Raw genomic sequence first — 119,075 nt, 5'->3', positions numbered from 1 at the left:
AGAAAGATCAGTTAGCTCTCAGAAGTTGCCAGGCATGTCTTTTATGCATACAATCACCAATCATCCAATGAAAGTTTGTTCTGATAATACTTGTATTTCTGCTCTGCATTCTGCTGTTTGAATGTTATCATCCTGTTTCCTGAAAAGGAAAGTGATGAGGGAGGAGACCTGGAATAAAGCCAAATGCCAAAGCTTTCAGATTGCCTGCAGGGTTTTTTTTCTCCCTAATTTGCCTTAGACTAAATTCTAAAATTCATTTCCTCCTGACACACCATTATTGGCTCACAGAAAAAAATCCTTCCAGCTGACATACTTAAAAAATAAAAATTGTTGAAGCCCTTATGTGTGGTATATGAAGAACAGATGAGGAGGGGCTTACAAACCTTAGCCTGTGCATACAAAAAGTTCACAGATGTGAACCATGATGTTCAATGGATGGGAATCCTAGTCCACTCCATTCCCTTCAGTGCCTCCCATGTTTCTCTTAAACTGCTGCTTTTCTATCTGAAATAACACACTGGGATTTATAGAACCTCACCCTTAGCATGGGGATGCTAAAGATTATGAAATTTCTCTCAATTCTTTGCAGTGGAACTAAATGCTGGGAGTGGCTGCTCCTACTCCAGCCAAGTGAGTGGGCTGCTACCACCACCCACAACTGAGTGCTATCATTTAGTAGTCGTATGAGTCTATTATTAAATTATTAGTCTGTTGGAGTATGTATTTTGCTTTTATGTTTGCCTATGATGCATTATCTTCACCAAGAGCTTGATAGAAAATGACGATGAATGCTCATAAATCATGATTTGTTGATATTAATAGTGAATGTAAAGCAAAGAGAATCTGTTAACTTTTTGTGTAAAAGGGTACACACAAACTTTAATATGTTCTTCCATCTAGAGATGCCCTTTTTTTTTTTTTAAAGTGGGCATTACACAGGAAAAGTGTCCCGTGAATTAACCATTTACGCATTGGCACTTGCTATCTTGAATAATATAGCTTTCGGAGTATTACTGGAGAAACGATTAGGTAGGTAGGCATCCTTCCGTCTGCACAGACTATGGATCGCGCCCTTTAAAGTTTCAATTGAGGACTTCATTTACAGCATCTATTGTGACTATGAAGACCCACACGAGAGTGACAGTCCTTGCTGCATCTCTTGCAGATGTAGTAGGTGTCTGGCAAGTCCTTATTGTGCTTTCTGTGCGCTCGCTTCTCCTCTGCTAGCTGTCTGATCTTCATCTCGCCCTTCTGAAGGCCCTTGTGTAACCCCTGCCTCCATCTGCTGCGGTCATCTGCTAGTTCTTCCCAGTTGTCCAGCTCGATGTCTACCTCTCTGAGGTCTCTCTTGCAGACATCTTTGTAGCGCAACTGGGGGCATACGGGAGGTCTTTTGCCAGAGGCTAGCTCACCATACAGGGTGTCTTTTGGACTCCTTCCATCATTCATCCTGTGGACGTGGCCAAGCCAGCGGAGTCGACGCTGCCTGAGGAGGGTGTGCATGGTTGGGATTCCAGCTTGCTCGAGGACGGCGGTGTTGGTCACTCTGTCCTTCCAGGAAAAGAGGCTGAACATCTACTGGAGAAATGATTACCAAAAATAAAACCTCAGTGCTTCCTTTTTTAAAATTATATCACTTGTCTTAATACTTGTGCTTCTGTGTGGAATAAAATAACTTGAGAGAGAGAATTAGTTTTACTTTTGTCACATCCTAATGATTAGAGCCCTGCAAATTTGCAGATATCCATGGGTATCCTTGTCCACGTGTATGGATGCCTATATCCATGACTCGTTTTTGCAGAATCAGATGTGGATGCAGATACAAGTTTTGCATCCATGTAGGGCTCTGTTAATGATGCTCTGAGTTAAACTATGGTATTGGAGACACTGTCTAAGACAACCATCTGTTCCCTCACTGTGTACTATGATGAGTGGGAACAGAGAAAGGCAGTCAAGTTTCAGGGGGAACCTAAAGGGGTGTGATACCAGTGATCTTAAGAATGCAGCAAGGCCGAGCTGCTACCAAACACAGAACTTTCAGCATGTAATACTAGTCTCTATGTATAGGAGTTCTTCCCTGGAACTCTACATATGTTCTGCATCACTTCTTACTAATATCACATATTGCACTAGCTAAAGCTAAATAATTTCTTTTTGTTCTTTACGGAATAGTAAAGCTATCTGTTCTGTTTGGTATTTATCTCCCATTATCGTAGTGTCTGAGCACCTGATAACATCTAAGGGTGGGGAAGAAGTATAGGTTGAACCTCTCCTGTCTGACACCCTGGGGACCTGACTGTTGCTGGGTGAGAGAATTTGCCAGATGACAGGAGGTATATACTTTCTAGCACATTAGTAACACTTCCATGGCTTACTGGGCTCTTAAAAAACAATAAGAAATCCTGTGGCACCTTGTAGACTAACAGATATTTCAGAGCATAAACTTTCGTGGGCAAAGACACGCTTCATCTGCATGGGGGGGGTTTAGAGGGGTATTTAAAAAGTGGGGTCCTAGTAAAAGGGAGGGCCAGAGCTGAAAAGGTCTATTCAGTCAAGGTGGAAATGACCCATTATCAGTAGTATGTATCGAAAGAAGAAAAAACAAGTGAGATCAGACGGCGGGGGATGTGGCCCATTGTCAGAGTCTAATGTAGAGATGTTACCACCCAGAGCAGAGAAGCTGCTTTTGTAAGGGGCCATCCGCTCCCAGTCTCTGTTTAATCCTTGGTTGATGGAGTCAAATTTGCAAATAAATTGCAGCTCTGAGATTTCTCTGTCCATTTGAGTTTTGAAATTTCTTTGTTTTAGGACTGCTAGTTTTAAATCTGTTATTGCGTGTCCAGGGAGATTGAAGTGCTCTCCCACAGATTTTTGTACATTACCGTTCCTGATGTCTGATTTATGTCCATTTATTATTTTACGTAGAGACTGTCCAGTTTGGCCAATTTAAATTACAGTGGGGGCATTACTAGCACATGATGGCATATATTATATTAGTAGATGTGCAAGTAAAGGAGCCCCTGATGGTATGGTTGATGTTACCTACCAGCATCCCTTTGGGATGAAACTTCTAAGTCTCTGTAGTGGTGCTCTCTATCAGAGAACCAAAGAATGGAAACAACTGTATTGCCAGTTATCTAAAGGAGTGTGTTATCATCACTACAATTAAATGTGATCTGGTTAGAGTGGACAGCAAGCTCAGCAGATAGAGTCCCTCATTTCATAATGGCTTGTTACAGTAGTAGTGTGAACTAGGACACTTCCCTACAACGATACTGGCAAAAATCACGTTTATAAAAGGCTCTGGCCAGCAAAATGATAAACCATTATTCCCTTAACTAATGTGGACACTATGGCTGTGTCTACACTTACCGAAAACTTCAAAATGGCCATAATAATGGCCAAATTGAAGAATACTAATGAGGCGCTGAAATGCATATTCAGCGCCTCATTAACATGCTGCCGGCCACGGCACTTTGAAAGTGCTGCAGTTCACTCGCTCCTGGTTCGTCTACACGGGGGTCCTTTTCGAAAGGACCCCGCCAACACTGAAATCCCCTTATTCCTATCAGTTGGTTCTGCTGAGCTTGCTGTCCTATCAGCTGATAGGAATAAGGGGATTTCAATGTTGGCAGGGTCCTTTCGAAAAGGACCCGTGTAGACAAGCCATGGGCGAGCGAACTGCGGCACTTCTGAAGTGCTGTGGCTGGCGGCATGCTAATAAGGCACTGAATATGCATTTCAGTGCCTCATTAGTATTCCTTGATTCAGCCATTAGCATGGCCATTTGGAAGTTTTTGATAAGTGTAGACGCGGCCCCTGTGTTGAACAGTTTTATGTTTTTATAAAATCAAAGCCAGGCTCTCATGCTTTATTACATGGAGCATCCCAAAATACTCGACTCCAGCAACTATATTAGAACCATAATAGCAGGTGGTTGTGCTAGAGTACCAAAGGTTTGTTAGGGCCATGACCTAAACTATAATGTGATGCCCTACTACCATTCTATAAATATGTTGTTCTCACCATGCTACAAAACAAAAAAAAAAAAACCCTGCCCACCTCTGCAACTATGCCAGACAACCATGTACTGGCACAATTAGACTTGCAGTGTAAATTGGCCTTTTGTTGCAGCAGCTGTGTCCGACCTCACTGCTACCAAAGAGCAGCTGCAAAAGAAGGAGCACAAATGCTGAAGTGGTGTTTAAAATAGTGAACCAAATGGTAAAATTATTTTGCACCTTGGTGATTTAAAACTGTAGCCTGGTAATTTACTGTTTAACTAGAGCTACCTGTACTTTACCTAAATGGCCTGACCTGAATGTTGCACTATTCCTTATTTGCTTTCTTACAGGGTTAGTCACTGAGGGAACACTGCCAAGGTATGGCAGATGGATCACTCAGAAAGATGACTAGGAAGCTGGAAAATTAACAGCAGAGAAAAGCCAAGGCTGTTACTGCTAAATAACACCTCTATACTTAAAATAGGGCTGAAAATGACATGTGAAGGAGTCTTTATATTTATGCTTGCAGATGTATTCCAGAGTGAGTGATTCCACATAGAAGAGGGATCTTTTCTCCTTCCATGGTTCATTTTGGCTGCGTCTACACTAGCCAAAAACTTCGAAATGGCCATTCAAATGGCCATTTCGAAGTTTACTAATGAAGCGCTGAAATACATATACAGCACCTCATTAGCATGCGGGCGGCTGCGGCACTTCGAAATTGATGTGGCTTGCCGCCACGTGGCTCGTCCAGACGGGGCTCCTTTTCGAAAGGACCCTGCCTACTTCGAAGTCCCCTTATTCCTATCTGCTCACAGGAATAAGGGGACTTCGAAGTAGGCGGGGTCCTTTCAAAAAGGAGCACCATCTGGACGAGCCGCACGGCGGCGAGCCGCATCAATTTCGAAGTGCTGCGGCCGCCCGCATGCTAATGAGGCGCTGAATATGTATTTCAGCGCTTCATTAGTAAACTTCGAAATGGCCATTTGAATGGCCATTTTGAAGTTTTTGGCTAGTGCAGACACGGCCTTTAGCTTTATTGCTGCTCTGGGATGACACACAGGTCAGTATAGCACATTTGAACTGACACTGGTAGGAAGAATGAGTGGATTGGCTGTACCATGAGCCCTATGCTGAATACGTGCAGTGCCTTGAAACTACAACATTACAGCAGTCAGGGTACGGTAGTCTGTTATATTACAGGGTTGAACCTCTCTAACCTGGATTTCTCTCTGCCAACAAACTCCATAATCCATCATGATTTTCATTAGCTGGACAACCACTTATCATTGGTGTGGCCAAGTTCCCTGTGGTTCCGGAAAGTTTATTTACAGCCACCAGTCTTGGCCCTCAGTGTATTGTGCTGTTATTTGGCTATAATTTACCCCTAAATGTCTTCTAAGAGCCCAGTAAGCAATGGAAGTGTGTTGGTAATGCTGCAAGACAATATGACCATCTGTGGTCCAGCAAATGCTCTTATCCAGCACAGATCAGGTCCCGAGGGTGCTGGATTAGAGAGGTTCCATCTGTATTACAAACTACAGCTGTGGACATTCCCAAGAGGTGCTGCAATGTCTCTGTTGAAATATACACGACAGTAATATAATGCATCCTTCTTTTAAAATGCACTGCTATTTTAATAATGTATGGACTTGGTTTTTTCTGCTCATCAGTCCAAATTTGGGCTTTCTATACTGTGAATTTCAGAGACGTATAAGCATTGTTATCATTGTGCTCTATGACAGAAACTCTTTCCATAGAGCGTATTAAACATTCATTCTATGGTAGAGCTTAGAGGGCAACTGGGTTGGAGCTCCATTGTGTTAGGTGCTGTGCAAATTTGCTTGAGTTAAGCCATCATTTTATCACGTTATAGGTATAATGTTAAAATGATTTTAATACAAATCTAAATTACTAACATATTAGAGTCTAATGTAATAGCGTCAACAGGAGTAATAAGTGATGGAATGAGGTGAGGTACTAGCACAGTCTCTGAGAGATGGTGACCCAGTCACTTCAGCTCGCTACCTCTTTCCCCATTTGTAGAAGGGGGACAATCATACTAATTTTGTCTATCTCACAGGGAACTGTGAAAATCAGTTATTCTCCAAAAAGCTTTAAGATGGAAGGCCCTGTGAAAATGCTATGTACAAGTTGCACCTCCCTGGTTCAGCACTCTCAGAACCTAGGGTTACTGAACAAGGGATTTTGCCAGACCAGGGGAGGTTAATGCTCCCCCTGGGTCCCTGGCCACCCCGGCAGGCCCTTTGGCTGCAGATCTCTAGCCAGAGGCAGCTCGCCACTGGAGCTGGTTCCCTGTCCCCCGTGTGGCTGCCTGAGAACACCGGCATTCCAGCCCCACCCTGGCCCCACATGCCTGATGTGGGGGAAGCTCGCAGAAGTATCCATGTTTAGTCTGTATCTTCACAGAGCAAAAAAGCAGTCCTGTAGCACTTTAAAAGACTAACAAAATGATTTATTAGATGATGACCTTTCTGGAAATTCCAGGTCTGAAGAAGTGGGTCTGCCCCACAAAAGCCCATCACCTAATAAATTATTCTGTTAGTCTTTAAAGTGCTACAGGACTGCTTTTTCATTTTGAGGAGGATGCTGACACTCTAGCCTCAGTCCCGCTTCCCCCTCCTCACCATGGGGTTGCTGGGAGGCCAGCTCAGCTTACCCTCCTGCCCTGGATCAAGGGTTCAGGAGCATTCCTGGTCCTGCTGGATGAGGGATGTTGCTGGACCAAAGAGTGCCAGTTTTAGGAGGTGCAACCTGTATTATTATGGGTCTCAACCAGGAAAACTGTTGTCTTTTAAAAAAATATCTGCTTATCCAACACTAAGGCTACATCTACACTAGCCACAAACTTTGAAATGGCCACGCAAATGGCCATTTTGAAGTTTACTAATGAAGCGCTGAAATGCATATTCAGAGCTTCATTAGCATGCGGGCGGCTGCAGCACTTAGAAATTGATGCGCCTTGCCGCCACACGGCTTGTCCCAACAGGGCTCCTTTTCCAAAGGACCCTGCCTACTTTGAAGTCCCCTTACTCCCATGAGCTGATGGGAATAAGGAGACTTTGAAGAAGGCGGTGTCCTTTCGAAAAGGAGCCCTGTTGGGACGAGCCGCGCGGTGGCAAGGCACGTCAATTTTGAAGTGCCGCAGCCGCCCGCATGCTAATGAAGCGCTGAATATGCATTTCAGCGCTTCATTAGTAAACTTCAAAATGGCCATTTGCGTGGCCATTTCAAAGTTTGGGGCTAGTGTAGACACAGCCCAAGACTGTGACTTTCCTGAGTGGTCATTGATTCCGTGACTGTTCCTATTGAAATCAGTGACAGCTAATATCAGTGGGGGCAGAGTCAGACCAATTGTCAGTGCATTCCGCAAATCCCACTAGAGACTTACTCATATTACAGTTTCCATTTTAGGGACTCCTCGACTTCAGTAAACCAGCCCTCTGCTTCTTTTTGGGGGTGTTTTTTACTTCTCTGAGGGCTTGAAAGTAATTCCCAAGTTTCACTGTGAGGGGGGAAAAAAGGAGGAGGAAATCATCTCCGTACAGCTGAAAATGACCAGGAAGGAAAGGCTAAAAATTCTTTGAAGAGCTCAAGTTTTAATGGTGCCATTCCCTTTGAGAAGTCTAAGAAGCAGTCTCATTCAGAATGTTTTCTTACTGCAGTTCTCTGTCCTCAAAACAGTTGGTGGGTCATTTGTGTGTGCACTTAGATGTTGATAATCTAGGACAAGTCATTGCCAAGACATACATTTTATTTCTTGTTGGAACACAAATGAAATGTAATTGATTCTTAGTAGTTTAGAGATGAGTTACACAAATCATGCTGAAAATAGCCCAAGAGGGAGAGAAATCTATGCATTTAATTTCAAGACCTAGAAGCTTTCACTATAGCTGATTTCTTTTTAGACTTCAACAAAAATACCAAGTAACAGCATATACTGACAACCAGTCCACATGAGTCTCAGAGGGTTAGCTGTTAGTCTGTAGCACCTTAAAGACTAACACATTTATGATGTCATGAGCTTTCATGGGTAAGACCCACTTCTTCACATGATTGGACTCTTACCCATGAAAGCTCATGACCTAATAAATGTCTTAGTCTTTGAGGTGTTACAGGACTGCTTGTTATTTGTCAGTCCATATTATAATAAATAGTTCAATGTCCTAATTCTATTGTGACACATCCTCCTTAAAATACACCATTTTCTTGACATATCCTAGGTCACAAAAACTGAATGGTAGTTAACTTTTTTATTTGCTGCCCAATTTTAAATGCCCCAAAAAATCACAAGCAATCTCTCTTTCTTCTTCGAGTGTCCCCGTGGGTGCTCCACATTAGGTGTCGGGCTCGCCCGGCGCCGCAGATCGGATCTTCCAAGCAGTTTCTGCTGGACCGCGCATGCGCCGGTGCGCGCCGCTCCCTTGCGCGCTCCTGGCCACGTGCGTGATCCGGTCCCCGCCAGTTCCTCTTAACCGCCGTCGGCTGCAGACGGAATCCGACTAGGCTACGGCCAAGTTAGCGTATTCAATGGTTTTAACTGTTTTTCTTTAAAGTTTTCAAGTTCTTAGGCTACTGTTAAGTTAGCCAGTTGTTATTTTCAAAAAAAAAAAAAAAAAGAAACAAGCGGGACAGCATTCAGTCCAGTCCTAGTAACAAGCGGAGCACCGGAGGCCAGGAGCCTAGGGCCATTAGCCCTCCTGCCGCGGCAGGCTATCGGAGAGGGGGAAAACAGCACAGAGAAGGTGCTAAGTACCCCATTAACAACTGAAAGACTCACCAACAATGTCCTATTCAGGATTCAAGGAATGTGAGTCTTGCCGAGAGGCAATGCCAGCGTCTGATGGGCACAGTCACTGCATAAGGTGCCTGGGGGAGTCCCGTGTCATGCAGAAATGCTCCTTCTGTGCAAAATTAACAGCCAGAGCAAGGAAGGAAAGGGAGATGCGGCTTGAAATGCTGCTCTTCGACAAGGCCCTCCAGCCAGACGTGCCGGAGCGGCCACAGCAGGAGGGACCCTCTGGGGCCCATAAAAGGAAAGCCGCCTCCCTCACCCCATCAGCGCAAAAACGGAGGAAAGTCTCCCCAGCCCGATCCCTGCCAGCAGCAACAGCGAGCGGGACGGGATGAGCGCACAGCCCCCAGCCGCAGCAACAGCTGATCTGCGGCGGCACGGAGAGCCACGTGGAGGCGGCTCAGCCTCTGATAATCAAACAGCTGCCCCGCACCGCAGGCAGGGCGGCGGCTAAACAAGCGCCGGTACCGGCAGCACCGCAAGCAGTGGCACCGACCCCGGGGAACCGGCGGTGCAGAGCGCGCAGGCATGCACCCTGCAGGCACCGGAGGACACCGCCCGTGCGGCACCGCCCATGAGCGTGCCGAGCACGGTGCGGATGGGGCCGAGATCCCCTACACGTCAGGGGGCGGAGCTACCCCCTCAAGGGAAGGGGAAGGCTGCACACAAAACAAGGCACCGCAGCCCCTCTTCAGACAGGGCTGCAGAGTTGCTTTCCCTCAGCCCTCCGCTCATGCTGCAGACTCCAACTAGGAGGCAGGGGTCCCCCCTAGCCTACCCGGAGCCCCCGTCTCCATTTTTACAACCAGCCTCGCCCTGACTGGGACCACCTTCACCCTTCCTGGGGTTTGAGCCGCTGGAGTACTATCACAAATCGCTCTCTCCAGTATCCCAGGTCTCTCGATGATCTCGCTCCCCCAGACGCAGAGGGTATGCACCAAGGGAGTGGTCTAGGTCACCTTCCCAAGAGCAGTGCCCATGCTGCCATGGTCACCCCTATCATGCGGGGCATAGACACCACCGGCAGTCTAACAGGGAAAGATCCCCACAGACGGTCCCGTATCCCCGAGGGCAATCGCGAACGGGGACAGAGACTCAAGTATCTCAGGGGGAACTGGTTATGGAACCCCGAGATTTTTCCCTTGCAAGCTTCCAGCGAGCGGATGTACCATCACCAACAGGAACCGGAAGGGTCCAGAGAGGCGTATCCTAGTGGTTCCTCGCTCTCCTCCCCAGACGAGGCTACGGCCCCGGGGGATGTCCATCTTCCGGACGATCTCAAACAGTTCCAAGAGCTGTTTTACGAGGGTGGCCTTCACACAAGGCATCCAGACAGCAAAGGTGCAAGAGAAACACCATAAGCTCCTCAAAAATCTGAGACCTCCGGCCTCCTCCAAAATAGCAATACCGCTTGATGACGCAATCTTGGAGTCCGCCACTATGATCTGGCAGACCCCTGCGACTATTCCGCCTGTCCACAAGAGAGCGGATCAAAAAAAAAAATAAATAAATAAAATACTTCGTGCCGGCGAAGGGCATGGAGTTCCTGTTCAGCCACCCACAACCAAATTCCTTGGTGGTGGAGTCGTCGCAACACGGGGGAACAGACAAAGATGCCAAGAAGCTAGAGCTGTTCGGCAGAAAGGTCTACTCCTCCTGCACTCTACTGTTGCCAATGGCAAATTACACAGCGCATCTAGCGAACCATAATTTCGACAACCACACTAGGTTAACCTCCCTCATGGACTCGCTTCCAGAGGGCAAGAAACCAGTGCTCAAGGCCATCATGCAAGAAGGCTACGCGGCCTCGAGGACGGGAGTTCAGATCGCCCTGGATGTTGCGGACACAGCAGCACGCTCCACAGCTACGGCAGTGGTGATGCGAAGGGAGTCCTGGCTCCAGACTTCGGGTATACCGAGGGACCTGCAGACAAAGATAGTCGATCTTCCCTTCGACTCGCAGAAGCTGTTTGCTGAATCAACTGACTCGGTCCTTCATTCCAGTAAAGATTCAAGAGCCACACTTAGGACCCTGGGGATTTACACCCCTCCATACAGAAAGAAAAAGTACTACCCTCAACAAAGACGGTACCAGTACCAGCAACAGCGTCCCCAGTACCACAGGGGTTACGAGCAAGGGTGACATCAACAGCACCAGCAGTACAGAACTCCCAGGCGACGTTCCCAACAGAGCCGTGCGTCCTCGGGGCAGGGCCAAAGGCCACAAGTTTGACACACAGATCCAGGGCTGCGCCATCACTACCATCGCACAAGGTCATCCGAAGCGGTTATTCCACCATCGCCTCCGACCATTCTATAACCAGTGGCAAAGGATCACCACAGACAAATGGGTGCTGGAGATCATAGCCACGGGGTACGCCATCCCCTTCCAGTCGCTCCCACCGCCATGACCTCCACCCAGGCCCCACCTCCAGGAGGCCTCCCACGTAGCGAGGCTCAAGCAGGAGGTAGACCATCTCATGCTCATAGGGGCAGTGGAAAGAGTGCCGGAGCAACTGCAAGGGAGAGGGTTCTACTTGAGGTACTTCCTCACGGAGAAAAAGACAGGTGGCTGGAGGTCCATCTTAGATTTTCGAGGCCTCAACCGGTACCTGCGCAAGCAACGCTTTCGGATGATCACAATCGCCTCCATCCTTACAGCACTAGATGATGGAGATTGGTTCGCAGCCCTCGACTTACAAGACGCGTATTTTCACATAACTATCCATCCGGCTCACCGACGATTCCTCCAGTTTCATGGTAGGCAAAGAACATTTTCAATACAAGGTCCTACCGTTTGGCCTCTCCTCGGGCCCCAGAGTCTTCACCAAGACCTTGGCAGTGGTGTCAGCCTACCTGCACAGACGGGGGGTATTTATATTCCAGTATCTGGATGACTGCCTACTCAAAGGGGCCTCGAAGGAGGAGGTACTACGCATGATATGCGTCACAGCAGGCACGTTCTCTTCGCTCGGCCTGGTTATCAATCTGACAAAATCAAAGATAGACCCCACACAGGACATAGAGTTCATAGGGTCACGCATAAATTCTATTACAGCGAGAGTGTATCTACCAGAGACTTGCTTTCGGGCCATCGGCTCCCTTGTGCAAGTCATCACCTTCAGCCCTACGGTGCCGGTTCTGACGTGCTTACAGCTGCTGGGCCACATGGCAGCAGCGACGTTCATAGAACAGAATGCCAGTTTACACATGCGCAGCATGCAGCACTGGCTGGCGAGCGTATACAAACCGGCAGCACACACCGTTCACAGGGTGGCGTCGCCCACAACAGAGATGCGCAAATCCCTGCAATGGTGGGTAAACCCCGAGAACCTGCTAACAGGGGTACCCTTCCACCAACCACACATATCGGTTTTTCTTACTACAGATGCCTCCCTCATAGGGTGGGGAGCACACATGGGCAAAGAGGTGACGCAAAGGCTGTGGTCCTCCACGGAGCAGTCACTGCACATAAATATACTGGAGCTCAGAGCAGTGTTCAACGCCTGCAGACACTTTCGAGACCATATACAAGGCAAAGTAGTCGGGATCAGTACAGACAATACCTCCACCACGTTTTATATAAATCGGCAAGGAGGAGCTCGGTCCCGTGCCTTATGTGCGGAAGCAGTCCGGTTGTGGAACTGCTGCATCGTCAACAATATAACCTTGAAAGCCTCGTACTTACCAGGCGCTCACAATGTGAAGGCAGACCAGCTGAGCAGGCGTTTCACACTCACGCACGAGTGGCAGATCCGTCCCGATCTGCTGCGACCGATTTTTCACGCATGGGGTTTTTCCCCAGATAGACCTGTTTGCTACTCAGCACAACAAGAAGTGCCCACGATTCTGCTCCAGGGCAGGACTGGGACGGGGGTCCCTGAGGGACGCTTTCGCTATCTCATGGAGGGTCCCCCTGCTTTACGTCTTCCCTCCCACAGTGCTCATCCACAAAGTGTTGCAGAAAGCCAGGAGGGAAGGAGCCTGAATGATCCTGATAGTCCCAACGTGGGATCGACAGCAATGGTTCCCCCTACTCCTGCGCATGTCGGACAGGCCACCGATGCCCCTTCCGGTGGCGCCGGATCTGCTCACGCAAGCCCAGCGGTCCATAGTGCATCCGCACCCCCAAGGCCTGCGACTACAAACATGGTTAATCCATGGCTCAGCTCCCTAGAGAGCACATGTACGGAGGAAGTGCAGCAAGTCCTAGAAAGTAGCAGGAGGACTTCCACCAGGAAGACCTACAAGCAGAAATGGACTCGCTTCACGGCATGGTGTTCTACCAAACAGCTAGCCCCCCTTTTGGTGCCTATGCCTGTGATATTAGAGTATTTACTGGACCTCAAGAGAGGAGGACTCTCACTATCCTCGTTAAAGGTCCACCTTGCCGCCATTTTGGCGTTCAGACACGAAGAGGAAGGGCACACAGTGTTCGCCCATCCCATGGTTACCAGGTTCCTCAAAGGGCTGGTAAACCTATACCCCCCTCGGAAACCGCTTCCACCTTCGTGGAACTTGGACCTGGTGCTTAATGCGAAAACGGGACCACCGTTCGAGCCTTTGGCCACGGTTTCCCTCCGCCTCCTTATGATAAAGACGACCTTTCTTCTCGCAATCACGTCAGCTCGCAGGGTGGGCGAGCTTGCGGCAGTTATGGCAACGCCACCCTGCGCTGTTTTTTCCAAGGAGGCGGTAACCATACGGCTGCATCCAGCCTTTGTTCCTAAAGTTTCTTCTGAGTTTCATACTAACGAACCTATCGTTTTACCCTCGTTTTATCCAAAGCCTCATAACTCTAACAAAGAGGCGCGCCTACACCTCCTGGACGTGACGAGGCGCTAGCTTTCTATATAGATAGGACCAAGTCCTTCCGGAAAATGGATAGACTCCTAGTCTCTATCGCTCCCAAATCGAAAGGAGAAGGTCTCTCTTCGCAGAGAATCTCGAAGCACATCGTATCTTGCATAAAAATGTGCTACGAACTCAAAAAGACTCCTTTACTGGCCATGCCCAGGGCTCATTCCACTAGGGCGGTGGCGGCATCAACAGCCTTTTTTTCAAGGGCGTTGCACTAAAAGACATTTGCAGAGCGGCGACCTGGTCATCCTGTGACACCTTCGCCAAACATTACGCCCTTCACAGGGTATTCCAAGAGGATACCCGTCTCTCGACAGCGGTCCTCTCGGGGACAAGCTGCACATAATCCGATTACCCACCTCCTATCTTGGGTTACTGCTGGGTAGTCACCTAATGTGGAGCACCCACGGGGACACTCGAAGAAGAAAGAAAGGTTACTCACCGTAGTAACGGTGGTTCTTCGAGATGTGTCCCCGTGGGTGCTCCACTACCCGCCCATCCTCCCTGCTCCGGATCTCTGTTTAGTGTTTTGCAGGAGCATCCGAGGCGGTTGGTCAAGGAACTGGCGGGGACCGGATTGCGCACGTGGCCAGGAGCACGCAAGGGAGCGGCGCGCACCGGCGCATGCGCCGTCCGGCAGAAACTGCTTGGAAGATCCGATCTGCAGCGCCGGGCGAGCCCGACACCTAATGTGGAGCACCCACGGGGACACATCTCGAAGAACTACCGTTACTACGGTGAGTAACCTTTCTTTCTTTACACAGTGACAAGACAGGTTGTCACAGTTTTTACTGTCTTACTTATGAGAGTGAGGTAAATTTTTCAAAGGTGCCTAAATGACCTAGGAAATGGATTCTATTTTCAAAACAAATTTAAGGTATGTCCACACCATGGCGAAACACCTGCAACTGGCCTAAGTCAGCTGACTTGGGCTTATGGGGCTTGGACTACAGGGCTGTAAAATCATGGTGCAGATATTAGGGCTTGGGCTAGATCCCAAGCTTTGGGACAATTACTCTCCCCAACTCCCTGGCCTTAGTAGGGTCATAGAGCTTGGACTCCACCACAGACTGCACTATTCACATACCTCTAGACACTAATTTATAATGCCACAACTTCTAAATCACTTAGCTGTTTTTGGAAATGTTACTTCATATTTTTAATTAAGATTTTAATGGGATTTTAATTAAATTACACTGTTATATGAGTAATTAAAAAACAAAGGGATGCAGATGCCCAGAAAGGAAAGAACTGAAAGTGGAAAAGAAAAAAAGAAAAAAAAAGTTAAAAAGAGGAAGGGAGATTCAAGGCATGTTCAGTATGGAGCAGCAGGTTATGGGGAAGTGTGACACAGAAGTTCATATTGCGTGGCTTATTTATATGAAGCAGCTCTTACTGTTGTTTAAGGATGTGACTGCAGAGGTAAAAACAGTTATCCTGCAGGCAGGAAGATGGGACTCTGTAGAGCAGAACAGGCAGCATCTCTAACCGTTTATCTGCTGTTAGTGTTATGTAGAATATGAACAAAAGAATTTAACTGTTCAATACAAGCTCCCTTTGGGTTACTGAGAGAAACATCATGTTACCAATCATTCATATCAGAATACACAGCATGGCCTCAGTCCTCAGCTGTGTGCAGGAGCAAGGTGCACGTGGGTCATGGAATCCTGACTGAGTTTGTCCATTGAAGTGATTTAGAAGAGCCCCAGGGCTAGAGCTGAGCCCACTGGTACACCTCAGAAGTCTGGTGAAGAACAGGATTAAAAAATTCCCCAAACATTTTGGAACTCTGCTGGCTGCCTAGCTAAAAGGTGCTTACGTTGCATCACAGGGTAGCTTACTCCATTCTGCTATACAAAGACCCTATTCCAGCTCCGTCAAAAGTTAGTCTGACTCTTTCCATTGCATTACTTCAAATCCTATGTCACCCTTGTGCCTCTTTTCTTTAAAAAAAGAAAAGGCAGCATCTGAGTCATGCTTTCTTGGAAATGTTTGAAAGCTGGTGTTTGAATTTGAACCATCTGAAGTTCTGTCATGGGAAGATGGCCTCCAGCATTATTAGGAAACAGCATTTACTTTCTAATTATGCTGCAGTTAGCTATAAAGTTTGAACACACTGAAGACTGCCTACTAAAGGTAAACATATCATACTGTTTCTCCTTGTGCCATAAGTTGCTTTACTTTGCATTAAAAATTACTTTAATAAAAAGTGGATACTAAGCTTTATATGCTCTAAAATGTACCAACCGTAGCAGAAAGTTAGCTCCTGGCTGCTTTTTAAGAATATATAGTTTTAGGACTTTGATCAGATGTGAGTCAAGTTCCTAGTTATGTTTCAAAATATAATACAAAACAATGGCAGTTAGCATGAGATCTGATATAGGACATTCATCACTTTAGTAATTACCTGTATTACTTAGAACTAAGATCAAAGACTGAAAGTATTTTACAGTAAAGTAAAATAGCTATATATCTGAGCTCCCTATATGGGGTTCTTTTATGTCTTTTTTTTTTTGTAGTCTAGAAACTGTAGTCTTACGAATAATTTAACACAGTTAGTGATAACTTTCCTGTCCTAAACAAAACCTACATACAGTATAAAGCATTCAGTTAAAACATTATCAGACCAATTTTGCCCTGCTGTTTCTACCACTGGCAAACAATTACATGTTCCAATTTGCACCTGAACAGTCTCACTCACTTCCTAGGAAACTAACTTCAAACAGTCCAGGCACATAACTGTTGGCTAGATGGATGTGTTCATGCAGATTTCTAGTCGGAGTTATGTTAGGAGGATGTTTTAGTCTGTGAGCAGAACTTAAACAGGAACTGGTGTTTCAAGTCTCACTAACCAAGGTGAAATTATTTGCAGTACAAATCTGCATGTAGTCTTCAGCGGTGAAGGTACAGCAACCCATCAGCTCAGAGTCTGTAGCCCAGGTAAGTAATGCTGATTAAGTTATTTAAGGGTGGGTCACACAGGGTAGCTGCTTACATGGGAAAGCTCTAGGGAGACTGAAAGTGTTACAATAGGTGGTGTTGCTCACTCAATTGTCAGCACCCTTTCTAATGAACCAGGACAGAAGCACTGCCTGACCCTGGTGTTCTAAATACCATGTTGCTGGAGATCTTTTTCATAAACTGTAAACTGCTAAAAGCAGCTTATATTCTCTTGGGACTCGGTGCAAGACAAGCCCCGTTAGCACAAAGGTTAAATTCTGATAACTAAGTCCCCCAAGTAGTTTCCTTTCCATAACATGGGATTCCCTTGACTGAGGGCTTATGCAGACCCAAGTGCTCCATCTACATTAGAAGCCTCAGTCTACAGAAGTTACTGTCAGAAGAGAGATTCCACCAAAACTTCTGTCTACACATAAAAGTGGATCAAACTTTTGATCTGTGCTGCCAGTAAAAGTACCCCCATCATCTACACAGGTTTTTTAGGGGCAGTTTCTGTCTACAAAGTGCATTTTGGGTGTAGACAAAACTCTCTAGTGCAGACACAGCCAGTTAGGGCTCAAATCATACACCGACTTGAAAACATTTAAGAGCCTTTTAAATGTGCTTTCTGGTACATGAACCTGTGGGGTGGAATCACATCAGGTCTCAAGTTTCCTCCCTTGACTGTGCTTTTTGTTTCCTTCCCCAAAAGACCAGGCTCCCCGCTTTCACTCCCTGCTGACAGAGAAGCTGTGATGGACACTGCGACCTGGAAACATTCCTGCTGTCCCCCGAGCAAAGCACCACCCCGCGGGGTGCTGTGGGCTCCGAAGCCCGCAGACACTTACGTCAATGTCTGGCAGACGCCCAGCACCTTTGAAGCCAATGGGGCTGTTCTCGTGAGTGACAGTGCTGCAGAGGCGCTCAGTGTTCGTGGGGTGAAGCCCCGCCGGGCCCAGATCTGCTCGGTAGCGTTACCCACTGAGTGTCGGAGAGGCGGAAGCTGTGGGCGCCCTTGCACCCCTGGCGGGCAGGGGGGTCTCCCTCTCCGGCTTCACAGTCTGGTTCAGGACCCCTCCGCCCCGTCTCCGTGCCCCTGCAGCCCCTTGAGTGCCCGAGGCCCCACGGGGCCGTGTCACCCTGACGTGCTCCAGTCCCCGCGCGCGCCGTTCGGGGCCCTCCTGCCCCTGGGAGGGAGGCGGCGGCGGCGGGAGGAGGAGCCGCGCAAGGCGGCGGCCGGGCCCGGCCCGGCGAGAGCAGAAAATGGTGGTTTGGGGCTGGTGGCGAGGCTGCTAGGAGGCGCCGCGCCAGCGCCCAGCGCGAGGGGGCGGGGAGATCCCCGGGCCGCAGCGCCCCAGCCGCCGGCCGGCCGGCTGCAGTGCCTCGTGCATGACCCGCCGCCACCGCAGGAGGGGGCGCCGCGCGGGGCCCGGCAGCATGCGGCAGCGCTGAGGAGGCGCAGCCCGGCTTTGTCTGTCGCCGCTTCCTCCGGGCCCGAGGGGCCCCCGCGGGAAAATGGAGCGTTTCCCCCACGGTGAGTGGCGCCGCGGGCACCGGCCGCGCCCCGCGCTGCCAGCGGCCCCCTCGCTGGAGCCTGCGGGCGGGCGGCAGCGGCGGTGCGGGAGGGAGCCCTTCGCTCGGGGCAGGCCCCAGAGGCCGCGCCCAAGGGCAGGGGCTCCCGGCGGGAGAGACGCAGGCGCAGCCAAGGAGGGAGCCAGCCTGGGGCTGCAGCCCTGAAGAAAGTTGGCCAAGGGCGGGGGTGGGGGAGTACTAGCTTTCATGGCTCCGAAGGAAGAGCTTCCCTGGCCCACCTGCCTGGCCCGCCAAGGCTGCAGGGAGGAAAGTTTGTGCCTGGCAGCGATTCGCCTTGAGAGCCGGTGGAAGGCAGCCTGGGCGCTGGTTTCGCCGTCTCGTGTCCTGAGACACAAGCTCAGGGACCCACAGTGAGCCTGGCTCCTTAAAAATGCTGCTCTCGGGTCCTGACCATTTGAAACCCTCCTATTTAGGAGCAGTTCTGCTGCAAATGTGGTTTTTTTCGCCTTAGGAGAGAGCACGAGAAGCAGAGTCTTTGCGGAGTTCTTGTGCTCTTGTTTATTTCCCAGGCAGCGTCATAATGGTCTTGGGAGCTAACCTAATCGGATCTGAATCTCCCTGACCTACACGGAAATAATGCTCTCGCTGAGATAGTCTAATGATGAGGACCATGTTAGTACTTGTATAGACGGAAGAGAATAGGTTACTGGGCAACTAAAGAACAAGAGCCTATGTTTATGTAAATATCTTTAGTGATTGAGTCAATGTCAACATGCCATCAGAAAAAAAAAAGGGGGGGGAGTGAGAAGCGGGAAAACAAGGGCCGTCAGTCATTCTGTTCACTTCCCCTATCAGTATGGGTTTTAAAACTGTTTTGATGCAACTTCATCAGCACTCAAAATAAAACTGCATTTCCTTTGTGCCTTTCAGATGTGACTCTGAAAGCATATTTAGTAACATTAGTTGAATCTCACCTCTGTAAGGTAGAAATATACAAGAGTCTGTGAAGTGAAATTGCTTAATCCATTTGAAACTGCAGGGATGTGAAGGTAAGGGCCTAAAATAGAATTTGGACAAGACAGCGGGTGTAATGTATTCCATATTAAAACACCATATAATTTTGCAGGGCACATGGTCAGGCTCTTGGTCTGCTATGTTACACAAGGAAAGAAATTAACAGTGAAGGCTGAACTGCACTGTGTTGTACTTCTCAGGTCGCTGGGAAACTTAAACCATAATGCCGTATCTGTTAAAACATCAGAGAAATGTCTTTGTAGTGAAATCTGGAGCTTTCTAGTCAACTTAATGAGGTCTTTTGTTATCCCAGTATTGCCCTAAGTTTTCTCCAAAGAGCCTCCTATTTGCATGTGCAGATAGGTGAGTGGTGACCATGGTACTCTGTAAATGTTTTGTGCTCTTGACTCTTGAGATGGTCCTTTAAAGTTGTTACGAAGCACTGTTGTATTTTATCAGTTCATAATTTCAAGCTTGTACAGTAGAGGAGTTTGTCCAGGATTCAGCAAGAATATAAACACAAAATAGGCAATAAGTTAATAGATACCAAGAACTTATTACAATCAAGAGTTTGTATTTTGTGCTCTTTATTCATCAGGGAAAGAGATTGCAGCTCTGTGAGTACTAACATAGTTTATGGGAAATATTTTTAATAGAGCAGTGGCTTATGATGTAGGAATACAGGCTCTCATGTTGAAAAATATGTGCTGCCATGTGAATAACCTTACCCCAAAAGCCTTTTGGATCTGGATTACTAGTACAAATCACTCTGTCATGCAGGAGAGTGGTGGCTTGAATTCAGCTCCTTGCTCACCAAAGCTACGTCTACACGTGAAGCCTACATCGAAGTAGCTTATTTCGATGTAGTGACATCGAAATAGGCTATTTCGATGAATAACGTCTACACGTCCTCCAGGGCTGGCAACGTCGACTTTCAACATCGACATTGCGCGGCACCAGATCGAAATAGGCGCTGCGAGGGAACGTCTACACGCCAAAGTAGCACACATCGAAATAAGGGTGCCAGGCACAGCTGCAGACAGGGTCACAGGGCGGACCCAACAGCAAGCCACTCCCTTAAAGGGCCCCTCCCAGACACAGTTGCACTAAACAACACAAGATCCACAGAGCCGACAACTGGTTGCAGACCCTGTGCATGCAGCATGGATCCCCAGCTGCAACAACAGCAGCCAGAAGCCCTGGGCTAAGGGCTGCTGCCCACGGTGACCATAGAGCTCCGCAGGGGCTGGAGAGAGAGCGTCTCTCAACCCCTCAGCTGATGGCCACCATGGCGGACCCCGCTATTTCGATGTTGCGGGACGTGGATCGTCTACACGTGCCCTACTTCGACGTTCAACTTCAAAGTAGGGCGCTATTCCCATCCCCTCATGGGGTTAGCGGCTTCGACGTCTCGCCGCCTAACGTCGATGTTAACATCGAAATAGCGCCCAACACGTGTAGCTGTGACGGGTGCTATTTCGAAGTTAGTGCCGCTACTTCGAAGTAGCGTGCACGTGTAGACACGGCTCAAGGCTTCAGCAGAAGGAGTGCTAGGCCAGAGAATGTTGCTTATAAGGGGTCTTTGCTGCTAATGGAGAAGTTGCATTGGAGAGGCTTGGAACAGAATCTACTCTTCCTTCTGGAAGCTAGAACACATACCTGGTGATGGGTGGTGACAAGAGTGTTCTGAGCTATCCTACAGATTAAAGAAAAGTTGTAATTTCTGCTCACGAAAGGAAGCTGCAGGGGATTTATTTCCATGATATTCAGAGTAGGCGACATTGAGCAACAACAAACACCACAATGCAAAGATCACACTCAATAGCTGTTTTTAAAACCTGAATAACTGGGAACATTCACACAGCTTACTTTAACAGAGTTTTTAGGTCTGGTAGTCTTTCCCTTGCATGATCAATGAAACACTTCAGTAAAAAGCCCTTTGGATCAATTTGCTTTTGTGCTTCACTTAGATGGAAGAAGAGAACTGACCAAGCTCTGAGGGCCATGGGCCCTAGTCTATACACTCACTTCATGCACAACTCTCACTGAAGTTTAGGGTAGTATGTAGCAGCTTAGTGTCAAGGATCATTTCCTTTTTCTTGATGGAAATTGGATGATGTAAGCCTGGTTTGCACTGGGCGCTTACATCAGTGTATTTACATCTCTCAGGGATGAAAAATCAGCACTCCTCAGAGACTCTGACGCTGACCTCACCCCAGTATAGGAAGTGCTAAGTTGAAGGCAGAATTTTCTTCCATTGACCCAGCTACTGCCTCTTGGGGAGGGTGATTACCAATGTTCTCTCTAATTTTTTCCATCTATGTGCAGAAGAAATTTTATGTGTACTGAGGCATATGAAGCTGTGCACACCCAGTAGATACACACGCCAGCTGTGGACACTGTTAATCAGCTGGGTGCCATTTGAATTTCTCCTAGGAACCCACTCAAGTATACAGCTTTCAGAGAGCTCTGGTGATTCCATACCCCAGCAGGAGGGGGCTCCCCTCTCTGTATCTGACTGAAATGCTGTCCCACAGCACAGCTGCAGTGCTGAGGCTGTGCCTCTAGCATTTTGAGTACAGATAAGCCCAAAGGTATGGTTCTTCTAGTCAATAGTTATTATGATCTCTAACAGCTATTAAAATAAGAGGAAGACACAGGTTCTTGCTTCTTATTATTCAAGTGCTTTTGTCTGTGTTTAGCTCTACTTGGCCAAGTAATCGCTTAAGTATGACAATTTCTATGTGTAGTCTTAAGCATGTGCACAATACATGCAGGGTTACAGCCTAAGTCTTCTCCTTGTTTACGGAAGGGTGGGGAAAATATAGACCCTGGTCCTCTCTGAAGCAGTGAAGACAGAGGAGGATTAGAGCCTAAAACAGCTGAGTTTATAAATCTCTCAGTAATGGTTCCTGATTGGTGTGTTGCATGCTTTTAATAGAAAGTAAATTAAACACACCAATCACTAGTAGACTTTTCTGTCCACCTGACTAATCACATGCTCAAATGCCCATACTGCAGCTGGTTTTGTCTTTTGTCATTTGGAGTATAATTGAAGAGATAATCCTAGAGTAGGGGCGGGGAAATTTTTTTGGGTTGGGTTTCTGACCTGCAGAAGTCTGTCATGAGAGCACGTACAAGTGAGAAGCAAACAAACAAAAACCCTCATGGATGTGGCCTCCCAACTGAGAAGCAGAAACATTCACCTCCCTACCCTGAAGCCCCATGCCAGAGGGACTGAGCCCAGTAGATTTTGGGGGGCCCCTGGGCTCTTGAATGGGGCCAAAAATGAGGGGTTTGGTGCATGGGAGTTGGGCGCAGGTGCGGGGTCTGGGCAGCAGGAGGTAGGATGCAGGAGCAGGATGGGGTGCAGGTGGGCATATAGGCACTGCAAGCTACTTGTCAGCGTTAAGGATGGCAGAAGATGGCGACATGGAATGTGTTCTAGGCTTCTTCATAACACAAAATGTCTTCCAAGATTTGTTTTTTTTACTTTGTTTGCTGTGTCTGAGATCATCATTTCAACACTTCCTGTGAAATGTAGAGAGTGTAAGGGTTTCCTTTATGAAAGGAGGAAAAACTAGCAGTGGGGGTATTTGCAAAATTTGCTTTTAAGCTTTGCTTCAAACAAATAAGATGTAGAAATAAGCATCTAGAGAAGGAATAGCTTGCTGGGATCTGGCAAAAATGTGAGCCCTTTTGATTTGCGGTGGGTTTTTTAATTAAATACTCAGAATTCAGATAAAATCTAATTGAACAATGTGAAATGGGTTGCAGAAAGTAGAAATCAGCCAGTTTAGCTACCAAAATTTGTGCAGGGGAATTTTTTTATTTGGCACTGGACTTGTTTCAGCCGTCTTATGACCTCTAAAAATTTCCTTCTGGGAACTGGTATTGTTAGGTGTACAGAGTGTATTTTGGGCTTCAGGTGCATGCTCTTGTACAAATCCAAACACGCTGCTGCAAGATGCTTACCCTTCTCTCTCAGCATTACGTGTTGACTCCTATGGATCAGAAGGTACCCTGCTTGTCAACACTGTATCACTGAATCCTATAAACCAGGTACAGTGAGATCTGTTAGATCAATTAGCCCATCATCCTGGCAGTGCAAGATTATTCTAAGTAGTAGGGGTCCCCCCCCCAATTGCTTTGTTCCACAGTGAGTAGTTAGAAGGTTTATCTAAAATTTTCCTTTTTTATTTTCATCCCATTGTTAGGTGTGCCATGGGTACTATATGTAGTGAAATGTTTTTCACCAAAACACTTAAAGGGACATAATAATTCACAAATATTTCTTAGCTTTGCATAATTTGTCTACTTCATTCTTTCTTCCAAAGTCAATATCCAGCACCTTGATTACTTTCTGGCATACTGAGCTCACTCTGCTTTTAAATGTCTCTTTAGCAGTAAGGGTGCCCAAACCGGAATTACAATTATTCATTTATGGTCTCACCAGAGCCTGATTATGGAGAAAGTATCCCCTCACTGCTCCATTGGTAAATACAGGTGTAAATTTTGCTACTTCTTCTGGGCCTTTACATTGCACAGTCATATGTAACAGGCTTTTATTAGTACTGTCTATAAACCAGGTGGTATAACTCCTGGTCTACGTCTATACTACATTCCCCTTCCCTTTCAAAGAGGGAGTGCAAATGATCGAGATCAGAAATGCAAGTGAGATTCGGCTTTACAGAATCAGAAGAAGGGTTGTTTTAAAAAGGGGGCTTGTTTTTGAAAGAACCCTACCTATGCAGCTGTTTTTGCTTCTGGAAAGGCTCTTCTGGAAGAAAGGTTACGTGAGAATATGCAAATGAGGCATGAGATGTAAATCTGAACCTCATCTGCATTTTCAATCTCACTCATTTGTATTCCCCTTTTGAAAGGGGAATGTAGTGTAGTCAGCCCTACTGTAAAACTGAAAGCAATTCTGATTATGGTGAAAGTAGCAAGGAATTAAGAGACATGAGGGGAAAGTGAGAAGAAAATATATTGCCTGTGACTGCCAAAGGGAGCCCTGGCAGGTGGAGAAAGTGTCAACAGCTGTGCTAACTTTCTTCTCCCTGATACTGTCTCCCATTGGTGGGCTGGTATGCCAGTACATGCACTTAACTCCAACCCTAGATGTCTGGGAATGTAATCCAGGTCTAAGAGATTAATAGCTTATTTTGATTTTAAAGCAGCGATTGTCATTGAGCTGCATGAGTGGTTTTCATCTCGGTGAACCCCAAGGTTGTCATAACCAAAGTGGTCTCGTAGGAAAAGGGTACCTTTGCTAACTGCAGTTGCATGTATATTCAGTACCTCATTAGCGTAATGGCAGCTGCAAGAACAAATGTCGAATTTCAGATTGACAGTGAAGAGGGGGGCAGCTTCGAAATAAGCACCCCTCTTCGACATTCCCTGTCTCCCGCAGAACTGGATCGGAGTAAGGGAATGTCAAAGTGGGGCACTTGTTTCAGAGCTGCCCCGATCTTCACTGTAGATCTGAAAATTGACATTTGGTTGTGTGGCTGCCATTATGCTAATGAGGCTCTGAATATGCATATCAGCACCTCATTAGCTTACTTCGAATTGCCTCATTACCATGGCCCCTCCTACAGGACCATGTTATTGTAGCAGCAGCCTAAGACTTTTCAGAGGCATACTCTTGTCCATCCCCGTCCTCCCTCCCCCTCCAGCAAAATAGCACCATTTTCCAGATTTTAGTAACCTCCTAATTGTGCATTTCCCAAGATTAGAGGGTGATGTAAAAGGCGTAACATGTCAGTGCAGTAATTTACTTCAAAGGCTTACTCCTTGGTTTTATCTTACACACCTCCCAAAGCATGTTTCTGGGTTCTTGATCTTTGGAATGAGCATACTAGTTTTAAGAGTTCAAACCTTTTAAAGTTCTTGTGAAGAGGTGATTTGGGCACTTACAAAATGCTTGTAAGTAACTTCCACCTGGTTGGAATTATTGCTTCATTCTTTCCATACACCTTTTTTTTCCCAGTTCCTTATGTATTTTTGATGCTGCATATGGAAGCTTGTCTTTCATATGTACTGCCAGCCACTGGACTTTCTGCAAACAGGAGTGGAAAAAAAAGTAGTAATTACTTTAAATTTTTTTTTTTTCCCCTTTTTGTGTTTCTGGTAACTGAAATGCTATGAGGTAGGTAGCTGTGTTGGCTGGAGTTATAATTAGGCAACTAAGTTGCAAGCAAGTACACTACTCTGTTCCTGTCAGTGTAAGTATTTGGGTGTGTATGAGGAAGGAGAACAGTTGCTGGGTTCTTTGAAGCAGTCTGTATCTTCTAGGTACCATTCCCTCTGGGAGAAAGCTCAAATCTTTCTGCAACCTGTGGAATGGAAGGTTGTGGAATAAAGACCAAGTAAATAAAAGATCATGAGAGAGACATATTTCAGCATAAACTACCTGTTGTGGTTGCAAGCTAGAGTGATTCAGAAAGTTTAGTTTGTTACTATATCTTTTTCTTGTAATGCCTCATGCCCTGACTTGCATCCTTTGATATTTTAATAATTGTCTGACAAGCTCTCAACCTGATTTGACAGTTTGTACTATTGCAACTCCAGTTTAAAATTTGTTAGTTACAAAATTGCATTTGTGGTGTTTAGATGCGACTGTCGGTAGGGTATCTTTAAATTTTATGGAACTGGTAGACCTATAAAATAAAATGTTGGAAACAAATGCTCTGATTCAGCAGTCAGTTAACTAATATGCAGTTTTGCTCACATTAAGCATGAGTGATCCCATTAAAGGTGATATGATTATTAAAGTTAAGAATATGCTTTCAACATATGCTTTTTTCTCTGATGGAGTAACTGCTTGTCAGCGTTCTGTATGTCTGCTAGATAGCAGGTGCTCTCACACTACTTTTAACATCTAGGTGTTGCTCCAGCATTGTTTGCATTGCATTGGCAGGGAGGCTCTTACTCTTTTACAGTGCTTGCTGGTAAGAAGTTGGGCCACCATGCGTAGCTGTAGGAAGCACCTTCTGCTGTTGGCTGGCAATGAAGAGATGTCCCTGACAAGAGTTAGAGGAATTCTTTCTAATCATTGTAAGGACTAGGATGGTGGATGTAATGCAAGTGTGAAGCATAAATTATTTTTATGTGAGGGCTTAACACCTGCAACTGTGGAATTAAAAATACATTTGAAACAATATACTGCTTTGAAAGATAGGGTTAATTTTGAAGGATGCTCTTAGAGGAAGCTACTTGGTGGGGGAAAAAGGAGCTTGTAGGAAGGAGAAATGGTGTGGGTATAGTAGATTGTTGATCTTCAGTTCAGTGATTGTGCCTTGTGGGCGTATGGTCACCATCAAACACAGAAGCTGATGAATGACTCAGTTTTGAAATAGGTCAGTTAATCAAGGAAAAAAAATGTTTGAGTTTGATAAAACAATTGTAATCAGAAGAATAACATGCAGACGTCCAATCTAATTCTCTTGTCTCACACTGTCTTGGGTCTGAATATTCTGGTCAGTGTAATATTTTAATTTTTTCAATGGCTGAATATGTTGCTGTGATGGAGTGGGGGGAGTGCATGTGTGAGTCAGGCTGGATGTCTGAGGCAAGCAGCAGCTCCCAGTGGCTAAGGATGACCCTGGGGCTACAACTGGCAGGTGACACCTCTGCCTGAACAAAGAGCAGGGAGGAGCTGAGCTGGGTTTTTGAATCGGGGGCGGCAGTTAGAGGCTAGGAAAAGGGAGAGCTGGAAGGCAGCCAGCCTGAGGAGGGGGAAGCTACACCCCAGAGGGGCACCCCTCGGGGTCTTCTCCCCAGGACAGGTTGGAAGGACTGTCTCTGGCTGCTATGCTGTTGCTTCTGTGAGAAACTGGACATCTGTTGCCTAATAAACCTGCTGTTGTACCTGCTGAGTGAGAGTCTCTCCTGCCAGCGGACGGGGTGCAGTGCAGGGGGACCCCTGAACCCCATCACACTGGTGTCAGGAGTGGGATGCACTGCACCCACGGATGAGCTCCCAGCAGTGGCTGACTGAGCACCAGAGAAGGAAGGAGTCTCACAAGAGCCAGAGGGGGAACAGAGCCATTCCTGCAGCTGCTGCTGGTGAGTGGATACCCCGGGAGATAGTGGGGAGATGGATTATACCCGACTCCTGAAGGCAGAGCTAGCGGGGCTGTGCAGAGAGAGGGGCCTGACCGTGGGGAAGGCGACCAAGGCCCAGCTGATTGCACAGCTGGAAGAGAATGACCGATCCGGGGGGGCAGAGCCTGTCCCGGCAGAAAGTGGCTGGTCAGCCTCGGGAAGCGTTTTGGATTCTCCGACAGGAGCAGGGGCTCGACGCCGTCAGACAGACGCGGTGCCCGCCAGGTCGCGTTCAGCTAGCGGTGGTCCATCGCGGGCAGAGTCCCCCGCCGCAGAGCTGCGATGGCTGGAACTCGAGGTGAAATTAAAGGAACTGGAGTGCCAGGAACGGGAAAGAGAGCGTGAGCATGAGCGCCAGGAACGGGAAAGAGAGCGTGAGCATGAGCGCCAGGAACGAGAAAGAGAGCGTGAGCATGAGTGCCAGCTACAAGAGAGACAGTGGGAGGAAAGAGAGCAAGAGCGTGAGGAGAGAGAGCGAGAGCGGGAGCATGAGTGAACCATGGCAGAGGCGAGACGCCAAGAGGCCCCAGCTGCGGTAAGCGGGGAGAGGGCCAGACGGCTCGGGATGGCCAGTCACTTGGAGACGCGTGTGCTGGCCCAGTGTCAGGACCCAGGGGACATGGACGAGTTCCTTACCGCCTTTGAGCGAGCCTGTGAGTTGCATGAGGTTCCCGCAGATGAGTGGCTCCGGCACCTCACCCCTTTGCTGGGCCAGAAGGCCGCAGCGGTGCTCAGCCAGCTGGTGGGGCTGCAGCCTGGGGACTATGAACGGTTCAAACAGGCCCTGCTGCATAAGTTCGGGCTGACTCCGGAGATGTACAAGAAGAAGTTCCAGGAGGCGCAGAAGAGGCCAGAGGAAACCCATGTAGATACAACCGCCCGCCTGAAGCAATACTACCAGAAGTGGGCGTTCGGAATGGGAGTCCAGTCCGTAGAGGACCTGATCGAGCTGGCGGTCGTGGAGCGATTCTACGAGATGTGCGCACCTGATCTGAGGGTGTGGCTCGTGGACCGGAAGCCAGGGGACTCACATGATGCAGGGAAACTGGCAGATGACTTCACAAACAGCCGGGCCAGGTTTGAAAGTGAGCCCCACAAAGAGAGGGAGTCTCGGAGAGAGAGGGAGTCCCGGAGGGAGAGGGAGTCCTGGAGAAACCAAGAATCTCAGAGAGACCGGTCCCTAACTGTACGACAGAGGGGACCACCTCTTGGGCAAGCCCAGGAAAGAGGGGCCAGCCACCCACCCCCCAGAGAGCCAAACAGAGCCCGGACAGAGCAGCCGGCCCGAGGGACACAACAAGACCCAGGCTGTAATCGCTGTGGGCGAAAGGGGCATAGAGCAGCCCAGTGCCCCAGGCTCCCAGACAGGTTGAGCAGGCCGGGGGGTCATGGAGTCAACTGGGTGGGGTCCCAGAAGCCAGAGGGGCTGGCGGCCAAGGCGGGTGGTGCTGACAATGGGCACTCAGATTGGGCTGAGTCCGCCCCACAGACCAGCTCCTCAGGGGGACCAAATGCTCAGAGGCCAGTTTACAGAGTGGGGGCGGCAATGCCTCTGTGGAGCAAGTGTCTCAAACACCTCGAGGTAGACGGGAAAAAGGTCACGGGGTTCTGGGACACAGGCGCTGACGTGACGCTGGCCCGACCCGGGGTGGTGGCACCAGGCTGCATGATACCCGATTCCCACCTGACGATAACAGGAATTGATGGGACCCCTTTCAAGGTGCCCATGGCGAGGGTGCACCTGAAATGGGGGAAGAAGGAAGGCCCCAAGGAAGTGGGCGTGCACAGCCATTTGCCGGCGGATGTACTGATGGGGGCTGACCTGGAGAACTGGCAAGGTGAACGCCCTCGTGCCCTGGTCCTGACCCGTAGCCAAAGAAAACGAGGGGTGCGCTCCCCAGATTCAGGGGTACAGGCCCAGCCAAAGTCACAGGAGCCACAGGGGCCAACCCTGAGAGAAAGGGGGCCCCCAAAAACCAGATCTCACAGGCCAGGGGTTCTGGAGCCAGGCAGGGATGGGGAAGTAGCATCCGCTCCTGCCCGAGCGGAAGAATTCCAGGCAGAGCAGCAGAGAGACCCCTCCTTGCAGAAGCTGAGGGAACTGGCCAGTCTCAGCCCAGCTCCACAGCTGGGGGAGGGCTGCAGGCAGAGATTCCTGTGGGGAAAAAGGATTCCTGTACCGGGAGTGGGCTCCCAGATGCAAAGCAGAGCCATGGAAGGTCCAGAGGCAACTGGTGGTCCCCCAAAAGTACCGGCGCAGGTTGCTGTACCTAGCCCATGATGTCCCGCTCGCAGGACACCAGGGGATCCACTGCACCAGGAGAAGGTTGTTACAGAACTTTTTCTGGCCAGGGATCTTTGCAGCTGTCCATCTGTATTGCCTGTCCTGCGATCCCTGCCAGAGGGTGGGGAAGAGCCGGGACAAGGGGAAAGCTGCCTTGAGGCCACTGCCCATCATAGAGGAGCCTTTCCAGAAAGTGGCTATAGACATAGTGGGCCCCTTCAGCAAGGCAACGCGTTCGGGGAAGAAATATATTTTGGTAGTGGTAGATTTTGCCACGTGATACCCAGAAGCAGTGGCCTTGACCTCTATCGACGCTGACACCGTGGCAGATGCACTGCTGTCCATTTTCAGCAGAGTGGGGTTCCCCAAGGAGGTCCTCACAGATCAGGGGTCCAACTTCATGTCGGCCCTACTGCAAAGCTTGTGGGACAAGTGTGGGGTCCGGCACACCTGGGCCACAGCCTACCACCCGCAGACCAATGGGCTGGTGGAGAGGTTCAGTGGGACTCTGAAGCAGATGCTGAGAACCTTCATGAATCAATACCCCCATGACTGGGACAAGTACTTACCCCACCTGCTGTTTGCATACAGGGAGGTGCCCCAGGAATCCACGGGGTTCTCCCCGTTTGAGCTGCTGTACGGAAGGAGGGTACGGGGACCCTTGGACTTGCTCAGAGAAGAGTGGGAGGGGCAGGGGGATGATCCCTTGGTGGATTTACTCACAAGGACTGGAGCCGGCTCCTTGCTGGAGTCTATTCCCCTCTCAGACCAGCTGACCCCTGCCCAGCAGATGGAGATCAAGGAGGTGCTGCATTCGCATCAACAGCTGTTCTCGGACAGACCCGGACGCACTGACCTGGCTGTCCACCGAATAGAGACAGGCACCCACGCCCCTATCAAGTGTGTGCCATTCAGAGTCACAGGGAGGACGGCTCAGGACATAGAGCGGGAGGTTGAAGACATGCTGGCTCTGGGGGTGATCCAACCCTCGTCCAGCCCCTGGGCCTCTCCCGTGGTGTTAGTCCCTAAAAAAGATGGGTCTGTTCGGTTTTGTGTGGACTATCGCAAGCTTAACGCCATCACTGTCTCGGACGCCTACCCCATGCCCAGGCCTGATGACCTTTTAGACAAGCTGGGGGGAGCCCGTTACCTCACCACCATAGACCTCACCAAGGGGTACTGGCAAGTGCCATTAGACCAAGATGCCCGGCTGAAGTCGGCTTTCATCACCCCTGTGGGGCTCTACGAGTTCCTGGTCCTGCCCTTTGGCCTCAAGGGGGCACCCGCTACCTTCCAGCGTCTGGTGGACCAGCTACTGAAAGGGATGGAGAGCTTTGCCCTGGCTTACATGGACGACATTTGCATCTTCAGCCAGACGTGGGAGGACCATGTGTCCCAACTCAAGCAGGTGCTGGACCGACTCCAGAAGGCCGGGCTGACTATCAAGGCAGGGAAGTGCAAGGTGGGAATGGCTGAGGTGACCTACCTGGGCCACAAGGTGGGCAGCGGCTGCTTAAAGCCAGAGCCAGCTAAAGTGGAGGCTGTCAGAGATTGGCCAACACCCCAGACTAAGAAACAGGTCCAGGCCTTCATTGGGATGGCAGGGTACTACCGGAGGTTTGTGCCCCACTTTAGCTCCATCGCAGCCCCCCTCACGGAGCTGTGTAAAAAGGGAAAGCCTGACAAGGTGGTCTGGACCGAGCAGTGCCAAGAGGCCCTCTGCGCGCTGAAGGAGGCTCTGGTCAGGGCCCCAGTGCTGGCAAATCCAGACTTCAACAAGCCCTTCCTGGTGTTCACCGATGCCTCAGACGTGGGGCTGGGGGCGGTGCTAATTCAGGTGAATGACAAAGGGGAGAAACACCCCATCGTGTACCTGAGTAAGAAGCTGCTGCCCCGGGAGCAGAACTACGCGGCCATAGAGAAGGAATGTCTGGCCATGGTGTGGGCGCTGGGGAAGCTGCAGCCGTACCTGTTTGGATGGCGTTCCACCGTGTACACCGATCACTCACCCCTGACCTGGCTGCATCACATGAAAGGGGCCAACGCCAAGCTCCTGCGGTGGAGTCTGCTCCTGCAAGACTACGACATGGAGGTGGTCCACGTCAAGGGGAGCAACAACACCATAGCCGATGCCCTGTCACGCAGGGAGGGCCCCGAACTTCCCCAGGTCACTGGCTAAGTGACCCCGCTCAGTTCGGTCTGGAAGGGGGGAGAGATGTGATGGAGTGGGGGGAGTGCATGTGTGAGTCAGGCTGGATGTCTGAGGCAAGCAGCAGCTCCCAGTGGCTAAGGATGACCCTGGGGCTACAACTGGCAGGTGACACCTCTGCCTGAACAAAGAGCAGGGAGGAGCTGAGCTGGGTTTTTGAATCGGGGGCGGCAGTTAGAGGCTAGGAAAAGGGAGAGCTGGAAGGCAGCCAGCCTGAGGAGGGGGAAGCTACACCCCAGAGGGGCACCCCTCGGGGTCTTCTCCGCAGGACAGGTTGGAAGGACTGTCTCTGGCTGCTATGCTGTTGCTTCTGTGAGAAACTGGACATCTGTTGCCTAATAAACCTGCTGTTGTACCTGCTGAGTGAGAGTCTCTCCTGCCAACGGACGGGGTGCAGTGCAGGGGGACCCCTGAACCCCATCACAGTTGCATATGCTGAAACTTCTGGGTAAATATGAGGGTAATAGGGTCATTGTTACCATGTGTTTTCCCCATCTGCCTGCTGTATATATGGAGATTGTAAGACCTTGGCAGTGGCCCCAAGTTTGCTGATTTGAGACATCTAGGGGCTACTACAATACAAATGATAAATAATAATCTGCAGAGGGAAGAACATTTACTGTCTTAAGCCCATTTTGAATTGGAGGGAGGCTTTCACTTTCTCAGTCCAAATCCCAGTTATGGAAAGAAGCTTCTAATCATATAACGTCTGTTTGTGAGACTTCTGTGGGTCCCACAGTGTATCACTGATCAAAGTAAAACTGTACTTAAAGGATTGGTTGGGAAGCTGGAGAAATGCAATTATTTAAAAAAAAAAATTGAAGTGACAGCCATTTGTGTATGATCTCACAAGCCAAATGACCAACAGGGTTTACTTCAGAAAGTTGTATAGCGAGGTCTGCATTTACCATGTAACAGAAACTTGGTTACTTCCAATTATGAAGAAATTATGGGCCTGACCTTCAGAGGTGCTGAGTATCCACACTCTAGCTGAAGTCAGTAGAAGCTGTGGATGCCCAGCAACTGTGAAAATTGGGTTCTCTAGTCCCAATTACTTGAACTTTACCAGTCAGCTCTATTCTCTAAAATGGAAAGTCCTCACCACAGGCTAGTGTTCTTTGAAAAACTTTCAAAATGTATAACACTATTACTTATGAATGGAAGTTCAAATCTTAAAAAACCTAAAACTACTTGTCCTCTTTTTCTGCCACGGGATGGAAAAGGAGGCTGAAATCCTGGAACCACTGAAGTGAAATGGGAGTTTTGCCGTCAACTTCATTAGTTAAGGTTTCGCTCCAGAAGTGAATGGTGCTAGAGTGAAGCTCAAGGTGATCCTTGCTACTTCCAGAGTGAGGGTGAGAAGATACCCATGAGTGGTCTGACTCAGATGTGGGTAATTTAAAGTTTTGTGAGGCAGCAGGAGGTTATGGAAATATTTGTGCCACAGCTATCTTTATGTTGAATATTCTATTAATACTCTGATTCTCAATGGGTATATTCATGTGATAAGGGGGACACTTCTGGTCCTTAAGTGTTCAAAGCATAGAATAAATGCTCACTTGCACTCTCATCACGTGCCCTAAAATTGCTGATTTCAGATTAGAAGTAGCATATTAATGGTAATGTGGTTACATACTTGAAAGATACTTCAGTAAATTTTTGTAATTGAGCCTTCAGTCTGAAGTCCTGCCAAAATAAAATGCATTTGTACTTTTGTTAGCAATCCAGAAGAGGTTGTGTGAGTTTTTTTTGTTTTTTTTTTTTGAGAAACATTTCTGTTGAAGTCACTATTTTTTTTTCTAGTGTCTCTAAAGAGACTGCATTTTTATCTCCTGTTTTTCAGAGCAGCTTAAGATAAAATAAGTCTGAAAATGTCATTGTGGTTTGTTCTTTAATTTTCCAACCTTTGCTGAATTGGTGCCCTATGTTAAACAGGGCAGCTTGCTACTCAGTTGTTCTGTCCATCTTATGTAGGTACCACACATTGCCAGCAAAAAGGGTCCCTCTAATACAGGGAGGACAGAATACTATAGTAAAAAGGTGCTAGAACAAGAGAATGGCAGCCCTGACATGTCCAGGACATTCTTTTCTTTTAAACATTTTTTTCTCTTAATACCTGGAAGAAAAATAAATGCTCTCCTCAGCTAAAGGCATTGGGCTTTTTCATCAAGGTGGTATTAAAATATCGATGAACTCTATTTCTAAAATATTCGGGCTCGGATTTTAAAACCTTGCTAGAAACACTTCAGGATTTTGTTTCTTTGATTTTCCCCTCCCACCCCCATCAAAAAAAAAAAGATGCTATCTAACTTGTTACTTTATTTCTTTGTGATATTGCTGAGCATTCTTCCCACTCCTACCCTCACTCAACTTTGTGTTGTCCCTCCTGCCATATTCAAAAAGTTGTATCATGTTTACCTAGATCCATGCGTGTCAAGAACACAATACCAGTTTGACTATTTCTGCTGTCTGATTTTGTCCTGAAATTGTCATCTTCCAAATGTGTGTGGCAAGCATGGTGTTACTAGTTTGAACACCGGAGAAACTTTATTCAAGCTAGATATCTGCCTTTTTTTTTTTTTATATGGCTCTGTAGTTTAAAAATAAATGGCTACGTGGTGTTGAGATAGCGCGTCTGTTTGCATTAACCTTATGAAACAGTATAAAAATAGCAAGAGCATGTTTGTGTTCCACCGCTGGGATCGTAAGAGGCATTGTTATCTATGTGGATACACAGCATAAAATCCTGACGAGAATGGCAAAACTCTCATTGGAGAAAAGCTGACCTTCCTGAAGCTAGAGTAGATGGCATTTGAATACAGCTTCCAGTCTCCATTTTCTCCTCTTTCCGTAGTTTATGGTGGAACAGTTAAAATGGTTCAGGTGACCAGATTCTTCTGCTCTCCTCAGTTAAAGGCATTGGGCTTTTCTATGAAATACAGTATTGTGTCCATTTCAAAAACTGAACAAATGGTAGATCTGACTTGACAGCACCTGGACCTGTTTACAGAACTGTCATAATACGGGTAGGATCACCGTAAGCTTTACCCTCCCGTGTCACTGAGCCTTACCAGTGTCCTGGCAGGCCCACAACATAAGTCAGGTTGAGCATTTGTCTTCAGCCGGTGGAATCAAGTGTAGTGTGAGAGCTTTAACTTTTCTGCTTACACAGCTAAATAATTAAGGAAGTGCATAATTGCTTACTTGGTCCCTATTAATGCAGTATGTGAACTCCTTGTAATGATTTTAATATAGTTGCACTCAACTCATGAGGTGGGGAAGTGCTATACTCTCATTTTACAGATGGCAGAACCAAGACAGACTAAAGCACACAGAAAATACAGTTTTTATACCAGTTTAACCATTTTGGTTAGGAAAATTTCTCAGTGTGGATTCAGTTATACTGATTTCCAGGTGCTTACGAATACATTTTATATTTGCATAGCTGCCTCTGTGCTGGGTGATTCTACACCACTTGCATGCAGCCAAGCCCTAAGTGATTTGCCCCAAGTCATACACTAAGTCTGTGGTGCAACTCTAAATTGAATTTGGGAAGCACCTTAACTGATAGACTCTAAGTATGGTTGTGATGTTGAGGTTTAGGGTATTTACTATATATTGAGTATTAAGCTGAAAAATTTACTAGTATTTGTTTGGCCTCCTGACCTCTTCGATAATACAGATCAGTAGAGAGCGTTAGATGTTGCCTTTCCAAAAGTTCTGTCCTTTTTCTGTCAGTACTGGGTGTTAATAGACTCAAAACACTTACTAGCATTCCTCTCTGCATGGCCTTTGATTTAGCTGTTTTATGCAGTGTCGCTGTAGCCATGTCAGTCCCAGGCTATTAGAGGCCAGGTGACTGAGGTAATACCTTTTCATTATTTGGAAGCAAGCTTTTGAGCTTGCACAGCTTGTCAGATCTGGCAAAAGTATGAAAAATGTTACTGTGAGCACCTTTTCCAGATCTGAAGACAAGCTCTGTGCAAACCTGAAAGGTTGTCATCTTCATCAGCACAGGTTGGTCCAGTGAAAGACGTATTACCTCATACACCTTGTCTTTGTTTCAGTTGATGTTTTGTCACTGAACAGAGCCTAATTTTCTATGATGTCATATAAGTAATCCAGTGGTGGATATGCTGCCCACATGTGCTTAATTCTATTTATAAAACCTATGTTTTTAAGGCTTCAGGGATAAAATTGTTTCTTTTAAACCTGCACATCTTCATGCAGACAGCTCTCTCTGTATTTTCTTGCTCTTTTTATCTAGAGTCCCAAGACTAGGATTAGAATAAATCAGAAAGCACTGAGAATAACCTGGTAACTGTATTTTCAGAAACTTCTACCTTTTTGAGATCTCCCCAGACTTATATTTAAGGGATTGAATCAAAGCAGTACAAGCAGCTTTGGCTGCTATCTTTAACAAAAAATGGTGCGCAGAATAACTTATCTGCTTCCTATTAAGTTAAAAAAACCAATGCACTGCACTACCATCTGTTTCGCTGAACAAATTGGATAGAGGCTAAGACTATTCTTAAGCATAAGGTGATGTCATTTTTCATATTTAACTGTACACAAAATTTTCATTAATGTCTGCTTGAAGGTTTTGGTTTTTTTAAGTGCAATTTTTCCTTTAAAAGGTCTTTAAAAAGTGACTGGGTAAAGGAACTTGTGTATAAGATGATTCTTCTGATGATTTGTGTTTTGGTCAAGTGTTTCCTTAGTGATTTGTGACTTTTTAAATTTGCTTCCATTATTTGAGTATCGAAATTTAAAATGTGTTATAGAGGATGGATTAATTCTCACCTACTGTGTGCTAAGGATTTTCTGCTGTTGTCCCACATGTCATGCCAAGCTGGGCTCCCAGAATCTCTAATCACTTTTGAATATCCTGACTTTTGAAGTGATTACAGCTCATTTTATTTTGTGGCAGCATCTAGAATGTGCAGAGCACAGTACCTGGTCAAGAGAACTTAGTCTAAAAAACGAGATGTTAACAGGTGGATGCATCCAGCAAGTTGGACATTCATCTTGTATCTCTTCACCTTTGCCTAATATCTTGCTTCTTAAATTTATGAAGAAAATCTTGTAACATGGCAAGCACTGCATAGATGTGTTTTTGGATTTTCCCTCTTTGCCTCCAATGTGTGTGTTTTTAACTAACAAAATGTGTAGACTGTGTGAAATTGCTTTGTTATAATGAACAATGTCCTTTTTATCATTATATATACACGATTAAAAGCTGACTACTTCAGCAATGAACTTTCTTCTTAATTTCTCTCAAAGACCAAAAACCATTTTAAAACAGACCAGTAATGGAAAAGCCATAGTGAAGTAACCTATCATTTTCATAGTAAGCAGGAAATTACCTTTTATGGTATGAATAAAGACAAGAGACTGTTGGAGATCTGTATGTGCGGCTTATTGTTTGTACAGCCGTTCTCTGTTTTTGATCTCTGAAACCAAGTCTTGCCTGTGTCTCCATTTATGCTTAAGGTTTTCAGAGAAGTGTCATGTGTCCTTGTATGGTCTTTGTCTGCTGTACGTATTGAAAGAGAAAATGAAATTACCCACATAATGTGGAATGCCTGTCTGCACTGTGTTGTCTTGTCCGTGTTTGTTACCAGTATACTTTTGAGCTGAGCTGCATGCCTAAGACAAACAAACAATAATTGGAATGAAAGCTACATTAACAGAATGTTAAGGTTGAGATTCCTTTTCATAAAGGTCAGGAGCTTCAGATTTGAGATTTACTGAAGTAACATTAAAGCAGGCACACCCAGGGACACTTGCTGTGTAATCAGAGTTCATATAAAAATAGAAATTTTGGAAGACATGACTGTTCTGCCACCTTGCCATTGTCTGTGCTGTATGTTAATGGGATGAAAGACCCTGTTTTGTCAGGTGTATGTGCAAGGAGGAAGTTAACATTAGTGAAACTCCTCAGTTTTCTGACTTTTTACAGTAAATGTGGAGTTAAGGGTAAAACTGTAAACAATTCAGTCTTTTATATATGCTCTATTTGTTGAAGGGGTTGAAGGGCAAGAAAAACAACCAGAATTACAGGAAAAGGCCATCACATTAGATGAGTTGGGGCTTACTATATCAAATTCCCTTTTCCTCTCATTCCCTCAGAGCCCTTTAACGTATGAAATCTGGTATAGTCTCAGTGTGTGGTGCTTTTGGTTTCAGGCTCTTGATCTCCTTTAATTGTTTTTATTGAATCTAACAGTATCATAAAACAAATTTAGGTCTCCCGTAAACCACTACAGAACACTGTTAAGGTCACCAGGCAAGATAGCAAGGGGTTTGCTTTGAAAAGAAGTGTATGATGTTTGACAAAACTCTTGTATGCCTTTGAAAAATAGTCTGGGGGTAGTCACCGTGTTAGTCTGTAGCGTTGCAAAACAAAGCAAGCAGTCATGTGGCGCCTTAAAAACTAACAATTTTATTTATTAGGTAATGAGATTTCGTTGGTAAGACAGACCTACTTTTTCAGATTCTGGAGTGGAGGTAAGGAATCAGGAAAATATAAAGCAAGGAGTGGGGTGGCGGGAAAAAAGGAGGACGAGGAGAAAGAAAAGGGTAGGGAGTCACCTATCATTAAGAGAACCTTTACGAGGAGTAAGGGGTATGGCTGCCATTCCTGCAAATATCAAAGATGGGGAAATTATCCTTGTAATGTGTAAGATGAGTGAGATCCTTGTTGAGTCCAAGGTTAAATGTATCAGACTTGCAAAAGAATTCTAACGCAGATGTTTCCCTTTTGTAACCTGATGTTAAAATCTTTGTAATAATACTTACTCTAAGGTCCATTATAGCATGCCCTGCAAGATGATAAGTGTTCTCCTACAGGTTTACGTGTATTCAGATTCCTGATATCTGATGTGTGTCCATTCATCCTTTGCATAAGGACTATTCAGTTTGTCCAATGTATGTGGCAGAGGGGCATTGTTGACACATAGCATATATCACACTACTGGTTGTGTAGGGATACAAGCCCCTGATGGTATGGCTGACGTAGTTAGATCCAGTGATTAGCGTCTGTAGTATAGGTATGTGGACAAAGCTGGCAATGGGATTTGCTGCAAGCTTAGGTTCCTGGTTCAGTATTTCTGTGGTATGGTGTGTGGCTGCTGATTAGTATTTTCTTGACATTGGCTGTACAGAAGAATAGGTCCATCACACAGGGCCTGTGAAAGTGAGGAATTATGTTCCAGCATACGTTGTAGATTGTCAATAATATGCTGGAAGGGTTTGAGTTGAGGGCTATACGTGATGACAAGTGCCGGTCTGTTTTCCTTGTTGGGTTTATTGTGAAATAGTTTACTTCTGGGTACTTGTCTGGCCCTATACATCAGTTTCTTTACTTCCCCTGGTGGGTGATTTAAGTTTTACGGTGCATGGTAGAGATCTTGTAGGTGCTTTTTGTCTCTGCCACTAGGACTGGAACAGATACAGTTGTATTTTAGGAAATGACGGTAAACAATGGATCGCGTGTGTCGTTGATGGAAGCTGGAGGCGTGTAGGTAAGAGTAACAGTCGGTGGGTTTCCAGTATAGAGTAGTATTAATTTGACCGTCGGAAACCTACATTACAAATCACAGGAAATGGATCGCTCGTGTGGAATTACCAAGGCTGAGAGTGATGGTGGGGTGCAAATTGTTGAAATGTAAGAAAACAAGTGCCGTTTCTTTAGTAGTATACCACCTATCTAAAGCTTTTCGTAAAGCGTAGTGCATACTAACCTGAATAGATGCGCGCTAGCATTCGGGCTACATAGTAGGGAGTGCTACATGTGGTGGCCTTTGCAGGATTATGGACCCTATCTTTTTTAGAAACACAGAGCTTTCTGATATCCTGCAGCTATTAAAAATTGTTTATTGAGGCCACTTAGGACCTTTACTTGTTGTTACCTTGCTCTGTATCAGAGAGGTAGCTGTGTTAGTCTGTATCTTCAAAAACAACAAGAAGTCCTGTGGCACCTTATAGACTGATGGATATTTTGGAGCATATGCTTTCATGGGCACAGACCCGCTTTGTCAGATGCGTGAGTCTTGTTCTGTGACAAGCAACATTCCAGTGCCTAAGGCGCTCCTTGAGAATGGTGCATCCCCAATTTTAATTACGTAAATATAAATGCATCAACAGCTATTAAAACAGAAGAAAGTGTTCAAGAATAGGAAAGTTTTCTGAATGTTAATGACTGAGTATACTTATTGGCTAAATTATATAGTAAAAAGGGTGATTCTTGAAGAGGGAGGAAAAAAATCCATGAGAAGAAAAAAACAAGCTCTGTTTTTAAAGGACTGATTGCAACCTTGGTGGAAGTTGGGGGGAGGGGAGGGGAAGGACAGTAAGTCAGAGACAGTAACTGCTTAGGCATCATTTTGGCTCTTGTGCTTCAACTCTAGTTCCTTCACTCGCCCACCCCCACTTTAAAAAAAAAAAAAAAAAAATTAAAAACAAGCTTTGAGAAATTGTGTGACGACTGATCCAAGGCGCAAGTCAACAAAGAAAATAGAAACAACTGATCACTGATATTCCATGGGATCAGAATTGATGTACCACATACGCCAGTCACTTTCTTAGATCAGTTCTAGGGGAGGGAAAAAAATACGATGTGAGAGAGACAACTCCAACGACTGCTTAGTTGGAGTTGTTACAGAGCCAGTAGCTGTGTTAGTCTGTATCTTCACAAAACAACAAAACAGTCACGTAGCACTTTAATTTATTAGGTGATAAGCTTTCATGGGACAGGCACTACTTGATGGGACAGACACTACTTCAGATCTAGAAATTCCTATGAAAGTAAATTGGCATGAGGAAAAAATGAAATGAAAACTGACAAATCAGCTATATAGGACAGAAGATGGGGTGAAGGGTGGGGAAGAGAGGGAAGAAAATTACTTTGTGTCCAAGTGACTTGCCTGAAATCACTACGAATATCAAAGTTGGGGAAGCTGTCTTTTTGTAATGTGTAAGGTAATTGCTATTTTTGTTAAGACCAAAGCACAGTGTCAAACTTGAGAATAGACTCCAGTTTAGATGTCTCCCTTTGGAATCTGGTATGAGTCTTTGTTTTGGACACAGATTTACAGGTCTTTAATACCTGCTCCTTTGAAATATTCACTGACAGGTTTATGTGTGTTCAGATTCCTAATGTCTGATTTGTGTCCATTCATTCTTTGAAGACATTATCCAGTCTGTCAAATATACGTAGCAGAGGGGCATTGCTGGCACATAATAGCCTAACATTAGTGGAAGTACAGAAATATGAGCCCCTGATTGTGTAACTGACGTGGTTAGGTACAGTGATGGTGTCTCCAGAGGAAATACGTGGATATGTAAATAGCAAATATGTAAATAATTGGAGTTGACATACCTACAATACTTTTCTGCATCATACCCACCGTGGGAGGATGACGGGATCCTGTCAACTTCCCTTCCTCCTTGTGACTGCAGGGAGTATCGGGATCAACAGGGGCACACCTCAGCATTTAATTCAGCACATCCTTGCTAGATCTGCTAAATCAAACCTAGGAGGATTCACCTCCAGTGTGTCAATTCTTCAGTAAGCGTAGACAATTCTTTTAGAGGGTAACAGAAAGGGATTTGCTCTGCTGCTCTGAGGAAGCAAGTACGTAGAGCGTGCTAGCCAAAAGACTGACTTGGTATTTCTTTCAAGCACACAAGCAACACATTCCCATTATGGCTTTTCCTCAGATGAATGAAAAAAGGATAGTACTTAATACACCATGTTTAAAAGCCAGAAGTTCAGCTGGAGGAACTCCTGACCTTCAGGTCTATGGATGAGCAATTTCAAGCAACATTTCTGGTAGTTTACAAAAATTAACAATAGTAACCCTTTGTATTCAAGCCAGAATTAACTTTCTGTGTATAGATCTGGCCTTGAATTCGCAGATGAGCTCCAGCATGAAGCTTGCAGGAGATCCAGGACCTTATTGCTCTTTGGGGAGGCATGAAGCTGTGCTGGCATAATTACAAAACAGCAAAAGCAATGCAGATATCTACACCAAGATCTCGCAGGGCATGGTGGGAAAAGAATACACCAGGGACACCCAGCAGTGCCCTGTGAAAATAAAGGAGTTCAGGCAGGCGTACCATAAAACAAAAGAAGCAAACGGATGTTGTGGGTCATCACAGCAAACATGCTGGCTCTGTGAGCAGCTGCATGGGATTCTAGCGGGGGACCAAACTACTGTCCCCAAACAGTCAGTGGAAACCTCCCAAAAGATTCCTCAGGCAGCCCCTGGAAACAGCCGGGAAGATATGGAGGATGTCATAGTCACCCTCTTCCACAATGGCCAGCAGGTGAATGGAGCAGCTGATCTCACCGTTACCCAGGAACTTTTAAATTTGGATCCCATCCCCTCCTTCCAGGATGTTTCGCAGCCCGACCCTGATGTTGGGAAAGGCACCTCTGGTGAGTTCTCATTTTTAATTATGCTACAAATGGATTAAGGCATTTGGTGGTCTGTGTGGCGGCTGTGCTTACACAGCCTGGGGCTCACGGAACATCTTGTCAATGTGTCTTGGGATGGAACATTGATCTTCCTTGCACATTTACATAAAGCTGTGACAGGTACTCTAATCCTTCTCCAAGGTTTCTGGAGAGGCCTGTCTTATTACTACCTCCACGACCTCTTTTCATACCAAGCCAGCAGTAAGTAATCTGGTGTCATTGTACCACAGAGCAGTGCAGCATACCAACCGGCGTTCTACCAATAGTCAGTGAGCGTCCATTCCTTATCAATCTGTTACTCTAAGGAGGCTAATATCTCTCTTTGCAACCTAGAGGAAGCATGGGAAGGGACATTAAGCTATGATAGCACAAGCTGTTTTGCCGTGCCTGGGCACCACACCGTCCCCTTCCATTCCACTCCCTGGCCACCTGGGGAAAGAAATTTTCACTCTCCCAGCCAAAGGTGGGGGTGGGGGGGAGAGGGGGAGGAGAGTAGCATGGGGTGACCATGAGAGCTACACAGCCTCACTAGTACCTGCCACATTGCTATGCCTGTCCTTGCTTTCCTGTGCCCAGTGGCCTGGGGAAAGGGAAACACTCAATGCTCCAGCAAACCAGAGTCAGGGGAAGCACACGGTGATAGCCAATGCCACAGGCCTGAAAGCTGCTGTGTGCTTCCCACCCCCACGCCACCTGCTTGCAGCACACAACTGCTTGGAGTCACAGGCTTGAAAGCGTGCCCCAATCGTGCCTGACTGGAGGAGAGCCAAGTCAAGCAGTTCCCTTAAAATCTGTGCAGTACCTGCTGCACAGAGCACTCTGAAAAGCCAGAATTTGTCCTTGTACAGAACACATCCCTATTGCTTGCCACAGAGGCTCTTTCATGAAGTTCCTTTGTGTTATAAAACTTTTAATCTACAGTAAATGTAGCTCCCTAATGTTTGGCCTTGACTTATGTTTTGTTGCCATGTACTCAACAGCAGGCTCTTTGACCACTGCTCCCTGCCCCGAGCAGTTAGACTGAAACAGAACAGAAGGAGCAAATGAATGTGGGAAGAGTTGCTCCTGGAGCAAATGCAAGCCACCCGCATGAACAGGACACAGTTAAGTGCATGGAGGAGGACCACACTGGAAGAGAGGAGGGGGAATCAGGAGGACAGGAGAGTTGATTGAGATGTGCGCTCCGAGCATGAATTCCAGAGGCAGGAGGAGATGTTGAAGCTGATGATGCCGCAAACAGAGCTCCTGAGGCTCATGGTACAGGAACACAGAGCCCCACTTCAGCCCATGATGTACCACATCCTCTCACCCTCTGTACCCTCCCCCGCATCAGCACCTCAGAATGAGTCAAGAGCAGCCTTGCATTCTACTCCCCAAGTATGCTTCTGAGAGCAGAAAGCTAACATTCCTCCACCCATGATGGCAAAATGCCTCTTTCCCTTGTGTACCCACCTGTGAAGCCCTCTGCTATGAACTCCTTTACAGTCATTTAAAGCAAAATGATTAAGCTAGCAAAGTGTCTGTATTGCTTGTGTGCTGGCCTGTAAGGCGCACCCCCCCCTCACCCAACAAATCATACAGAGGGCACCTCATTGAGAGCAGCAGAAAACTGTCATGTCACTGTCTGGTCATTAATAAAGCTGTTTTTCAAACGGGAGGGATAGCTCAGTGGTTTGAGCATTGGCCTGCTAAACCCAGGCTTATGAGTTTAGTCCTTGAGGGGGCCATTAGGGATCTGAGGCAAATAGAAAAGGGAAAAAAAAAAAAAGATGGTGCTTGGTGCTGCCAAGAGGGCAGGGGACTGGACTCAGTGACCTCGTGAGGTCCCTTCCAGTTCTATGGGATGTGTATCTCCATATTTATATTTTATTTATTGTCCGTGCCTCTCACTGTGTTCTCTTTATTGCTCTGGTGTCTGGCTGCTCCTAATTAGTGGCCCGGTGATGTGATTCAGCCCTCCATCCTGGTATGAGATTTAAGTTTTGAAGCATACAGCAGGGTACCACCATAAGGGAAAATGTTGCTTTTGCTGATTTCTGATCAAGTCTTGAGGGTCCTGAACTTGGCTTTTAAATGGCCAAAGGTACATTCTACTACCATTCTGCACTTCCTCAGCCTGTAGTTGAACTGCTCCTTTCTCTGGTCCAGTTTGCTGTGTGCCAGCAACCTGTGGCACATAAGCTGATTTTCATCAGCACAGAAGGCAGGAGCTCAGGCCCACCCCTCCTCCCCTTGTGCAGTAAAGAGCTTGCTCTAAGCCATGCTGCCTGTGGTTTAACTGCCGCCTAAATGGTAAAGCTTTATTAATGAAGCTATTGTAAGTAGGACTATTAATGACTTTAAAAAGTATCACAGGCACTCAGACTTTATATAGAGGTCAAAAGGTCAAATTTCAGCATTACATCTTGGAAAGGTTGCTGACCCCATTCTAAGACAAGTCTTGTCTAAGTCCTTTGCTTGGTTTGGCCAAGGTCCATCAACACAGAATCAGAGAAGGAAACAAATCTGATCCAGTGGCTACATCTTCGCAGCACCCCTCTGTCGGAGGAGGAATGCAATTGAGGGAGATCGAAAATGCAGATGAAGTGCTGATTTACAAATCTCGCACTTCATTTCCATAATCTTGAGCGATCATGCTTCCAAAGAGGCTTTTGCAAAAGCAAAAATAGCTGTGTAGACGAGGTTCCTTTGGAAGAAAAGAATCCTCCTTCCTGAAATGAATGAAGGGATCTTTTGAATTTCCCACCCCTCCCAGGAAGGAACCATGTTTACATGGATGGTGGTTTTTTTGCTTTTGGAAAAGTCTTTTCCGGAAGCATGATCACACAAGATTTGTAAATCAGTAGTTCATATGCATTTTCGATCTCCCTCATTTACATTCCTCCTCCAAAGGGGGAGTCTTGTCACATTACGTTTTAATCTTCTGAGAAACAGAAATTGAATGCTGAGAACTTTCAAGAAGCAAGAGGTGGTAGCTTGTGATGCGATTTAACTGTAACTATTATTTTTAAATGAGAAATTTAGTATTTTAATTGCTTTTTATCCACCCTGTTCACTGTGGCTTTTTAGTGACATTCTAAATAAAAGTCCTTCTCTTCAGTATTAAATAATGCGTTTTAACTTCTTGTGCAGTTTGTGGGAAGTCATTTTTGTTTCATTATAACTTATTTCATTAAGTGGTTTAAGGGGGTTGGGAGTAACAGCATTTGAGTCACTACTTCTCTTCTGGATTTTCAGAACACCTCACTGACTCTTATAGGATTTGTACAGTTTATAGAAATGTGTTGTGTATTTACAGTAATTTGCTTTTTTATGGCAAATATTAAAATAACTGTATAGAAAAATTTTACAAAACTGGAAAAAGCAAAAAAGGTTTTGTTTTGAAATGCTCAATTTTTGAGTAGGGTGAACTCATGTTTCCAAATGAAGTGTGACAAAGATGTCTATCAAATTACATTCTGAATTACTGGGCTTCCTCATTTTCTAAAGTCTTAAAAGAAAATGTGTCACATAGGGAAAACCTAAATGCTTGCATATTGCTTGTTGAGCAAAGAAAAAGTGGTTTAAATCAGTTGTGTTACCAAAAAAAAAAAATGCAACCAATGTTTTTATTACGGAGATTGGTAAATGTCAGATGACACTTACTCGGAAGGCACTTACTTGCACTTCAGTGAAGCAGAAATATTTGTCTCTGGGTTTGTGTAGAACCCATAACTGAACTATCTAGTCATCCTGTCCGTGGTGTGGGGCCTATGAGCCTGCAAGCCGCAAATTAAGCACCACCTTCTGTATATCTAATTCTTTTTATGAAGAGCGGAGCACAAAGGTTGTATTGTGCGGATAGCCGAAGTTTAATCTGTGATTTATCTGACAAGAGTGCAGATTTGTTAGAGTGAAAATATGATAGTGTGTGGCAGAGGAGATCAGGCCTGCTGACAGGATGAGTGCCCTGGGACCTGGCAAGTCAAAAGGACCGAGGACTCACTGGTGCAGCAGTGGCCAGCATCCTAGGAAACTTTAAACTTCTGCTGGAATTCCGTGAACGCTTGGGAAGAGGGAGGGTAGGAGAAGGGGGTGGAAAGAGGGTAGCTCCAGCTTCATCCCATCTGCCCAAAGCCCCAACCCTTCCAGGAGCACAGATGGTCCCTCACCTGTCCCTGCCCCAAGTTGGCATTGGGCAGGGGTCAGCAATCAAAATAGCAAGAACCGCTTTTTCCGAATTCAGTAAAAGCTCAATAATTGAAGAGCCACAATGAATGTGAATATGAGAGGATCTTTAATAAATAATGTCAAACCATGCTTTTGTAACTCCTATTTTAAGAACAGCGTGCATACAATGATTTGTAATACAACACGTTTACAACAGGATGTTCACTATCTTCTTACATATATTATCTCCTTACGCTTTAACGGTGTGTCTCTATACCATTGTCTTCCTGAGTTTTACTCCTGAACCCACTTTAATTATGCCAAATTTTAATTTTAGTTTTCTTGATGTGCATTGCCCTTCACAACACGAATGTCGCAAGCTTCCTTTCCTTTTCAAAATCAAGACCTTATTAGCAACACGATCAAAACACAGATACTGTATTGTATCATCGTCCTGCACTGCACTGCACATATTAAAGGAGGAGTTATCCAACATTTCAAGATCACACTGTTTCCTGTTTGGATATGAGTTCATTGTTGGGCTTTTAGATGTTCACCATTTATCAAAAATGAGGAGGTTTTTTACTTTTCAGTTATAAGCATTAGGAGCCACAAAGAAGTCCTTCAGGACCCTCAGGTTGCAGACCTCTGCCCTAGGGGCTCAGCAAGTCTGTCAGCCCCCTTGCATGTGTGGTGGGTGAGGTGTCAGTTACTGCAACAAGCAGGCTTCACCTAGAGCTGTGTGAATAACTTTTTCTGTATGCTAGCTGTTCTGGGGCCTGCTGATTTAAGGTCTGATCAATGTAAAACACATTGTTTTTGAAACTCTTGTAAAACTGAAATTAAACTGGAGAAAATCTGTTGAAAATGAAATGCTTCATTTCAAAGCTTTCTTAAATTTTGAAGAAGTAATTTCAAGTCAAAATACTTCATTTTGTTACTTTAGAATTGTCGGCAATTTAAAATTTTTAATCATGATCATGATTAAACAGTAGAAAACCATTTATTTAAATGTTCCAGTATTTATTTTGGTTACAACATAAAATACAAACAATAAAGTTGTTTACTTTGTTTACACATATTTTCTTAAGGGGGGAAAGAGATGCAGTCTTATAAAGGTGAATTTAAAAATTCTAATACTATAATGTAATCTCTTCATGAGAATTGAATTTACAAATGTAGAATTATTGGGGGGGAAGGGGAGACGCACACCAGTACATTCAAAACCGAAACAATGTAAAACTTTAGAACCTAGAAATTCCAGTGAGTGGTCTTTTTTTTTTTTTTTTTTTTTTCAGACACTCAGACCAACATGTTTGTTCACATTTGCAGGAGATAATGCTGCCCACTTCTTGTTTACAATGTCATCTGAAAGTGAGAACAGGCATATCTGATGATGGTTATAAAAGTGCCATGTGAGATATTTACATTCCAGGTATGATGAAGTCCCTTGCCATCTGAGCCACCCTTCTAGATAACATGCATCCATGCTGATGTCTGCTTCTGTTAGATAACTTTGCAGAGCTGTGCGGACTGATAAAGGTTGAATTTTGTCTTCTGAGCCAGAGGCTATGGGCTTAAGAGTGTTTTGTGGTGGGTTTTTTCCCCCTTTTTGGTTGTCTGGCGGGAATTCTGTTTTCACATGAGAGAGTGGTGCTTTTAGGATTTCTGAAACCATATACCACGCTTGTCTCTCCCAAATTTTGGAAGATACTTCAGATTCTTAAACCTCTAGTCGAGTGCTATAGTATACTTCAAAGTTTTGTATGTTTTCCAAATCTGAAGTGACAGTGTTATTAAATATCAGAGAGGTAACTGTATTAGTCTGTATCTTCAAAAACAACAAGAAGTCCTGTGGCACCTTATAGACTAACATATTTTGGAGCATAAGCTTTCGTGGGCAAAGACTCGCTTCATCAGATGCATGAGTGGGGGGAGATTTCAGAGGAGGATTTAAAGAAGGCGGTCTCAGTAAAGGGGAGGGCCAGAGCTGACAAGGTCTGTTCAGTCACGGTGGAAATGGCCCATTATCAGTTGTACATCAAGAGAGGAGAAAACAAGTCATCACTCGGGGGATGTGGTCCATTGTCGGATTCTAATGTGGAGGTGTGAACATCAAGAGCAGAGAAACTGCTTTTGTAATGGGCCAACCACTCCAAGTCTCTGTTTAATCCTTGGTTGATGGAGTCAAATTTCCAAATGGATTGCAGCTCAGAGATTTCTCTCTCTATTTTATTTTTGAAATTTTTTTTTTTTGTAGGACTACTACTTTTAAATCTGTTACTGAGTGTCCAGGGAGATTGAAGTGTTCTACAGGTTTTTGTGTGTTACCATTCCTGATGTCTGATTTACTTCCATTTATTCTTTTACGTGGAGACTGTCCAGTTTGACCAATGTAAATTGCAGTGGGGCATTTCTGGCACATGATGTCATATTATACTAGTGGATGTGCTGGTGAAAGAGCACCTGATGGTACGGTTGATGTTAGGTCCTGTGATGATATTGCTGGTGTAGATATGTGAGCAGAGTTGGCAGCGAGGTTTGTTGTAGGGATTGGTTCCATTTTGAGTTACTGCAATTCATAGCCTTAAAAATAAGGATGATATTTTAAAAAAACAACAACAAAACTTGTGCTATTTTTGTTCTATTTTTATTAATGGTTACTCTTTTTTAATTTTTAAAAACGTGGGTAAAAGTTTAAAATGTCATTTTCATACAGAAAGAGGAAACTGAGACAAGGTGGCAGACTTTACTGAAGTAAAGTGAGACTTCTGCTTGAAAGGGGCTGAAAACTTGAATTTTTGTCCGTAACGTTTTCAGAGAAATTTCACTGTCATTGTAAAGCAAGTTCAGTTTGTTAGGATTTTTGGGACCTGATTGTTCTCCCTTTTTGTATTACTGTTACTTCAGCTGTTTTAGTAGAAGCAGGATCAGACCATTAACAAGGAATTTTTAATAGATATGATGCTTTTGTATTTCTAGTAAAACTTCATTGTAAGCACTGTAGCTTATTAAACATTTAAATAGAAATAACTGGAAGAGACTATCCTGGTTCAATCTGAGATTCTTAAAAAGTGGCAGAAACTGTACAAGTATTTGTTTTAAATTGAGAAAATAAATGTGTTTTCCCTCCCTTTTTTTGTTACTACTTTAAGGAAGGCTTTTGGTGGGAAATTTTGCTCCTGAAATGGCTAAGTCCCCAAGGCTCATCTACACTAGCCCTCTCCTTTGAAGGGGGCATGTAAGCAAGCCAGATGGGTGAATAGCAGTGAGGTGCTGTGCTGCATGTGTGTTTTGGGAGTAAGGGAACTTCAAAGTAGCATGGGTGCTTCGAAGTGCCCATGGCTAGACTGCTTGCCAGCACTTCTAAATTAGCATCTTCGAAGTTTGTGTGGTGAGAATTATGCTAATGAGGTGCTGCATATGTAGTGCAGCACCTTGTTGCTATTCACCCACTAGCTTATTTACATGCCCCCTTCGAAGGACGTGGCTGGTATAGACGAGCCCCTAGTCTTTCTAAAACTGCCGCTGGCTGAAACCTATAGAAGGATACCCAGGAGACTTCCTGAATGAATTGGTTTTTCTCCCCCTCCCACGAAGGCTAATCTCTTTCCAATCAAATGTAAAGAATAAAAAGGTTCTTTTGATGGATAAACTTTGACTTATCACAACAAACCCATGCTTCTTGTAAACATGTATTAGCAGTATCCACTAACTTCACAGCCGCTGGCTTGCTGCTCGACAACCTACCCCTCCCCTTTTTTTTTTTCTTCTAAACTTGTTAATGAGTTCAGACACAGAGTCTTGGAGGAGATTGATAGTTTTAGTTCTGCATCAGACCCTTTTTCATGAACCAGTTTTGCTGCATGCATTTTAAAGCAAACCTTGTTTCCTAACACAGGGTATTCCATTACAGTAAGTATTATTACTTGGATCTCATCACCTTTAACAACAAAATGTATGCAGTTCTTATAACAATTACAACATTTGTCCCAGGTGTAATGGATTCTGTGGTTTCTGTTAGTTTTTCTGGGTGATGCATAAATTTGGTTTTTAGCACCTCGCACGTCTAATATTCCAACACCTATTGTGGCTATGATGGTAAAGAGATGTTAGTGAGCACATTACGAATAGCAAGAATTATTAAGTCTCTAACTTCTAATTTCTATCATCCATTTATGGTGGCTAAAAGTGACTGACAACTGTTATAGGTCATTGACTTCAAAAAGACCAGCATGTGCACACTACACTGTTTTGGGCTGGATCATCATGCTGGATATAGTTTCTGTTGTATTGCAATTTTTCTTTAGCTTTGGGGCTGCCTACAGAGTAAAGGAGAAGGAACCAGGGCCCATAATTATTGTAATTGACTCAATTATGGAGTAAGCTGCTATGAGTATATCGGTCTCCTTGAGGTGTCTGGTCACCAGCAATGTTCCCGCTAATTTTTTTCCATCTATGTGTAGAACAAGTGTTATGTGCGCGGAGGCATGTGCGGATGTACGCCACCATGAAGCCCGCTTGTGGGCACTCTGCTAATCAGCTGAAGCATTTGAATCTCTCCTGGGTGTCTTCCTGAGAACACAGCTCACAGGGAACACTGCAAGTCATGAGTGTTTCAAGAGTATAAAAATGCTCAGGTTAGATTAAAAAAAAAAAATTAGGTTCGATTTAAAAAAAAAATCTGTCAGGGATGGTGATAGCTCCTGCTCTGAGGGCAGGGGGTCTGGATGTGACCTCTCAAGGTCCCTACCAGCTCTAAGATATTTATATCTCCATGTTTTATTTTTGTTTCATGCTCCACATCTCTGGTGTGTTCACCTAAAATAAGGATTACTTCACTGGGGCATGGGAAACAAATGTGTGAATAACAAATACTTTTTGAAGTACAAAAACAGATTATTCCAACAGTTCCTAGCTCAGCATGTAGGGTATGGGGTGTAAAGCTAACAGTCTTGTTAGGGTTTCCTGTGTACAATCATCCTGCTGTGCCCAGGCAGTTCTCCTCATGCATCATGTTTGCATACTACTGTGCTATATCTGTCTTCTACAGCTGTTCCAGGCCTTCTATCCTTGCCCTGTTCTTAGCCTCCAAAATGGAATCAAATTATTTAATCATCGCTCTGCATCCCTCTCTCAGTTGGTGGCAGTGGCTGCTGCTCCTCACAAACAGCTTTTTGCTGTCGTCTGAGCCTGGTTTCCCTTGAACTTGTAGATATTAAATCCTTTTTGTCTAAGGAATTACGGAGCATTTTACTGGCCAGATGCTCAACTGGGTAGCATTGTGTCCTCACCTGGCTAGACCTCCCTTTGCTAACTAGGCTAGAGTGGAGGCCATGGAGGGAGTTTGGGATTCAGTCATGAGCCAGCAGGTTTGTAAGAGATTCAGATGTTCTAAATTCTGTTCTGAAATCTTGCAAGAGTGCCACACCTCGCATTGTGGAAAATGGTATGTAGACTGATGAATATGTAACTGCCTAAAGGAGGGCTGGGCAACCTGCAGTCCATGGGCCTGTGCTGGTTGCCCCCCTTCTCCACACACCTCATGTACCAGAGCGCCACACTTCCTGTACCTCTCACCCCTTAGAAGAGCCTACATATTGCCTGATTTGCATTCTGTTCCTGCTTTTTCCACTCCCTCCCAAAGCAGGAATGCCACAAATCAGTTGTTCAGCATTCCAGCTCTGAGGAGGGGGAGAAGTAGGGAGAGAGTGCGAATTTGGCGACTTGTAGTGCTGGAGGAAGTGAGGCTCTGGTGCCCCAGTGTGAAAGGCACATGGAGGAGGGAATCGGACAAGGAGCCTGTGGGGCTGCAAATGAAACCCCATAGGCTGTTGTAGACCACTGAGGGGAAGGAGGGCCACTCATGCAGCTTGCTCAGGATTCATGTTTGCCAATGGCATTAGATCAGCAAATCTTGAGAGAAGACTTACGTACAAGCCAGTTTTCCTTCAGAGGTAATGAAACATTGATACAATCTTACAAAATTGATTCCACCTCCGTTTAGCAGGGACAAAGTCCCTGTTGAACATGAATACTGTTTAGCAACCATCGCAAAGGAAAGGTCATCATTTTTCAATCGTGGATGTCAAAACTGGGTGTATACAACCGTGTCTAGGACTCTAAAGAGGCATGACTATTTCAGCTTGTTGAGCACCTACAACTGCCATCAAAAGCACTCAGACACCAAATTAATTCTTAGCTTGGTACTCCCCATTTTATGCTAATCTTGAATTCCACAGATTATCCACTTTTATTTCTTTAATGATGCCTCAGTAATCCTTTTTAAGATTTTGAATTAGCCCATCGCTAATTGACACCCTAAATTTCCTAGTTATTAGATCAGCTGAACCCCCATGTGCTATTTTTTTCTGTCAAACTATGGTGGTGTGCAACATTTTTGTAGCCATAGTGATCCAAGGATATTCAACAAGATGCGTAAGATACCGTCTTTTGTTGGCAAGAGACAAGCTTTTTGAACTTACACTGGACTTAATGTGAGAGCTTAGCAACAGTAAAGTCTTCAGTATCCAGCAGCCCCAGGACCAGGAGGTTGCTGGATATTCAGATATTCTGCCTAGGAGAGAGGTAAACCTAACAATGCGTAACACTAAGAAAAAACGAGGTTAGATATTAAGAAACAAACACAAGTATGCAGAGTACCTTAGAAAACTACTGTTGTTGGTAAATACACTGTAAACTTACACTGTATTTTCAGTATGTATTCCTATTTGCTTTCTCTATACTGTACTTAGGGAAAACATAATTAAAATTTACTTATGGTTAAAAGGCTGGTTATTTGAGAGTTCCAGATGATAGAAAGACATATGAAAGGTTACATCTACGCTATGAGATAAAATTAAATTTATTAATATCAATTTTGTAACTGAAATTTATAAATTTGATTTTGACTATCCTCACCCCCCCCCCCCGTGCGCTTCTCACAGAGTAGCCGTATTGCCGTCACACTCAGTTGGCAAACATCAACTGTTGCAGTAGTGCATTGTGGGAACATATCCTATAGTTCCCTCATCCCTGTAGCATTCTGGATACGTTTGCTGGTCTCTAGCATCATCTTCCCACATTGCGTTGTCCTCATTGCCCTCCTGTGTTAACTAAACGTCCATTTTTCCAGTCGGAAAGAAGGAAAAGTAGGGCATCAACAAAGATGGCAAAGTTAACAGAAATGTTTCTTCTGTAACTGAATTGTCAAGGATTTCATAAAAATCAGCAAGTGTGTGTCTTCTCCACTGGCCGTCCACTGACTGTCTCCCCTCTTGTGATTTCATCCATTCCCTGAAAATAACACCAGGACAATGAAAAGCATGAAGAAAATGTTAATAGTAAAGACAGTTGCTGAGAGGGGGCATTTGGCTTCCCAGTTCATTGTATAGCTTCTGTACACAGTCTGTGTTCTCAACTGGCCCTCCACCCACTCTTCCCTGAGGGAAGGGGTGCAAAGTTAGGAGAGAGAAAAGGCTAGGGAAAAAAAGATTTTTGTCTCCCCTCTTTGCTACACAGAAATTGCCAACATGGGGGATGGTAGTGAGATCTCATAAACTGAACTTTATAACAGAAACAGCCATCTCAACTGGCCCTCCATCCACTGTTCCCTGTGTTTTTGGGAGGGTCAAAGCATGAAGGAAGGGGATAGGAAAGGTTAGGGAAAAGATTTTATAATTGAAATATCAAAGCTTCTGCAAAAAGCAGCAGGTGTCTGCATCAGGCAGCAAGGCTCTGAAAATATTTTTTGGAAGAGGGAGGGAGAATCGTGGTCTGTGGCTGCAGAGCCTTTTGAAATGTTCCCCCGCCCATGAAAATCTTAGCTGCCAGGAGAGACTTCACCCCTCGGTGGCAGCAAGCCGCCTGAGTCCTTGTTGGGGTATGGTGGGTTTTCAGTGGGAGGCCAGCTGAAGTAGTCCCCCTGAATATGTTAGCTGCCTGGGGAGATTTCTCCCAAGCAGCAGCAAGGCCTAGAAAATATTTCTGCTGAGGGTCCAGTTGAAGTACTTCCCAGGTGCATCAGAAAGACCCTGAATGTATAGTTAGGGCGCGGGCCAGTTGAAGTAGCCCCACTGAAGGTATTAGCTGCGGGGGAGGACTTCCCCTGGCGGCAGAAAGGCCCCAAAATATTTTGGTGGGGTCCTGTTGAAGTATTACCCCCTGGCTGCTGCAAGCCCCCATAATTCTTTCCTGCCCCTGGAACCCTAACCCCATGCAAGCTAGGACATGTTGCTTCCCGGTAGCATGATCTGTATCGAACAGCAGGCACAGCCTTCTATTGGGTAAGGGGCTACCCAAGTGATGTGACTGAGCACAGGAAAGACTCTGACTGCATGCGGTGCCTGGGGAGCGGGGGAGGGTTGCGCACAAATGTAAACTGCTGAGAAGAAGTTTCTCAGCCTCTTACGCAAGCCCTCTTCAAAACAGCCTTGCTGCTACATGGCAGCGCAGAAAAAAATACCAAGCGTAGAGACAGAACCACTAACTCCGTGCTGGGACTATTTGTAATGATTAGATGTGCTTACAGTGCTACTAGCAAAGAAAGAAAAACGTTTCTCAGGCTCTCATACTACCTTAAGCCCACAGCCACAGGCTTTCTGGTCCAGATTTAAAATTTATGGTCTTCCTGTTTACCTAATTCCTGTGCACGTGGATAGCAGTGGCAGAGTGGAGCACTGTGGGGCATCATGGGTTACATTGTGAGACACTTCTGGAGGCTAGTAAATTCAGTTTTAAGATGTAGTCCTTCAACACTGGCCTTTAAACTTTTGAATATGAGCTTGACGCTACACCCAGGAGGTACCGACGATGATATATTGATATTAGTGCTCCCTAAATTGAGCAAATGGTATTCACAGTGAAGGCAGTCACAGGGTAATATCAAGCTAACTTCCTTAAATTTCTGGTAGTATAGATGCAGCCAAAGAGTTTACAGTAGATGGTGGAATAGATTATTTAGTTGTAGCATGCTGAGACTTGATCTGCCCTAGGCAGATGAGTCGATTTTCTAGCTACACATCTGCAATTGATTTACCTGGCCATCTTCATAGAGGGAGGTCAATGGGAGAAACTTTCCCGTTGATCTCCCTTACTTCTTGAAGTATGGAGGAGTACGGGTTCGACTGTACTCTCAGAAATGTCTCTATTACCAAAAGCATGTGGTGCAATAAGAGAGTACCTCACCCACTGTGTGTGTCTGCAGTAAGTAGGGCAGGGGAAGGTACCTATGGCGCTCAAATTCACATTAAACCCTGGACTTTAATTTGTCCTTTTTTGCTAATACAGGCATAAAATGTTACCTTTTTAGAATTCATATCAGTTTCTTAATGTCTGGTTACTGTAGAATGAACGTACATTGAAAATATGTTGTAGATGCCTACAGTGAGAGAGCTTTGTCTCTGAGCTCTGTCATTTAGCTTCTTAAAGGTAAGGTTAAGCAGTGGCTTGGTTGTTCCTGGAAGTGTCTACATGAGGAACAAATATTTGATAATGGGTTCTTCTATCTAGCACAGAAAGGTATGACAGAATCCCATGGCTGGAAGTTAAAGCTAGGCAACTTCAGTGTGAAAATAGGTGTCATTTTTTAACTGAGAGTAATTAACAGTTGGAAAAAATTCTAAGGCTTACGGTAGATACTCCATTCACCTGACAATTTTTAAATAAAGATTGGGTGTTTTTCTTAATGTGCACTAGAAATTATTTTAAGGAGCTCTGTGTCTTGTTGTTTCTAAAAGAGTTCTCAGCAGAAAATCACAACAGTTCTGTCAGACCTTAGAATCTGCTTGCATTTGTATTTTGCCTCCTGTGAGCATTTAATTTTGTTTGAAGCTTTCCATTTCAGCTAAAGAGGAGCATAGTTTCCCCTGTGGCATAAATACCAGCAGATAACCTCTAGTGGCAGTCAAGGTATCTAGTTATCTCGTATTACAAAAATAGTTTAAGATATTACAGCAAACTTGCTCAATTGTGTTTGTTCTTTCAGAACTGTATTTTGAAAATTTAAAGTGCAAAAGAATCCTTAAAAAAAATTCTCCCCATCCCAATAGTGTTCTCTCTCTAATCTTTTCATTCCATGTGTGGATTAAATTTTGTGTGCAATTGTGTGCCACTAGGATAAATGCAAATCTAGCTGTGAGTGCTCAGCTAATCAGCTGGGTGGCATTAGAATCTCTCCTGAGCAAGTGCGTAGCTTACAGTGAATGCAGTCATTATCTTGCTGTCATGTTAAACACAACCTACCCTTGCAGAAACAATCTTTTGGATGTTGGGATCAGTGTCTTTGGCTCCATCGACACTAAAGTTTTGAAAACAGAACGGGGATTTTGTTGGGGAAAAAAAACTCAAGAGCATCTACACACAGTGTGTTTTGTCGACAGAGCGGATCAAAGGATCAATCTGCTTTTATGTGTAGATGCGACCTGTTGACTAAAGTTTTGTTGGAACGTCTCTTCCAACAATAACTTCTGTAGAGAGGTGCTTCCAGTGTAGACGTAGCCTTTGTGTTTTGTACCATACTTCAGGTTTGAAAATCAAAACCTTTCCACTCAAAGGGGAATTAGCTGAACAGCATTTGAAATATTGGTTCCTCAGATTTATTCCCCTTTTCATATTTCTTTGCAAAGCTTATATAAGTACCCTTTATTTTCAGGTGTTAAAACAGAAGATTAGATGCTAGTCTGAGAGGAAGGGTGCTATACCAGAGTAACCTGATCGTGGAAAGTCAGCTATGGCTGATGCTATTTCAGTGTGTTGTAGGAGCTAATGAACAGGTGCCATGCATCACTTCTGTAAAATAAACTTCTGTTCATTTTGCAACAGAGAGGTTAAACTCAATTTACATTAAGGCCATTGCCAGTCCTCAAATCCTCCTTTTGGGCCAACAGACACTCCCCTCTCACAGGGCTCAGGGTGAGAGCAGGAGATATGTTTCCGTGCTTTTTTCCCCCATTCCCTACATCTCTTGGTCCTGCCTACCAACCTGTGTGCACCACCCTTAGGTGATGTAAAACTCAGCAGCCCCCTCCTGACACCACCAGCAGTGCAGTGGGGCTAGAGCAGCTTCCAGCTGCTAGATCTGTGCTGCTGCCGGCATGTCTCTGTGACCCGGGGAGGTGTGTGCACAGTGGAGAAGCAGAGTGAGTGGGCTGGCCTGGGAGATGGCAGCAGGGCAGAGCAGAGGCTGTTGCATTGCTCTGCTGCCCTGCCACAGTGTGCATGGGGTGAGGGAGTGAGCCCTGGTGCTGCCGCTGTCGACATACTGCCCCATGCCAGGCCTCCCAGTTATCCCTGAGGCTGCGTCCTGGATGTAGATGGGTCCTCCTTCAATGCCCTTCGTCCTGATGGTCTCAGTCACGTGTCCCTTGGTCCTTCATTTAAACCATGCATTAAAAACGCCACACCTTAAAGAAGTGCTCTGCTACATCTTTGGTATAGTAAAAGATAATATTTTAAGAGACTCTTCCTAGAACAAATGAACTGTTCTCTGTTCTGGGAGGCAGAGCTTCTGCATAAATGTAGACAAGTGGTTTCCAAGCCATGCACTGTGGCACACTGGTGTGCTGTGAAAACTGTCCAAGTGTGCGTGAAATTTTGTCAGTTTCCCCTCCCTGTGATTCTTTATAGGGGAGGGAAAGGAATTGAGGACACCATACCAGTTGGGGCTCAAGCAGAAAGGTTGGTCAAGGTAGCATGAGGTTGGTCAATTTCCCACCCCACTCCCCTGCAGTAGCCGTTTGCAGAGCTACTGTGAGGGGAAATGCCCACCCCACAGCACCCCATTTGCACTGGGAGGCAGCTGAAATGTTGCTTCTTGGTCCAAATAAGCTGTCAGGGAGCTTGCCCCCATTCCCTGCTGTAGCAAGGGGGAGTACAGGAGCCTGTTGGAGCTAGGATGTGGTTTAAATACCTTGTTCTGGCTCCACTGGGCTGGCCAGGAGGGGAGTCTGTTTTCAGTGGTTACTCATTTACTCAACACCCCTAGCTTGACGTTGAGCAGATTTTGAAAATGTCTGTGCGCATGGTGTAAGATGTTGTATTCTCTGGTGGATTTGAAACATCGGTGTATTTGGTCCTTTGTATAGCTTGTATGCTCTCTGTTGCAAACCTCTCTAGTAAGCCTGTAACCATAGTAAATGTGATGTTTATGAGGAATTGATTCAGTGGAGAAAAGTCTGTGCGCCATAGAATTGTTTCTCCTTAAAGTCTGCTGTGTTACTGAAAAGGTTGGGAACCACTGATGTGGAGTGTAATGGTTAGTTATTTTAAGGAAAGGACATGTTATTACATAATTCTATTTCCCACTAATATTTAGGTGTTGATTTGGTAAAACAATAAGACTACTATGGCTATCGCGAGCATGTGCTGTTATCATAGTTTTAGCAAGCTAAACCTCTGATGCTACAGAACATGGCAGTTTAAAAGGGAGCAAAATATCTAAATGATTTTAAAAATCCTGAATATACTTGTTTTGTCATGTTGTGAGCTATCCCACTCGAAGCAATATTTGACCTTTACGTCCAAAATTTGTGCTGTTTACAAAAGACTGTTATGGTTCCATCAGTTTTGGAAATTAGCACTGTGTTGTAACAAGGTTTCCCACACTGATTTGTTTGTGGGTTTGCAGTTTACAAATGCAATCTAGTGGGGCAGACTGATTCTCCAATTCTAAATTTTCATGACAACAGTTGTAACTCAGAAGACCAACTCTCCTCCTTTTAACTACTAGTCCTGGGTCAGCTTTGCACTGTGAGTGACTTCTGGGGAAAGCTAGAGGAATCTAACGGCTGACTTTTTCTGTGTGCTATTTGGGCTGCCAGGGGCAAGTAACTAGGCATCATTTGGCCAAAAGGACACCCAGTGTGCACGTGCAGGGTGTGGGGGTGGGGACAGAGGAGTCAGTTTGCAATTTCTATATCATCAGAAAATACCCCTTTGTAAGCTATGGTGATTCTCTAAGCAGCTGTCCTCAGGGATGTTGCAGTTCTTTTCTGTTCAGAGTAATCTTACAGCAACTCAAGCTACATTTACTCAGAAAATGTTGTCTATGTGTTCTTGTTCTAAATGCTGTGCCTCACCCTCTGGTTTCTTGGCATGATGATGAGGAATTAAAGACTTAATTCTGGGAACTGCTATGATTGTTCAGTGACCCTATTCCAATTTCATCTTGGCAGATTAAACTTCTCCCACTTGATGTTATAATCCACTTTTTGATCCTTGTTAGTCTTGACTGGATTCTAACCTTATATTAAAATTTTATCCTTTTTTGGTCAAGATTTGTAATTTGGCTTCTCCTCCGTGCTGGTGTGAAAATATGAAGCAGTGGTCCCCAACCTGTTCAGTAATATGTCGTACTTCTAATGGGACAAACAACTCCAGTGCACACCTACTTTTTCTGCTGAATTGATTGCTCTTAAACATCACGTTTACTTACATTTACTATGGTTATGGCCTGATGAGAGAGGTTTACAACATAATGCATACAACAACCTAAACAAGGATCAAATGCATTAATGTTTCAAACTTGCCACAAAATACACAGTCTTTGACAGGTTGAAAAAAAGGTGGACAACTGAATGCACGCCATGCAAGGGATGTTGATCAAGTAACCGCTGAAAATCTTGACAGTTCTTCGATTATTTCCTGGTGGGGGGCGGGGGGAAGGGGCAGCTTCAGCGAGCAGGCTCCCCCGCCAGCCTGTTGAAGCTGACACTTGGCGTTTAAACCACATCCCAGCTTCAATAGGTTCATGTGCTCCCTTTCTCCTTGCCACATTGGGGGGGGGGATGCTTCCCCCTCACCACACCCATTGGGGCTCAGAAGTAGCATTTCAGCGTCCTCCAAACACTAATATGCTCTAGCGGTGTTGGTTATTTCCCTTGCGGCATCTCTGTAAGGAGCCACCAACCCGGGAGAGGGGAGAGTTGACCAACCCTTTGCCATCTGGGACTCAATGAGCTTTTCTGTTTGAGCCCCAGCTGGCTTGGATTCATCAGTCCCATCCCTCCTTCCCCCACCCCCTTGCATGATGGCTATACAATAAGCTGTGGGGGGGGGAAACAGATGACATTTTTATGAAACAGTTGAACAGTTCTCACGTCACACCAGTGCGTTGTGGCACACAGGTTGAAAACCACTGAAAACAGCTGGTGTGGTGTGTTGTGAACAAGACACGAGAAACCATTCTTGCGCTCTACTCTGTGCTGGTTAGGCCTCAGCTGGAGTATTGTGTCCAGTTCTGGGCACCACAGTTCAAGAAAGATGTGGAGAAATTAGAGAGGGTCCAGAAAAGAGCGACAAGAATGATTAGAGGTCTAGAGAATGTGACCTATGAAGAAAGGCTGAAAGCATTGGGCTTGTTTAGTTTGGAAAAGAGAAGATTGAGGGGGGACATGATAGCGGTTTTCAGGTATCTAAAAGGGTGTCATAAGGAGGAGGGAGAAAACTTGTTCATTTTCGCCCTGAGAATAGAACAAGAGGCAATGGACTTAAACTGCAGCAAGGGAGGTTTAGGTTGGACATTAGGAAAAAGTTCCTAACTGTCAGGGTGGTCAAACAGTGGAATAAATTGCCAAGGGAGGTTGTGGAATCTCCATCGCTGGAGATATTTAAGAACAGGTTAGATAGATAGTACTTGGTCCTGCCATTGGGGCAGGGGAGTGGACTCGATGGCCTCTCGAGGTCCCTTCCAGTCCTAGTGTTCTGTGATCCAAAGATTCCAGTCCTGTTCAGGCCTAGGAGTCCCTATTTATTTCTTACTTAAAACAGTGTAAAGTAGTGCCCCTTTGTTTTCCCTATGCTGTCAAAAATAAATATACATCTTATCTGGGCATAATTTTTGTTTGTTTGTTGTCCTAAAACCAGGTTTGCCTTAGTTGTTTCTGTACAGTAAATCTTTAATTTAACAGACCCTGATAGAACAGACTTCAGATGACAGATGCTGTCTGCCAGCCTCCCACCTCCCCCAAATAAATTCCAGTGACTCACCAGAGCTGCTACTGGGACTGGAGGAGCTGCCGGAGGGGCTGTGGCTGCCGAGGCTGGAGGGCCGCAGCAGCAGCTGGCGCCAGGAGAGCTGGGGGGGGGGGTGCTGTGGCAGGGACAGGAGCTCTTCTTCCTTAGCCCTGTGTGTGTGTGTGGAGCATGTCGGCGTCCAGCCATCGCTGCCTGCGATGGGGCTGAGCAGCAGCCACGGTGTCCGAGGCTGCTGCCGCCTGCTGGCAGGCTGGGGGCAGCCATACTCTACTTGCGTGTGAGTGGCTCAGAGCCAGGGGCTGGAGGAGTCACAGCGCTGAGAGCTGCAGGAGGTGGAAGGAGCCAGGCCGGCATTCAGCTCCTCTCCTGGTAACTGGGAGAGGGAGATGGAGGTGAGAGGGGCAGATGGGGGCAGGAGGGAGAGCAGAGGACAGGAGCGAGTGATGGGATGGGGAAGTCCAGTACATCATCATACAGTGTAACCGTTTGGATATAACAGACTTTCAGCATTAATGGACACCCCTGCCCCCTATTAGTCGGTTAAATGAGGATTTGCTGTACAGCTGTCTGATTCTATTGCAGGCATAGGCACCTATCTCAGGATTGGTAACTTCAGTGACCCACAAATGCTCTGGTACTTTAATCTGTGTTTGTTCCTGGGGAAATAGTGTGGGTGGTGCATGTATCATCAGTAAAGTTGTGACCTTTTAACCTAGCACTGAGTTTGAAAAATGGCTGTGTGTGGCTTTTAGCAGTTTAAAAAAAAAAAGCTATTTTTCTCCTCCTGGGCTACATTGCTTCCAGTTTCTGCAAGTAATACCGTGTGTGTTTTCTTATTAGAGAAAGAAACTGGAGTCTTTTCTCTGTCATGTAAGGTGTCATTTGAGTTTGGTTTAGTTAATTTGTTAGTGAAAAGTCCTTTTCAGGCTCAGATTTTGTAAGTCTGCTCTGTGGCCCAAATAATCACTTTGTGTGCATGCGCGTGCGTGTGTGCAATTGTGAACTGAATTGGAGAATTGCACAAAGTAGTTTACTCAGAGGCAAAAAGGGAGACCTAGCTGTAACCAGCTTTTGAAAAGATGGTGTAGTGGTTCTCACCCCTTTGAAATCCCCTGCGCTAAAGAGTTGTGTCTGGGTCTCTTGCCATGTGCTAATTTGGCTTCTGTGACCTGTTCTTCATCTTTTTGTATTTGTCTTTCTGCCCACCAGTTTCTCTTTATGGGAATGTAGTTGAGGAGCAGGGAACTTTTATTTTAGAGGCTGTTGAATTGGCACTTAGAAAATTAACCTAGGTGGGATAGGATGTGGGCAAGTGGAATAGTAGTTAGAAACCACTGAGTGTTCTCTTGCAGTTTTAGACATTTTTTTTAAAACCAGTTATTTACCTAGCTCTAGCTGAAGGATCTGGTTCTGTACCACAGAAGCTCACTGCTTAACAAAATTTTGGCCAATACTTTCTTCCCTTCCTTTTAATTTAAAAATTGATTTTGGGGGGGACAGATATCAGTTTCTTGGGGTGAGCGGAACGGGGCGAGGTTGTTTTTTGTTTTTACCTAAATGGTTAAGAAGCTGTTCCTCCTTTAAACTATGACCATAAACCAGAGCTCAGCTTCAGCCATGTGCTGGGGTCTCTTCCTGTTCAGTCAGAACAGTGCTTAAATGGGAGCTTCTGCTTAGGGCTTAATCCAATAAAGATCCTATGGTAAATGGAGAACTAAGAGAAGAAATGCATCTGATGAAGTAGGTCTTTGCCCATGACATCTTATGCTCCAATATATCTATTAGTCTATAACGTGTCACAGGACTTCTTGTTCTTTTTAAGAGAAGAAATGGATCAAAACAAAGTCAATGACTATTACAGAGAAACTTCTAAGAGCAGCATTAAGAGGAGTTAAATTATGGAAGTCATGAAAAAAAGTACATAGCTGTTTTTTGGGATTTCATGTACAAATGGAATTCGGGTTTGTATGAGTTCACTGCTGGTTATTTGTCACTTCGCTGATGGTTAATTATTTTGTTTGTCTTTAAAGTGCTACATGTCTGCTTTTTTGTTTTGCACAGAATTGAGCTGCCAACTTTCTAATGTACAAAACTAAGCAAAGCTGTTTCTAGGCCCTGTTTCCTACTTTCTCCACCCCACCCCACTCTGTTGCTCGCTCTGTCTTCCTACCCTCACTCAGTTCCCCTGCCCCAGCCTGGTGAGTGAGGTGTAAGCAGCGGATGTGGGCTGAATATGTGGCCAGAAATAAAGGGTTCAGAAGGATGCGGGAGAGGGTTCTGGGCTAGGACGTGGTGAAGGTTGTGGTTATGTGCTCTGGGATGGGGCTAGGCAGGAGGCTTTTGGGTTTCAAGAATTGGGTGTGAGAGGGTCAGGCTCTAGGAAGGAGTTGGGATGTTAAAGGAGACCCTGGGTAGGGGATGTGGGGTGCACAATCTTGACAGCTGCCAAATCCCTGCAGCCCTTAAGGCCCCACCCCCTGCTTTCATGACCACAGGCACTACGGCTACAGCTCACATAGGTCATGGATCTGTGAAGCTGGAACTTAGGGGTGGAGGCAGTGTGCCAAACTTCCCTGCACCTACAGCCTGCAGGGACCTGGTGTCTACTTCCCGGAACTGTGTAAAGTCAGGGCAGGTAGGGAGGCTGCTTTAATGCCAGGTTCCCACTATGCCACCAACCAGACCTTTAAATGCCTAGTCAGCAGAGCCAGCCAGAGCTGCCAGGTTTCATTTTGGACTGAGTGTTATGGTAAAAAGACAGACTTCAGACAACTCTAATACTGTGCAGAAGTTAGTTTTGTAGTCATGCTGGTCTCAGGCTATTAGAGAGACAAGGTAGAGAAAAGGTATGTTGTTGGAGAAAAATCTGTTGGTGAGAGAAAATCTTTCAAGCAGTGCAGAGGTGCTCTCCATATGTTTCATGTCTATTTATCTATCGCTCTTGTAAAAACGTGATTATTGAATTTGAATTGAATGAATATATCGATATATACACAATTCAGTACTGATCAAAATCAGTTTTATGGAGATGATTTGCTTTATGCACAGACGTTTACCCAGAACATCAGGACTACACCTTAAATGGAGAGCACAGTTACAAATATGGTATATTATCTTCTCTTATATAAAAGGAATAGAGAATGTAACCAGATCCCTTACTAAAAGAAAACAGTGATTTGAAATTCAGCATCCATTGGTTTAGCAATTAGCACTTAGCTGATCCTTTCTGTAACACAATGTAACACCGATTGTGGACAGGACAGTTTGTGTTTTTAAAAAAAAATATGCTAGTTAGCAGTGGTTAACCATAGGATCCCTCCATGTTCCTATGTCCCTCCCCTCAAGAAAACAAAATCGTACTGCTAATTAATATTTTAACACTAACTTATACAGCTTCTCAGATCACATACGGCCAAAAGGTTGCATAGCTGTCTCTCAGAATGTTGTTAGGCAAACCAAAAAATCATCACCGCGTGCCACAGTCTGTACAGTTATTCTCCAGAATTGGAGCTCTCTCCAAATATGCAGCACCTAAATGCTTTACATGCTCACCTACTCCCACTCAGTAGTAGTAATAGTCAGATCTATTTTTAGTTCTCTTATAACAGATGTTCTCTTCTTCTGTCTTTCTCCTACCCAGATCGAATTCAGTTGCCCAGGAATATGATTGAAAACAGCATGTTTGAAGAAGAACCTGATGTGGTTGACTTGGCAAAGGAGCCTTGCTTGCATCCGTTGGAGCCCGATGAAATAGAATACGAGCCAAGGAGCTCACGTCTTCTTGTGCGTGGCCTTGGAGAACATGAAATGGATGAGGATGAAGAGGATTATGAATCATCAGCAAAGTTGCTGGGCATGTCCTTCATGAACAGAAGCACAGGTCTTCGTAATAGCGCAGCTGGCTATAGACAGAGCTCAGATGGATCATGCTCAGTGCCCTCTACAAGGACCATGGTGGTTTGTGCAGTTGTCCTTTTGATTGCTGTTTCGGTAGTAATGGTGATTTATCTTCTTCCCAAATGTACCTTTACCAAAGAAGGCTGCCATAAAAAGAACCATACAATGGAACTGATATATCCTCTTGCAACTAATGGAAAGAGATTTCCATGGGCAAAAGTCAGGCTTCCCAGTAATGTTGTACCACTACACTATGATCTTGTCTTACAGCCAAACCTAACAACTACACAGTTTTCAGGTTCTGTACAGATAACTGTTAATGTCATCCAGGTCACTTGGAATATCATACTTCATAGCTCAGGTCTTACTATCACCAAGACAACCTTGACTTCAGCACGTTGGAGTCAGGCAAAACCAGTTGAATTCCTGGAATATCCAGTGCGTGATCAGATAGCGATTGTGGCCCCTGAAGCTTTGCTTGTTGGGCAGAATTACACCCTCAGCATAGACTATTCATCTAACTTATCAGATACCTATTACGGGTTTTACAAAGTCTCCTACAAGGATGAAAGTACAAAAAGGTAGGCAGATGAATAACCTTCTTTTCATCCCTCTATGTGTAGATTTTTTTAACTGTATTTGTGTGCTTGATTCATTAATTAAAAATGATGGTTAATATGGGGGGGTAGCAGTGATGGTGGCTGTATAGTTTTCCTTAATCAGCACGAGTCCTGATCTGAACAGCAAAGGAATTGTTCAGGAGGCATTTGCTAATACAGCCTGCTGACAACAAACAAGGATTTTGCATTTTTATATTTAAAAATTTCATTTTGGAATTACCACTTTCCTTCTGTTTTCTAAAAACAACAGTTGTTCACATATGCTGGTGGTTTATACAAAGATCTGCTTATCTTTCCCCCTGCCCTCACCACCAGTGGGACATGAAGTTTTCTGTGATTAGAATCAACACTGCTTCAAAAATCCTCTTTCATGGGTTGGTTCATTACAGTAGTGCACAGTCCTTCTGTTTAGTTCTGTTACCCAGTTGGTTGGTACATCTTGTGTTAGAGTATATTAAGCTTAGGCCGTTTCAAGGTTATCAACACCACCACCAAATCTGAGAGAAAATGAGTCAATTCTTCAGAGGGATTGACGCTTTTAACCTTGACTGTTGTTTATGGGATTTTCTCCAAAAGATCACTTGCTTTCCCCCTTCCAAGTCTATAGATCATAACGAGTGTTGTACTAAGTGCCTTCCTTCTGGCCGTTTTAAAACTAGGCAAGTAATGAAGTTTTGATATTTTTCTCTGTCTATGGCCATATTATGATAGAACCTCATTTCAATGGCGTTACTCGAGGATGTGATATACCTTGACTTCAGCAAGGCTTTTGATATGGTCTCTCACAACATTCTTGTCCATAAGTTAAGGAAATATGGATTGGATCCTTGGACTATAAGATGGATAGGAAGCTGGCTTGATGGCCAGGCCCAGCAGGTAGTGGTCAATGGCTCAATATCTGGATGGTGGTCTGTTTCAAGCGGAGTGCTGCAAGGCTCGGTTCTGGGGCCGGTGTTGTTCAACATCTTTATTAATGACCTGGATGAGGGACTGGGTTGCACCCTCAGCAAGTTTGCGGATGACCCAAAACTAGGGGGAGAGGTAGATATGTTGGAGGGTAGAGAGAGAATCCAGTGTGACCTGGATAAATTGGAGGACTGGGCCAAAAGAAATCTGATGCGGTTCAATAAGGAGAAGTGTAGAGTCGTGCACCTGGGGTGGAAGAATCCCAAACATTGTTACAGGCTGGGGACTGACTGGCTCAGCAGCAGTATGATGGAAAGGGACCTAGGGGTTATGGTGGATGAAAGGCTGGATATGAGTAAACAGTGTGCCCTTGTAGCCAAGAAAGCTAACGGCATACTGGGGTGCATTAGGAGGAGCATTTTGAGCAGTTCTAGAGTAGTAGTTATTCCTCTTTATTTGGCACTGGTGAGGCCACATTTGGAATATTGTGTCCAGTTTTGGGCCCCCCAGTATAAAAAGGATGTGGATTTGCTGGAGCAGGTTCAGCGAAGGGCAACAAAAATGATTAAGGGTCTGGAGCACAAGACCTATGAGGATAGGCTGAGGGATTTGCACTTGTTTAGTTTACAGAAGAGAAGACTTACGGGTGATCTAATAGCAGCCTTCAACTTCCTGAAGGGGAGCTCTAAAGAGGAGGGTGAGAAACTGTTCTCTGTGGTGTCAGATGGCAGAACAAGGAGTAGTGGTCAGAAGTTAAAGAGGGAATGGGGTAGGTTAGATATTAGGAAAGACTTCTTCACCAGGAGGGTGGTGAAGCATTGGAATGCGTTGCCTAGAGAGGTGGTAGACTCTCCATCCCTTGAGGTTTTTAAGTCCCGGCTGGACAAGGTCCTGGCTGGGATGACTTAGTAGGGGATTGATCCTGCTTGAAGCAGAGGGCTGGACTAGATGACCTCCTGAGGTCCCTTCCAGCCCTATGATTCTGTGAGTAAATTAATATTTAAAGGGTTGCACAATCTGATCAATCTTTTGCCACTTGCACATCTTAATTAATGACATATAAGGAACATGAATGAATCCAGGCTTTAAATTTGTCTAATCCATTTTAAAACCAGCTAGTGTGTGTGGTTTTTTTTTTTTGTGCAGTATAAGAGACTTGATTTGCTCTCTCTTTCGCTATTGTTTTAAAATGAAATCTTGTTTAACTAGATGGAACAGTTGGCTTTCACTCCCTCTTCCTATAGCACGCAAACTGGGTGCTAAGTTAAAAGGCAGCATAATTAAAATTAACCTGTGTATTCAGCTGCATGTTTTGGATGCGAGACATGAGTGATAATGAAAGATTCAAAGAGAAGGATATTGGCATTTGAGAAGAGTTGTTCTAGAAAGATCCTGAGAATAGGATGGATGCAGAAAGTCACCAACCAGGAATTATATAGGAAGGTACAGCCAAAAGAGAACCTTCAGCAGAAGGTTATACAGTGGAAGTTATAGCTGTTCAGGCGTATCTGCAGAATGAGTGGTGAATGAAAAGTCAAGACTCTGATATTTGGCATAATGGACAGCTCCAATAGGAGAAGCAGACCCGACGGAGAATGGGTGGGTTTGGTGTAGAACTTGGCTTGGTTTCTGTAGGCACTCTGCACTGGACAGGGAAAGAAAGTAGTGAGGGAAGGATTGGACACCAACTGGCACTGAGCCCATGGTGGTGGTTGATGATGATATTTGAAATTGTAAAAGTAAATGTTTAACCCTTAAAATTAACCTGTAGAATTTGTCACCACTAGAATATGATTAAGACAAGTAGCTTAACATATACAAGAGAATGGTTGTATATATGTTATCATTTGCAAATAGCGTCTATTGCTACAATAGTTGGGATACACTTACAGTCTATAGGTCATAACATTGCATGCCCTGATGACCAGCCAACATCAGTAAGAATCATCCAGGTAATACAGACCTTTGCCCTCCAGTCTGCAAATGATATATTCTGTGGTGTAACGGGGCACATCATAGTGGATTTATGCCCTCTTCAACCCCCACTAAAGCACCTGGCTTTTGAAGATGGAAGTCTGGACTAAAGACAGTTGATTTTGCAAGCAATGCGGGGGAAGGCTAGCAGGGGAAGGGGGAGGTCCATTCACAGCAGGGGTCTGTACCCCTTCTTCCCACCACTGAACAGCAGTGGGAGGGCAAGTGGAGTTATGCAGCCCCAGCTCCCTCCACTTCTCTGGCTGTGGAGCTTGGGGAGAGGGGCAGGATGGCTTACGCAGTCACTGGTGGGAAGTGGAGTGATGTAGCTGGGGTAGCAAAGTGAGCTGAGACCATGTTGCTTCTCTTGGCCCCCACCCTCCACCCCTACACTGATGCTGAATGCACGTGTGGGGCGGAAGACAGACTGCTGCTGCCTGCCCCCTGGGCCATCTTGGTTGAAGGAAGAGGTGGAGCAGAATGAGGGTGGAGAGAGGGCAGAGCAGAAGTGGGATGAGGTGCAGTCTGGGGTGGAGGGAGTTTGTTCTACCCTTTGCCTGGGCTGGGTGTGGGGGTCACGTGGCTGGTGGTCTCCCTTTACCAGTCGCCCTGATTGATTTGTTCAGTTTGGCTATGTCTGAGTGGCTAATTTTCTGAAAAGTCAAACCAAGTTCTACATTTTTTCCTACTAAGAAAGAAACCTGATCCACAAACATCAAGGAAGGGATATTTATAAGCATATGGTGACCCTGTTTTGCAGGAGTGTACCTGGCGATCGATTATTTTTTCCTGCTGTGTTCAGCTAGCCATTGATCTTTTTTCCTTTATTCTTTTGGCTTTGAATTAAAATACCAAAAGATTGGCTTACCTAGCATGAGAATGCTACTGATAATGAAAGAACATTGTTATGCGAGGTGTAGAGTACATCAGCATAGCATTACTTGCAAGATTAAATAAAACACCGCCACAGGAAGGAAAAGGAGAAAGCAAGCATTGTGAGGAAATACATGAACATAAATAAAGTAACTGCCGTCAGTGCTTAGAAGGCAAAGTTCATTTATTCCCGTAATTGTGGGAAACTGGTTTAATTTTTTTGTTATTTTCTATTACATTATGTTCCCTGTCCTAAAAGTTTCCCTGTCCCCGCTTAATTTATTTAATATTTTAGCTTTTGAAAATTCAGGCTCTTGAATGGTGAAATTGACCCTGTGCTCATGTCTGAATGAGGAAGCACAGCATCTGAATTTAGAGAGCTAATTTATCAGGCTTGAATAAAAGAAAACAAACCACTTCTTTATCGCTTAGGGGTTGAATTTTCTCCCCTCACCAACGCTGACATTCTTTATCTGTTTTGAAGATGAGGGGCTAGGTTAAATAGATTGTTAAAACATTGCCATATCATAGCTTGAAACTTGGCCACTTTCATGGTAAGTGGTAGTCAAGCTAACTAAAATCATGCCAGATTATGGAGTTTGGTGACTGAGAGTTCTGGATTAGAGAGGTTCAACCCATACCTTCATATGCTGTGACAGCATAGCTGTGTGATTCAAGAGAATGTTGCTGTCAGTAGGTCGGTCGGTCGGTCGGTCTGTCTGTTTTGGGGACATGCTTCCTCTACCCACTCCGAAGGCCGAAGGCAGGAGTCTGCAACGTGCAGCTCCACAGCCTCATGTGGCTCTTTAAGGACTTCTTTATGGCTCCTGACACCTCAATCATAAAGAGTGAAAAACAAAACAAAACCTTCCTGATTTTCAATAAACGGTGAAAGTCTAAAAGCCCAATAATGAATAACTCATAGTAAACATCAAATGATATATGATCTTGAAATGTTGGATAACGCCCACTTTAATATGTGCGGTGTATTGTGGAATATGATACTGTATCTGTCTTTTGATTGTGTTACGAAAAAAGTCTTGAATTTTGAAAAGGAAAAGGAAGCGTGTGACATTCCTGCTATGAAGGGCAACACACATTCTAAAAAAGGAAACTGAAATTCGGCATAAAGTAGGTTTGGGGCAAAAATCAGCAAGATAGTGGTACAAACACACACATAAAGTGTGAGGAAATAGAACATGTTAAAAGTTTGTACATGTTCTGCAGTAAACGTGCAGCAGTTACAAATCATTGTGTATGCACTGTTCTTAAAATAGGAGTTACAGAAAGTATGGTTTGATGTTGTTTATTAGGGACCATGTCATATTCACGTGCATTGTGGCTCTTTAATTATTGAGGCTTTTTTTTTGTTTTGTTTTGTTTTAACTGAATTTAAAAAAAAATGGTGGCTCTTGCCACTTTGGTTGCTGACGCCTGGACTAAGGGCAGTTGGAAAGAAATAAGTATTGTGGGGCCACATTTGGAAGATATACTGCCGTGTTCTGTTCTCTAGTACTTAACAGGCTCTTCATCCAAGCCTTAATTTGCCAGCGCTTGCTGTGATATCAGCATAGACAGATATCACTTTTCATAGCATTAGTTTCATTAAGTCTGCAAAAACACTGCATAATGTACAATTACAATTTGGACATGTATCCAGGAATATTTATTTGCTTTTCCTAATTTTTTTTTTTTTTTTGGATTTTAAAATATTTTAGAAAAAAGTCAGTGCAGCCACCAGCAAGAGTTGTTGGCCACCAAAACAATGGGAGAACAGCTGACACCTCTTAGCTGGTTTTACTACTGCAATGGAAGAAATGTTTTCATGATTTACTGTCTGCAGTGAAGTGGTATAGCTGTGATACTAACATTTCCAGTGTAGACATATCCAAAGACATTGATTGGGTCAGCGCTTGTGGACCTAGATGGGACCTAGAAGAGGCTTTTCCTCCCTTTTGAAAGTTGTGGATGCAGTTATCCTGTCTGTCAGTGGGGCATCAAGTTTATATCCATTATTAGATACTTTGGAATAGAAATGCTTCGTAGACATGTCTTGGTCTTCTTTTGAGCTATGTACTCCTGGGGTGTATGAGCTTTTGAATTCTTAGTTATTGGGACAATAATTTACTGATAATATGCCCTTAATTTCAAGCTACGAGGGGGTCTTCAATATATGCTGGGGCTAGGGACCATATAATTGGAACATAAAGTGAAATGACATGAGGGGGATAAGCAAAATTTACACTCTTGCGGTCCCTTTGACCATTTAAACCCTAATGTACCACTCACCATACCATACATGTAAAGCATTTTAAGCAACATTTAAAGAAATGATCCTAACCCAAATACATTTTAAACCATTTTTATCCTTTGTGCAGTATGAGACACAAGAGTTGGAGAGGATGCTGGGAGGGTATACAGATTTTCCATTTTCTGAACAACATAATGACTTAAGTGCGAAGAATTTTTGTGTTCCTCAAAGTTTCAATATGTAAAGTGCGAAAAAGCTTGTATGGGAGCAACTTATGTTGACGACTGACTGTAATCAGTCTATATTTTGGTGAATTACAGTTTGTCTTCTGCCTAGGGTGGCGCAGTTGTAGAATCTCCATCACTGGAGATAAATAACTGTCTAACAGAGATGATATAGCTGGTGCCTGGTTCTGCTGTGAGGGACTGGTATTCTAAGATTTTGACTGAATTATGGCAGAGAGAATACTGAATAAAAATAGCACAGAAAACTCTTCCGATGCTTAGGCCTCTCTGATGTTTTTCTTCAATGTGTTTATTCTGTTGTGACAAATCATGGCTCCCCCCTCTGTTCCTGGTCCCTCCCAAGAGCCAGCCTCCTTCCATTCCAATCCTCAAAGTAACTATTCTTGATTTATTAAAGAATGGTAATTCCAACTTCTTATGTTTTTAACATGTCTTTTTTTTCTCCCATTAGATGGCTTGCAGCAACTCAGTTTGAGCCTCTGGCTGCACGGTCTGCTTTTCCCTGCTTTGATGAACCATCCTTTAAAGCTACTTTTCTAATTAAGATCAAGAGAGATGAACAGCACATGGCTCTGTCAAATATGCCAAAGGTACAATTGTGCTTGACTTTTTTTACAAGTATTAGAGGGTAGCTGTGTCTCTTCTAGGTGCTCTATAGTAAAAGTACTCTGAATCACTTAATTTGTCTCAATTGTACCTAGATGACCCTGGCTGGCATCTGTGCAACACACCATACAAAGGTGTAATGAAAAGGCTGCCTTGCTCCAAAGATCTTATACTCTAAATCTAAATACATATCCAAGGTCCAATAGCTGTTCTGTGTACTACAAGATACTGGCTGTGTTATGGGGACAGTTGAATGGCTACAGGCAGAACCTGGACTGAACCGATATGGAGTGTATGTTTGTGTGGACTCTGGCTACTGCACCAATTTCTGCACCAGTTTCTGTAGAACTTAAGATGGTTCTTCAAGTCTTGGTCTGTGTGGATCTCATTTCAGGTGTGCATGAGCACAAGATTAAAGCCCTCTGTTCTGCAGGGTCTGTTGGGACAGTGCCTGCACCCTATTTGTCCTACTCCTCCCCACCACGATTCCATATAGGGCAGAGTGTCCGCGGCTGTCTTTCAGTTCCCAGTTAGTGCCTGCAGGAGAAAGATAGAACTTGGCAGTGTCTGCTTGCTGTCCTACTTGTATTCATCCACCAAATCAGTTTGTAAATACTAGATCAGTAAGCTCACTGATGAATTTCTGCCGTGTTGGCACTCTGGTTTTGTTTAAAATCTTCCGTTTGTTTAGATTACTTTATTGGTGCCAAGGCACTTGACCACCTAATGGCTGAGCTTAAATTCCTTCTCTTTTCTGGTCATTCTTTCTCTCCAGAATCTAGCAAAGTCCCTGATGCAGAAGTTCTCACCCATTCTTCCAAGGAATTCCTCAACCAGAGCAACTCCCAGTTACCATACCTAAGGTCCCCATTAGGTTTTTACCCCCAGAATTCATAAATCTTTTCCACCAACCCACAGATGCTGAAAGCCTTAATAGACCTTGTCTTGTACCGTCTCAACCATTCTGGACTCCCCTTGTATTCCTTCTAGGTGCTCCTCTGCCTCTTGTTTTACCTGCAAATTAACTAAATCAGCTTTTCCACTTGAAGTCCCTTGCTAGATCACTTGATGAAGTAGACAACAAAAGAGAATAAGAATGAGTAGGAGGAGGGATCAGAAGATGACTTTTTCCAAGATCAATGTAAGACTCCTCTTAAACTACTTTCAGTTCAATAATACTGAAGATCTGTCTTCATTTGCTCTGGAAGAGGTGGTAACTTCCCCTCAAGTATTGCATTATTGAACCACTTAACCAAACCAGTCAACACACTATTCTATCACTCCAGCCCAGAGAGTTGGTGAGATTCAAGCACTAGCAATAGGAATTCCTCTTTTTCCCTCCTCACCATTTTATTGTCCACAGAGATAAGGTGGTGCTGTATATTAAGTCTCCACCCTAAATTCTTAACACAGTGGTATCTGCTTTGTCATTTAATCCAAACCAACAGTTACTCTGTCTTCTTCCCCAGAACACTCTCAAACCTGGGAGAAAACAAGTTTCATACATTAGGGCTACGGCTACATTAGAGAGTTTTGTTAATAAAACCAGTGGAGCGTCCACACACACAATGCATTTTGTTGACATACAGTTTGCACTTTAACGACAACCTTCTGCCTCTCCCAAATGATCAAGAGCACCCCGTGGACAAATTCTGTCCACAAAAAGCAGTGTGAATGCTCTGGGGGGCCTTCTGTCAACAGACAGGGCTTCTAGTTCACCGGGCATTTGTTGAGCTTCTGGTCTGCATTTCTGTCAAGAGAGACCTGGGTAGTTTGACCGCTTTCTGTGGACTTAGTGAATCACTCTTTGGATCTGCTTTAGCGTCTGGCTGAACTCTATCAACAGAGTTTTGTTGGAAAACCTCTTCCAACAGAAGCGTCTGTTGACAGATGCTTCTAGTGTAACTGTAGCCTTGATTTTTTTTTTTTTTTTTTTTTTTTCCCCCCAGCAATCTTCATTTAGACCAAAGCCAGGCAGCTGCCCCGTTTATCTGTGTGGTACTGGAAAAGGCGGTCGGAAATCAACGAATCTCTATATAGGGATTATCCAAGTGCATCCCTGATGTTCTAAAACCTGGGTCAGCAACCCTTCCAAAATGGAGTGCTGAAATTTGACCTCTATGTACAGTCTGAGTGCCAGTCTTTAAACTTCTTAAAGTCACTGAAAGTCATACTTACAACACCTTCAGTAATTAATAAAGATGCAGAGCTTTACCATTTAGGTGGTGGTTGGTAGCATTATCTGATCTTTTCTTAACCAACAGGTGGCATGGCTTTGAGCAAGCTCTTGGCTACTTGAGGAAGAGGCACGGGGCTCAGCTGTTCTACAGTGTTACCAAATAGAAGATATACCCACTCTGACAGGCACCAGGACCTACTCAACTAGAGCCTAGGCAACCTCTTCAGGATGCCTAAAATATTCTTGTGTCTGAGATCTGCTGGGCAGTCATTTGATGCTCAGCCCCTTCCTTTTAACTAACGTGTCTGCATCTGGCATCTAGCGTTAGATGGCAAAGTTTACATACTGCTTCCCTTCTCCTGAGCTCCCTACAAAATTACAGACAGCAATTTCTGCACCTTCTTCTGTCTGGGATTGCTCTGCTTTCCTTCGTTCCCAGGTTGGTTCCTACTTCCCTCGGACACCATCCAAGCCTGTCAGTCTTCCCCCATGGTACTGCTTCCTTACTATAATCTATCCCTCTCCCCCCAACCTTAAGGAACAGTGGAATTAAGAAAGATCCTTCTATTACAGTAGGGTGTCAACATTTGCGAGGGCTCTATGTTGAGAACCCTCGCGAATGTTGAATTTCGTGTATATGGCTCCCACCTGGAGCCCGGCTGCCGGTGCTCCTCTCTGGGGCCCTGGGGGAAGCAGCTGTTCAGCCACTTGCAAATAAATGAATTCATGAACATTAAGTTAGCGAATCTTGAGGCCCTACCATACTCCATAGCCTTCCCCCATCCCTTATTTAATAACGGCTGTGTGCTAATTGCCCCTTTCTCCTTGTTACCTGGAGTGTATTGTTTGCTAAAGTCTAAAGCATTTTCTGGGTTTGTTTTCATTTAATATAAAAAGGGGTTAATAGGAATTTGATAGTAAAAACCTTCACTTAGTGCTAAGAACATACTTTTGTGTGCATGCCAAAAGACTTAGAAGTAAAACAGTGAATTCACTAATGAAACGTCATCCAGATATCATTGTATTACTCATTCATGTTAGACTGGCACCTTGTAATTTGATAGCCGTATAATAACTCTTGTGAATGGAACAAAGCAGCAGAAATGTAGCACTTTAACAAAAAGATTCGTTCTGTGATGAGCTTTTGGGGGACAGACCCACTTCAATTACATGTTCCAACCTGATTAAAATATTTGTTTCTGAAATTGCATTCTGTCAAGAAAACTGGTCATCATGTTCATATGAATTAATTATATAAGTCTTTAAATATATAATCTCATGCTGTTTTCTAACTACAGTATATTCAAAACAAAAAGCAGTCAAGTAGCACTTTTAAAGACTAGCAAAATAGTTTATTAGGTGAGCTTTCATGGGACAGACCCACTTCCACTCTGTCTCACGAAAGCTCACCAAATAAACTATTTTGCTAGTCTTTAAAAGTGCTACTTGACTGCTTTTTGTTTTGATAGTGTATAGACTAGCACAGCTTCCTCTCTGTTACTATATTACATATAGTACAACAGGTTCAAAGGCTCTTAACTCTAATTTCTGTGAGGATATCTGTGCAGGGTGCCTTTAAAGATCTTGAAGTCTTGTGTACTAACTTACTTCCAAGGAAAGTAATCTTTATTCAGATTTAATAATTTTCGGTTCTTATCTCGAGTCCATGTTAATACAGAATTTAGGGGTCATGGTGGATAACCGACTGAATATGAGTTCTCAGTGTTATTCTGACAGAGCTAAAGTGATTCTTTGCTGAATAAACAGGGAATGTCAAATAGGAACAGAGGGTTATCATTACCTGTATGTAGTACTAGTGAGAATTACTGGAATATTATGTCAAGTTCTAATGTCCATGTTCTTACAAGTTTTTAACATTTTTGTTAAGATGTATAAGTGTGCCTCTGGGAAAACCGAAAGTTAAAACCAAAACATTTCTTTCAAAATTATAAGCAGCTTCCGTGACCAGGGTGCTGATACTATGGTACTACTGTGGTGAAAAAACGCTCCAACACACTTATTATAGTTGCCATTTTGCACTGCAGGTTATCACTTTTTTTATATAATCTCCTAGACTATTATCTGTTTTTGTGTGTTGTCTGTCATAGCAACAGTGTCTCTTTTAAAATCTGCAGAATGTAACTGTCCCTGTGGCAAATGGAATAGTTCAAGATGAATTCTCTGTGAGTTTGAAGATGAGTACCTACCTGGTTGCTTTCATTGTTGCAAATCTGACGAGTATCATGCAGGGGACAAATAGGACACAGGTATGTTTCCACTATACTTGTAGCCTCTTCCACGTGCATCCACTGGGATGTTTTCCTGCCCACTCTGCCTACCACTGGTTACCAGAATGTCTAGCAAGTGATCTTGTGATGCAGACTGGATTGATTCCAGAGCACATGCTGGTTTGTGTTGCCAGAACCTGACAGCCCCTTCTGTTGACAGAACTCTAGTGTAGACACAGCCTGAATGGTGTTATGTTATAGTGCTTAGTACTGCTGCTATGACAGGCTTTAGTATTTTCAGAAACACCAACTCAGACTTCTTCAGAATATGTAACTGGTTGAGAATTGTCTATTCAGGATGAGAGGGTGCCTTACCCATCATTTTGAAACATTCCCTGTAATTTCTGGCTTGTACCAGGTATCAGACTTACAGCTTGGGAGTGGATCTGGCTGAACATTGGAAACATAAATTTATGTATGACAAAAATAAAGCACAGCCAGTCAACTTGTGTTAGAGGAAAATTATCCAATCCCATGTGCAAATGCTGAGTTTAGACTTGACTGTGGGAAGTTAACAAATTCTGCTCACCTTTAGTTTCCATTTCAAGTCATTGGAGTGGAACACAGCAGCTAGAATAGCAGTTGCTACCCTTCCGTATCTACTGTGCTGGATGGAGCTAAATTAGAGCAACTGTGTCTGTCTAAACAATATTCATTTTGCCTGTCCCCTTGGTTCTAGCTTGTTAAGAACTGATGCAAAGAAACCCTCAAGATCACAAGATATCTGGAATCTATTTTCTTTCTGCCTTCTCCACCTCCGTCAAGTGTGCCCCAGCAAAGGGTGGTTACTCCTGTGGGAATTGCATGCTTAGAGCAGTCATTAACAAATGCATAACCTGTGCATTGAGGTGAACTAGCATTGCACACCTTCCCATTAACTTGGAGGTTAAATGTCCCTCAGAGTCAACTGACAATGAATAAAAATAAATAAATAAAAATCTTCAAACATTTTGATTTCAAGTATACACGATCTTTATATATTTCCCAAAAACGAACCAAGGAATTAGCTATATCATCTTAAGGATTTTGTCTTCCCTCTCCTGCTGTTTGGAATTTTAGCTCATTAAACACTGCATTTTATTTATTGGCCAGGTTTCTATTTATGCCATGCCACAGAAGGTAACGCAAGTTGAATATGCTCTAAACATAACAGTGAAGCTCCTGGAGTTTTATCAGAAGTATTTTTACATAGACTATCCTCTTCAAAAATTAGGTAAAGTATTTTCATTTATATTTTTATATATAACTGTTCGAGCAAGGAGGAGTTCTCCTTGCCCCCCCCCCAGGTACTTCAGATGGTTCTTTAAAATAAAAATAATTGAAGTATAAAAACTTTCAGAATTAGATTTCAATACATATTTAGTGAGGCTTGTACGAGTTTGCAGGAGATGGGTTCCAGGCTTGAGAATTTTGAAACCTTTGGCTAAAGAAAGGCAGTTGTCAGTTTAGTGTAGCCTCTGGAGAAAGTTTTTTTGCTGTACACTTAACATTATGTGCTCACTTAGGGACATAGAGAGTTCTTGGCATTCTCCAACATGATTACTTGATAACCCACAAAACCAATTCTCCATGCATAGTTGCTCTAAAAACAAGTAGTCCTATTGATTTATCTTGCAGCAAGTATGTGGTTTCCAGCATTTGTGGCTAAACAGTGAAGTTTGGTAGGTTGCTACTACATATGGGTTTTAGATATAGAAGGTAGATCTGAAATTCAGTGTTACTGTAACTTGTGGTTTAAGTCTGGTTCATTTATTTATGATGTCTACTCTTCCCCTCCTCTTCCTCAGATTTGGTCGCTATTCCTGATTTCCAGACAGGAGCTATGGAAAACTGGGGCTTGATCACCTTTAGTGAGACAACACTCCTTTATGAAGATAATACCTCTTCAGCGAGGGATAAAAAGCTGGTAACTGCAGTGATAGCTCATGAGCTGGCTCATCAGGTAATGTTTTGCAATGCTGTATCTTAAATATTTTAACAATGCAGTTTTCTCGCTCAAACTCTTCCTCTCCTTATTACACTTGCTAAGTACCTTCACTGCACCTGGTATATGACTTGTAGGTGTTTTACTCTTCATACAGCAGGAAACAGGAAATTACTGCACATTTGCATCACAATAACTTTTTTTTTCCTGGCTTGTTCCTGGGGAAGCACAACTAAGCATTGTCCTGTACATAAGGCTTGTGTCAACCATGGTGTGGCCCTTCATAAAATACTTTTTCTTGTTAGGATTATACATTATTCAGTGTTATTGAAACTTGATTGGTTTCCATTTTGCACAGTCAGTACCTGTTCTGATTTTTCTTTTTTTCCTTTTTGTGGGTTTTTCCCCCCTTTAGTGGTTTGGTAATCTAGTAACTATGGAATGGTGGAATGATCTCTGGCTGAACGAAGGATTTGCAACTTTTATGGAATACTTTGCCATGGAAAATATTTTCCCAGAGCTGCCTGCTGTGAGTACTTCATCCATATCTGACATTTTGTTCCATCAGTGAGGTTTCTTGATAATTCTGATACAAGATCTTTATTTCTGTTTTCATGAGTTGAGATGATATAACTCAGGTGAAGTTTTAGATTTTTAAATAATTCCAAAAAGGCTCACTGATAACCTTACAAATAATGTGGAATCTTAATCTCTGTTTAGAAATAAAATTCCATGTGGGCCAACTTTTGAGAAGTGGTCTGCAGATTTGCGTGCACACGTCTTTACATGTAGTTGCCTTGGAAAGAGCTAAATTTCTTCATGGATGCAAAATAGTGGGCGTTTAGTAGGTAGCAAGAGACTCATTTGAAAACATGCATAGGTATGAATCGTTTAAGTTCACACTACAGTATACATAAACAGAACAAAAATTTTTTTGCTTAATCACTGATCTGGTGATCTGAGCATACTTAGCATTTGTGTGTTTTATCCTACTATGTAATTTACATGTTGCATACTCTTACATCTCATTTAGAATCTTGTGATTGTTTGACCTGAAAAAAGTTACAAGTTTAAAAAAAAAAAAATTAAATTGCTGCCTTGAAGGCTAAAGTTTCACCACTTGGTGGTGCCAAAAATGTTTCTTCAAACTCCTTCTGAATGAATAATTAAACAAAATAGTATCTAAACATTTACAATAACATGTATGTTGGGCCCCAGTGTACCTTGACTATTTCACTCAGGATCTTTCTTATTCTGATCAGGAAGGTTGAAAGACCCCAGTTCTGCACTAATAACTACACTAGGTGGCTGCTGCACCCACCTAGAGTCCTATAGGAATAAAAAGCTAGCAAAATATGGATAGCAGTAGCTCAGACTCTTAATTATAGGAGATAAAGGTGCTCTGGTAGTATGCAGTACATTTATTTAAAGTTGTTGTATGTAAGCCTAGAATGAAATAGGGTACTGGTGACAAGAAGATTAGGTTCAATGTGCGGTGCTTATTTTCCTATCAGCCATTTGTTAGTCTAGTGACTTCACTGCATCCTTTTTTAGACTTTAATAGTTGGGGCTGAAGAAGTGATTCCACATTAGGGTTTTTTGTTTCATTTTCATTTTGTTTTTTTACTTGTGGGGGAAGGACTGTGTGAAGCATTGCTAGCCCAGATCAACAGGTGTTAGAAAATGTATTGGCTAAAACGCTACTTCAGTATTTCTGAACATATTCGTACGCAAAGCAGGTGATTCTCATTTGGTCACATGCACAGCATGAAGCTGTATAACAGTACCACATGTTTTACGGATGCAAATAGCAGACACTGGTTCCTGTGCCAATCCATGTAGAGTATGTAGCCTTGATCCTGCAAAACTTTCTGGCTGTTTAGTGCCTACACGAAAACTTTCTAGCTGTTTTAGTGCCCCATTGACTTTGATATATGTGCCTTAAATCTGTATGTCAGCATAATTATGTTACAAATGCCAGCTTACAGCATCTATAAAATCCTAATGCTTGAGTCAAATCCTACCTCCAGGGGTCTTAATTGTAGCATAACTATTGCAGGTAGCTGTGGAGAACGTCACTCTTTATTCATGTGTAATTGTGCATGGTAGCGCTCTTCATGGTAAGGGCGATAAAACCTGATCGTATGTGTCCATTAGTAAGTTTCTGATGCTACAGCTTGAGAGGAAGAGAGTTGATTGAACAGTGAGCTAACAATGTTAATCTTAGAGGAGATTGACACACTGATTTTGCTGTCTCCATTAGAAGTGACAGAAACCGAGTCTGAGCCCCAGAAATGGGAGGGTTGGATAACTGTTGACCATACTGAGTAAACAAGACAGCATGGGGAAGAAAGTGTGCCTTCCTTATTCCAGGTTCTGAGATCCAGCTCTGAATTATGGATAAATTCACGTAATCCTTTTGTTTTAACTTCTCATATGGTGATAAACTCCTGTCATAGGCTGAAGAATTCCTGAAACTACGGTTCAAGACTATGATGAAAGACTCCTTAAATGCCTCACGTCCAATCTCCTTTGCTGTCCAGTCTTCAGAGCAGATTGAAGAAATGTTTGATACACTTTCTTACATTAAGGTAATCTCAAAACAGATTAAGTATCAGAGAGGTAAACAAATTAGTCTATATCTTCAAAACAACAAGAAGTCGTGTGGCATCTCATAGACTACCAGATATTTTGGCGCATAAGCTTTTGTGGGCAAAGGTGAAAGCTTGTGCGCCATAATATCTGGTAGTCTGTAAGGAGCCCCAGGACTACTTCTTGTTTCAAAAAGATACTAAGTGTCACTGTCTTGTATGTTCTGTAGACATTCGTTGAAAACATTTTGGGAAGTCAAAGTTAAGTCATGAACCTTAATTATCCTTGTAGCTAAAATGCAAGTCAGGCTGTTCACACGTTGCCAGGTTCTTTCCTGGCCTCCATTATTTTTATTTCAAGAGATGACTGTATATTTCATGAGATTTTTCTGTGTTGAACACTGATTAAATTAGTCTGAGTTGACATTTGATCCCATTTAGTATACAAATATACATGACCAGCATCAAGTTAGACCAGTGAGGCTGGCTCTGTGCCTTTCCTTTCCCACTCCAACCACCATGACTTCACCCGTCAACCCCCACCATATTCTGCCTGGGGACTTCACATTTGAATCCTATGCTTTAGTGCTCTGTTCTAACGCCTGTTTGATTTCATGGAAAGACTACCAGTGGACAATGGATCGTTCTAAGTATTGAATATAGCATGGAATAACTTTGTTTTAGTCTTGCCCTGGTAAGTGTGTTTCCCTCCAAGAAGATAAGATGTGTATTCCAAGTAGTTGAATGTGTGCCAGAGACTTTTTTGACCAATTGTGTCCATAGAGAAGTGGTGCTTGTGCCTCATAGCTGTAGCCCCTCTGCAGACTATATAAGTCTGCGTCACCTGGACCCCCAACCCTATCAATTCGTTCTTACCACTTGTTGGCTGAGTGGTAGCTGTGTGCAGTGGTGACTAGTTTTGTACTACTTGATGATTAATAAGTATTTAGTGGTGGTACTTTCTGACTGAGCATCTACTGGTCATCAAAGCCCTTCCTTGCAAGTACTCTGTCTTGGCTCCCCTGGGAGCTGCCACTCTGAGGAGTACAAGAAGATGAGAAACTGAACATTGGTCTCCCACAGGAAGGGGAGTACAGGCTCTAGGCCACCAGTTTATCTGAACACTTGCTAAAAACAGCAAAATGCTTGTGGGGAAAAAAACTTTTTGCTGGAGACCCATCACACTAATTCATGAGAAAATGAGCAAGTTTAAGCCAAACCCAAAAGCATGCATGCGAAGAGTTAAGATTTCCAGTGTTTTTTTATGGCTTTATAGACACTCCTGCAGTTCAGATAGCTAATGCCTTTAAATTCTCTGAGGACAACTTCCTTAAATTCTGAAATCTTTATGCAAAACTTAAGAGCAGCACTTGCAATGTCACACAAACATTAAATAGCTGGAGTTCCACAGGCATCTTTCAGTTTTCTTTATTCTTTCTCCAATGTGTGTGTTTTGGTACCACCAGTGTGAAGTACATCTTTAAGCTATTCGAGTTCAGTATCATTTCAGCTGCAGTTTGTCCATCCTTGGGCCATTTATTGATGGGGAGGCTGTGATGTGGGAACACTTCCATGGAGGATCCTCGTTTTCAGCTGACTAATGTCACAGTTGTGTCCACAGACACGAATTGCTCCATGACTTCTCTGGTCGAAACAGATCTAAAAACATTCAGCTGTGTGCAGACTTAGTGGTTTGAAAGGCTTATTTTACAATATTTTTATGTACGTTTCAAGCTTTTAAACAAACAGCATCCATAAATAAACTTGCTGGTGTTTCTTTCCTGTTTTCACTTACTGGTGTACCACATCATTCTGGTTTAATTGTGTGACATAGTAGTATTTAATATCAGCTGTTTCAGAGGCAGCAAGGTACAGCACCTATATAGTATTAATGGAGTCCCACAACTTTCAGCGATACATCTATTTCTTTCACAAGGTAAAAATTGGAAAGTGTTTTTAATGTCAGTGAAACTTTACTTTTTAACCAGTAAACATTTTCCCATGCACCTTTAAATTGCAAAAATTGTGTCTGGACTAAACTCCCTGCACCAGAAACTCCATTATTCTCTTAAATTATCTTCTAAAGCTGGTGGCACTGACCTTCTTGTAGTCTGTGCATACTGCTCCTGTGTTACATTCTTAAACTTTTCTCTTACTGGCTTATTTTTAGGGAGCTTCCCTTTTGTTGATGCTGAAAAAGTATATGAAAGAGGATAGTTTTCAAGCTGGGATTGAGCACTATTTGCATAGTCATAGCTACGGATGCACTCGGAGCGATGATTTATGGGATAGCATGAATAAGGTAACTATCTGGGGTGTACTTAGATTTGTTTTTTGCATGATGTATTGGAGAGGTGGGAAGAGCAAACATTTTCTATTGGATTGGTGCTGCTAAGGAGGACCTTATATTGAGGTCCTTGTTTATCGGTTAATCTGCTCATGATGACTCATTCCAAAATTCTGTGCAGAGATGCACATGCATTAATGAGCAACACTTGTGCCTAGAACAGATATCGCTGTACTGGCAACTCCTCTGCTCCTCCCACATTTTACTTCAGAAAGAATGCATGAGTGGAATGGGAATGGTACGCCCAGCCAGAATGATCATGTTGATAATGTTATGCAATAGTCCCTGAGCCTACAGCACTTACGCTTGTGCATAACTTCACTCGCATAACTATCCCGCTGATGTCAGTATTGATAGACAGACAAATATAATTTATTATGTGCTTAAACATCTGTAGGATTTGGGTCCTAGTACAGAAGCAAAGCTGAAGTCACAGTACCTCCCATGATACTTATAGGGTTGGACTTCTCAAAATACTTACCGTTGACCTTAACTCTTCATTTACTTCATTAGGAACAGTTAGGCCAACCTTGAGTACTTCTGAAAATTCCTACTGTAGAATCTGGTTTCTTTTTTATCATAAACATTGTTGTCTTTAGAACAAAATGTAAAAGCCATTTCGTTATTCTAGACTCCTATAATAATCTTAAGAACTGTGGAAAAGGAGATGAGTAGGCTCATTTTAAAGACTTTAAAAGAAAAATCTAAAACAAATAATAAACTTTTTTGTCATTTCCCATTGGAGGAATGAAATTATTTCCCCTTGAAGTCATCCCTGCTCTTATTGGATGTCAGAGACACTCTAAAGATAGAAGCCAGATAAGAACATAAGTCATTGTTAGCAAGCTAAAAATGTCAGTGTTAATTTGTAAGAGCATCAGTTCCGTGTTTTCCTGGGATTCTCTTTTGGATTGGGAGGGAGGGTCAGTGGCACTAAATTTACTTCGACTAGCACTCTAGACCAGTAAGATAATGCACAGGTGTGGAAGAAGACTAGATCCATGCCCTCTACGGCTTGGAATCTAAGCAGATAACAAAGGAGATCTGATGGTGATATTTATTATTATTTAACACCAGCTGTCATGAGGGCACTATGATATAGCACTTCAATTATATAGGACTCTTCCATAAGTGTAGGTTATGCAGATCCTTATAGACCAGTAACTTAAATTTCAGATGGACAGCGAGGGCAGCTGAAGAAGGAAGATGAAATAGCAAGTCATCTGTTAGGTGACTTGAACAGTTATGATTTTTTTTTCTTTTAGAGCCTGGTCCTGCAAGTTGTTCCAGGAGGCTGACCCAAGTACTTAACCTGCTACTTACTTTTGCAATAGGTTCAAGGTGGCTTTTGTGTAGTGAGCTGAGGAGAGCATTTGACAAAGAGAAATGAACACCACCCATTATCTTCCCATTGAAAATCAATGTATTTGTTTTACAGATCACAAATGGGACACTAGATGTAAAAAAAATGATGATAACCTGGATTCTGCAGAAAGGATTTCCCTTAGTAACCATTCAAAGGAATGGAAAGACTCTCCTTGTTCATCAGGAGAGATTCTTGCGCAGTGTGGAACCAGAAAATTGGACTTCAGATGCAAGGTTATTCTTCCTCAGCCCTCAAATCTTTTGATTGCATGCAACTTAACTGTCTTCAGCGTGCACATTCCTTGCAGCTTGACTCAGTCAGAGCTTCAGTAGTCTTTTCTCTAAAAGGAGGTAGTAGTAATGAAGTGAAATGCAGTAGTGGGTACCCAGCTCAGTGACTGAAAGTTTTTTCTTCTGTTTTTCTATTAAATGTAGCTTTTTTTTCCCCTCCCAAGTTAGGTGGTGGTTAAATAATTTGAAGCAGAAGGGGTTGGACACAATGCATGAGTATATGGGATGAGATGAAGAATTTGCAAATGGCAGAGATGTACTGGCAGTCTTCTTCAACAGACAGCCTGTGAATGCTCCACTCCCAATCAAGTTGCATCCCTTCAGCTTTGATCACAGATTTTCTCAGCAGTTCCCATATGAGCTGCATGCATGCATAGCCCAGATTCCTCATTCCTTCTTTTCTGTACCTGGCTAGACACAGTTCATCTGTCCTGCTATTTCTCACCCTCCCTGGCTTTATTTCCCTTCAGCCTTTTAGTCACTCATCTCAAGTTTTCTTAAGGCAACAACTAAAGCTCCCTTCTGTGCTTCCGCCCCCACAAAAAAAAATATTTCACAACAACCGTCAGTGGGTTTGCCCCAGTTGGACACTTGTCCCCTAGTGGCAATAGGGATTTCATTGTTAGCTGAGGATAATATTTGCCCCTCTTTCTAAGTGATTATCTCGTGTTACTATTTTTTTTTTTTTGGTTGGTAGAATTTGGGACATAAGTGTCCTTGAACTTTTTACATAAATCTTATACAAAACTGAACTTCATAGAAAAATTGGTCTTGTGGGGAAAATGCCAAGCTGGGACAGAAGTGCCCTAAATTCAATTTGCGGCACAGCTACAGGCTTCCTTTTATGGGGTGGAAGGAGGGGGGTGGTTTTTGTTTTTGGTGTGTTGCTTATCACTGTGCCTCAGCTCTCCAGCTGTAAGGTGAGGATAGGTATAGTTTCTTATAGAATAAAGGAGATTTGAAGATAAAGTTGTTAGAGAATCATTTAAATATGTGATGTTGGGCTGGGGAAGCATATAATCTCTTTATTTTGTTGTTGAAATGGCACAATGTTTTTAAGCAGTTGGTTTTGTTAAGTGAGACAAACTGTTAAACTGATTTGTGTGGGATGAGACCTATTACAGTAGTCTAGTCTTTATGTAATAAGTCTGAAACATATTTTTTCCTCTCACAGTTATCTGTGGCATATTCCTCTCTCCTACACTACTAGCAGCTGCAGCTCTGTCCTCTGTCCTTATGCATATTTACTGGACCAGAAGTCAGGTATGTGACTTGAACCCTTTGTAACTGATCAGCCTTTGTTTACCTGCAAATAAGTAGGTCTTGAAGGGCATGCATGGTATGAAATTGCAGAGGAGAATATAACTGGGAATGATATTTGTAGGGAACAGAGATCAGTGCAATTTAATGACTTCTGTAGGAATGGTTGCTTGAGATTTTTACTGTCACATAAGGATGCAGTTAGGAATCAGTAGTACCATCAAATATAGTCATCAGAAAATGGTGAACATGCCTGGATTACTTACCATACAGTGGCCATGGTGTCAAGAGTATGTATTAATACATCATGACAATATGGTGAATAAACAGGATCTGGTCATTTTGCAAGCTGCCAGGTTGGAGAGAGGAGCCTTGAAGTAATGAGTGGGCTCCGAGTACTTTGATCTTAAAGGAATTGGCTCTGGGAGATTGACGTAGCCAACATGACTTTGAGGAGTTGTATGCCACCATATGTTACTTTGTGACATAAAATATTTACTCTGTTAGGACACTTCTTTAAAGCTCCAGAACATGGCAATCTAGAACTTGAGACCCTGTGATCTTCCCATGTTCTCCCCAGCTTTTCTTTGCTGCAGAGGCCATTTGGAATGGCCACATGCTGTTCTGTACAGAGGGCTTGATTTAACTTTTTTAATGATAGTGATTGTTATCCAGTGTTTTTTACTAAAAAAAAAAAAACTTGATGAGCGAGTCTATTGGTGTAAGTCAGAGAAATCAGTAGGTCTCTGCTGATTTACTGTGCACCAGCTGAGGATCTGGCCCCTTGTTTTAAAAATGATTTTAATCCTATTATCTTATTGAGCCACTCCACCCTCTTGTTAAGCTCATTATCAGTGACAGACTTCATGATGACATATTACATAACCATCTCTTCTTCCTCTATTGCTTTAAACTAACCATACAAAATTTCAGTTAAATGCTTTACGTCAATTTTTTTTTCATTTAACTTTCACAATTGCTTTACAAAATCTCATTGTTTCTGGATCTCTGCCATTTGAGATGTTGGCTCAAAAGTAGTTTCTTCTTTGAGTGATGTCCCCATGGGTGCTCCACTGTAGGTGCTGGGCTCTTCATATCTATATCTAGCTGGTCTGTGCATGCGCTGTTGCTGTGTCCCTGTGTTCGCTCTCTTTTAGTCACGTGTGCGGACTGGCTCGAGCCAGTTCCTTTTAACTGCCCTATGCCGCAGACGGAGCTAACTACGTCTCCTAAGCTTGTGTTATGAGGCTGTTTGTTCTCCTTCAAACTCTCTGTTTAAAGTTCTTTCTATTGTTGTTCGTTCATTCGTCGTTCTTAAAGAGAGAGAAAAGTTAGTTACTGTTGTTCTGGTTGAACTTAGTCTTAGAGATGAGTTTCAGTTGATCCCATTCATTGTTACCAGTTGCATAAGCCTAGTTAACAAACTTTGTATGGAGCCTTTCTACCATGCCGGGCTCTCAAAGCTTCAAGAAATAAGGGCAATGCCTGCCTCAGACAGCCATTCCGAGTGCATAAGGTGCTTGGGAGAGGGTCACATCTCTCAAAAATAACCTTGTGCAGTGCTGGCAACTGCCAGAGCTCGGTGCAACTGTGAGGTGCACCTAAAAATATTGTCAGAGAGGTAGCTGTGTTAGTGTGTATCTTTGAGAACAACAAGTAGCCCTGTGGCACCTTTATAGACTAACAGATGTTTTGGAGCATAAGATTCCTGGCTGATGGACACCCTCTTAAATAGTTCATTACATTGTCTTATGTCACCCATGGAAATAATGTCTCCTGGGATGACGGCTTCATCTGGAGACAATGATGACTGGGCAAGGGGGTATGTCATAAAAGGCACTTCTCCTGTGGAGACCGCACATATGGTGCACGCCAGACAGTTGGCCTTTCACTCTCTAGGCCTTCTTATCAACAAGAGAAAGTCAACCCTTCAGCCTGCACAGAATCTAGAATTCATCAGGGCTCGACTTGATGTGGCCATAGCGAGAGCATATTTGCCCCTCTACAGGTTCCAGACCATACCATACAGGACGTTGTAGAGATCTTCAAGAGCAGCCCCACCATGCAAGTGGTTGTATGCCTCAGACTCATGGACCACATGGTGGCAACGACCTTTGTGGCACAGAACACCAGACTCCATTTTCATGTGCTACAACATTGGCTGGCTACAGTATACAACAGCACTTGCCGCAGCCTTCACCATGCAGTGGTTCCTCCGCATCACGTCTTCACATCCCTACTCTGGTGGTGGAGCAAGGAGAACCTTCTCTCTGGGGTCCCGTGTCACCCCAACTGACCATCCTGGCTTTTTACCACAGATTGCCTTCCTTTTAGGGTGGGGCACCCACATGGACACTTTCACTATTCAAGGGTGACAGTCCCTGCAAGAACGCCTACTGCACAGCAACCGTCCGGAACTCAGAGCCGTTCTCTGGGCCTGCCAGCGCTTCCGACGATACCTTCGAGGTGCGACGGTGAAAATATTAACAGACAATGTGGTGACAATGTTCTACCTAAATCTCCAGGGAGAGGCTCACTCATGCTCCCTCTGTGTGGAGTCAGTCTGACTGTGGAATTGGTGCATTTGCAATGTTGCCACACTTGTGGAGTCTTACTTATCTGGACTCGGCAATGTTGCTGCAGACGCTTTGCACCAGACCACGAGTGGGAACTCCACGATGGAGTAGTCCACTCCCTGTTCCAACGTTGGGGCATTCCCCTCATTGATCTCTTTACCACCTGTTGCAACAAGAAATGTCACCTGTATTGCTCCAAAGTGGGAGTGGTGCAGGGATCATTAGGTGATGCGTTCTTAAGGTCGTGGAAAGGCTCTCTCTTGTACGCCTTTCCCCCTACGGGTTCTCATGCCCAGGGTACTTCAGAAAGTCAGAGCAGATGGAGCTACCTTGATACTAGTACACGACAGCACTGGTTCCCGCTATTGCAGAAGATGTCGCCATACCCTCCCTTCCCTCTCCCCCTCTTACGGGACTTGCTGACACAGGAACAGGTAACCCTATGACATCCTCAGATATGCAGACTACGTTTTATGGTTTGGTTCCTAGTTGGCTCAATGAGTCCGAGCTTCTTGTTCCGTGCCAGTCAAGAACATTTTAGAACACAGCTGGAAGCAAACTGCTCAATCTGCTTATCTCTCTCAGTGATGCAGGTTTGCTAGCTGGTGTTCAGTACAAATGGAACCAGCCTTGTCTCCCCTTAATGCTATTTTGAATTATATTCTGCACCTGAGAGACTCAGGGTTGGCACTGACCTCGTTAAGAGTGAACCTTGCTGCTTTTACAGCGTTTAGGGGTCACACTGAGGAGTTCTCAGTATTTGCTAACCTGGTTACTAAGAGATTCCTCCAGGGGCTTGTAAATATGTAACCCCCATGCAGACCAACTCTTCCTCTGTGGAGTCTTGATTTAGTTCCATGGGAATTGATGAGACCGCCATTTGAACCCCTGGCAACGACCCATTTCAGGCTACTTACCATGAAAGTAACCTTTCTTCTTGCCATCATATCCACCTGTAGAGTCAGCGAAATATCAGCCTCATGGTGGGACTTCCATATATGATCTTCTCTAAGGATAGAGGGGCCCTCAGACACCATTCAGCTTTCGTTCCTAAAGTCTCCTCTGACTTTCACATCAACAAGCTGATAGTCTTACCTGCATTTTATCCTAAACCACATTCATCACTGCAGGAAGCGTCACTGCACACTCTGGATGTCTGCGGAGCACTTGCGTTTTATCTAGACAGGACCAAAACATTTTGTAAAATAGAATGCTTGTACATATAATTGGCTGAGTGCTCCAAAGATGAGCCTCTACCATCCCAACGGTTAGCTCATATCATCACCATCTGCATCACCCAGTGCTGTACCTCCAGCCAGATGCCTCTCCCGATACAACCACGAGCGCATTCCACGAGAGCTGTAGCAACCTCGACAGCTTTCTTTAAGGGAGTGTCCCTTAGAAATATTTGCAGAGCATCTACCTGGTCATCCCACAATACCTTTGTGAGACACTAAGCTGTTCAAGGCAGATGTCCTGCGGATACTTCACTAGCCACAGTGGCCCTTTCTGCTCTATTTATATGGTAACTCCTTTTGTTTTTTATTCCCTCCTCCATCTATTGGGAAACTGCTACATAGTCACCTACAGTGGAGTACCCAAAGAGACGTCACTTTGAAGAAGAAAGCGAAGTTACTCACCTTGGTGCAGAAACTAACGTTCTTCAAGATGTGTATCCCTGTGGGTGCTCCACTACCCACCCTCCTCCTTGCTTCGGAGTCAGCCTTGTTTTGCCAGTTCTTCGCAGATTATGGAGCCTTTTCAGGGAACGGGCTTGCGCCAGTCCACTCTCGTGACTAAAAGAGCGCGAATGCAGAGACGCAGCAGCACGTGTGCAGACCAGCTGGATACAGCTATGAAGAATTTCCCATCTGCGGCACTGGGACAAGCCCAGCACCTACAGTGGAGCACCCACGAGGACACACACCTCAAAGAATGATAGTTACTGCACCAAGATGAGTAACTTTGCTTTACACAGCCTGCTAATCTGTGGGAAAACCAAGACATTAACTTGTGCGCATGTCCTCTACTTTCACACCTAGTAGCCAAGTAAGTAGTCAGATGGACAATATAGTTGCTGCGATAGTAGGCCTTTTTTCATCATACATGTTCCCAGGTCACTTCAGGAGTTGAGAGGAAGGGAATGAGATATGATTTCTATAGAATACTAAAACGTCAACGCTCCAGTAGTTTTGTGCTGCTTGTCTTTTTGCCTGCCTTCTGTTCTCTGGAAACCAAATATTACCATTATCTCACAGCTGTATTATTTATTCCCTTACTATCTGCTAGCTTGACTTTATACCATGAAACTTTGTAACTAACAGTATTCTTCTCCAGGAAATCCTCTGCAATGCTGCACTGTCAGACAAGTGTGGGTTACTCATTTTAGAAGGATTTACTTTGGGTCTGAAGTGTGACAGCGAAGTGAGAAGCTGGCCTAATAGGCATTGAAATCAGTCTGATCAGTGCAGTGAGTTGTTTTAGGAGGTCCATACTTTCTATATACTAAGAATCTGTACTATAGGCCTAAAATCGTGTGTTCACAGCTCCGGGGCAACGAATTGGTTTTCTTTTCCACAAATTCCATTGTAGCCTGTTTTTCTTTGGAATCGTAATTTGGCCTTAAAAGCATTTAGTAACTAATGTGGTCATCTATAGAATTCTTTTTCTTATATCCAGGTGAGACTCACTACCATGGCACTTCCTGCTGGTCACTCAGGAATTAGCTCTTTAGCTTCTGGAGCACCCTCTCCTGGCAATATCTCACTCACTGTTACTTGTTTGCTGCCACCAAATTGTAGCAGTACCCACGTCCTTCCCAGACCACAGAGCCCTTCCTCAGTGTACTGCCTTTGTGCAGTACCCCCACACTCAGACGTCCTCCCATCCCAGGGAACTGCAAACCCCTATACGCACCTTGCCTCAGTGACCCACTTCCAGTCATCCTAGCCCCTTGCTTCAGAAGTAAATTGCAGTCTGAAATAGCCACTCATCATTGACAAGAGGTTTGGACCTTCTCCTTTCTGTAGCCCTGGCTGCCTCCTGCAGCCCTAGTGCCCTCAGGCCTTGTCTCGGGCCCTGCAGCCTGGGAGCTTGCCTGGCCAGAGCTCCCTAAGCTCTGCCAGCCTTCCCCCAGCCCTGCTCTGCCCTGCCTCTAGTTTTCCTGGCAGCTAGATCCCTCCTGCTCCATAGCTGCCTTCCCTCCTCTCCTCCCAGGAGCCTCATTTTTCATCCCTCAGCTGGGCCTAATTGGCTGATATGTGCCACAGCTGCCGGCTCCATAATCTCAGCCCCCTCCCAGTGTTTTTAATCCTTGCAAGGTCAGTGTGGGGCAGATGCTCATTCACATTTCTTGTAGCATTTATAAAAATTGCAGTGGTTGGTTTGTTTCTAGGTAGGTGTGTATTGACATAGTCACTGTGTGCCAAGACTGTAATTTTATCATAATTTAATTTCCATAATTTGTACAGGAAAGCTTAATATTTTAAGGGGCTGTTGATAGTGCCTGTTTTGTTCTAGTGTTCCTTCCGCTTGAAAAGATGTACCAAAGGAAACTGCTGCTGGAAAACTATACAGTACTCCTGCCAGCAGCAGCAACCTAACTGGGGAAAGTTAGATAGCATCTGAAGCTGGATTAAAGTACTGTAACTGTTTTCCAGTTTCTGCTTTTATAGGCTTCACACAACCATTTGACATCAGAAATGTTAATTTTAAACCCTGGGTTTACATCTAGATTAAATTGTTTGTTCTTCATAAAAGCTGGATTGGTTTTATTTAGCCACTGAAAAACTCCTGAAGTAAGAGGAACTGACAAGCTCAGCCACTCCCACTAGAATGGCCAAACCTGCTAGGGTCTGAATAAGGCATAGGCGATAAGCTGGACACGTTAGCCCCTTGGAGGCCACCAGTTGCTTTTTTTTTTTTTTTTTTTTTAAATCTCCACTTCCACAGGCTGCTCCCAGCTCCCATTGGCTGCAGTTTGCCATTCCTGGCCAATGGGAGCTGTGGGAAGTGGTGGCCCAGCCCACAGCAGTTCCCAGCCCCTAACCCACTCTGCAGCCATGACTGTTGTACGGATTGATCCAGTTGCAGTGTCATGTGCTTCCACGCCAATTGAGTCTTGGTAGCGTAGCCCCTGTTTTTTAGTTCTGGATTATAAAGAATGCTGTAGATTTGGTCAGAGGATAAAAATTCTGCTTTGTGAAAGATTTTGAAATTTGGCTTTATTTCAAGCCATAACAAAACGTGAATACTTCCAAATCTGCAGGGGGGGAGAATGGGGGAGAAAAGCTGTGTGATGTGATAGGGCCTTCAGTTGCTGGGCAGTCTAATAGCAAGGTCACGAGTTAGATGCTGTAGGGAATCTGACCCTCCCTTCTACCTCAGGTCCTGGGCTGCACCCTAAGCAAGCCCTTTTAGTTTGGTGCGTGGCCTGCTAGTCTCAGTTCTGCGCAGCCTTCCTTGGCTGAGGAAGACTGACTTGCCTCCAGGGGCTGTGTTGGCAAGCAAACTTCTGGTCCATGCTTTCAGGCTGAGCCAGGCTCCCTTCTTGTCTCTTCAGTTTTTCTTTAATTCTTGATGTGCCTGGTACCCCTGCTCCTTCACACTTGGGCTCCGTGGAAATTTTAAAAATACATTATAGAATATAAACTATAAACCAGTGAAATTTAAAGATCATTAAGCAAATCAAAATGTTTCATTTCGCAGACGTCCAAATGGGACACTTCGACACTATTGGCGTTTTCAATTGTCCACCTAAATGAAACTTCAGCAAAATTTGATACAGTTTTTGAAAAGCGCTTACATTTTTATTGAACTACATAGATATGCAGTTGGAAAATTGGCCCATCAAAACTTTTTCTAACCAGCTAGGACCTGTTTTTGTACCCTTCTGTGGAGTGGAGAGTGCTGCCACCCAGCTTCCCTAAAGCCCTGAAAGAGGATTGGAGACCTTCTGGGATTGATAGCCACTCCCAGTCACTTATCCATGTTCCTCCAGAGCCTCACCTAGAAAGCGTACACTTCTAGTTCTACACCTTTGGGCACAATGTGGTAAGAAAACAGGGAACAGAGTTTTAGCCAAGGAATTTCTCCGCTGCAGTCATTTGACTCTTAACACACTCAAGAGTTTCAAAAAAACTCTTGAAAATGTGGCTACCGGTTGGCTACCACTCAGCTATGCTGACAGTCCAAGGCTTGTCGGGTTTCAGACCAGGCTGAGTCTATCCTGCAGGTTCTGTAGATGACAGTGCTCACAGCTTTTAATCTCAGTTGCATAAACTCTGCCCTCAGTTCAACCCATACAATCTGAATAATGCACAGATGTAACTAATGCAAAATGCAGGCCTGGTTATTTTGGTCAGCCCAAATACAGGGAATAGGAGAAGAGAACAATCCAGAGTTAAGGGGCCTTCCCACAATACCCAGTGCTGCTCCTTTTCATGTAAGAATTTGGAGCTGGAAGCTCCCTTATCTCTGGCTGCAGCTGGGAAGAGAAGAGACCTCCTGGATTATTTTGATTGTCTGGGTTGAACTGAAGACAGAGTTCATCCCCTGAGGATAAAATATGTCACTTTCATGTGATTCACAGCTTTGACATTTCCAAGACAGTGAATAAAATGCAACAATTTCAGACTAGACACATGCTGGATATGACCCAACCCTCAAACGTTCAACAGCAGACTGACCCCACCTAATTAAACATCACCTCCTGGGTAAACTTGGCCAAAAGTACATAATACCTTAAACGTTCAGAACTAGAAAATTAGATTTAAAAAAAACAAACACCTTTTTCTCTCTCTCTCCACTAGCTACCATTGAACTTCAGGAGGAGGTAAATTGGGTGAAGTTCAATGTAGACATGGATGGTTATTATATCGTGCACTATGCAGAAGAGGATTGGGAAGCTCTTACCATGCAGCTGAAAAGTGATCCCTCGGCTCTGAGTGCCAAAGACCGAGCCCACCTGATCAACAATATCTTCACCCTTGCAAGGTAATTCTTTTTATTGGGAGGAAGTATGGCTTTTTCAAATTTGAAGTTAGTCCAAGAGAAAATTATTATACTTAAGGACATTGCAGGGGGAGAATGCTTTTTTTTTTTAGTTCATTTCATACCTATCATTCACCCCTTTTATTGTAATGGACACTTGCTAATTCTGTTGGCACTGGGGACAACTTGTTCAAGTCTAAGAGAAATGCCTTCTGATTTTTGTCCTGTCAGAGGAAAAGTACGGGCTGTACTTGTGAGAAATGAACGAGTTGCTTCTGACATAGACCTTTTAATGTCTTATTTTCATCACATACTTCTCGGTTGGCACTGTGCCTGGAATGAGCCTGAGGATTCTTGGGTGGCCTTTCTGCGACAGCTGCTTCCTTATTCTGAATAATTTCACTTGTCACCATGCTGCTCTTGTATTTTAATTCTGCCCTTTTAATGGAAGGCATGATTCTTGCCACCATTATTGTATTGACAGAATAACACTTTATTTTGTTTTCCCTTGCTTCCAGTTAATTTTTTTTTTTATTTAATCAGGAGTATTGTGATCTCACCAAGGTAGATGTCATTCTTATCTTTATTTTAGCTGGAAAGTCTGAGTCCATTGTGTTTTGTGTTCTTTGACCTTTTTAGTGTGGGAAAGGTGTCTCTGCAGAAGGCCTTTCATCTGCTTGATTACCTAGAGAGAGAGAGTGACACTGCACCGGTCACTGAAGCTGTGTTTCAACTGAGTCTCATCTATGGTCTCCTAGAAAAAAGTGGAATGCAGGATCTTACAGCAAGAATAGTGGTATGTCTTCCTCTTTTTCTTTTATATCAATGTTTTTTCATAGTATTTCATAACACTGATTCACAACTACATTCTCTGGTCAGTCCATCAGAGTCTAACATTCAACAATGTTGTTGGTTTGTCCTAAATTTTGAAGGCTCCTCTGTCAGCCTGTCTTGAGTAATGAGGATTAATAGTTTGAGGCAGGGTCTGTTTTCTTGTCCTGTGTGTAACACCTAGAAGAGTAGGGGGCCCTGGTCCATGCCTTGGGCTTCTAGGGGCTATTGCAAAAGATATTAATGGTTTTAAATCCACGTCCTTTTATGCTACAAAAATGGGGAGAAAAGTACTTGAAGCTGGCAAGGGTGTCTATAACATGAGATTTCATCCAGCTCCAAAAGAAAACATAACGATTTCTAACACAAATTTTAGCATCTTGACCATTAGCAACATTGATTTTTTTCTTTTTACTCTGTAAGCAAAAGATGGCAAGATACACAGTATAGATTTGTAAACCATATAGATAAGACCATTCAGTGAGTTTAGCTGGTGATTTTGCCTTTTAGATAGCATCTTCATTGTTTTATAGTACCATGTCATGCCATAACTCCTGTTTATTACTTTGATTTACATGATCTTATAGCCTTGCAATATGGATTGCTTTCTGAGCAATTTAATATGACTTGGTACCACTCCCTATCTTTCACCATCTAGCACAGAATTGAAAAACTACTTGGAAGCAAAATTGAGCAACAGACGTGGACTGATAATGGGTCCTTATCTGAACGAGTGTTTCGGTCTATGGTGTTAGCCTTTGCCTGTTCCCATCGCTTGGGAAACTGTAGCAGCACTGCCCTCAAGCTGTTTGAGGATTGGAAGGCTTCCAATGGCACAAAGAGGTAAAGCACAAAATAATTTGAATACATATTATGTATGTTACTTCTCCCCATCATTTTCAAGACAGATCCTAATTAGTCTTGGCCACCAAGCCACAGCAAGTTTGTTTTATTCTGCAGTTTTTACTGCATGCCCTCTGAATATGTCATAGCATAAGACAAGAGGAACTACTTGTTACAGAATTTGACGGCTATGCTTACTAGGTAATGCTCACTTGATTTTACAGTTTAAAAAATTCAGATGGCAATGCTTTGTTAACTGGTCTTTCAAAGTTAATCTTTTGACTTTCCAAAATTTACTATGCTGTGAGTCATTGTGGATTTGGTATCATGCAGCTTGTCTACACTTGGCCCCCAGCTTCGAAGGGGACATGTTAATCAGGGCAATGGGAGATTATTAATGAAGTGCTGTGGTGAATATGCAGCACTTCGTTAGGCTAATTCTCCCAGGCAGCAACTTCAAAGAGTCAGACTTTGAAGTGCTGGCATGCATGTAGCCACGGGCACTTCGAAGTGCTCGCGCTACTTCAGAGTGCCTTTACTCCTCAAAATTTTGGGGAGTAAAGGCCCTTGGAAGTGGTGCAGGCACTTTGAAGTGCCTGTGGCTAAACACATGCTGGCACTTTGAAATTTGACACTTCCAAGTTGCCTCGGGGGAGAATTAGCCTAATGAAGTGCTGCATATTCACCACAGCACTTTAGTAGTAGTCTCCCATTGCCCTAATTAACATGCCCCCTTCAAAATTGGGGGCAGTGTAGACCCAGCCACAGTGTGTCTGAGCCTTTAGCATGATTAATTGTGATTCCATATATTCTGTAACTCCACCTTCCCCCAGTTGCCTCTTAGTGATGCCCCTCTGGAAATTAATGTATCTATTCGTACGAAACTACTATGCATACAAATTAAGTGCTCTGGCAAAAGATATCACCTGTGCTATTTACCAAAAACTTTTATATAGTGATTTCTTCCTTGCTGTCTCATACGGGCCTATTCTTGTTTTGTTTTGTAGTTTGCCTTCTGATGTTATGAAGACTGTATTCACTGCAGGAGCAAAAACTAACGCGGGCTGGGAGTTCCTTCTGAGCGTGTACATGTCTCCAGTTCCTGAAGCTGAGAAGTACAAAATACTTGAAGCTCTAGCCAGCACAGAGGATGTTAGAAAACTGATCTGGTAGGAAAATGACAACAGATGATGTGGTGGTGTAGTTTCATTTGTCCCAGAATATGAGAGAGAGAGTGGTGGAGGGGAGAAGGAAGTAGGTAATATGATTTATTGGGCCAATTTCTACTGGGGAAGAGGCAAGCTTTCAAGCCGTGTAGAGCTCTTCTTAAAGCCTTCCTCAGCTCAAAAGCTTGTCTCTTTCACAATAGAAATGAGTCCAATTTTTTCTTTTAAACTTCCCCATCCTTGTCGCTTCATATATTATGTAATGCAGAGATTTTGGTTTTTTGTTTTTAAAATAACGGCTTCTTGGGAGATGTGATCTCTTTCCCCCGCCCCCAAACACTTCAGTCCAGTTTTTTGCTTTTTAACATTGTCTTTTTACATACTGCTGGGAAGACTTCAGTTGGCTTCTGAGCAAAAAGTGATGGTTTCACGTTGTAGAGGGAGGGCGTAGGTTAGACGTTTGGAAAAATTATTTTGCTAGAAGTGTAGTTAAGCACTGGAGTGGTTTACTTATGGAGGTGGTGGAACCTCCATCCTTAGAGGTTTTTAAGGCCAGTCTTGACAAAGCCCTGTCCTGAATGATTTTCTTGGGGTTGGTCCTGCTTTGACTAGAATGCTGGATAAGAGCACCTCCTGAGGTCTCTTCCAACCCTAACCTCTTCTGATACTATTTTTCTGATGCTATTTGTTGAAGCAAAATCTAGCCAACACATTAGAAACAGGCTTCCATATAGTCAGATGCAAAAGGTCTTGATAATCATTCATTTACATTAGTGGAAATAATTAGAAACTGCATGGAAGTCAATGCAGTTCTACAGTTGGGAATATATAGGAGAAGAAAATGAAGCTTTGCACTCTTGGAAGATTGGTATGAAGCTGCTCTAAATCAGAAATACTGGTTGCGCTTCTCTGGTCTGGCATGATTGGGACCTGACATAATTTGCTGGATCAGTGGAGATCCAAGGCTTCTATCCCAGGTAGCTCCAGGCTCTCTGGACTCCCATGGGGCTCCAGCTCCCAGTCCTGTGCTCCTGGGGCTGCCACTGGGCTCTGGCAGGTGGAGGCTCTGGCCCCAGTTCCCCATGCTGCATCAGGGCCAGCTGCTGCTCTGTCCCCAGTCACTGCCCCATGGATGCTGGTCCGGCCCCAAACCTGGACCACAGATCTTGCTGCACAAGACTTCCAGATTTAAGAGGTTCAACCTGTACTGTGAAATTTTCAAACTACAGTTTTTCTTCATAACAAAGAAGCAAGAGTTCAGGTAGCATTTGTTTCTGGATGGAGCATTAATCTCTCTTTATGCGAGAAGTAAGAGGCACCTTCTCCCCAGCATGCAAAGCTATTGTATGTTCACTGACCCCTTCAGAGTCCTGTCTGGAGGGTGCAGTGTATGCTGAGGAAAATGTCCATGATTGCTGTGCCATGGGATCAGTGTACTTTCTTATCTGGTTACCAATGCATTTTGTTTCCTTTTATGATCACTCAAAAGTCACCAAGCCCCTAGATGCGAATTTTGATGCAAATTAAGTGACTCAAATGGACACAGAAGGTATTCTGTACTCTGTGAGAATGGACCCCCTATTTGGCATTTGGAAACCAAAAGTCATTAATGAAATTTGGGATATTGTCCCTGGTAGTTGACTAGGTATGGTTTCTCAGCTGAAATGGTATCTGTAAGCAGCCTCTGACCTTATCATAAACTCTACTTTGGCCAGCTAAAGTAAACTTATGAGAGCCACTGCAGTCTAGCTGTGAAACGTTTGTATTGCTGTTGACTGGATCTGCTTTGTCTTAGGTTAATGCAGAAAAGCCTGGAGGGAGATGACATCAGAGCACAGGAAGTTTTGCGTATCATAGCAACTGTCAGCCAAAGTTTGCCTGGCCACTTGGTAGCCTGGGACTTTGTCAAAGAGAACTGGGAAAAGCTTATACAGAAGTAAGTTGTTTGGTCTTATAAGTGTGGAGTGTTAGATGTAGTATTTTTTGTGTATAATTATTGTGTTATAGGAAAAAAATAAGGGGTGAGTTAACATGGAATAAAATTTTCAGAAGTTCAAGTCCTTTTGCCCCGCAAGTGGCATAGGTAGCTAATTGCCAGTGTGTGTGTGGTGTGATGAGGGAAGGCGGGTGGTTCTGTTTGGTTTGTTTGTTTGTTTGTTTGTTTTTTTAATAAGGAGACTTTTTGGCTCCCACATCAGTTACCTAGTTAAGAAAATATTAGACTGCCCTTATTAAAGGGGTTCTGACGTGACATGAATTTATTAGAGTGCTGTAAATATAGTTCCTTCATTCCACAGTGAATAATATCTTGCATCCATAGTGGTCTCAGCATACTTTAAAACATGTTTTTTTGGGCCAGCATAGTTTCATTTAGGAGACACTAAAAGGTTAGTGGGGAGGAGACCTGTCTTCAGATACATCACTTTTACAGGAATTTCACCACTTTTTGCAAGTGTTATGACTCTAAGCTGTTTTCCCTCCAAGAAAATATTGTTCCCCTGTGACAGAATAACTCAATGTGAAGATCAGGATAAAAAAATCACTTTTGAATATTTAGTGTTTTGTTTTGTTTTTTATTATTAATTTTACCCTTTGCCTGAAATAAGGTGGGTTTTTCTTTTTGTTTTGTGTTTTGTTTTATTTTTTCGAAAAAGCACATGAAGGGAACTTGCTTATAAAACTGGTTACCACAAATTTCTTCCAAATTTCAGGTTCCATTTGGGGTCACATATTATCCAGAGTATGGTTACCGTATCAACTTCTCAGTTCTCAACAGAGGCCCATCTACTTGAGGTTGGTAGTATAAAGTACTATTTCCTAAATATTGGCTTCCCTAGGAAAACAAATCAGCAGTACAATACCTTCCTTGTACATTTCACCATAGAGTGCAACATTCTCTTTAGTAAAGTGTAGCTATTACTATCCCTAGTCTGTACATAGTGGTGGGGAGGGCGGGGGTGGAAATAGTTGCAGAGAAGTGACTGTGGCAACGCTGAGACTGTAACACAGCAGTCCTGCAGAGTGTGCCATTTGGCAGAGTACAAGAGTGTCTATTGCTTATGGTAGAGATAACTATTTGGCTCAGATTGTACAGACCGAGCAGGCTGCACTTGATCACGTTCGTGGGAAACTGAGCCAAAGGTGGCTCTCTTTATTACAGGGTAGCTGACATTAACCAGATCTCTGATGTACAATAAAGCAGCCTACAGATCCCTGCACTTTACTTAGGCTGTCAGCGGCCTTAAAAGGTCATTTCAGCAGTGGAGGATCAGCCAGGTGCAGAGGTTCCATAGCTGTCTCTCCTTTCCGCTGAGCCTCACCTTCTCCAGGGGTTTAGAAGGATAGAAGACAGCACAGAAGCTACTTTAACTTCTACCGTAGACTGATGGTCGGTTTCTGGGGAAACAGTTAAAGCTCAAAAACATGCCTGTATCATGTGTGCGAACACTGTGTACACAGAATTTACTTTCCTGTGCTTTAGCATTGACACACTTCATCGTGTCAAGTACCCCAGTGATGACTGGATTTTCAAAGCACTCAGGATAGAATGACTTTAAGCAATCACATTTGTCACAAGAACAGACTCTATCTCCGGATGGCTAGTTTATTTCTGAGTGCTGTGTGACCATGGGCAATGTGTGGCTCTGGCTTCTCCCAGGGCCCCACCTCTCCTCAGCCTGCTCCCCAACTCTGACGCCCTGCTTATGTTCAGGCCCCTCACCCACCACCTGCCGAGTCATTCCACCCCTTTGAGTCCCCCACCACTGGCTCACTGTGGGGTAGAGAAGAGAAGCAACATGGCAGGTGCTCGGGGAGGGGTGGTGCAAGAACAGGAAAGGTGAAGCGCAGGTAGTGCCACAGCAGAAGGGTGAGAGGAGGCTTCCAGGCAGAGTGCAGGTGGGGCCACCACCGCTGAGGCATCTGGATGCTCAGGCTTAGCCCCCACTGACCTTTGTACCCACTGCCGGTGTGTAAGACTACAACTTGATTGTGCTTGGAGTGAAAAGCAGGGATTCCACCGAAGGACACAAGTTCATGTTGAATTTTTCTGAAGTTGCGCAGGCTAGTCCTGTCACCTGTAGTTGCTGTGCTTTTCTTCATCAACCCTCTCTAGTGTGAGTTTGCCAGCGAAAGTATTTGAATGCGGGTGATTGCTGCCTTGTTCTGGACGGGATAGGGGTGAGAGAGGCTGCATGTTCTTTGCTTGGAACTTGTGTACGTTTCTCAGTCTGAAATGTGTGTTTTTCCTTACTCTGCAGGTTAAGACTTTCTTTGAGTCAAAATCAGCAGCAAGTTCTCAACTTCGATGTGTCAAAGAGGCTATTGAGACAATTCAGCTGAATATTAAGTGGATGAAGACAAACTTGGCAGAGCTGCAGCAATGGCTGTAGAGAACACAATGCCACAGTGTGTGTGTGTGTTTGTGTTAGCCATTAAGAGAGCTTGTGAACTGTTGCTTTTGCAAAAGCCAGGGTAAAACCAGGCATGGCTGCAACATTGTTTGCACTATTGGGGTTCTAGTTAGCTCAGGGCACATCTCACCTAAATTTGTTTTTCTTTTGGTCATTTGTGGGCCAGATGTAGATATTTATTTATTCTGGAGCTGTTGGTCTATAGACCAAATGGGTGCATAAATGGCTAATAAGTACGGTAATTTTATATTTGAAACACCCTTTCGAAATCCTGTCCTATCCTTCAACACTGGGTCAATATTAAAAAGGAGAGCAACAAGGGAAGAACTGCCTTGAGATGCTTTGTTCTTTGTACAGCGCTGATTAATCAGTGTTCTTCGTGCAAAACCGTTGGGAGCTTCGGGTTTAGCTTTTAATGATTAAAGTGTTTTTTTTCTACACATTACAAAATCAGAAGAATATACAGCTATTATAATGTGTATTTTGTCTTAAGTGGCCAGGTGCTACTAATATAATGTGTGGGGGGGGAGGGAGCCAAATATCAAATATTAATGTTTAAGGAGGGAAGGGGTTTCCAAAAGTATTTCGGTGGCTTGGGAGTACATGTCCCACTGAAAGTCAGTGGGGAGTGTGCTCCTTAGTGATTAGGTGCTTTTAAGGGTCAAATGTTCATTTGCTAGATGATTAAAATTGCTCTGTTGATGTCTGAGCAACAGTCCTCTGCCCCCACAATGCCATAAGTTGCTCAAGGCTAGGTCATAGGGTGAACTGACTACTGATTGACTACTGATCCTTTTCACCGCTCCTCCTTGGGGAGGGCCTGCATTGGTGCAAGTGCGTCAGATGTTTTGTTTGGGTCAGTCTTCATAGTCTAAATTTTTCAGTATCACTGGCATGATTTGTATACATTGCTTAGTCTGTAATGCTTGCTTGGTGTAACACTGCAGTGTGGAAGTTTTGTATTTGGATGTTATTTTGCTCAAACTTGTGCTAGGAACAAGTGCCCTGACTTCAGGCATGATAGGCTAAAAGGCAACACAGCCATGATACAATGTGCCTTTTTTCTAAAGCAGTTCACAGTTAAGGCCCTTCTTGAGGCCTGGTGTAAAGTCAGAGTTATACTTCCTTAACTAAGGAGATGTTTTTAATATATGTTTAGCTCAAGTGGTAGAGAGACTGTGGACATTCTTATTCCTGTTTAAAGCTGGCTAACATCACGTTAGTTTGTATCAGAAAACTTTCATGTGCAACCAAATTGGCATAACAAGTTTAAGAACAATGTTTTGGATTCTTTTACTATTTGTATCACTTAAATGTATTTAAGTTGACTGGTGCACATTTGGTGTAAAGGTAAGCCCTTAGAAGTTTTTTTCTCCAAAAGGTGCAGAGGCTATTTTCAGTCATCAGCTTTGACTTTGAATGTCACAATTTTAATACGGGCTTTGGGATGTGGTTTTGTTTTAAAACCCTTTTAAAATTTCACCTGCAAATTTGTGACAGTAATGCACAAGAGATGCGGGTAGATGATTGGTGAAAACTAGCTAGTGAAAATTATAGTACTTGTTGGCTTTTCATCAGTAGTATGTAGTAAATCATTTAAACTATGCATTTTCATTGCCATATTTTGTGCCTCTTTAACAAAAGTTTGGAGGAAATTTTTTCTCCTCAAAATTCACCAGTAGTTTACTTTTACAAAGGACTTCTGCAGTTCTAACCTTGAAAAAGAATGTTGTTCCTTCTAGGTGCACAAAACATTATTGGCCAGTAGGGAATGAATTGATTTTGCTTGGACTGAAAGTGAATTTGTACTCTTCAAAGAGCACAGTGAATTAAAATTCCATCTAATTCAATTACTGATCACTTGTACTAACTGCTTTTTGCAATGCCATTACCCTTGCATCTTTGTATATTCTCTGCTTGTACCCTGCTTATGTTCCTTTTCTATTTCCCTGTTCTTTTAATTCTCCCCACCCACACGCTCACCCAACAAAAGCAAGGATGATGAGTATCCCACTTAGCAGAGTGAGATTTTAAGACTATTCTACCATTAATCTTATGTATTACTACTGGCAATGTAGTGTGTATTAGGAAATACCATGCATTTCCATTTTTACAGCTCAAAATAGAGTGAAAACTGGCGGGGGGGAAAAGGAGTTTGAAAAATCACAGCTTGAAAAAAACAATTAAAAAACCCAACTGGATAAGGATTTACATTTTGCCACTCAGTGCATTGTTTTGCCTTTTTTTTTTTTTGCTACTTAAACATCACTTGTGTGGATTCTTCAATATAATTTGTCCTTCTCTGGAATGTGTTCTGTGGACTTGGGAGCTCCCTGTGACTGAAGTCAGTCAAAAGCTTTTCCTTCACATCAGTAAGAGATGGATCAGGCCCTGAGGCTGAGAATTATTGAGAACTTTCCTGTCTTTCAAAGCGCAGTGAGAACTGAAAATAGTTGTTCAGGATCAAGACAGTGTTGTTTTACAGTAAATGAGTGGGTCTTACCCATTCTTTTGTCTTCCAGTCGGGGTGGGGACCACACACAGTGTAGCAAAACACCTCCCATTAAGATTTCTTAATACTTTACAGGCAAATGGTATGGAACAAGAGTCTGTAAATCTTGGGCTATTGTCTTTATTTTGTTTCTCTCTGAAGAAAAGTCCCATCAAAAAGCTACTAGACAAACACGAGCAGCTTGTAACCATCTCCCTCACTGTGAAATCTGTTTTAACGTATTTTAGTGGAGTCTTACCACTTAAATCCAGTGAAACTTCCTGACTTGCCATCTACAAAGCTTTTGTGCTGCTGTAGTCTTAGTACTTTCCAGCGATCTCATGTAAATAATATTAAACTGTGAAGTCTAAAAACCTAATTTGAAGGGGGGTTACATGATTTACATATAGCTACATATTCTCTGGGGGCTTTTTTCCTAACATTTCATCTGTAAAACTAGCCAAACAGGGGAAAAAATGTGCTAATGAATTAGGATTTTTAGCTTTATCCCTGGAAAACAGAGCAGTTTGCATGATGTAGTTTTGTTTTATTAAAATTGCAAATTTATTTCAATTTGCTTTTGTGAAACATGAGTTTTTGGCTTCTTAAATTTACTCAGTATGCAAAGACTTGGGATATGAGGAGAGAAGGAACCTGAAAGGGATCATACGTGACTGTTTAGATCTGATTGTAGCAACAGTCTGTGTGCCTTATGGAATATATTACAGTACCATGCAAGGTCATGTGCTAGCTGGAAATTGGAATAAAGGGAGACTAACAGATATATTTTTTTCTGCAGTGGACCAGTAAAATTCCTGTTCCACATGTGGTGTGTTTTTTACTCTTTTTTAGGCAAGAGTTGTTAATATTATTAATGTTGTTCATGTTTTGTTGGAGGTCAGTGATACTTTTTGTTTCCCACTGCCCAGATACCTTTGAGTAGGTGGCAATTTGTAGTAGCCCACAGGCTTTCATTTATAGATGCTTAACTTTCCCCCTGTCCCTACCTACTCTATTCCAGTTGCATTCCCAATTTTGCCTCTCTTCATATTAACAAAGTAACTCCTCAAAGTTAGATAACACAACTCAAATTCTTAGTCAATATATTCCAAGCCTTAGCTTGTTCTCTTGGATGTATTCCTGTCTCTGTCATTCAAAGCGAATTTCTGCAATTATATACTCATTCTTCAAATACTCATCTGCCTGCTGGCAATAAAACTGAAAACACCAGTCACTAGAGCAGCCTTCCTGTGGTACAGACTGCAAAGGCACATTCACTCTGTCCATGCTAATGTACATGGAAACTGGAGCTATTACTGCTTTGCAAATTGAATGTGCAGTGTGCTCCTTTTGTGCACTGACAGTGTGTTGGATAGGGAGCTGTACTCCCAACGCTTACACAATCTGACTTCTTCCAGTTGCACACTCCAGTAGCAAGGTCATGTATTCTTACTTAGGCAGTGATACATGTCCTAATTGGCACTTTGTGAATTGAATCCACTCTACATTTTAGTTTATAAAATCTTGCTTTCATAAAACATTGGCCCCTTTTCTAGAATATTAGTGGTCTAGCAATCTGAAGAGGTCACTTTAATTCTAGGAGTGATATTAATTTGGTTGTTTGTACGTGGGAGGGCCAAAGGAATGTTTTTCAACATAGATACATGTACATGTCACCTGCTTACTTCGATATTTTTGAGGTATTTTTTCTTGGATGTGCATTGTAAAAGCAATGATTTAAGGAACATAGTAATTGCCTTACTTGGGTTCTTAGTGACCCTCAGTGTGAATCCTACTTTATGATTGCCTATCTTTCACCTGCTCTGTATTAGATAAGCATTCCTTTTCCAAAAGATTGGCTCCTCTCTCCCTCCTCTGTTCCTCATTGCTGGAAGGTGTTATTTTTCATTACACTCCTGAATTTAAAACAGTGTTGCTTCATTAACCATACATTGCTGTATGCATTTCATGCATCTAGGCTTCTATGTTGGCTTTCTTTGTTTAAGTCTGAATCAGGTTTCATACAGTTAATTCACTCCATCACACAGCAAATGTTCTCTCACATTTGGCTCTATTGTATAGAAGAAATGCATGAGTAAGTTTTTGCATTATTTATTTGACTTTTTTAAAGATACTACTAAATGTTGAAAGATTTTAGTTACTTTTTTTAATGAGGCATGTATTCACTTGATTCCTGAGAAGATTTTAAAAGGCTGTAATTTATCACATTAAACTCTCAGGTCATATTGCTAAAGTATTTAAACATCGAGTTTGTTATTTAAACCCTGCCGTGCTATAGTAGAAATACCAACTTTATAAGTGATTACTTAGTTTTCATCTGAGAGGGAGGCAGGCATCTTTTTGAGTTGATCATTATGACACTTAGCCAATTACAGTAAAATGTTTATTTAAAAGATAGGAATGTGAAAGTATTTAAATTCAAATTTGTATCGTGTTATTAAAGATCAGTAATGTTCCCTATACAACGGAATAGTAAATGGAGTGTTCTAAAAGCAAATTGCATCAAACTACAGCTAAACTTGCAATATGATGATAAACACTGGAATACAGGATTAAAGTTAAGTAGCCCGAAGAATACTTCCTAATTATTTTGGAAAAGTTAGATACTGTAAGGACTTGTAAAGGGATAACGCTTGTATATTTCTAAAATACTTAGAATATAAGTACAGTGTATAATCGTGTGAGGTTGGGTGATGAAATTCCAGGTTGTACAATATTTGCCTTTAGGTAGAGAATTTTTTAAAAGTGTGTGTATCTATAATGCATACACATAAGGTGATCTGTTCTTGTTTCACTTGTAAAAGGGGGGAAAGCTTATTTTCTTTATATTTTAGACAAATTTATTTGCATATAAGGAGCACTGATAAAAAGGCATGTATAATGCAAACACCATTGCTTTTGTGAGAAGAAAATAAAGTATTTAAATACAAAATGCTCTTTCTTTTTGTAACTAGTGATACTACTTAAGTGTGTGGTTTTGAATTGTTTTCATGGATTTTTAAAGCTGGAAGACAACACTGGAACATTTAATCTTGCCTCTTCACAGGCCATTAAAGTTTATCCACTTAGGTGTGCGTGGTACACTGTGGTCAATGTATCTTCCAAGAAAAAGCATCCCATTTTGTCTCTCTTGGAGTCTCCCACCACTTCTCTTGCTGATTTGTTCCAGTGCTTTATCTCCTTCTCTGTGGTAAAAAAATTATTTCTTTTTTTTTTCCAATCTGAATTTATCTGGCACTAGGTTCCGGCTGTTGGTTCTTATTATGCCTTTTTTTCCCTAGATTAGAGCATTTTTAAGGTCCAGTTTTTCATCCTTATGCCTCATCAAGGCATTTGTATCTTGTAATCAAGCCACCTCTCACTATTGTTGATAAACTGGACTTTACCCCTCCTACAATTTTTAGACTCAGTTTTAAAAGTGTGGACACCATAACTGGATGCACTATTCCAGCGTCAGTCTCATCAATGCCATATATGTAGGTAAAATCACTTCCCTATTCACTGGTCACTATTCCCCTGCTTTAACATCCAAAGATCTCATTAGTCTGTGATGCTGCAGCATCATATTTGGGACTCAGGCTGAGTTGCTTGTCTGCTGTGGGTGCTAAATCATTTTTCTCAGTGCTTTCCAAAATATAGCACCTGCTATAATGATTTACAATTCTTGTTTCTAGATATAAAACTTTGCATGTGCTTGTATTGCATTTTGTTTGAAGGACTCTGCTTACCAAGGAATCCAAATCTTTCTGTATAACTGCAGTGCCTCCCTCATTTACCACTCCCACCAACCGTTGTCATTTATAAGTCTGTCAGCAATTATTCTAGGTTTACTTCCAGATCATGATGAAATTGTTGAATAGCATCAAGCCTAATACAGGCCCCATTTGAGACAAAGGGCATGGTGCACTCAAGTCCCACTGGCATGTTTGCCCCACCTCTTGCATACCTACATAGCAGCAGTGGCAGAGGAAGCTGCATAGTCCCAGTTCAAGCACTGATTCCCTCCCTCCAGCCACCAGGTAATAAGGCGGGAAGCACCAGTTTAGCGCTCTTCCAGTATTTGGAATTTCCCCTGTATTCCAAGATTAATTAAAAGTTAATAGCAGTCAAAAGATCTTGGCCAACTCTTTTATGAATCTTGGGTATGAGTTATTTGAGTCGGTGATTGAAAAATGTTTATTCCCTAGTATATGTTGTCTAATGTCCTTAATACTTTTAAGACTTTAACTTTATGCAGAATGATGTTCTCATATCACATGTATGATATTTCCATCTAAAGACCAGAAATAATTTTATGAATTTACTTTTAATGTTAACTAAATGAATTCTGTTAACTCAATGCTTGATTTGCTTCGCTAAGTTTCTAATGAAAAATTCTGGGAGAATTTGACCAGGCCCGTTTGGCTTAGTGCGCAGCACATTGCAGCATTTCACAGCCTGCAAAAAGCAAGGAACATCTTGCAGATTCTGTCTGGTAGTGGTGCCGTCGTCTTCTGGCAAGCGTTACATAAAGCACAGTTAGGTGCACCCTGCCTATGACTGTCATACAAAGAAAAAGTGGAGCTCACTGGGATAGTCTCAATCCTTCTGAGCTAGCCCTTGGGTTAAATCCCTTTTAAAACTAATAGAAGATTTCGCTCACGTTGCTTGGGTCCTTAATTTTTGCTCTTCATTTAAATCGTTCTGGTATGAGGTTGGGGACAACAGGTTCAGTATTCAGGCTGCCCTGGGGGGAGAGGACAGCTCCAGTCCACTCTCTGTGCAGCAGTTTGGGACCAAGTGAGAAGCATCCTCCATGGCTATTGCATCTGGCACAGCCAGGGAAGAGATGTGTGTCCCCAGGGTGAGGGGACAGACAAATGCTTAAATATATAGTACATAGCTAGCCCTTTCTTCTCTTGCCCCTTGCTGCCCCAGTGGGCTTATAGATACCCTGGTCCCCGCTTCTGTATTCTTGCTGCAGTCCCATCCCAGGCACATCTCATCCTGGCATAACCAAACCTTTACTTTGCTTTAAGTTATAAGAGGAAGCTGCATACCAGATTTGGTGTTCCTAGCTTTTACCATTCAGGAGGAGTTCTTACACAAATGGACAGATAGACAAACCCTCTCAAATATATAGTAGATAACAGATGAAGAAACCAAAAATGCAGATGAATGAGATTTGCTCAAGGTTACACAACAAATCTATGGCAGAACCAGGCAAAGAATCCAAACCACTTGACTCAAATCCAGCATTCAGCATTTTCCTAAGATAATAGAACTTTGAATTTTATTATGCTGTATCCTAAGCAAGATGCTGAAGAACTTCCTGAGCTTAGATGTCAGATGGATTTATCAAATACCAGGCATTTGAACCCTGCCGCGTGATTGTCTGATTGGATCATGAATGAAGGGATTGTCTCCAAGACAAAAGGCTGTTGAGACTGCTAAAAGTTAGTACCAAGACCTGAACTGCCCATATGTCCCATAGATGGTGGTAAAGTGTAAGAACCAGAATAGACTTTGAATGTTTGAACTTTATTTTACCGAACATATTTCTTTGTCCGTGACCCAAATGCAGAGAGAGACTTCTTAGAGATGATGCAGCTCTCAGATGATGATGACATTTCTGAGAGCAGGATGCAGGCAGCTCTCTTTTAGATGGAAGGCATTGCATAGTATTAACTTAGTCATGGATGGTTCATTTATTTGTGATGTTGGTCAGGGATAGTATTCTTTATTTTATTCTCCTTAGAGCTTTGGAAATTGGACAAAAAATACAAAAGTGGGGAGATGAGCTTTACAAAGCTACAAGTGAGTAGTGGAGGCTTGGAAAACAGAGCATTCCTGAAATCCTGCTTCCACTGAAGTCAATGGTAGAGGGTAGGTTTCTGTCCTCTGTATTCCTACTGACTTTGAATCTAGACCAAGGGGTTGTCTTGTGTCAACCCAAAAACATGAGATTTTTGCATCCTGTGCAGAATGTCTGTCTGAGGCATTTTACTCTTCTAAATCATTGTAAAGACAGCAACCAAACAGTGCCCATCCTGCCAATGTCTGTGGAACTCTATACTGGGAACGTATATGTGTGCATAAAATTGTTTGTTCTTGCATTCATTGTGCTGTCCTATATAAAAGAAACATTTACAAAAGGACATTTCTGACCAATAGGAATAGCTTTTCAAGTCTCTTGGCAACGCAGAAAAACAACTTCTTACATGCCATAATAAAAGCAAGAGTCTGTTTGCTTATGCATCGATGAATACCCACCAGACAGGACACTGTAGCAGGATGTGCTTTAATTCCACGTTTTTGTAAAATATGCCCCTCACATCTCTCCTCCCCTGTTCATGTACCTGGAAGTCATACAGGTTTTCTACAGGTTGGATTTTAAAGTACAGTACCCTATGTACAGCAATAAACGTCATACTCGCTTTAAGCAGAGCCCATATTAAAGGAAAAGTAGAAACCACATTCTCCTGGAAGAGTGGGGCACTGGAAGCATTCTGGAGGCTAGTTGGGTTGGGCTGTTGCTGTCTCCCCACACTCCATACATCCATGTGGCTTGAAACATTGTGTGATCCTGAAAAATGGATTTAGCAGATCCTGTGGCCCTCAGATTGCTGAGACTACAATTCTGCCTAGCTCTTGTATGGGGTGGGGGAAAGGAGAAGGTTCTTTATTACCATGGTGCCCTATCCAGAACATTACCTATAAGGATAAGTCACAAGCTGGGCTATAGCAGAAGATGATGTTCTTGGCTGCTCCACCAACTCAAATGTGGTCTCCTTTTGTCTTCAGATAGTCAAACCAAAAAGAGTAAATGTGCAATGGGTTGCTCCCATTGGGATAAATCACTGTAGCATAAGATATCTAAGCCAAATACGTTTGCATTTAGTTAATCTTAGTATCTGTTCCTGATGTTATGTTTGTAGCTTGACGACTGATTGGAGACGGAATAAACTTGAAACATGAATATGTTAACTTTGCAGCCAGACCAGTAAAAGAGACATAAACAGATCTGCTTTTCATTTGGTGAAATTGAGTCCTCCTTCAGATATCCAAACTGCTTTTTTTTTCCCCCTTGTATGTGTAGAAATATTGCTCCTTTGAATCTTGTCTGATTAACAAGCATTGCAATTAAGCTTTTTTCCCCTCAAATCTTTGCCAAGTCATTGTTTTGAAAGCCTTTAAGCTATCTGAGCAAGAATCAGCATATGGTGTTAAAACTGCATGAGGCAACAGAGACACAGGATGCTTGAGACTCATATTTTCTGTCCATCGTGTCACCTGGTGTGACTGCAAAATTACTAGCATCTGCCCTTAACACACGGTAAGCACATGAGAATAATATTGAGTAGTAGCATCATTTCCCAGAATTCTTTGTAATAATAAAACAGTGTGGCTTTTGTGCCACACTATCTGAACATTTTGCAAAATTTATCATGACTATGTATAGTCTCTGCTCTCCCCACTGTCTAGCATGTATGACTGACAGCTCTCCTAACATAAGCTCATCTTTCCTGTGGAATTATTGTCCCCTCCAAGTTAAATGCTCTAATGAAAAGCCTTGCTTATCTTATTTTAAATTAACCATTTTGCATTGAGCCTTCTTTCATGCTGTATTACACGTCTGTCTCTTTTTTACAGTGCTTATTGATCTAAAGATTATATTTATGGCTGGGGTTCCTTTTCACCATGCTTGTGTCTTCAGCTTCTGAAGCTGAGAAGCACAAACTGCTTGACACTAGTCTAGCAAGCACAGAAGATGTCAGAAAATTATCTAGTATAAAACTGCCAAAAGCTTATGTAATGGATAAAATAAAAATCAAATTCATCTGTGCTAGCATGGATTTACTTTAATTCCAAGCCCATGACATTGTGGTTTACATATTGGCACTATTTGTCGTAGCTTTGAGACTACAGCTGATGTAAAACAAAATGTAGCCCAACAAAAAGTGCAGGGTTCCACATGTTTAAATACAAAGTCTGATGCACCACACAATTAACAGCAAAAGTCATTTCTAATTCCACAGGAGTCATTGAAGATACATTTTTGTCATATCACACGTTGAACATCTCAAATCCAGAACACTCTCATTCAGCAAATTCTGTAATTTGGCACGATTTTAGTTAGCTGGATGACCATTTCCATGGGTGTGGCCAAGTTTCCTGTGTTCCCATAAAGTTTGTTTACAGCCACCAGTCCTGTCTCTCAAATGTTCTGTGGTGTTACCTACCTGTAATTTACCCCAAATGTCTTCTAAGGTCCCCGTAAGCATTTAAAATGTTGGCAATGTGCTAGACAACGTTGACTTCCTATTGTCTGGCAAATTCTCTTGCCCAGCACTAGTCAGTTCCCACGTGTGCCAGATGAGAGAGGTTCAACCTGTAGTGTAAGGAAAAGGAAATTCCAGCCCCAGAGCTTTGAATTTTGGGGAGTTTAGTGCATCGTTATCTTAAGTCACTGTTTGTAAGTCAACTAATGTATGTATAGCACCCAGGTATAATAAAGTACCTCTCCTGGACCTTTTGTACTCAATGCAGCTGAGATTTTTGTTGTCAGATTCCGATGAACCTCTGTATTGGCAAACTCCAGTACTTTCTGTGTGTCAGGTGGTGATTCCAAATTTTCAACAATCAACATTGCCTCAGTGCACAGAATCTGGCAGTCATTTTGGTTATTGGCCAGGCTCTCTTCAGAGTTTGATTTAGAAGCAACAAACTCAGGATGATCTAGGTGATATCTGACCACAGTCCACATGTCAATTTACATGACACGTGGCAAGGTGGCATAATGAGTAATCGGCAGTTGGCTGGACACTTGGCTCTCATATATACCACAAAGACTTCAACTTGTTCGCATGCTTGAAAAGGGACCCTAATCCCATGATGCAACTTAGTCGTATCTCAGATATGTCAGTTTTGCTGTATTGACAACGCAGATACGAGCAAAAGGGAGGAATGTCACATCAGCACTGAACAGTGTGGGTTGGTTTGCTTTGAAATAATAAAAATCAAAAGGCCAAGAACTGGACGGGTCCAAGTATCGGGAGACTTGTCAAAATCAGACTAGATATCTTATTTCCATCAGTTTAGTTACTAGAGCACTACCCCTTTCAGATAATTGACTTCAATTGTCTGCATTAGCAAACATAGCTGCTAAGGAATATACTTCCACAAAAGTCCCCAATGGGCCCCTCTGTAACAAACAGTGACGGTCAAATGGAAAAAGGAGCATGCCTGGTTTCATCGACACAATCGTGCTGTTTGTTCTATTTCATGAAAGCCCTGGTGAAAACTCCTGATATTGACCTGTTTATCTCCCATCTCACTTGCTTTTGCTGTGTCCCTTTATTCTGTCAGCATGATCACTGACCTCAGTTATTCAGAACTCACAGCACAAAACATTCTCTTCTGTCTTTAGTTTCTTGAATATAGCTGAATGCTGATTTTTCTTGTTGGTATTCAGGCACCAATTTGTATTTTCACCCATGTTTGTTTTAGCTTATCTGTCTATACCTGTGGAGTGTTGGTAAATGCAAAGTAATGAACACCGACAAACATAAGCCCAAGTATACATGATGATGGGGCTTAAATTAGCTGTTATCACTCAAGAGTCATTGAGCAAATGTTTTCAGAAAATTATCTGCAATGTGCTGCAGCAGTCAAAAAGCTAACAGAATATTGGGAATTCTTAAAAAGAGAGAGATAAGAAGACAAAATATTGCATAACCTCTATATAAATCTATTGTATGCCCACATCTTGAATAGTGCATGCTGTTGTGGTTGTTCCCCCTCAAAAAGATATATTAGAATTGGAAAAGCTACAGAAAAGGACCACAAAAATGATTGGGGGTATGGAAACAGCTTCCACATGAGGTGTGGTTAGTAAGACTGGGATTTTTCTTCAGGAAAAAGAGAACACGAAGGCAGGATGTGATAGAAGTCTATAACATCAGCTCATGGGAATAAGGGGACTTCGAAGTAGGCGGGGTCCTTTCGAAAAGGAGCCCCATCGGGACGAGCCGCGCGGCAGCGAGGCGCGTCAATTTCGAAGTGCTGCGGCTGCCCGCATGCTAATGAAACTCTGAATATGCATTTCAGCACTTCATTAGTAAACTTTGAAATGGCCATTTGCGTGGCCATTTCGAAGTTTGGGCTAGTGTAGACGTAGCCTTGGACACCCAGCATTGGCCTTTGTTAGAAGATGGGTTGTTAGTGTGACCTAGTATGGCCATTTTTATGTTCTTGTGTGTTTCTTCTCTGCTTCTGAAGAGATTATTTCTTCCTTTCAGTTTTTCTCTTCCTTTTAGTTACTTCCACTACCCCTTCTCCCTGCCTCTCCCCTAGGTCTCTTCTTTCCTTCAGCACGGCATTGATAGATAAAAATTTAGAGTGAGAACTATGGAATGACTCCCCCCTGCACAATTTATACTCTGGGTTTTTAAGAATGTTCTACCATTGTGTTAAAACCAGATTCTGGTAAGAAACAAGAAGGCTGTGGCCACACTAGCCCCTCCTTTCGGAAGGGCTATGGTAATGTGGCACTTTTGAATATGCTAATGAGGCACTGTCATGAATATGCACTGTCTCTAACATAATGGCAGCTGCGCATGCTTCGAATCTCCAGTTTCGAAACACATGCTGCCTGTGTAGCCGGGGGGCCTTTTGAAACTACTCCTCTATTTCGAAAGCCCCTTATTGCCAAAACCAGATGAGAAGAAGGGGCTTTTTGAAATCTGGGGGCTGTTTCGAACGCCCCCCCCATACCCCCGGCTAAATGGGCAGTGTGTGTTTTGAAACTGGCAGCTCTGAAGCATGCATGGCTGCCATTATGCTAATGAGGTGCTGCATAATCATGATGGCACCTCATTAGCATGTTCCGAAGTGCCGCATTGCCATAGTCCTTCCCAGAGGTGGGGCTAGTGTGGCCACAGCCAAAGCAAGGTAAAAACCAGTCAGTGATACCAGCATATTCGCTGCGGATGTTAAAGCGCTACCCCTTTTGTTCCCTCCCTTTTTGGGCAAAAGAGGCAGTGATATTAAAGCACAAGCAAGGTGGCCAATGGGGGGCAGCAAAAGGGGTAACTGTTCTGGGCCCTAGAAGTTTAAAAGGGCCTGGAGCTCCCAGCTGCCACTCAAATCACTGCAGAGCCCTGGGGCTCCTGGCTGCAGTGCCCGCTGCAACCCCGGGGCTCCTGGCCGCCACTGGGTGAGCTTATGGTGTCTGGGGGAAACACCTGCCCACCTCTGACCCTTCCCAGGCCCAGAGCCACCCTCCTACCTTGTCCAAGAGTACCCTGATGTACTGGTACCTTCACCCCAAGCCGAGGGTTACGTCTCTGACCACACTTGCTAACAGCCATGAGTCTCGTTGCGTTTGAGTGCAGCTATGCTTTTGGGCATCACAACAGCCCCTGGCAATAAGTTCCCAGGTTAATTTCCTTGTTTGTGCTGGACTAGCTGACAGTTAACTTTGTTCTATGGCCCCTGGTTTTTGTATTGTGGGAAAGCATACATACCATTTATCTTTTAATTTCCCCCCCCCCACACACACTAGTCATGATTTTATTGACCTCTGCCAAAACCCCCAACTTATATTTTTTTAAAGCTCAGCAGCTCAATTTCTTTTAATCTCTCCTTGTGTGGAAGTCGTTCCATAGCCTTGACCACCTTTGTTATCCTTCTCTGAATCTTTTCCAGTTCAGCAATATACTTTCGGAGATGGGGTGACCAGAATTGGACATAATATTCAAGGTGTGAGCACCCCCTGGATTGATATAGTGGTGTTATATTTTCTATTCTTATCAACTAAAACTAAGTTTAACTTTGCTGCAAATATGGGTATCCATAAGATGCATGGCACTTGCTCAGGAATTAAACTATGTGGATGGAGGATTTTTCACTGTGGGGAGTGTGTGTGTGAGTGAGAGTTCATAGGAACATTGGCAATGTTTGATAGCATCTGTGTTCTTTCAGTACACTGAAACTATCCCTGGCACGAAGGAGGACATCAAAGCATTTTAGCTTTTGTGATTGGTCTTAAGCAAAAATCTGCCATGTTGTCTTAGTGACTTGCTGTGTTTGGCTTGACTATCACATTGCTGTGTGGCCATTAGTTACTCTACTGAACAGCCTTTTTGTCCACATTTTACATGTATTTATGCGTGGCTTTTTTTCTGGGGGAAAGCACGAGAATGGAATTACTGCACCTTTTTTCCCCTCCAGCCCTGAAACTGAGGCTGCCTCCGTGACTAGCTGGTTTCCAGCCACAGGGCTGCATGTCCTCCTACTCTGGCCTGAAGATCCCATGGCTCAGGCTGCCAGGAGGACTTGAGTTCCAGCACCCTCTTTTTTTATTTTCTAGAAGCAAAGCACTGTATTTATGTATGTATTTTACATGTATTTTTACATGTAGGAACATTTGTCATGAACCAGGCCCCAGTTGTGCAAGGGGCTGTGCAAAGCACACAAGTCCTGCCTCAAAGACATTACAATCCAAATATAAGACAAGTGACAGCAGGCAAATGCACACATGAGGGGTACAAGGAGGCCGTGCCAGTATTAGTCAGAGTGATCTGTAGTGGTTTCAGCACTGCAATGGCCAAACAATTAAGTTTTATCCAGCCTTTGTGACAGTGGAGACTTTCGTGAAGCAGGATGGTTACTGGTTTTGCAGATTTTCACAGGGTGCTCTTCCCAAAGGAGAGGGATCTCAAGGAGAAAGCACAATGTTGCTTGTTCAAAAAGTTGTCAAAAGGGCAATGGAGTTTGGCACAATTGCCTGAGATTGGCACTGCAGTGGAGAAAGGAAGAAATAGTGAGGTGATAAGCCCTAAAGGTCCTTGGAAGTGAGGACAAACAGCTTATGTTTGATGCAGTGCAAAAAAGGGAAGTGGTATGTTAGATGGTGCAGTATTATTCACAGTGGCTGGTCTTTTCAAAGTGTGAGACTGCATAGTTATATCTTGAAATTGGCATTTGTGGTTCACTCTCTGTAGCAGGTTCGTTTAAGGTAGAAAGATTGTGAAGGATGTCACCTTGTATCACAGCAACTGAAGTTAATTTTAGTGGAACGAGCTCTGTTGCTTTAGAAAGAGAACGGAAGAGATTTAACCTTGATCAGGCATGACAATTCTGTTCTGGGTTAATCTAGGAAAATCTTGTGAGGCAACACGCATCATTTAGATAATGAGGTGAGCCTGCCTCTATTGTATATAAGCTTTTACATAATGAGACATCTGCCAATAACTTACTACTGAAAGAAAAGTACATATTGTCTGTTCAGCAATGATGTTTGTCCTAACAGGCATCACAGCTCGAAGCCCAATGGATGCACTGAATGTAAAAAAACAAAAGCCTACTTTCCCAAAACACCTGCATCTTATAGAATTGTAATGCATTTGTCTGTCTGGCTACGGAGCTCCCTTTGCAGCTGTGCTATATTTTTTTCTTAGAATAATCAAACATTTATTCTGCTTACAATATCTTGCAACATTTCAAGGCAGAGGAAATTGGGCATGCACTGTAAAAGTAAGACGGCATGAAATATGGTGGTGACCTTAATCATTTTCATTGGGTACATATGTGCTGCAGGAAGTTTGACCCTTAACGTGAATTCTGCTTTATGACTCTGTATCTTTCACCTGTTCTCCATTAGATGGAACATTCCTTTTTCTGACAGATTGATTTCCTCCACCCCCTTTTGCTGGAAGATGTTATCTTTCATTGCACTCTGAAATTTAAAACAACGCTGCCTCATTAACCG

At 43.6% G+C, this 119,075-nt stretch overlaps 1 protein-coding gene across 2 annotated transcripts; it reads left to right on the top strand.

Annotated features, from left to right (window-relative positions):
- Positions 1-17,976: 17,976 nt before the first annotated feature.
- LNPEP (leucyl and cystinyl aminopeptidase) lies at positions 17,977-106,409 on the top strand. 2 transcript variants are annotated; one of them, XM_074995292.1, is made up of 18 exons: positions 17,977-18,154; positions 65,015-65,852; positions 72,592-72,730; positions 77,061-77,192; positions 78,306-78,426; positions 79,001-79,155; positions 79,553-79,666; positions 81,597-81,728; positions 83,899-84,030; positions 85,514-85,674; positions 86,906-86,994; positions 95,378-95,561; positions 96,198-96,354; positions 97,048-97,232; positions 98,240-98,401; positions 100,194-100,334; positions 101,110-101,191; positions 102,658-106,409. In XM_074995292.1, the coding sequence occupies exons 1-18, from the start codon at positions 18,136-18,138 to the stop codon at positions 102,787-102,789; spliced, it is 3,075 nt and encodes a 1,024-aa protein (XP_074851393.1). In that variant the 5' UTR covers positions 17,977-18,135; the 3' UTR covers positions 102,790-106,409. The 2 variants fall into 2 exon arrangements, with proteins under 2 accessions (XP_074851393.1, XP_074851396.1); XM_074995295.1 differs by lacking the exon at positions 17,977-18,154 and adding an exon at positions 47,747-47,836.
- The last annotated feature ends 12,666 nt before the right edge of the window (positions 106,410-119,075 follow it).

The sequence above is a fragment of the Carettochelys insculpta genome, chromosome 5 (assembly GCF_033958435.1).
Source record: "Carettochelys insculpta isolate YL-2023 chromosome 5, ASM3395843v1, whole genome shotgun sequence".
NCBI lineage: Eukaryota > Metazoa > Chordata > Testudines > Carettochelyidae > Carettochelys > Carettochelys insculpta.
This window is presented reverse-complemented; position numbering and strand designations above follow the sequence as displayed.

What these genes read in the sequence shown, in the direction of transcription:
- LNPEP (XM_074995292.1), top strand. An exon ending in TATGGGATAGCATGAATAAG is followed by an intron (nt 84,031 to 85,513) that starts GTAACTATCTGG and finishes TTTGTTTTACAG; the next exon opens with ATCACAAATGGGACACTAGA. An exon ending in GATGTTAGAAAACTGATCTG is followed by an intron (nt 98,402 to 100,193) that starts GTAGGAAAATGA and finishes GCTTTGTCTTAG; the next exon opens with GTTAATGCAGAAAAGCCTGG.